At 37.9% G+C, this 144179-nt stretch overlaps 2 protein-coding genes and 1 long non-coding RNA gene across 5 annotated transcripts; 2 read left to right on the top strand and 1 right to left on the bottom strand.

The window, feature by feature from the left end:
* The first annotated feature begins 35018 nt into the window (after positions 1-35018).
* Positions 35019-39463, top strand: RGS1 (regulator of G protein signaling 1). Its single transcript, XM_032317759.1, has 5 exons — positions 35019-35216; positions 35590-35670; positions 36301-36362; positions 37743-37906; positions 38636-39463. The coding sequence occupies exons 1-5, from the start codon at positions 35080-35082 to the stop codon at positions 38819-38821; spliced, it is 630 nt and encodes a 209-aa protein (XP_032173650.1). The 5' UTR covers positions 35019-35079; the 3' UTR covers positions 38822-39463.
* Positions 37900-97365, bottom strand: LOC116576034. Of its 2 annotated transcripts, none has more exons than XR_004280030.1 (4): positions 97235-97365; positions 86456-86537; positions 40649-40837; positions 37900-38199 (listed from the first exon to the last, which is right to left on the bottom strand). It is a non-coding gene; the product is annotated as an uncharacterized LOC116576034 (long non-coding RNA). The 2 variants fall into 2 exon arrangements; XR_004280031.1 differs by lacking the exon at positions 97235-97365 and adding an exon at positions 87242-87472.
* A 377-nt stretch (positions 97366-97742) lies between these two features.
* On the top strand, positions 97743-123257 carry RGS13 (regulator of G protein signaling 13). 2 transcript variants are annotated; one of them, XM_032317760.1, is made up of 7 exons: positions 97744-97946; positions 99647-99716; positions 100377-100417; positions 105857-105925; positions 109529-109590; positions 121611-121777; positions 122966-123257. In XM_032317760.1, exons 4-7 carry the CDS (start codon positions 105861-105863, stop codon positions 123149-123151), a joined length of 480 nt encoding a protein of 159 aa, XP_032173651.1. In that variant the 5' UTR covers positions 97744-97946; positions 99647-99716; positions 100377-100417; positions 105857-105860; the 3' UTR covers positions 123152-123257. The 2 variants fall into 2 exon arrangements, with proteins under 2 accessions (XP_032173652.1, XP_032173651.1); XM_032317761.1 differs by lacking the exon at positions 100377-100417 and having other exon boundaries at positions 97743-97946.
* The last annotated feature ends 20922 nt before the right edge of the window (positions 123258-144179 follow it).

The raw sequence follows: 144179 nt of genomic DNA, 5'->3' as shown, positions 1-144179 counted from the left end.
CTGACGTGCTGAGACTATTCCCAGCAGTTTTGTGGCTTTGGCTTTCAAGTGATCTGTCAGCAACATCCCTAACCTCACATGCACGTTAACCCACAACAAAGTTTGTCTAAACAGATGCTGGTCTGGTGGGAGTCACAGCCTCACCAGTCTGTGACGCTGAACCAAAGAGCAGGCTTAATAGGACCTATGCCTGCGTCTGCCTTGTGGTTTCCATCTGTAAAGCAAACGACAGAATGGGCAGAGTCAAATGACAACAGTGACCAACTCTGGAAGGAAAAGAATCAATAAAAACCAATAGTACTCATATAGCAAATCTTTACCAGAGCCACTATATCCAAGAAACAAGCTCCACAAATATTTCTGCCAATTTTAAAAAAAAATTAGAAAAAGAAATAAAAAGGACTTTCATCACTCTCACTTCCACCAGACCCTGTAGGCAGAGATCCAAGAGACTGATGTGGTAAGAAATCTTACCTTCAGTCGATGCTTATCAAAGGTCCCAGGATCTCTCAGGATCTCTCTAGTGTGACAGCCCTAGAGTGAACAGTGTCAAGACAGTGAAGTGTCCTACCAACTATGCCAACTGTTGGAAAGGAAAGCTTTTTTCTCTACACCTTCTTACTTCTTTGGTTGGGAAATAGATATAAGACAGATTAACAGAAGAAAAATAGATTTTATTATGTATGCGTTGGGGGAGACATAAGAACATGAGACTGAAGGACAGTTTGGGCAATGGAGGCTCATATGCCATCCTGAGATGAAGAATGGGATGGAGACCCAAGGCTTCAAAGGGGAAAAAGATAACTCACAGAACAATAACAAGAGCAGATATTTGGTAATTGTTTGCTCTGCTACACTGGTAAGTCACTCAGATGCAAAGTTTATCTCTAGTAATATCTTGCTTTCTAGTCCAAGCTCCTATCTAAATTATTTTAAGTAGTTACAAGAGAGGAAAAGTACATCTTCAGTCTTCTGGGTCTTTATTATCTTCAGCCCAAAATGACCCACATGCCAAAATGGAATATTTGGGGTCACTTACTCTGTTCTCTTCACTACCAAGTTCTTTATTCAACCTGCCTTTGCTAGGCCTTCCCTGACCTGCTTGGCCATTTCTTTGTTAAGGTCTGCAGGACTCTCCCTGGACTAAAGTTCCTTTGAAGTCTGAGCCTTTACATCTCCACCTAAGATCTAATTTAGTGCATAAAGGATAATTCATTTATTAAAGTACTCATTCCATTCTTTTAATTTAGAAGCTTACATTTCAGAGATATGAAAATGATTTCTAGTTGTCATAATTTCATGGCATTAGACCATTGTATGTCAAATACTACTGCTCTGTTCATAATATTTAGACAGTTCCATAGCAACACATAAAATATGACCTTCAGAGGTCTGCATTCCTCCAGCCATGTATCAAGAATTGGCGGAATTCTTGAGAAGAGAAACCACATTACAGAGCGCTACATCTAAAATGCTCCCTTTATGGTAGCAACTGCAGAAACATGGAGCAGAAATGCACCCTAGGATTTTATAACTCAAGACTCACTATAGTTTCTAGCAATGTGCCCTTTGCACTTGTACTTCTTTGGCTTTATTTGCAAGGCATCAAGAAATCTGCTTCAATTCTGAAAAAGAGCTGAGAAAATTTGACTGCTTTATAATTTATCTTTATTTTTCCCAGGGTAGAAAAATAGATTATCGTCCTTTTTATCATCTAAAATGTTTTGTGAGGGTGCCTGGGTGGCTCAGTTGATTGAGAGTCTGCCTTTGGCTCAGCTCGTTGATCTCAGGGTCCTGGGATAACCCCAAGATAGAGTCCTTGCTCAGTGAGAGCCTACTTCTCCCTGCTCTCTCTCCCCTCTGCTCTTTCTCTCTCTCTGTCAAATAAATAAATAAAATCTTTAAAAAAAAATAAATAAGATATTTTGAGTATGGGGCATCTGGATGGCTCAGCCGGTTAAGCATCAGACCCTTTGTTTCAGCTCAGATCAGATCTCAGGGTCCTGAGATTGAGCCCCAGGCTGGGCTCTAGGCCCAGCACAGAGTCTACTTGAGATTCTCTCTCCCTCTCTGTTCCCCTCTACATCTTGTCCCTCTTGTGCACTCTCTCTCTCAAATAAATAAATAGATAGAATCTTTAAAAAGCTTTGTATGAAAACATTAGTATAGATTACAGAGATGCCCATGTCTTTCTAAAATTTTGTTCTCTTTCAATATGCTTGAAACTCAAAAATAAGTTTCTCATGTGGCTTGAACCTGAACCCAACTACTAGCAGCTCCCTACCTCTACCTCGTTCTTTTGTCCATCAAACTTAGAAGTCACTACTTTCTTTTTTAAACATTTTTTATTTAAATTCAATTTAGTTAACATACAGTGCATTGGTTTCAGGACTAGAATTTAGTGATTCATCAGTTTCATATAACACCTAATGCTCATTCCATCAAGTGTCCTCCTTAATGTCCGTCACCCAATTATCCCATCCCCCACCCACTTCCCCTCCAGCCTCTGTTTGTTCCCTATAGTTAAGAGTCTCTTATGGTTTGCCTCCCTCTCTGCTTTTATCTTTTTATCTTATTTTATGTTTCCTTCCCTTCACCTGTGTTCATCTGTTCTGTTTCTTAAATTCCACATATGAGTGAAATCATATGATATTTGTCTTTTTCTAACTTAATTTGCTTAGCATAATGTCCTCCAGTTCCATATACATTGTTGCAAATGACAAGATTTCATTCTTTTCTTTTTTGATGACTGGGTAATATTCCTATATATCTCACATCTTTATTCATTCATCTTTCTATGGACATCTGGGCTCTTTCCATATTTTGGCTATTGTGGACAGTGCTGCTCTAAACATTGGGTTGCATCTGCCCTTTCAAATCATTATTTTTGTATCCTTTGAATAAATACTTAGTAGTGCAATTGTAAGATAGCTCTACTTTTAAGTTTGTGAGGAACCTCCATACTGTTTTCCAGAGTGGCTACACCAGCTTGCATTCCCACCAACAGTGTTAAGAGGGTTCCCCTTTTTCTGCGTCCTTGCTAACATCTGTTGTTTCCTAAGCTGTTAATTTTAGCCATTCTGACTGGTGCGAGGTGCTATCTCATTGTGGTTTTGATTTGTATTTCCCTGATGCCGAGCTATATTCAGCATTTTATCATTGTCTATTAGCCATTTGTATGTCTTCTTTAGAGAAATGTCTGTTCAAGTCTTCTGCCATTTCTTGATGGGATTTTTTTTTTTTTGCTTTTTGCTTTTTGGGGTGTTAATTTTTTTTTAAAGATTTTTTATTTATTTATCAGAGAGATATGGGGGGGTGGAGAATGAGCACAGGCAGACAGAATGGCAGGCAGAGGCAGAGGGAGAAGCAGGCTCTGCCGAGCAAGGAGCCCGATGTGGGACTCGATCCCAGGACGCTGGGATCATGACCTGAGCCGAAGGCAGCTGCTTAACCAACTGAGCCAACCACGCGTCCCTGGGGTGTTAATTTTGATAAATTCTTTATCGATTTTGGATAATAGCCCTTTATCTGATATATCATTTGCAAATATTTTCTTCCACTTCATAAGTTTCCTTTTAGTTTGTTGATTGTTTCCTCTGCTGTTCAAAAGCTTTTTATCCTAATGAAGTCCCAATAGTTCATTTTTGCTTGTTTTCCCCTTGTCTTTGGAGACATGTCTATCAAGAAGATGCTGTGGCCAAGGTCAAAGAGGTTGCTGCCCATATTCTCCTCTAGGATTTTGATGGATTCCTGTCTCAATTTTTGAGCTTTCAACCATTTTGAATTTATTGTTGAACATGGTGTAAGAAGGTAGTCCAGTTTCATTCTTCTGCATGTGGCTGTCCAATTTTTTCCAACAGTTTCATGTCCTTGAGAAAGTTTCATGACCTTGAGAAAGTAATGTGCTTTCCTGAGTCTATTTCCTCATTTGAAAAGCTGGGATAAGTTTCACCTTCCCTACATTAAGGTTTTTTGAGGATCAAATGTGATGACTATATAAAATGTTGTATTTTCCAATAGTTGCAAATCCCCGAATTTATCTTTTTTCCCACTGGATATTTTTTCCTGGTTTCCAAAGATTAGTTGACCATAGAGTGCAGTATCTATTTCTGGGTTCTCTCTTCTGTCCCATTGATCTATCTGTCTGTTTTTGTGACAATACCATACTGTCTTGATGATTACAGCTTTGTAATAGAGCTTAAAGTCTGGAATTGTGATGCCTCCAGCTTTGGTTTTCTTTTCCAACATTACTTTGGCTATTTGGGGTCTTTTCTGGCCTCATACAAATTTTAGAATTGTTTGTCCCAGCTCTCTGAAAAATGCTGGTGGTATTTTAATGGAGATTGCAATGAATGTGTAGAGTTCTCTAGGTAGCATAGATATTTTAAAAATATTTTTTTTTCTAATCCATGAACATGGAATGATTTTCCATTTCTTTGTGTCATTGTGTCTTTTAATTGATCCTCAAAATAACCTTAGTGATAGGGAAAGCAAACCTTATCCCAGCTTTACAAATAAGGAAATAGACCCAGGAAAGTACATTACTTTCTCAAGGTCATGAAACTAGTAACTGCAGAGCCAAAATACCAGTTCCCTAAATTTAATTTAACCTTCTTAAGGACAAAGTACCACAATAAAACCCACTAGAAATTTCAACATGTCTTGAAGCCATGTGGCAATTTAAAACTGGAGATGGCCTTACAGATTAAGAAATTTCAGTGCCTTCATTTATGCATTGTGTGCCAGGTTCAGTATTACAGAACTGATTATAGATGCGACACGTACTAGAACCTATGGACTTCCAGATACAGTATTTTCTGCTCTACTTTTTTATCTTACTCCCATAAATGCACCTTTGGCATTTTTAGCTTTCCATAATGTGTGCCAGTAACATGTCCAACATTCATTTCTGCCCGTTTCAAAGATGTGCCTCTGCTAAAGACAGACTCTATTTCCTCTAGTCATTGCACGACATGAATACTATCTTTGGAGAGTAGTTCACATCACTGACCAAAGCTGGAGCAATGTTCCTGCAGTCTTTCCAAATCCGAGCCTTAATCAAATTCCACCCCTTCCACAAAGCCCTTGCTACCCTCCCTGGGCCTCAGGAAATCTCTCCTCTCTAGAGGCTCATAGTGCTTGCACCGTTCACTACACAATTTCTGCTACATCCTTGTGGGCAGTGTTTGACCTGTCTTATGTCTCTGCATAGTGTCACAGTGCCACCCCAATCCCATAGCAGCCTTCTCCACTAGTCAGTGTTCTCCTCACTGAAGAAAGTTGATATATGAAAAGCTTCTCCCTAGAACCTTCTTCCACCTCACATATTAATCCATCTAGAAAATTCATAGTCAGTCTTTGCTTCTCAGTTAAAATAGCTTCTGCCAGGAAGCCTCTGTTGAGGAGAGCCCTCATCTGGGTTCCTGGAGCATTCACTACGTTTTTCCTTCAGAGTAATTGTCCGATTTTATAGCTAATGTCTACATGTCTGTTTTCTCACCAAAGATTCTTCATCATAGGGGACATTGGGTGACTCAGTTGGTTAAGTGTTTGCCTTCAGCTCGGGTCATGATCCCACAGTCCTGGGATCGAGTCCACACTGGGATCCCTGTTCGGTGTGGAGCCTGCTTCTCCCTCTCCTCCTCACTTGTGTGCTCTCTCTCACTATCTCTATCTCTCTCAAAGTAAAAAAATTAAATATCTTAAAAAAAATAAAGATTTTTCATCATAGACATAATCATCTGCTTCTGTACTGAGCATGCACACAGCACAAAGCTGGCACTTAATATATGTTAAATCAATCAGATAATTAAATGTGTATACCCATAATAATGAAGACATTCTGTGTTCTTGTAAATGTAAGAAGTAAATACAGAGATAGAAGCTTAGAGGGGAAATATTTATTCATCAGGGAAGCAGGTCTTCCTGGAAGAAATTAGGAATTCCAGAAATTAGGCCTGGACCTAATTCCTATACCAACTAAAAAGAAAGGTTGGAAAAAGGCCAATTAACATTTTGTTTAGCTATTGCTGTGCTTTTAGCAGTTGTAAGCAGTGCTTATGCTTAGAAGTAAGGTTTTATGCTTAGAAGTAAGGTCTTGCCTCCAGCTATTATTTCTGGAGTTAAAGCCACGACCTTATACCAGGACTGTATTAAACAACTTGCTATTCCATTAGCTCACCAGACTTCCGTCAATCTCTACTTTCCCATTTAGTCTTCCCTCTAAAAGAACCCCCTCCCCCCATACACACACACACTGGACAACTTTCCATAGTCATGTTTGCATAGATAGCATTAGGATTATTTCTTTAAAAACATCTCTGATTCCATCTAGAGATAAGCTCTCTTACATTTTTAAGGCCCCCTCCACAATTCTACTCTGACACATACTGTGGGACACTAATTCCTCATCTATCTCCCTGCCAGACGGTGAAGTACACAAAAGCACAAGATTCACCTGTTATGTGTAATATTCATAGCTCAGCAATGTTTAGCACTTCCGGTGGAGTCAGTACACACTCATGCACTTAAAAGATGGGGGTGGGGAGGAAAAAGGGGGAAAACAGGCAAAGAAACAAAAACATTTTTGTAGCTAGTGTTCTGGATTCAAATTAGTTTCTATTGATAGAAGATGTAGAAGAACGGTATTATCAAAGCTATCTCTTTATTTCTACTAACAAACAATGATGTGGAAACATGAGGTGCTCCTGTAGCCAACTTCCAGCATCCTCTCTGCAGCTGCTTGGATGTCAAGAGATAATGCTGAGCTTCTAGCTTCAGGAATCTACTTTCTCGTGTCCTTAGTGTTGCAAGGCAGACACACTGGCTGCAGTGACAGCTTCTTCATTTTAGCATTCTGACACCTGCTCTATAGCATCAGGGATTACTCTTGAACTTACAGCTCTAGTAAAGACCTCAGAGGTAGTACCTTCCCAGTGGGGTCAATCTGAGGTCAGTCCTGGAGGCCCAGCCCCAAATTTTTTCTTTTATCATTTCCAATATTTGTGTAAGCACATAATTTCCTGTATCAAAACCCTTCCTGCTTAAAATACCTACAGTGGTAGTTTCTGTTTTCTATAGTTTGTCCTGTCAGATAACAGTAAGAGGGAATAAGAGTGTGTGGGAGTGGAGAGGGAGGAGAGAAGGGGGGTTCTCTTGTCTGGAAAAGCTCAGTGCCATCAAAAGAGTTTACTACCTGTTCTAGAAACACCTGATACAGCTTCTGACCTCCCTTTCTCAGAGCATTTACTAGAAAAGGGCTTAAGACTATGACTCCTTCCTCTGTCCCTTTGTATCTCCTATAACTCTGGAGTGTCTTTCTCAAGGACCTGAAAGCCAGGGGCACCTGGGTGGCTCAGTGGGTTGAGCCGCTGCCTTCGCTCAGGTCATGATCTCGGGGTCCCGAGATCGAGACCCGCATCGGGCTTCTCTGCTCAGCAGAGAGCCTGCTTCCTCCTCTCTCTCTCTCCGCCTGCCTCTCTGCCTACTTGTGATTTCTGTCTGTCAAATAAATTTTAAAAAAAAATTATTAAAAAAAAAAAAAGGACCTGAAAGCCATTCCTTGAAATGTAATCATCAGGAAGGATAGGACCTCTCTCTCCTAGCCTCTGTGGGAGGACAGAATCCTAACTTTCATAATGGTAGCTAGCTAATCATTTACACTGACTAACCCTCTCTAAGTTTTCACTACCCTGGCTCTACTTGAAGCCCCATAGCTCCTCCTCCCTACTCCCTGGTTCTGCCTTTGAAATGCCACCGTACCTCTGTGCAAGTATAAATGGAGCTCAGCTCTTTCCCCTACTGTCAGTAGCGGGGGAAAAAAAAAACACTGGAAAAAAAAAAAACTTTTTTCACTACTGTAACTGATGTCTTTTTTTTTTTTTTATCTTTGACAAGAGAAAGACAACCTCTTTTCTTTTTTCTTCTCCTCTTATTAAGTCCTCTTGCTAGTCAATTAAATCATAAGAATATAATTTACTTTTTCTATAAAAACTTCATAATGATTTCTTCTGAAGTGTCAGAACTTTCTATGGATGGTCATGAAAGAATATTTTTTTTAATTTTTAAAGATTTATTTATTTATTTCAGACAGAGTGTGGGGGTGGGGCGCAAAGGGAGAGGGAGAAAGAGAATCTCAAGCAGACTCTGGGCTCAGCATGGAGCCAAAAGCAAGAGAACACTCAAATCAAGTGAGCCACCTATATCTTTTAACAAGGGAGACATTTTCCAGAATTCCAGATGAAGTATAGAGATTCTCTCTAGAATATGCTTTTTCTGTGATCTGCCTAAAGCCTGATGAATTAGGGTAACACCTTAAGCACCACTCATCATTATGAACCAATCCCATAAATGTTAGAAATTTCTAGTGTATTTATAGTTTCAGACTAAAAACTAATGAAAGGTGTTCCTTGAAATTTCTTCTGTACAACTAAGATAACTAAGATTCAGTGCAGGAACTGTAAACCATAGGGGTCATTTTTACCCAATAGGGTCATTTTTACCAGTTGCTGGCAAAAAGAAATTCCCATTGGTTTGCAAGGAAAATTTCCTGGAGTAGAGATAGACTAAGAGATCTTCTCTTTCTTTGGCCTTTTATTAAACAGAAATATTTCAGAAGAGCTTGAATTCTTTGAAACAGTTATAATGCCCAACTTGTTGCTATCTTCATTTCATGTGAACTATTAAGTTTTGCATTTGCAGGAAATGGGTAATTAGTCAGACACGCAGAGTCCTATTATTTGGCTTCTCTTCTCTTGAGGGGATAAAGACAGTTGTTTAAGAGGGAGTTGCAGAAGCTTCACACTTAGGCTCTACTGTAAATGTTTCTGACCTAGAAGACAGACACTGCTGACAGATGCGGTTCCGGGTTGAGCTTTAAGAATGTTTGAGAAATTCCCCTGTTGACTAAGAATCAATTCATTGTAGGCCCAGAATGTTATCCTCTGGACATCCCCTTTGAATCTTTTCTTTTCTTTTTTTTTTTTTTTTTTTTCCTTCTAAAGGGTTTACATGAGGAACTGTGATTCATCGAATATTCTTTCCTAAAAAAAAAAAAAAAAAAAAAAAAAAACCACCACCATGGACAACTTGAAAATTCCCAGTAAGAATAATCTTATTACCATTTTCCTAGTCATTTCTAATGAGGAACCCATGAAAAATGAGAACAACCCTTAAGCTAAGAATCAGTAAGTTTCATTTCATCCCCACCTCATTAGCTCCTGGTGAGGCCTAAAAAATTCCTCCATTTCTAAAAGAAAATAACTTTTTTTCACTTCTAACCTCATAAGAATAGCACAAAGATGAGAAAATCTGTACCAAACTATGAGAAGTCTTTGGGAGAGAAAAGTATTTGTGGGTACAATATTAGGATTATAATGGAATTTATTAGGAATGGCAATATGAAGACATTTAATAACTTACAGTTTTTATAGTAAGGAAAATAAGGAAATATTATTTCCAATGGTGCAAACTCTTCCTTGACATAAATTCTTCTTTTATTTCTATAAGAACTCAAGTTAGTGTCAACAAAACAACAGAGATGTAAAGTAGTTAAGACAGTAAAAATAAATTGTATTCAACATATTACAAAAGGAGAAAAGAGTGTAGAATTGGGTGCACCTCTGAATAGAGCATGAGCACTTGGGAATTTATGACCAAGGAGCAGGGTGGGGTGTTAGTGGATGAAAAATTACTAAGAGGAGCTCAAAGAGTGGGGGTGGGGTGGATTCTGGTCAAACTAATCTAACAGGATTCTTGCCAAAGATAGGCCAGGGTCATCAGACATCACTGGGGGACCAGTGGAGGATGAGGACCCTGATTAGGTACTAACAATGATCAGATATGGAGGATGGGAGGGTTTTGTCAAAGCATTTTAGCAGGGGTCTTGCTAAAATTGGATTTTTCAAGGAAGTCCACGGATGGGCCTAGGAGAAGGTTCAGGAGCCTGACTAAAACTGGCCAAGCAAAGAATATTTGTCATCAGAAATTCCATTACTGAGGAAATTTTCTGTACTAAGAAATGTAGCTAAAATGACTGATGGGATTATCCCCACTTTTTAGGAATATTTCACTGAAAATGCTATTTCTACTTCACTTCCTCTTTTTAAAATAGTGTCAACTGAAAACAGACATTAACAAAAAATTTGATATGATGGTCAAAAATATGAGAGTACTGAACATGGGATGAGTTGAAGTTAATGCAGTTTTTCTTGAAAACCACACTTTGGGTGTTCATCAAAATCATGACGTGAGCTGGTATCCAAGGCAAAAATGTGGACACAGCAAGACAGATGGCATACTGGGGAAGACCCTGTGTCTGAGGATTGCCTGAAGGGCGCAGAGTTACTGGCTTACTGAGTAAGTTACATTGGATGAACTTTACCCTCCAGTCAGCATGTAAAATGATTTTAATATTTCAAGGTGGCTTCTCACAGATGTAGGTGTTTATGGTTTATGGTTGCCAGGCTCTATCTAAGATCAAAGAGATTTTCATTAATATTTTACATGATGATATTCATAATCTCTGCGTACTGTCTTCATGAAACAATTACGCACTGATAGAGGACATGCCGATGCTTTGGTACAATTGTGTCTTCCGTTTTTCCTGCAGTCAGTGATAGCACTGCAGCCCCCACCGTGGATGGCAAATGTTGACAAATGTTCTGTGCAAGCTCACTTCCATTATCAATCTTCCTGAGTAACAAAAACCACTGTTTTTCATTAAATATAAACTAGTCTTTTGCTACTAAAGGGGTTTCGTTGCCAAATATTTTTTTTAAAAACTTGAATAGTTATATGTTTATCCCCATGAAATGAATAAAGAGTGAAATACTTTTGCAAAAGTGTTCAGACAACCTCCTGTTCATTCTTTGGCAGAAGTGCTCAGCTACTATTTCCCGGCTATGGTTCCTATACAACTAACTTTCTAGTTTCCGTATTTCCCGATGACTTCACTAATGGAATTTTTTTCTCCCAGTTAGATAAAGGCTAGAGCAGGGCACAAATGACCGGCCCAAAAGACACAAGTTATAGGGGAAAAAAAAGTCATCAAATCCTTTTCCTCTTACTGCATAAAACCAGAGGAATGTGACTGTCTCAAGATGTGGTGTAGGTCCCATTACTTCTGAAAAGGTGTAGGAAAATGACAGATAAGTTATCACTCATTAATTTTCAGATTTAACCATGCCTTGGATATGAACTATCTTCACTACCATATGTTTCACACATTATTAGATAAAATTATGACAGATACTGAAAATATAAATCAAAACGTCATCCCATTCTATTTTAATGCAACAATTAATGAGTATTTTGTTAAAAAGTGAAAAATGTGGGAGTCATCTGGGTGGCTCAGTCAGTTAAGTGTCTTGGTTTGGGCTCAGGTCATGATCTCAGGCCTCTGAGATTGAGCCCTGTGTCAGACTCCACGCTCAATGAGAAGTTTGCTTGAAGCTTCTCTCCCTCTGCCCCTAGCCCCACTCTTGCACTTGCTGTCTCTCTCTCAAATAAATAAATAAATCTTTTTTAAAAATGAAAAATCTGGGAAGACAAATGTTAAACTGCAAGGGATAGCTGGACATAAACATAAATCTGAATCATAAGCCAGAGCTACTTAAGCAAACTAATAATGAATGTGGAAAAATATCAAAGAACTAGTATCAGCTTGTAAGTGGGCAATTAGTACTCTAATTTCACTTTTTTCTTTTTTTTAATAACACGCTTCATTTTTTAGAGCAGTTTCAGGTTCATAGAAACAGGTAGAGATTTCCCATATACCACTTGAGCCTACACAGGCACAACCTCCCCCATGATCAGCATCCCTCACCAGAGTGGTATATTTGTTACAATTGATGAACCTATGTTGACATATGATAATCATCCAAAATCCATAGCTGACATTACAATTCACTCTTGGTGTTATCCAGTCTATAGGTTTGGACAAATGGATAATGATAAACATCCACCATTATAGCGTCATACAAAGTAGTTTCATTTCCCTAAAAATCCTCTATAGTTTACGTATTCATGTCTTCAGTCCCACTCCCACTAACCTCTGGCAGCCATTGATCTTTTTACTGTCTCCATATTTTTGCCTTTTCCAGAATGTCATACAATTGGAATCATGTAGTATATAGCCTTTTCAGATCGGCTTCTTTCACTTCGCAATATTCACTTAAGTTTCCTCTGTCCTTTTATGTTTTGATAGCTCACTTCTTCCAGCACTGAACAATATTCCATGTCCGGGTATATCACAGTTTAGTTTTACTTTTTAAAATATTTTATCTTTCAAAAAAAGTACTAAGACATTTCAAATATATAGAAAATATTGAATTACAATGGACATGTGTTTATCATCCCAATCTAAAAATGTTATTTTTTTATATTTATAAGAGACAATTTTTATTAATAAATAATGTATTATTTGTCTCAGGGGTACAGGTCTGTGATTCATCTGTCTTACACACTTCACAGCACTCACCATGGCACATCCCCTCCCCCATGTCCATCACCAGCCACTCCCTCCCTCCAAATCTCCTCCCTTCCGGCAACCTCAGTTTGTTTCCTGAGATTAAGAATCTCTGATGGTTTTATACAAAGTCTAAGAATACAAAATATTTACATTTCTTCATCCCAGATGAAATAATTATACCATAGTTCCTCCATCAGTTAGCTCTTCTACACAGACCTGAGGAAAAGCTGAGGTTTCAACAGATCTAGGCTGGATGCCAGTGTTTATCTCTGTAGATCTCAAATGAATGTGAGTTATTTGGGGGATGGCTGAGTTATTTGGGGGACAGTGAGTTATTTGGGGGGCAGCTGGCTTAGCTGGGTTCTGTTGGTTCTGTTCCCTGCGTATTCCATTAAGACCAGCAGCTAGTTTAGGCATGTTCTTTAGCAAAGCAGAGGTACAAGAAAGCAAGGAGAGATACACAAGCCTCTTGAGGCCTAGAATTAGAACTATCATATCTTCACTTCTACCACATACTTTTGACCAAAGCAAGATACATGGCCAAATCCAAAGTCAAGAAGGGGGAAAGTGAAACCCATACAGAATGAGAGGACATTAGAAGTTAAAAGTCAAAGAGGATGTACCTAGGGAGTGGTGAAACTCAGTACCAAAAATTCAGTCAATCTCAACACCCATCCATGTCTTTTTACTATATCCATAAAGAATGAATTAGTGATTTGGGTACTTATAATTTTAAAAAAATTTAAAGGTTTTATTTATTTATTTGAGAGAGAGAGAGAGAGAGAAAGAGAGCACAAGCAGGGGAAGGGTCAGAGGGAGAAGGAAAAGCAGACTTTCTGCTGAGCAGGGAGTCCAACATGGGGTTTGATCCCAGGACCCTGAGATCATGACCTGAGCCAAAGGCAGAGGCTTAACTGACTGAGCCACCTTGGTAACTCGTGATTTTTAAATTTTATATTAGGGTGAGATAACTTTTTACTTAACCTTGTATAGTTTACCGCTGTTAACCATTCTGTTTGCAGTGATTATCTATACTAATTAATAAATGCAGATGATTTATTTTTACTACTGAAAAATTTCCATTATGTAAATAAATATATTGTAATTTATGTATTCTTCTATTGATAAACATGTAAATTGTTTCTAATTTTACAATAGAACTCTTGCATATATCCCCTCATTATAAAGTATGAGAACTTCTCTAGAAGGTATCTAAAATATCTGAATCTTAGGGTAAATGCTTCTCTTACATTCAAGATCACTGAGTTCTATAAAAATATAATGTGATCCTCATATGTAATTTAAAATATTCTAGTTCTCATGTTTAAAAAGTAAAAAGAAATAATATTAATACTACAGTTTATTTAATTCAAACATATTAAATAATATGTTCCATTTAATACAAAATTTTATCATCTCAAATATAACCAATATAAAAGTCATTAATATATATAACACTTTTTTTACTAACTCTTTGAAATCCAGTATGTATTTTATACTTATAGTTCAGCTTAGCCACATGCTCAAAAGCCACATGTGGCTAGTGGCTACTCCATGGCACAGTGAAGTCCTAGATATTAGCAAATTATTTGCCCAAGTGTTGGTACTAATGTATGATAGTTTCAATTATTGTACATCCTTACCAATGGTGGGTATTATCAAATATTTTCAATTTTTTGCCATCTGAAGGCTAAGCATGAAAAGGATATTAGTGGAAAACTGGGGAAATCTGATTTAAAGTCTGTATTTTTACTATAGTATTGTCCCGATGTTAATTTCTTTGGATTTTTTCCCATATGTTTGTTTAAGTAGGCTCCTTGTGGAGCCCAATGTGGGGCTTTAACTCACAACCCTGGGATGAAGACCTGAACTAAGATCGAGAGTCAGATGTTTAAACCAACTGAGCCACCCAGTCTCACCTTTTAGTTTTTCTAATTGTAAAGTGGTTATATAAAATGTTAAAACTAAGGAAAGTAGGTGAAAATTATACATGAACTCTGCACTATCTTTCCACGTCTTCTATAAGTCTAAAGATTATATCAAAATGGAAAGGCTTTTAAAATCATCCCTTTGAGAAGGCAGTCAAAAAAAGACAAAAATTGTATGGTTTCACTCACATGTGAAATTTAAGAAACAAAATAAATGGGAAGAGGTAAAAAAGAGAGAGAGAGAGAAGCAAACCATAAGAGACTTCTACCTATAGAGAAGAAACAGGATTGATGGAGAGAGGTGGGTGGGGGATGGGCTAAATGAGTGATGGGTATTAAGGAGGGCGCTTGTGATGAGCACTGGGTATCATATGTAAGTGATGAATCACTACATTCTACTCCTGAAACCAGTATTATACTACACGTTAACTCACTAAAATTTAAATAAAAATTTGAAACAAAAAAATAAATAAATAAAGTCATCCCTCATTGAACTTGAATTTCATTTTTTCTTGCAGATCATCAGATATATCACTTAATAAAGCCTTCCAAAGTTTTTGATATGCTAATTCAGAGCATGTTTGTTTAACTACAGTAGCAGATGAAAGAGGTTATGATGCCACCAGCAGTTAACTCCATCTATAATGAGGACCATCTCCTGTCAGTGAACAGCAGAGGTAAGGTGAAAGAGGAAGTAAGTAACCTCTGGGAACTGAACTTGATACCTCTATTGTAAGTTCTTCACCTTTTCAATGTCTTTTCACTTTTTCATACTTCTCTAATAACACTGATTTTATCCTGCACTGTGTTAAACGTAAGTGTGCACTTAGCATGCACCTTCTTCTCTACTGGGTACAAAACAACTCTGCAATCCTTTCAATAGTGTGCATTATGCACTAATTAAACGTCTTAAATTGAGTAGATGATGCTAGTAACATTTCAACCCTTAAAGATTTTTGAGAGAAGTTCAAATAACACTCTTCCTTTACCTTGAGTTTATCCTTTACTATAAAATGTTGTCTTTCCCCCACAGTATTCCTCGGAAGTCTTTGCTTCTAGTAACCAAAATAGCTTCTAGTAACCACACTCTTTGGGTTTTGACCAAAAAGGAAAAAAAAGTAAATAAAGTAAAAAGCTTCAAATCTGTTCCTGCTGCTGCCCTACTTACAGTTACTTAGAAACTTTGAGCTAGCTGAAGGCAGCTCTGAGGACATGAGGAGGACATTCTGTCAGGAAGTTGTGGGTTTTTTTTGTCTTGAGCTCTCTGGGCATAAATCCCACATCTGTGCCACTTTCAGACCTGAGCTTCACCAACAGTGTGCATAGAGCTCCCTTTCCCTCATGCTTTGCAAAATTCCTCTAGCCAGTCTTTAAACGGCACTTACAATTCACCAGACTTGGCTTCCACTTAACAAATACTCAGTTTGAATTCACTTTATTTATTTTTTTAAGATTTTTATTTTATTTTTATTTCTTTTAAGATTTTATTTATTTACTTGACAGACAGAGATCGCAATTAGTCAGAGACGCAGGCAGAGAGAGAGGAGGGGAAGCAGGCTCCCTGTCAAGCAGAGAGCCCCATGTGGGGCTCGATCCCAGGACCCTGGGATCATGACCTGAGTCGAAGGCAGAGGCTTTATCCCACTGAGACACCCAGGCACCCCTTGAATTCACTTTAATAGTGAAGAGCCAAACAAGTCACCTTTTAAGACAAGCTTCGAAAGTCCAAAATTTGGAGACTATTCAGATTAAGTACTACGTGGGGCTTCTATGGCTCAGAAGTAATCAACTTGCTCTAAAGTATCTTCCCTTTACCCATCACAGCAACCAACTGAGATACCCAAGAATAAATGTTTTCATTGTGAAACTACTGAAGAGATCCACTGAAAAGAGCCCAGTGAAGACTGCTGGAAAGGGTATCCAGAAAGAGATGACAGGGGATTCCACATGAATCTGCATTAATGCATAACTGCATCTATGACTTAGGTTGGATTTTTCGGTTTGAATTTCAAGATTAAAGCGTTCAGTAGCATTTCCTCCCCAACTAAAAGACATAACCCCCAAGCATTAACTCACACACTAGAATATCTGTCTGAAGACGCAGCTTTATTTTCAAGACTTGTGTATACCCTGGTTTGAGCTACCTATTTCAGCTTTCAGAAAAGGTTGACTCTGAAGCTCCAACTCTGAACAAAAAGTGTTCAGAGGTAGATAAAATAGCAAGAATCTTTCTCAATCGATGCGGCCTATGACTAATTGTGGTCACCCTTTTTCACACTGGCGTTTTCCGAAGTTTTGGAGCCATTTATTTAGTCAGAGATAGAATGTTCTAGGTTGCCCCCATCCCGGAAGGGAACTTGACAAACTGTCAACGGGAACAGTTCCCTCATATCAGATGTCGCGGAGGAAGTTCAATGGTGAGACTGAGGAGGACTGACCTCAGAGGACAGATCAGTGCATTGACTATGTACATATCCTCATACATGCAGCTTTGAAGTTGACTGCAGGGAAATTTGACCTCTGTTTGCGGGACAGGGAGGTCAGGGGAGTCAGGGGAGTGCTCCAGAATAACCCACCTCCACTTCTCTCCCAGGGTTTTCTTGGCTGACTCAAAACTAAGGCTTTGCCAAGGACATAGGGTATAGGTTTTAAACAGTTAAGGGAAATAAATGCCTTGGAGAGATTTTATTTAGTACTTATTTATAACCATAGTAGCAATCAGTCCCTCTCGAGGGCACCCTTTTAGCTAAGAGGCTATTCTGGATTCTCCCTGCTAAGCTGCTAAAAGGTCTTCATCCATCAGTCTTAGTCAACGATATGACTCAGGGGCAGATGCTCTTGCAGTTTTTCTCTTAAGAGTAGTAGGTCATATAAAAATAATTCCAGTTGTGGAGATTATTGCTACCTCTAACCATCAATTTGTTGAAACTTCCACACCAACTAAATTATTGTACTTTTAAAACTAACACAACTTAGAGTGGATACTCTATGGAGAATGAAGGCAGAGGCCCTGGGTGTGTCCTTGCACTCTGAGTGGAGTCAAGGAAAGGTAGAATGGACAGTCATTAGGTGTCAAATCAGACACCAAGGATTATGAATTCTACCCCTAAAATTTGCTAATTTTGTAAACTCAGGCTCATTACTTAACCTTCCAAAGCTATAGTTGCCCATCTGTCAGATGGTGATTAAGTTATTTCTTCTTCCCACAGTCATTGTGAGGATTGGCAAATACACAGAAAACACAGCACATAGTGAGTTCTAAATGTATGTGCATATATATATGTATATACATATATATATGTCTTTAAGCAGGTTTTTAAAAAATTTCTGAGATTAGATTTTCCACTGTAAAATGTAAGAACAATAATATTTGTCTCATAGAATTGTAGCAAAGATGAACTGACTTATGTGGGGGAAAAATGGTGTTTATGCTCAAGAGATGTATGTCTGTTGTTACATTTTTAAACCAGTGTGCTTTTCTAGTAAAGATCCTTTTAAATTCTTTAAGAGAAGCATAATATATCCAAAGTGAAATGCTAAGTAAATTATCTTAAAGTGTTTCTTGAGTTACATATAAAAAGTGACACATGAGAAAACATACAGAACATTCAGATACATGTCTCTACATGTAAGTGTTAATGATAAATATAAGAACATTGATTACCCCAGCAAAGATGCTTGAGAATTAGATTGGATATGGATACGTTCTCATCAGTTTGCTTTAAGTATATCACGTGAAAAATAATCAACCACTGATTCCTGGAAATGGCCACATTAGTATGAACCTAGTATGCAGGGCATTCTGCATAGCAATTGTATATCTGTCTCATATCTTTTCTCATATCTTTTTTTTTAACCTATTTCCTGTGCTGCAAAGAAACTGACACAGGATGCTTATGAAATGAGATTTAATTTTTCAGTCCCGTTATGTTACAGCTGAACATCAGAAAGCCCCTAGACTTCACAGAACTAAATTTTAATATTTTTCTAATGGAAACCCCCATGGTTGGTAGAGTTCTCATAAACTACCCTGGAATCATATTATTAAAGTTGTTCTCATACTTCTTCCCTAGCTTATTGCCATCAAAGTATTTTTTCACATTTTCATTTTGGCAAAAATCATGTCCTACTAAGTGATCGTGAAACACTACTTTAAAAAGCAATACGCTCTCTAAAGAACCCTCACACTAAAATTTAAAAAACACACTCCAAGTCATTCTATAATAGATGAATTTAAAACCTTAAACTAGAATGCTATTTGTCAAGGGTGTGCAGTGAGGCATGCAACTCACAAGCCAAGTCTTAAAATCTCCTAAGGTGATATATTATCATTCTAACTTTTAACTGAAAGAGCTAAAGTTTCTGGATCATACTTGAAAATTAGGTAAAGATCTTAACATGCCATAAAAAAAAAACTACCGTCTACATACATGTGAACATGCAAGGAGAAATGCCTAGGAAAAGAAAACAGTTGGCGAAGCTGATGGAGGTGGGGAAGCCACAGAGGGTAAGTTGCCAGGAGAGAGTCTTGATTACGAGCTTTGCACTTTACACATCTGAGACAAGCCCCAAACCAAGCTCCAAAGATAAGACAAACCCCAAACCAGATTCCAGCTTGGGAAAGAAACAGATGCAGAAAAGGAGCTACAGGATACCTCTCAGGACTACCCAAGTAAGAGTATCCTATCCAGTTGACCTGGATAGGAAAGTTTATCTCTATGTGATGCTGAGAACGTCTTCCAAGTGTACTATACTTATCCACAGTGATACCTTGAAGGGCTGAAATGCTAATCACACAAAGCAGTGATTTTGAGAAGCAGCTAAGAACAATGGACCAAACATGAACTTTTTTTTTTAGAGATTTATTTATTTATTTGAGAAAGTGTGGGGGAGGGACAGACAGAAAGAATCTTCAAGCAGATTCCTTGCTGAGTGCAGAGCCTGATGCAGGGATGGATCTCACGACCCTGAGATCATGACTTGAGCTTACACCAAGTATCTGACACTTAACCAACTGAGTTACTAGGTTCTCCAAGAACAAGCGTGAACTCTGAAGTCAGACTTCCGTGTATTCCAAGCTTTGACACATTTAGTTAGAAAAAATCAATCTCTTTGAAACTCAGTTGTCTAATTTATTAAATGGGGATAATGACATTTGTCTCAAGGCATAATAATAAAAATTAGATCACGTAATCAAAAAAGTTGATCATGTAATTAGATCATGTAATCAAAAAATGAGATCATGTAATCAAAAAAGTAATCAAAAAAGTTACCTCTTATCTAGCGTTATTCATTATTACCTTAAAGAATAGTATAAGATTACTTCTATACCAACTCTGAAGGAAAATATTGACATGAGTATTGCCTCAGGTAATTTTTTTTTTTAAGATTTTGTTTATTTATTTGAGAGAGAGAGAGAGCATGCACAAGCCTGGGAAGCAGCAAAGGAAGGGAGAATCAGACTCCCTGCTGAGCAGAGAGCCTGATGCAGGGTTCGATCTCAGGACCCTGGGATCATGACCTGAGCTGAAGGCAGATGCTTAACCAACTGAGCCACCCAGATGTCCCTCAGGTAATATTTCTTTGGAGTAACTGGTGTATATAACAAATGAGACAATTGTCACAGAGAGTTGGGCCAGAGAGAGTACGGCATGACATCCTCTGTTCATCGGCCTGCTCTACTTCACTTTACTTCCCTGAGTTTATCCTCTCCAGATCACAACACTAAAGGATCACATGAAATCAAGTGTCTTGAATGTGAGACATATTTCCAGATTCCTGTACTACAGCAAAGTTTCTTTTATTGGCCAAACTATTGCAAATACAATGTCTTACTCCTTGCATTGGTAAGAAAGGAAAACTGGTGTATGTTAATTCTGTGAATGAATTTCTACATCTACCTTGACACAGTCAAACATGAGAGTTACTGTTTGACATAAGTATTCTAACAAAGCAAGCAGTGCTTCCTTAAACATGTCAGGGTTTTGAATGATTGAAAGTGTGGTCTAGATGTTATGACAAGTGGTTCAAAGTCATGATCCCAAGGGCTGTCCCTGGGTCTGACAGTGACGCCTTAGGTGACTTCAGACTAGTCACTGGAACAGTGTGAGCCAATTGTTTATTTTTATTCCCTCTTTTAAACCTCGAATGCCATCACCCTAGAAAGTCTAACACTTCCATTTTAAAAACTGTACAAATCCAGGTCATTTGATAATCTGTATGCTTATTATATTTACCGGTAAATGCAATAAGGTTAGCATGGTAGTACTCTGAAGGTGAAAATAATAATCATGTGACTGTGTGAAAAAAAGAATAAAATTTTGATATGAATGTGTTGCTATTAACACATAAAGTCACAGCAAGGGCTAGGGCTAGGTCATAATTGTATCAACATAAAAATGACACAAAAACTATGTGTCCCTGAATTTAAGGGTGTTACCAAACGGGCACTTCATTATTCAAGCATTTACTATTGTAGGGAGCTCGAGACCTCAGATGATAAACAGTGATCCCTGAGAGATGGGAAACAAATGTGCACCTTATGTTCACAGTTTATTGTCTGCAGAGAGTGTCTGGCTATGGCGGTGTGTGAGGGCCCCAAGGCAGAGCCCAGCTGTCCCCTGGAAAACAGGAAGCAATGCTGGGAGTTCAGAGTTGGAACCAGGGCAGTTAAAATCACCAGGAAAAAATACCATAAGAGAAAGAGAAAGGACTCTAGAGTTTGCAATGGGTTTCCGTTTAGTATTAGTTAAATACTGATTACTGCTATCTGTGATAAAGTTCTTGAGAGAACCGCTTGAAATGGTAAGAGGGAACCATACTCAGTGATCACACAAAGGCAGAATTAGTCCCAAGAGCCAGAGTGGAAGACCTAAAATTCCAAGGATACTGGGTAGAATACTAAAAAGAGCCTTGTCTCAGAAACAGGGAAACACAACCTGTGACTAACATGGCTTTGATCTCACCTAATAAAGCCTAACTTAGAAAAATCACAATGTTTTCAACTAAACTAACCATCTAGAAATACTTAGAGGAATGGAAAAAAAAATAGTAATATCCCCCATAAGTAAAACCATAACTTCTGGCAACCAATCAAAAATAACCAGGCATGCAAAAAAGCCTGGAAAATGCAACCTAGAGTGAGAGTGAAAATCAATCAATTGAAAGACTTCTGCAGAAACGATGCAGATAGTGCCACACAACAATAGTGCAAACACAGCTGGTACAGGAACATGGGAACAGCAATAATGCACCCCATGTGTTCACAAAGTTAGAAGATTAAAGATGTTAAGTAAAGACATAGTCAAGACGTAAGAAGACACAGATTAAACTTCTAGAAACAGAAACTACAATATCCATAATGAAAAATGCACCAGATGGGATAATGTCTCGTTAGACAATGACAACTGAATCTCAAAGGAGAAAAATAGAGTACGTGTCCATATGTCCCATTTACCATAATTCCTGAAAAGAAAATCAGAGGCAGAGCCTCAAGACATGAAAACCTAAAATTTTATAGGTGAACAGAGAAGACTTAACGGAGATGCAAAATGTCTTATTACTGAGATCAAAAAAGAAAAAAAAAAAAGAAGGGGAAAATCACTGTAAGTGGGAGATTTTGATTTTTTTTCTTTAAAGAAGCACTAATGATATGCACGTGTGTGTACTTCTCTTCCTTCAAAAGGGGAAGGAATGGAAAACGAAAGTGGAGCTTAGGGGGATGAAGAAGTCCTCCCCAATAAGTCGAGGTCTGCAGGGGGCAGGGTACTGCCAGGCCTCCTGACCTCTGGAGGGACGAAGCAAGCTATGAGCAGACACCACTGAACAGACCACTAGCCAAAGTGAAGAAAGACAAGTTGCTCAAGAAAGAGCTGTTCCTTTGCACAGCAAACAGAAGCAGACAGGGTCTGAGCATGGGAAGGGGACAGATTCCCTGTCCTTCCCTATTAACTATCATGTATTAGTTGTGTGATCTTGTATGTTAGCCAATCCCCTGAGTCTTCGTTTCCTTATCTAAAAGGGGAGTAATTATATATACCTCATTTATTTGGAAAATGTCATATTTTTAAACGTAGCAGATGGTTGTGAAGCAAAGAGGACTAGAATTAAAATTCAGGGAGGGAAGAGCCCAAATAAGTGGGCGCGGCATCATCAACCATTTTCCTTGCCCACCCAGGCGCAGGTAGAGGCTAGGGGTTTAGACTAGGCAGAGAAAACCCCACAGTGGAAAAGATATGAGCAAAACCCTCGGTGGCCTCATCGGCTGGCATAGTGGGTTAGAGCCTAGAGGAGTCTCCAAACACACAGACAGTTTTCTACATAGGACATCAGTTTTGTGCTGCTGCACAAGAGGTTGGATAGCTGTCTTGAAAAGCTGAATGAAATCTCTAATAGTCTGCTGTACTAAGCTCCCTTTCTGGCGTTGCGAGGGAGGGATGTTCCTGTAATTGCTAAAGAAAGCAATCTGAAAAAAAGGGAAAAGATGTCCATCGTCTCATCTCTATTTGAAGCATGAACTCCTTCCCCAAAAGACCCATGTTCCTTCGCCACTCCCTTATGTCTCAATCCCCCAGGAACTGATGCTCCTGCTGCTGATGCTGGAAAGGGGAAAAGGGTGGAAGTAACTGACAAGAAGTTCATTTCCTTCTCGTTTATTGCTGAGTGTTAAATGATATTTATTTTTTTTAATATTTCTTCATTTGCGAGAGAGAAGGAGAGAGAGAGAGAGGGAGAGTGAGAGCATGAGTAGGGGACAGGGAGAGGGAGAAGCAGGCTTCCTACTGGGCAAGGAGACCAACAGAAGGCTCCAATCCATCCCAGGACCCTGAGATCATGACCCAAGCTAAGCCCAAGGCGGACGCTTAACCAGCTGAGAGACTCAGGCATCCGTCAAAGGATATTTCTTAAAGATACGTCGTTATACTGGTAAAAGTATTTGAGAATATTGAGACAAGCTAAGAAAACTCGATAAAGCAAAATTGCATTGTAGAGGGAAAGGAGAGACGTAGGGAAGTAAAACAAAGTGACGAATTACAATTCATAGTCAATTACAGACACCATTTAAAGCAATAAATGTTAAAGTATATAATCTAAAGTCATAGCTATAAAGATCACTGCTGGGACAAAAAGGTGAATCTTCAAATTAATCAGGACAAATTCAAAAAACCAAAACAATAATAACAAAAAATCACACAGACTATATATTTTAGAATAATGAAAATTAAAAGCAGAACATGACATGGTAAAACAATCGAGTCTGATAATTTTCTTTTTGTCATGCACAAAAGACCTGGAGGTCTGCTGACCAGGCTAGAAGTGTGGCTTCACGATGGCCCCAGGTTTCAGATCCGATCCTTCTATATTTCTGCTCAGGCATCCTTAGCCTCTGGCTTTTGTCCTTTTGAAACCACATGATAACAACATAACTGGTTAGACAAATGGTAGAAAGGAAAAGTTCTGAGAGCAAAAGGCATACACCAGTTGAATCTGTCATCTTTTAAAATGCTTGGGAAAGTAACTGGTACATCCTAAGTATTATCTCTTGAGTGAATACATTTTTCATGACCCCGCTGATGCTGAATTAGGTACCACCTTATGTCCTCTGAGAATATCCTTCATTTTATGCCTAATGCTACATTGTACAATTAGCATATATTTTAAAATTTCCCATTTATTTGTCTCTCTCGAGAGTACAATTCACCCCTAAGTTCCCTAATACTTAGCAGAGTGAATAGCATTAAAAAAAATTCAATAAATATAATAGCTGAAAAAATTCATGTAAGCCTCAGCCCTTAATGCCTTTTTTTAGCCATCTTCTTCAAACATTGCTCTGGGGGCACCTGGGTGGCTCAGTTGGTTAAGCAACCGCCTTCAGCTCAGGTCACTGTCCCAGAGTCCCGGGATCGAGTCCCGCATCGGGCTCCCAGCTCCATGGGGAGTCTGCTTCTCCCTCTGACCTTCCGCCTCTCATGCTCTCTCTCACTGTCTCTCTCTCAAATAAATAAATAAAAATCTTAAAAAAAAAAAAAAAGTTTATGTAGTAGAAATGTTCCTCACTTGCAGAGTTTGACTGAAAGATTACAGATTCTATAGGAGCTTGGGGGGCAGAGCCCTCAGAAGCTCTAAGCTTTCAGCTCCACATTGACTTGCTTCGTTCTTTCTTCCAGCTTCACAAAGGAAGAGTTAGTAAAGGTAAAGTTCTCCCTGTGGCATCCAGGAGCCATTGTCCACCTGCACATTCACAAGCCAATGAAGTTCGTGAAGAATAAAGAGGGGGACTGAAGGGAAGCGGGGGGAGAGAAATGTTGGGCACAAAAATACAAGGGGTTTAGCAACAAAGGAAAGTTCAAGGGGTAGAAAAAGGAGACTGAAGAGTGAATCTGAGAAAGAATAAACAAATTTGGATAATGGCCTGCAAACTACATAAACTTGGGTATAGTTTTATTCGTTGATTAATATCAATTATTGCCACCAAGTTGGCGGTGGTTATTGATATTGTGGTTATTGGCTGTGGTTAAGATAGACCTTAACTTGATGTAATCACGAGTGATTTAAGACTTCTGTGAGACCACAGGCACCTGAGTCAGTAGCCTCACCTTCCAGCAGTTTTACAACTGTGTGATAGTCTGGTTTTGGAGACATCCACAGCTGCCCGGATCTTCTTTCTCTGGGTTGACTGACATTTGATTGGATAGTTGGATATGGATTCTAACAGGAAAAAAAAAAAAAAAACAAACAAACGCAACTCAAAATTTAGAACTACTTTCATAGTTAATTATGAAGTGATCTACCTTTTAAATCAATTTTTCTAATAAAAGAAAAATGAAATAGTGACGTTCTTCGTGGTCTTTGGCCTCTATTGTCTTCAAAACTATCCCAAAGCAGGAGGAAATGTATATAAAGGAAAGAAAATGCTAATGTACTGATCTTTTTGTAGGTCTTCTCAGAAGCTTTTGAGTTTCTATACATGGAAAATAATGGTTCACTTAAAGATGCAAAGGGTGAATTATAATATGCAACTACCTATAAGATACTTGTTTCATATTTTTAACTTTTATTATTTTTAAAGTTTGTTGATTTCAGTAATCTCTACACCCAACATGGAACTTATACCCATGACTCTGAGATTAATAGTCACACGCTCTTCTCACTGAGCCAGTCAGGCAACCCCAAGGAACTTGTAAACGATGTGATTCTCAGGATTGAATAGGATCATATAAGTCATGATGCAAGTACCATATTCTAAACAGGTTTCAGTTTTCTCGGGAATCAGTTGCTGTTGTGTAGGGAACAGAGAAGTCAGGAGAGAGACAGATCAGTTTCGGAGTTGGTCATGCACATTGCCGGTCCCACTGTGACGTTTCCTTTCCTTATCCCGTTCTGATCTTCCCACTTTCTTGCATATATTCAACCTCCTGCTATCATCGAGTCCAAACACTGCTAATCACTTCACTTTTTTTTTTTTTTTTGCATTGCTCATTCACCCTTTCATATGGGGAAGGCAAACATATCTCAACCTTGCTTAAACAAAATGTATACATATTTAAAAAAAGGAACCCCAGGCTAGAAAAATGGAACAAACTCCCACACAAACCAGGCTGCTTTTACTATTTCTGTGCTGTTTTGGGTATGTTAAGATCTTACTGTCTCAGCTAAGAACCTGGTCAGAACAGAGCAAACAAGAGGAAAAAGCCAAAGCAAGACACCAAATCCAAATGAAATAAAACTTAAAGCCTCACAATGACAAAACAGAGAAGACAAAAATTTCTCAAACTAAAAGTTACCTGACTTTTTACAAAAAAATTTTTTTACAAAATTTTTTACGGTAAAAAAATTTTTTACAAAAAAGTTACCTGATTTTTACAAAAAAATTAACAGAAGCATATAGCACTTCATAAGTTTATATCTCCTGCTCTTCCATGTGATCTGAGACAAAAGATAGAAAAAGACTATGAACTTGTTCTAAATTTTAGTTTCCACCAAATATATTGCCTTGGTTTTCTGTTTCTACAAACCCAAGTAAAGACAAAACAAGGCACAGAGAAGAAGAAAACAGAGATAAGAAGCTAGAAGAAAAAGTTTTAGAAATCTGCTACCTTTGGAACTATGGAATATAAGTTTCATAGTTGATGACACCCATGTTTCCCTGGTTTGTAGCTCTCCCAGGCTATTATTACTTAAAGTACTCCCACGATACTTCTAGTTCGCTTACTGTTTGTCTAAGCTAACTTAATACTCAAAACAAGGTGCTGACATCTGTAACCATGAAAATCCTATCTTAAAAATGGAACGTAGTGATCCAAAGGGGCACGTGCACCCGAATGTTTATAGCAGCAATGTCCACAATAGCCAAACTATGGAAAGAACCTAGATGTCCATCAACAGATGAATGGATCAAGAAGATGTGGTATATATACACAGTGGAATACTATGCAGCCATCAAAAGAAATGAAATCTTGCCATTTGCGACAACATGGATGGAACTAGAGCGTATCATGCTTAGTGAAATAAGTCAAGCAGAGAAAGACAACTATCATATGATCTCCCTGATATGAGGAAGTGGTGATGCAACATGGGGGCTTAAGTGGGTAGGAGAAGAATCAATGAAACAAGATGGGATTGGGAGGGAGACAAACCATAAGTGACTCTTAATCTCACAAAACAAACTGAGGGTTGCTGGGGGGAGGGGGTTTGGGAGAAGGGGGTGGGATTATGGACATTGGGGAGGGTATGTGCTTTGGTGAGTGCTGTGAAGTGTGTAAACCTGGTGATTCACAGACCTGTACCCCTGGGGATAAAAATATATGTTTATAAAAAATAAAAAATTAAAAAAAATAAAAATAAAAATAAAAAAAAAATGGATTCCAGAACAGAAACTTTTCACCAGTTTAAATTCAAACTGAAATAACTTAACTCTGTCTAGCTTCATTATGCATTGGCACAGAAACTGGAGCTGTGTTAAGGCTGCAGTTGGAAGTGATCAATATTTCCAGCTACGAGTATCAGTAAAAAGCAGATGCCAAGAAAATCAGATTACGGTTGGCAGAAATAGTTTGTGATTTTCCACATTATTAACATCTAAACATACATTTGTATATTTGTTTAACATATTAGTTTCCAAAAATGCTTTAATTAAGAGAAAAGGAGTTTTGTGACAATTTTTTTTTAGATTTTTTTTTTTAAGTAATCTGTATACCCAACATGGGGTTCAAACCTACAACCCCTAGATCAAGAATCTCATGCTCCACTGACCAAGCCAGCCAGGTGCCCCCAAACAAATATTGATAGAAAAAGAAACAGTCTGGAAGACTGGCCCAGTCCAGGCAGAGCTGTAATGTCAAGAGGACCTCTGGAACTAAAACCTTGGGTGGCCAAATTCACAGACTTTTAGGAAGAAGTCTAAACAGAGGGTTTTAACATAAAATAAAAATGGCAAACATACTCCTGCCACAAATTCTATCTAAATCCTTATTTTTCTGAGTCTAATTTTTTGATCACTATAGAATCTCAAAAGGAACAAAAATGTCCCCGCAGCACTGCCAATGCTGCAAGCTGCTTAATGATCACCTTTGACTTCCATACAGAGGAAACTGACAAGAAGTTAGCTGATTTGATCAAAGTCACAAGAACAGGCCAAGGTCACAGCCTGGTATTAAACCCACAAACCTCTTGAAATGCAGCAAGATTGGCAGATCATTAGGATTCAGTGGGCTCAAAGCTCTTCATTTAATTAAGAATAAAAAAAAAGACATTAATAAATCAAGTCTATTTGAAAAGGACAGGGCAGACACAGGAAGAGTAGAACTTCACAGACCACATGTACCCACAGAAAGAGTAGAACTATGCTAAGAGTAGCCACTATCTCTTGACTTCAAAATGCTTACTCAGGGAGGAAGAGCATGACTTATTTTGAATATGACATTTATTATAAAATAAATGTCCAGCATGTACTGACATCAATACATGTAAAACTACACAAAAGCAAATTAGAGAAGACATGAAGTCATGAGAAGTAAGTGCCATAGCTTTGGAAAGAACAAAGCATGTCAGGCAAAGTTGATAAATTTTTCTGGGAAAATTGCATAATTAATGGAGAAAAACAAAGCAAATAAGTCACTGTTGTTAACTACTTTCATGTGCAGTAAAAGGAAAAGCAAAACACTGAGATGGTGTTATAAGAAATCTGAGAAATTAACACAACCATTTATTGAAGTTGTTCCCTAATAATTAAAAAATACTTTATTTTTTTTACAAATTGCCTCTCCTAGTTGACCTTTGAGTATCTCTGCTTTTGCATTTATGTCCTGTGTTATGGAACATATCATTCCAGTCCAACTGCAAATTACACATTAATGTTGTTACAGCATTTAGTTTTCTATTTATTTCAACCTGGGAACAAGACACTTGGTTCAGTACTTGCAAATTGTGTTTGCAAAGCATAGTCAAATAGAGTCTGACATGACTACTCTCCCTTGTTGAAATGATTATAAATTATAGGGTGATAGTAAATGAAACGAGTCCAGTGTGAAGGAAGAATATCAGAGATAATATTAATCAAAGATTTCTTTAGTATGTTCAAAAATGAAAGAAAAATGGGCCTATTAGTGAGAACTTTATTGGCAAGATGAGATCTAAGGTGATTGAAGTTTATAGAATCACATGAGCCTCCAGCTCACTGAAGAGATCTCATACGATTTTCTTATAATCACTTAAATTATAGAAAAGAGCTGTTCGGTGTTGACTATAAGTAGATTAGAACAGAGCAAGAAAAAGAAACTAGATTCTTATCTTGCTCAGTTTGCATTTTCTGAGATCACTGAATTTTACCAAGTTGCAAATATCTACTCTTACTAGAACTTACCATGATTTCTTCATTTAGAAAACAAAATAAGCAAGTCTAAATTGTTTAATTCTTTCCCTCTACCTAGACATAGAGAAAAATCCTTCCAAATTTACCTTTGTTGAAGCTTTTCAAATAAACTCTATGAAATGTAGCTGAAATACTATTGGTAGCTCTACCTATAAACCTGGAGTTTTCAAGAACCCAAAAAGCAGTGAGCCTTTGTCTTAATTCTGTAACTGTTGAGTGATTATGCTAATTCAATGGTCTTTCAGAGTCACTTTTAAATTCTGCTGAACCTTGTGTTTACATAGAGGATCCATTCTTCCATGATCTGTGTACACGTAAGAGGTATCTACTTGCTGAAGACCAGTTTCTCTATCCAGTCTTTTGTACGTTCCAAAGGGGTGTTGATCTGGAATACAGAAACAGGCAGAAAAAAGATACGTGGTGATTTTGCAATAAAAGGCAACAGCATTTTTTTCTGTCCCACACATCCAGAGTTAATCACTCCTCTTACACATGCCTCTGTGATGGCCCTTTTCACTTTGACTACTTGCTTAAATATATGTTTGCCCTACTGCACTGTAAGCCCCTAAGGACAGAGATTCATTCGTCTTTCTATTTGCAGTACCTGTATCTGATACATTGTAGGACTGCTATTAAAGTTTGTGAAATCCTGACTTTTTTTTAACGTAACTTATTTATTTATTTGTTTATTTATTTATTTATTAATTTTAAGGGAGAGAGTGCTTACAGGGGAGGGGAAGAGAGGATAGGAGGGGTAGAGGGAGAGAGAGAGAGAAATTTGTTTACACAAGCTCCAGGTTCAGCACAGAACACCAAGCAGGGCTCAATCCTCTGTCCCTGAGATCATGACCTGAGCCAAAATTAAGAGTCGGAGGCTTCACCCACTGGGCCATCCAGAGGCCCCTCAAGACATTTTGTTTTAATGAATCAAAATTTCTGTTCATGTCACTGACTTTAATGGTGTAGATATATTTTTATTTTATTATTTTTTTAAGATTTTATATATTTGACAGAGAGAGAGAAATCACAAGTAGGCAGAGAGACAGGCAGAGAGAGAGAGGGGAGAAAGCAGGTTCCCTGTGGAGCAGGGAACCCGACACGGGGCTCGATCCCAGAACCCTGGGATCATGACCTGAGCCGAAGGCAGAGGCTTTAACCCACTGAGCCACCCAGGCGCCCCACATTTTTATTTTTAAGATATAATCTCATACTCATCATGCCCTTTTCCCCATAATTCCTAATGTCCACAACAAAATTTCAGCAATATTATAAAGATTCAAAATCAGTTTAATCGATGTCAAGTTTGAAAAAGCCATATAGCAAACCATTTCCTACTAGGATTCAGGTGGCTGGAGTGACTGGAACCAGAATACAAAGTCAACTCAGCAAAAATTAAAATTTTCCCCCATCAAGATTAATAGCCATAACCAGAAATGTTTTAATGAGCCAATCTCATAGACATTTTAAAATATAACACTGGGATTTTTAAGGCAGGAAAACTGTTCTGTGTGATGGTTCTGTGTGATGGTGGATATGTGTCATTCTACATTTGTCAAAACCCATAGAATGTACACCTTCAGAGGAAACCATAATGTAAACTAAGGACTTTGGGTGATGATGATGTGTCAATGTAGGTTCATCAGCAAATATACCACAGTGATGCGGGATGTTCATGGTGGGGAAGGCTGCGGCGAGCTGGAGAGAGTATGTGGGAACGCTCTGTACTTTCCTCTCAGTTTTCCTGTAAACCTAAATGGCTCTAAAACTAAAGTCTATTGATTTTTTTTTTTTTTAAATAACACTAAGACCACACGAAATACTCCTTTTCTTAGGACTCCAACTTAATTACTTATGCACAATTTCACAGAGGAAATATGCAAACAAGACTGTGTTTCTGAGAGCCACTGTTTCGTCTGTTGGCTTTTATCAAACCCTTTATGGTTTCAACCAAAGTGTTATATTCAGTGAAGTTCCTATTTTATCATTTGTCTTTTTTTTTTTTAAAGATTTTATTTACTTATTTGACAGAAAAAGACACAGAGAGAGAGGGAACACAGGCAGGGGGAGTGGGAGAGAGAGAAGCAGGCTTCCCGCGGGGCAGGGAGCCCGATGTGGGGCACAATTCCAAGACTCTGGGATCATGATCTGAGCTGAAGGCAGATGCGTAATGACTGAACCACCCAGGCACCCCATCATTTGTCCTTTCTTAATGAATTTCACAGGGCAGCCAAACAGTGACACTGTAAGGTTCGTAGAGAATGTTCAATGACTTGCCCTGGACTCATCAGTCCTTGCTGATCCAGCCCCACCAAATTTGCCTAGCTCTGGAACATGCATGCTTTGCATGGGCTAGAGAACAGCCTTTGGGAGAGCAGCTACATTATTGTGCTGTGAAGTTGGCTTCAATCGTCAATTGTGACATAGGAATTTCAGTAGAAACCCCTCTATCAGGAGTTCAGTTCCCTATTTGGGCTTGGAAGCGTACAATTACATGCAAGGACTTGCTTGCGAAAGCTTAACTTGAAAGTCAGTATTTAGAAGTAACAAATAATGAGAAGTATAAAAGAATTATTAATAGATGAAGTGAATATTTACTGCTATCTCAGACCAGAGTTTCCTAATCTTTCCAGAATATTATTTCTGCAGACTGTATTCCCTACGTAACGAAGGTTCAGTTCTCAAAAAATGTTAGGAAATTGTCTCATATTCTATCCTCCTTTTAGAGATTGACAGATTTGTGTTAACATATTAAAAGCCCTCAGAAGATCTGCCTTAACCAATTTAAGAATCTTACTTAACCTTAATTTCTCAAACTTACATGGCCCGGTAATCTTTGCTGCTTCTACTGTTGCTGCTGTTGTCCTGATATTGTTAATTCACATCCAAAGGAACTACTGTTGCAGAAACATACTCTGCACATTGTCAGCATATTTTGATCACAATAATAGCAGGCCATTAAAAATAAATGTTAAATTATGTTCTTCTAACATAATGTACAATAATCTGGAGAAACGAGAGGCTACCAGATAAACCAACATGAACAATATTGGAGATTTTAACAGAACACTAAATATAGACTAAACCACAAGAAATATACAAACAAAGGCCCTTTTGTCATCAGGTTTTAAGCCCCATCAATTTTGTTTGGGTCACTTTCAAAGTGGCTCGCCCATCTCACTAGATCTCTTTCTGCATCACGTTATCTTTCAAACGTCAAATGATGCTGGCGCATACAGTGTAATATACATATTTGTGAATGTGTAGTAAGTGAATCTTTAAATATTATAAATCTAATTTCTTCAATTATTTTCTTATCTTGACAATAGAATCAAGATAGGAAAAGTAATACTCTCTTCTTCTTGTCAACTTTACATAATACCATGAGAAGCCTCTCTGTATAAAATTTGTTTTTGCCTTTTCAGGGACAAAAACCAAAGAGGGTCTATGTTAAACTGAACCCTCTATAGATAAATGCTATAAAGGCTTACATTGCACTAACCCTTCTACCTTCATCAGTGAGGAGTCACCTAATTAACTGGATTTAAGTTTTGTTTGGGGGGTGTTTTTTGTTTGTTTTTCTTTAAATCCTTAATCCCTTTTTTTTTTATTTCAGTCAACTTTTAATTCTTTATTTATTTAAATTCAATTAATTAACATATAATGTATTATTGGTTTCAGAGGTAGAGGTCAGTGATTCATCAGTCTTAGATAATACCCAGTGCCTGCCTTAATGTCCATCACCCAGTTACCCTATCCCCCACTTCGCTCCCCTCAAACAACCATTTTTTCCCTATGACTAAGAGTCTCTTATGCTTTGTCTCCCTTTCTAATTTCATCTTGTTTTTTTTTTCTCTCTTCTCTTGTGATCCTCTGTTTTGCTTCTTAAATTCCACATATGTGAGATCATATGATAATTGTCTTTCTCTGATTTTGCTTAGTATAATACCTCTAGTTCCATCCATGTCATTGCAAATGGAAAGATTTCTTTTTTTTTTTGATGACTGAACATTATTCCATTGTGTTGTATGTGTGTGTATATATATATGTGTATATATATACATATATATGTATACCACATCTTTTTTATCCATTCCTCTGTTGATGGAGATCTGGGTTCCTTCCATAGTTTGGCTATTGTGAAGATTGCTGCTATAGTGCAGGTACCCCTTCAGATCACTACATTTGTATCTTTGGGGTAAATACCCAGTAGTGAAATTGCTGGGTCATAAGGTAGCTCTATTTTTAACTTTTTGAGGAACCTCCATGCTGTTTTCCAGAGTGGCTGCACCAGCTTGCATTCCCCCCAACAGTGTAGGAGGGTTCCCCTTTCTCCACAGTCTCACCAGTGTCTGTAATTTCCTGACTTGTTAATTTTAGCATTTTGACTGGTGTGAGGTGGTATCTCATTGTGGTTTTATAAACCCTTAGTTTTTAGAAATATTTTATTTATTTATGACAGAGAGAGATAGTGAGAATGGGAACACAAGGATGGGGGAGCTACAGAGGGAGAAGCAGGCTCCCCACTGAGCAGGGAGCCCTGTATGGGGTTGGATCCCAGAACTCTGGGATCATGATCTGAGCCAAAGGCAGACACTTAAAGACTGAGCCACCCAGGCCCCCTCTAAATCCTTCCTCTTAATTAAAGCTATATTGGCTCTCTCCAGAGATACTGCCAAAATTCGGAAGACCATCACCTAACAAGTACACATTATCGGCCTATCCACCTATACTCTCATTTTACCTTGAGCAGTTTTCTTTTGATACTGTGTGATTCTTTACTATCATTATGTTTACATATTATATCATATTATTGTGTTAACTCTACTTTCATATATTTATAGTTTTGTTTAATTTTCCTTTATTCTTATCTTAAGCACTAATATACAAAAAAAATCACAATTTGCTATATTAATTATACTCCTAGTAAATACTAATATTCGTGAGTCCCTTAAAGTTATTTTGTGTATCACCAGCAGAAGATCTAACACACACCTTGGAAAAAAAGAACATGGAAATTTCAGAGCATGGAAGTAGGAGATGGGAGGTGGAGTGGGGAACAGTTAAGATAACCTCTCATTACTCTCCTCCCTATCAGATATATATATAAATAATCAAACAAAGTATTTGTTTACTTCACACTACTTTCTGAAAGAATAAAAAAAAATTATTTAAAGTATTGTGATCAGGGTCACCTGCGTGGCGCGGGTTAAGCGTCTTTTGGCTCAGGTCCTGATTCCAGGGTCCTGGGCATGCTCTCTGCTCAGGAGGGAGTCTGTTTTTTCCTCTCCCTCTACCCGTCCTCCTGCTCCTGCTCTCTCTCTCTCCCAAATAAAATCTTTAAATAAATCAATAAACAAATAATGAATGTTATAATCAAGGACTCTTCAAAACATTGAGGGGATACATCTCTAATATTGAGTTTCTGTGTGATACGATAAATACCCTAAATGAGATATTTTACTGAAATGTGCAATCTTCATGAAGAAACAGGGATCCCCTCCAACCCAAGACTGATGCTGCTACTACATTAGACCTGTGGTATATGTGTGTGTGCCTCGGTATGCTTAATTTTCTTTCTTTCTTTTTAATCAAGTGACCTATTCTCATTTGGTTGAGTTTCAACCACAAGACATCACTGTGTGCTTCTTTTTTTTTCAAGATCCACGTCATAACACACCAAGAAAGAGGGAACTTCCAGTGTCTGTGGTAACATCACTTGATAAACAGACTCATTTGAACAGCAAGAGCCGGTTTGCTTTTACTATATAAAGCAGCAGAGACGTTGACGAGCAGATATTTGCCGAGTGAGGACTATGCAAGCAGCAACCATCTCCACGCCAAGGCTAGACAATATGCCAGGAATGTTCTTCTCTACTAATGCAAAGGAATTGAAAGAAACTGATCATTCACTTCTAGATGATAAAACACATAAGAAGAGGCCAAAGACTTTGTAAGTTCATTCTGTGGCTCACTTTGTGAATTTTGACTTAGATTATCTTTAGTGGCAGACGGGATAGAGAATGAATAGAAGAAAATATGAGCATTTAGTTAATTCAATCAGAGAGATTAGCTGTTGCATATGTAAATATATATTAGTATATTCAGTTGATTTAAAAAATTAATCATGATAGGGCATTAAATAATGTGGAAATTTTTACAGACTTTGGCTTATAAGAATTAACTCCATCTTAATATAGAAAACTGTTGTAGCAGCTATTTTTATTATTGCCTTGTTCCTTAGAGAAGTTTATTTCATGTTCCTTGCACAAATAAAATGTATTCAAGTGAAGAAATGCAAATATTCATGTTTGTATCTTTTGTAGTGGGATGGACGTGAAAGCGTACCTGAGATCTATGATCCCACACCTGGAATCTGGAATTAAACCTTCTAAATCCAAACACATGTATGTATACTTATATGCCAAACTATCATTTTTTAAAAAGCTTATGCATTATCTCTCTATTGGAGCAAGTGATTAATACTGTGCATATTGGACCTTGTTTCTCTTAAGTAACAAACCACATGAGAGTAGACTATATTACTACCAGTGTAAATTAAGTACAAGCATGGGTGTGGATAACCTGCTATTTGCTACACTGTTAGAGAAGATGTAGATTTCTTCACATTTTATTGGAAGATATTTTCATAACTGTAGTACTTCTTTTATTTTTTTAAGATTTTATTTATTTATTTGACAGAGACAGATCACAAGTAGGCAGAGAGGCAGGCAGGAAGCAGGCTCCCTGCTGAGCAGAGAGCCCAATGTCGGGCTGGATCCCAGGACCCTGAGATCATGACCCGAGCTGAAGGCAGAGGCTTTAACCCACTGAGCCACCCAGGCGCCCCATAACTGTAGTAATGCTAAAGGAAGTTTTGTTTTCTTGTAGATAACTTTTAATAAAACATATAGAACTAGAATCTTCAATCATGGAGTTACCAAAATAGAGCAGCCATTCTGATTTCATGTGTGATCACACACACACACACACACACAAAAATATTTTACTAATTTGTGTAATTTTGTCCCTGACAGACTCTCTGTTAATGAAGTAATGCAATGGTCTCAATCTCTGGAAAAACTACTTGCAAACCAAAGTAAGTATGATTAACTACGAGATGGTTTTGGGTTTAGCTCAATACAGTAAGAGATTGAATGACTTCATTAAAATATAGTATTCTGGAAGGAAGAGCATGTGAAAAGTTGTATTCCAGTTTTCCTGTAGTCACAAAGAGCTTCAGCATATTATACCTCATTGTAGTGTAGGGTTGATCTAGCCCTCAGTTCTGTCGCTGTCCTTCAGACAAATTTGTTGAGACAATTAGGTATTTCCATGGATCATTATAGGAGCCAAATTTAAAATTATACTGGGGTTCTCAAGTTTCAGGTTTAGTTTTTAAATGTAAACAAAACAGCTCGACATGTGAGCTGCCATTCTGAAAGCTACCTGTAGAAAGTGTTTCTGTAGCTGGTGGTTGTAAGAAGGAAGACTCATCCCGTCAATTCACTATTTTACCATTCATTCATTCATTTACTCATTTAGCTTACTTCTATGTGGCGGGCATTTCAGAAGTACCAAGTATTTAAAAAACAAGGATACCGTGCCTTGCTGCCTTGAAGGAAGTTGAGAAATGCAATATATAATTGCATTTTATATAACATGATACATGATAACATAGATATGATAAAAAGAATCTTTAAGCAGAGTCTTGTGGGGAGTTTCTGATCAGAGAAGGAAAAGAATGGAATCAGCTTGCCTCTCCCTCATCATGGGCATTGCAAGTCTCTTGGAGTAGGACCTCGCTCAGGTCTGCATGAGCAGTGTGGTCTCTATCTAAAGGATGAACTTAATCTCCTTCTCCCCACAAACACTGTTAAGAATCCTTGCTGGGGGTGGGTCAAGTAGTTCAATATGGTTCATCCCTCTTATCATCTGACTTAGTTTACAATCCAGCCAAACAAATAAAGGGTATAGAAGTGGCCCGTTTAAAAACCTCAGTAAACCATCAAATAGAATCAGGACATCAGCACATTTTCTGGCTAATGTGCATTGGATGGGGGAATTATATTTGTTAACATAATGAACATGATGTTAATGACCTTCATCAATGTTTGCTTCCCTAAAATACTCTACAGTCTGGCTAAGAGTTGGTATTTATAAGAAAAGAGATTGCTTTGTGATCACAAGAGCAGAATTTTAACTTAATTAGCAGATGGAAGCAAAGTGCAGTAGTCATCACTAAGCAACTGTGGTACTGTGGACAGACAGGTTCATCCGGTCTGAGATAAACTATCAGTGAAGGAATCTCTGAGGTCTTCCCATCTTTATGAATTATGACACAGTTATTAGAGTTAGTCCTTTCTTACCTTTGAGCCTAGACAACACAGTAGTGATTTTCTTGCAAATTTCTTCTTTAAGGTATCCATTTATTGGCTCAATTAATTTAATTATGTCACCCCTCACCCTTTCCTTTTAGTTGGTCAAGATGTCTTTGGAAATTTCCTAAAGTCTGAGTTCAGTGAGGAGAACCTTGAGTTCTGGTTGGCTTGTGAAGACTATAAAAAAACGGAGTCTCATCTTTTGCATTGCAAAGCAGAGAAAATATATAAAGCCTTTGTGCATTCAGATGCTGCTAAACAAGTGAGTATTATCTTCATTATCATCAGTTTATGTGTAAAGGAACTTAGATGCCGAAATAGCATTCCGCAGACATAGCAAGATTAGATCTTAAGTATCATAATTTCACTGCTAAATATTAAGGTATGTTCAATAGTTCAGTGCAATAATAATCTAATTTTCTATATCTGGAGGCAGTAGAATGAAAAGATCAATTTTGCAAAATTAGCTAACCTGACAGGGATGAGATAAGGAGTAGCAGTGTTGTTAGCCAGAATTGCATGTCAGAATGTCCTTAATGAGTCAGCTCATTTTACCTGAGGAGAAAACACAGATCAGTGTAATACATACAGTTACAGCAGCTGAAATATTTCCAGTTAGTAGTATACCCACCTTCCAGTTCAGTATTCTTGGCTCAAGCAAAAGACAGCCACACAAAATATAAATTTTAAATGATCACGTTTTCTGATGCATGTATCACCTTATATGGATAATTAAAATTTTCATGTCTGCCTCTTTTGCATCTCCCGACCATATGATGAACCAGCTTGGAACAAAGAATTTCTTGTGAGAGTTCTTTCTACCTCCTTTACACCTAGTATACAGCTAGTATAGAGTAGGCATTTAAAGAAAGTTGAACTGATATAAATGAGGGTTTAACCCCATTGTCTTAAGGTGTTTCAATAAACACGGTCACATCATAAAATGCAATACATTGGAAGCATGTATTAATTAGTGAATATTTCTTTCCAGATCAATATTGACTTTCACACTCGAGAAGCTACAGCCAAGAAGATTAAAGCACCAACCCCCACGTGTTTTGATGAAGCCCAAAAAATTATATATACTCTTATGGAAAAGGACTCCTACCCCAGATTCCTCAAATCAAATATGTACTTGAATCTTCTGAATGAACTTCAGGCTAATAGTCTAAAGTGATCAGATCCTGGCTAGAGAGAATTTGAAGATTATATCAAGGACAGAGGAATGTGCCGGTTATGGCTCCATGGGTGAACAACCTGGTCCTTTTGAGTCACTCCACAGGCCCAGGGAAAGAACAAATGACTCAAAATGGATTAACACGGAAGTTATCCAGGCTTCGGGTTGAAGGCACATAAGCAAGCTGAGACCCGAGGTACAGAAGAAGGAAGGAGATTCTGTAGTACTGTCATAAAAAACAGTGGACATATCAGAAAATCCCTCAGAACTGAGAAGGCCGGGTAACTCCAGTTACACAGAAACTGTGAATGAAGTTTTTGAAACTGATGACAACATGTTATAAGCTTCAAGGTCAACTGATATTTATGCTACATATTATTATATAGAGATTGTATTGAACGGCTGCAATCCCTTTAACTTGGATGGCTATTTGGAAAATATGTGTTTGAAACCACCGTTGCTCTTCTTGATGCTTGTAAGGGTTTTTGGTGTTTTATATTTTTTGTTTGTTTTTTGCTTGAAAGAGATGAAGGAAAGGACAATGTATTTAATGTAAGCTATTGCTCTTAAAACTGAGAAGTCAGAACTTATTTGTACATGAAACTATCACAGTGTCGATAATAAATGAATTTTCTATTAAAAGCAATTTCTGTTTATGTTTCTTTGCCATTTTTAGAAACTGGTATTTATGCCTCACATTTAACAAAAATTCAAACAGGGGTGTTCTACTTTCCTATCATCTCTTCAAAATCTAAAACAATCACGCCACTAATCCTATATTTATGTATTATGTATATCTATCGTACAGAGTTCATTATTTTCTCTTCGCTATCACAATGCATAAAAAAGCAAACAAATAAAGCTTTCGTATAGTCGAGCTTCAAACTGATGAAAAACTGAAGAAGTCTTTAGAAAGGAGACGGAACAGTTATTTCAAGAAGTAATCCAACTATCAATGGATATTTTATTGTGATTTAAAGTGTACAAAACTCAATGCTCATAGCCATCCTGTGAAAGCCGAGACTCACACTAAGTCACTAGTTTCCAAATCTAGCTATCAAAATCACCGAGGATGTTTAAAAAACAACTAGCACCACAGCAAAACCCCTCCTTTTTCAGGGCCTTATCCCAAACTGACTGAGTCAGAATCTTGAAGGAATAGAGGAAGAAAATCTACATTTTAGAAAGAAAACTCAGGTGATTCTAAAGCGAATTCAGGGCTGGGAACCCTGGGATCAAGGGACAGTCACTTTGCCAGGGATTGTACACTGTTCTCAGATGACACAATCTGAGCTCTTTCCGCTATGCGACACTGCCCCCCACCGGCCAGAATACATTTCCTAAATCACTCCCGTCTGTTGACAGTCCTCGACAGGTCAAGTAAGTAGGAAAATAAGACTGCTCTGTGGAGATCACCTACAGAGCACAGAAAAATATCGTGATGATGCACATTCCGGCATAGCCTACGTATCTGTATCGTCCCATATCGTATTGAATAATCAGCCGTCCACACGCCACAGTGAAACCCTATCGATGTTCTCAGTACAAGCTTACGCAGTCATCAGGCCCACAGCAAAGAAAGGTATGGGGCAATACTTAGATAAGATTTTAAAAGCATTATTCTTGAGTTTCCATGGGATAGAATCCAAGTTGGCCCCACCGTCAGCTTTAGTCCGTGGTTTAACGAGTCATATAATAAGACTGGCTTAGAAAAAGTTCAGTTTTACAATAGTAATAATCAAGTATTTCTCTCCCTTACTCATTCCATCACTGAGTTCTGTCAATCTTCCTTTTCCCACCAGTGAGCGCAGGAGACACACCACTTACTTGTTCTCTGTTAGCAGTGCCTCGGTGGAGGCTCTCGTTGCTTGCTAATTAATTCATGTGACTTGTTTTTCCTCTGCCAGCCTCTTCTCTTCAGTCCCTCCTCTGGAAAGCCACAAACATCACCTTCGGAGACATGGATTTGACCAAGGCATTTCCCATGACATATAAAGTAAGTTCAAACTTCTTCCTCTGGAATCAAAAACACTCCCAGTTAGACTTTGATGGCATAATCCCCATCTGGGTACTTCCTTACCTTCATGTCATCCTGGATTAATTGCCTTTTCTTGAATGAGCTCCGGCCTTCACTCTCTCCAGGCCTTTGGTTAATCTCTACAAGCCATCTAAAATGCCTTTGCCTACCTCTGTCCAGTTTTCAAAATCCAGCCAATTATTCAAGGCCTGGACAGAATGACTCTTCCACAAATGTTGTTGAAAACTTTCCACCACTATGTAGTTCTTTTCACTGTCTAATGGACATGAACTGAGTCCATATAAACACAAGACACTCTGCTTCTATTTCCAGTACTACTGTCACATTACACAGCCCAGGCCCTTCAGAGGGTGAGGCATGAGAAGTGCAACTGTCCAGTACACACTCTGGTCATAAAATAAATGCTTCTGGTCTTTGTCTTGTTAAAATGCCATGTTAAAGAGCTATCCAATTTTTGGACAGATGGTCAAAACAAACATCTAAGACTCCTCTTCATAAAAAAAAAAGAAGAAGAAGAACAAATTAAAAAAACTCATCATGATAGCATAGATTCAAGATATTTAAAAAATACTTGAAAAGACAATTTTTTTTATTAGCATTTTTTACTGTGGTATGACTCTCTTATAAGACCATTCACAGGGCACCTGGGTGGCTCAGTAGGTTAAAGCCTCTGCTTTTGGCTCAGGTCATGATCCCAGGATCCAGGAATCGAGCCCCGCATGGGGCTCTCTGCTCAGCAGGGAACCTGCTTCCCCACACTCTCTCTCTGCCTGCACCTCTGCCTACTTGTGATCTCTGTCTGTCAAAAAACAAAACAAAACAAAACAAAACATTCACAGTGATATGATTAGTTCTAATGACATCTACTATTTATAGAAATCTAATCCAACTGCTTCATCTGAATCTCAGCTCATGGGTTGTTTTCTGTTGTCATATTAAAGCAGTGGCAGTCAACAATATGTATGGTTTAAAACTCATTAATTAAAGGGTCACCTGGGTGGCTCAGTCAGTTAAGCATCTGTCTTCAGCTCAGGTCATGATCCGGGTCCTGGCATTAAGCCTGACATTGGGCCCCACACTGGTTCCCTGCTCAGTGGGCAGTCTTCTCCCTCTGCTTCTTCCCCTGCTCCTGCCCTCCCTCTCTTTCTCAAATAAATAAATAAAATCTTTAAAAATAAATAAATAAAATAAAACTCACTAATTTAAAAAATGGAAACAAATATACTTTCCTGAGATTTAATTTACATTATTTCTAATATGCGTATCACAGAAAACTTGGAATCTAAGAAGATAGAAATGAGGGTGGACATCTACCTTATGATGCTTTAATAACTTTCCCACATTTCAAGTGAAAAACGTGTAACTTCTAAGAATTTTTTAACTCCAACTTTTCTTAACAAAAATAGTATTCAAATAATAACACATTAGACATTAGATTTGTCCTTCCGGGAAAGGTATTTGCTATTGTCCTTTATTTAGTATGCATTTCTACTTGTTATAATATTTGCTAGCTGATTTTCTTCATTTTTTTCCAAAGGGAAGGTAATTAGGATGAATTTTGAAGATTAAGTAAAGCTTACCCAGGGGAAAAGAGAAGTGGGGACACTTCAGTACACCGAAGTGTCTGTGAAAAGGTCAGGAAATCAGGAAAAAAAAATTGTTCCGTAGTAGGGATTTATTTAGTGTGGCTGGAAAGAGTAAGAGGGAAAACTAAAAAGATAGTTTAGAGAATATTTTAAGAAGAGATATAGTCCACTCCAAAGAACGAATATTTTTTTATTTTTATTTTTTTATTATTTTTTTAAAGATTTTATTTATTTATTTGTCAGAGAGAGAGCGAGCGAGATCTAACACAGGCAGACAGAGTGGAAGGCAGAGTCAGAGGGAGAAGCAGGCTCCCTGCGGAGCAAGGAGCCGGATGCGGGACTCGATCCCAGGACGCTGGGATCATGACCTGAGCCGAAGGCAGCTGCTTAACCAACTGAGCCACCCAGGCGTCCCGAGTATGAATATTTTTTTATGTGGTAGGTAACCACTGAAATTTTAAGCAAAAGAGTAAGACATAGCTGTTGTTTTGGATTGTCTACTATGGGCCAGACACTATGCTAGCTACACATCACTTGCTGAGTCCACACCAAAACTCTTTGAGGTAAGCACTCTTAACCTAATTTTATTGATCAACAAATAAAGAAACAAAATTGAAAAAAAATTATCTAAGTATACATAACTAGTGAGTAGCAGAGCCAAGATTTGAATCCAAGTGTATATATTTCCAAAGACTTTCCATTATCTCATGCTTTTTTCTGAACATGACATGGTTACTTTGTGTTAAAAGTTAATTCTAGATTTAGTGTAGAAGACACTTTTTTTTTTTATTATGTTCAGTTAGTACATCTTTAGTTTTTGATGTAGTGTTCAATGATTCATTAGTGGCATACAACACCCAGTGCTCATCACAACACGTGCCCTCCTTACTATCCAAAGGAAGCCATCATTGAGGAACGAAAGCCAAATGTGAACCTAGTTTTATTAGCCCAGCAGGAGAGATCAGGGCCTGAACTAGGGCAGCAGTCAAAGCAATGGGAAGGAGAAGGTCAATAGACAAAACTCAGTCAACAATGTGCTGTGACAAATAATAGAGAGCAATATAGGATACCTCTGGGTATCCTATCCTCCGTCTAGCCTGGACCCTCAAAGTTACAGCAAATTCCTTTCTGGCTATATTCTAAACATGTTCTCCTTGAGGCTTTTAGTTACAAATGTGGGTTAAATAACTTGGAAATAGAAGAGCGGAGCATTGCGGGAAGACTGAGACATATGCTTTTAAGAAGTTCCATGTGCAAAATGAATTATGTAGTACTTTCAATAGATAACAGCTTATTCTTAATTAACCTACAGATGAAGCATTCCACAAGTTTTCCTTCAAAGCTCACTTTCATCTTGGACAAAACCGAATCTCGCAAGCCATCATCCAGGTTGAGAACAAAAACCAAGAACCAAAGAGACTCAACACATTTGCAAGCAAGTAATTGCACTAGCGTTGAGAGCACCTTTCAAAGACCAGAGACAAAACCAAAGTCTAGGATTCAGGCCAACAGACAGGCAAAGCGGTTGTCAAATACAAACAGAAGCCGCCACGGGGATCAGGGACACAGAGAGTGGTGACGAAATTGACTCCGGGGCAGGAATTCTGCCTCCTTATATGGAAATCCTGGCTGTTAACTTGATGGTGGGTCTATGTGAAGGGTGGAATGTTCTAGTGTTCACTTCTCGTCAATAGAGATAAACAAGAGGACTGGAGGCCTGCAGTTAGCTGGTCACGCTCTTGGCACGTTCTTTGTTTCAATCATTCCTACCTTTACTCTTTGAAATAGGTGAAGTTATTTTTACCCATTATTTCTTGATAGAGAAAGAAAAACAGGAATTTTGTAGCTTTCAGATATTCTCTTATCTCCCCCAAACTCTCTGTTGCTATTCTAGCCAAACATGGTAAAAATGCAGTGGGTTTGGATTAAATCAGTAAAATCCATATGTTTTCTACACATCTTATCTTTTATGCTCTATTTTTTTTTTTAAATTTATTTGACAGAGAGACAGCGAGAGAGGGAACACAAGCAGGGGGAGTGAGAGAGGGAGAAGCAGGCTCTGCACCAAGCAGAGAGCCCGATGTGGGGCTCGATCCCAGGACCCTGGGATCACGACCCAAGCAGAAGGCCGACGCCTAACAACTGAGCCACTGGGGCACCCCTACGCTCTATCTTAAAACTTTCAGCTTGCATTAACTGTAAAGTCATATTGTATTCAAGCCTGTCCAGTGTTTCTTTTTTTTCTCAAATCTGTCTGTTAATTCAGTATTTACAAATGATCCATTGTATAGGTAGAACATGTTCCCATATTAAGAACTGAATAAGATACTTTCTAGAATGTTCTTTGGCACAATTTTTACTAGAATGATTATAATTCATACTATCTATGGGGCTAGTTAAAAGTGTCAAAACAGAGGGGAAGAAGCACAAAGTATTCCTCACTCAGTAGTTTTTAAAGTCAGAAATCTAGAAACCTAGGCTCAACTATAAATTTCTGGAAGAGCCTAAATTATTGCTTCCTTAATAAATTCACCAGTTAATGACACCTGCTATATGCCAGAAGCCATACCTATGACAGGATGCACAGATAAGACAGAGCTGGCAATTACTGAAAGGCCCATGGTGCTCTTGGAAGGAAAAGAGCAACAACAACAAAAAATTATAGTGAAGTAGACTAAGCATTATAAGAGGGGGGAGGGGAGAGACAACTAATATTGTATGATAGTTGATCTCCCCAGTAGCTCTTTCCAGGTCTCTGGTAAAAAGCCAAATGGGACTGGTGCCCCTTCATCTCCCTAATGGGAGAAGCCATGTGGTGCCAACTTTTTAAAAGGTCATCAAGTGCTATCACCACCTTATATAACTCCCCTAGGCAATCAAGTTACATCAAGTTTATCTCCTTTAGAAAATTCTATTATCACTAACTCTTTTGGGTGCTATCTATTCCTTTCCAAAGTTCTTAATAAAAAGGCAGCAGTGAGAGTAAATTATACCTGCCTCTCCTTCAGATGCTACGAGGCTGACATGGCCTACTGCTGCTTCTTGCACCAGTGGAATTCATGGGGTTTATGCCAGCTCAACAGACAGAACAGTGTGCTATGAGAACTCAGCAATGCGAGTAGTAATTCTATCCTGGAGGAAGGATATGGCTCTAGAGAAAGGATGATTGCACAACAAAATGTGGATTAAATTCAAAGTAACCCAAGAAGCGTCCTGAACTGCTATGTCATTGATTAATTGCAAGCTCTGTAACTCCCAAATAAATGCAAATTTGGCATTATTGGGTTCCAAAATGGCTAGAGTATGTCTGTCCTACTAATTACTAATATTATTTACTGACTCAATATCACTTACTCAATATCATTTTACTTTAGCTGTTATTGTCCAAAAATAGTGGGGTTTTTTTTCTTTTCCATTTTAGGAGGTTGTGATAGAGATTGCCTACATATTCACCAACCTTAGGCCCTCACCCTGAGCATCAGCAAGACTACATTTCCCAGGTCCTCTGACAATGAGTAGCAAATATAGAACCTTCTATGAATGTTTCCATACAGTCAATATTTGACTGGGTATTGCTCCTCAGTAGCTATTTTACTTGAATTTGCTATTTTGCCTTGAATTACAACTTGATATTTTACTTTAAATTATTAGGGCCACAAAGTTGAGTTCTGTCCAGGAAGCAGAAGGGATAAGCGCCCCTCCAGGGCTGACAAGAAAACACTCTAATTGTCTCTCTCTTTTCCGTGTACACTGCTACAAGCAAAGGACTCTGATATTGCAAAGCTATATGGTTTGCATGCAGAATCACCAAGCCCAGTACAGTTAAGCAACACATACCGGCATTTGTGTGAGTGAAAAATAAAAGCCTCTGAGATTGGGGGATTATCTGTTAGAGTAACAAGGGAATTTTTTCCTGATGAATGCAAAGACACTGATATACATATAGTATTTTCTTCAAAACACTATATATAGTATTGTCTTCAAAAAGAAACAATCCCTTATTTCATATCTAAAGATATTTGTAGACATCCTGGAAAAAAACAGGGCAATTTCTCTGTCACAGCTCAGTATTATTTTGCTCCCACATTAGGCAGAGGTTATCTCTCTGACCTTGTGATTTTCTGTGAGATAGAGCTGCCTGGAACAGAGGATGTACACTATGGATGAGAACAATATGTGAAAAGCTTATTTCAGATGTAACTTAGAATAGAAAATGCCAAAAACAACACAAAAAGGGAGGTGAGGTCTAAGGAGCAGGAAAAGAACAAGTGATGGAAAATTTTGCAGCTGATAAAAACATGAAGTGAAAATAAGTTGCCCGTGCAATGTGTATTTTCTACTCACTCACTTTGACTCAGTTTAGGCTACATACCATGTTGACAAAAATACCTGGAGGTTTAAACAGGCCAAACACCAAGTAAAAGTCATAATTGCAAGAATATGTGGTGTGCAGCCCTGGAAACATGTCTGTGGTTAAGCTGGGATTTAGACAGGAAGTGTGAATTCAGGGCATCCAGGAAAGCTCACCCCTCTGGGTGAACTCATGGGGGTCAATTTTCCTGAGACCAAAGAACTACCAAAGAAAAAATTCATCCTAAAAGAGATATACAAACTTGGACTCAAAATAGTGGGAGGGGGTGGAGGAAATGGAGTACTTTACGTATGGTAGGAGGCTGACACTCCTATTGCCCTTTGATGCAGGTCCATAATCTGAGGGAGAAGAGAGAGCAATAAAAGAATGATAAACATTAAAAGGACAAATTCCCTGAACATTCTGTAAATCATTGAGAACACATAGGAACAGGGTATTAGTCAAGTGATGGTAAAGCATTCTTCCCCCTTTGGAATTAGGATTAGAACCCTAATCCTGACTGGACAGAGCACACTGGATTGAGAACAAGACCATTCCAAGTCAAGAAAGGCAAAGAACTGGAAAGAGCACATGTGGCTGCTCCCATAGATAACATCCCCATCATGAGCAGGCACTTATGTCAGCTTAATATCTTATATAGGTGTAGGGGTCTTGAAAAGGTCTCTTTGAAGGAGAATAATATCCTTTCAGCCCACCCAGGTTCTGATTATTTGAGAAATAACATAAAAATATTAAGGTGGAGACCAAGATATTACAGATACAGCCCGGTCAGAGTACAGAGTCTTGGGAGAGAGCCAAATGGGTCTGCTAATTTAACCTTAGAATTAGACCAATTTGCTACCCAGTTGCAGGAAGTTTCAGACAGAGGCACAATTTCTATACATGGATGACATATGTGAGGAACAAATGTCCAGGTTGTCTTTTCTCAATTAGGACAAGTGTGAAGAGTCAGTCCAGTGAAGGTTTACACAGTGAAGTCCATAAACCAGCTCCTGGTTTATGACTAGGCCTGTTAGTGTTGTTCATAAGCAGCTCGGGTCTATCAAACCACCAAACCATAAAATCAGGTGACCCCACAGCAGCCACTCAGAGATGGACATGGTAAATCCATGCTAAACATGACGAGGTCTCATATGTGTCCAGTGGAAGCTTGGGACTCTCTTATATTACAGAGGATGAAAAGCACCAAGTTTGTGTTGGGATGGTATATAAGTTAAAGATGAACTGCTACTAGAATACAGTTCTGCTAAGGAGTGGGCCTAAAAGAGAGTAGAGACATAAATTCCTCCCAGTGGTGAGTTTGGAGTGATGTACCTGGTCATCTACCCCATATAGAAAGAAAAGTGACCTGAGGTTAGAATAGACATTGATTTATGGACAGTAGAGAATGGCTTGGCTAGTGGTTTGGGGCCTAGAAGGAGAATGATTAGAAAATTGAGAATAAGAAAGTCAAGGAGAGATGCATATGGGTAGACCTACCAGAGTGTTCAAAAGTATGAAGGTATGTGGTGTAAAGATACCACATGGTCACACTTGGCGGAGATTATTGCTCACACAAAAAGCATAAAGAACCAAGTATACAGAATAACTGTACCAGTTGACCTCAGCCAGCCTGTCATCAGCCAGCCCATCAATAGAATAGTGATGGTGGCAGAAACAGATATGCATTGTCCCAAAAGAACGGACTCCCACTCATGAAGGTTGATCTAGTTATTGTCCTTGCCAAAGTCCAACCATCAAGAAAAAGAGACCAATACTGAGCAAATGATGTGTTATCCATCTCAAAGATGTCAACCAACCATTTCATGACAAGTTAATTACATTGGACTCCTTTCACTCTGAAAGAAGTGATTCATCTTTACTTGAGTCAACATATATCATCTGGGTTATAGGTTTTCTTTTCTTGCCAAGAGTGTCTTAGTCAGTACCACTCTAGGAGGCTTAGATTTTTGCCTGCAGTTTTTGATTCACTGGTACAGAATCCTGTATCACATCAAATCAAAGAACCTACTTCACAACAAAGGTGGTATAGCAGTGGGCACATGGTTATGGGATCCATGAGTCATATCACATGCCATGATACCCAGATGTTGCCAGTCTGATGGAACAATGAAATCATCTTGTGATAATACAGTTGAAGCATCATCTTGAGATGATATCCTTTAACGAAGTTATGTCATCTTCTAGAATAAAGAATACACTCTTAATTAATGACCATTATATGGTACTATGCCCACAATATGTAAATACATGGGCCTGGGGACCAAGGGGTTAGAGTAGGAGTGGCCCCATTTGCTATCACTCTCAATGATTTGGATCCCAGAAGATGAATGCTTCCATCTAGTGTCAAACCAGAGTCACGTTAAATTTGAAATCACAGGCACCCACTGCTTTCCTTGAGGTTCTTGTGCCCAAAAACCATCAAGCAAATAAAGGAGTCTTTATCCTAGCAGAGGTAGTTGATCTTGATTATTAAGAAAACACTGGGCTGCTGATACAGATGAAGGATAAGGAAGAATATTTGGGGTACTCAGATGATCCCATGGGATACCTCCTGACACTTAAGCAGTACATGGACAAGGGCAGCAGCACAGCCTAGAATGGGCATGGTGACAAGGGAATCAGACCCCTGAACAATGAAATTCTAGCTCACCCCCACTGCATAAGCTACTAATACCAGCACAAGAGCGGGCTCAGGGTGAGAAAAATCTAGAATGGGTAAGAGAAGATAAAAATAATGTGACCTCTAGACCCAATGTAGTGATAGTGTTTGCGGAGCACTTCAACCCACTGACATTTCTCTAACAAATTCTCCCCAGGAAAGAGTCCTTCCAGAACTCTATAGCAGCTGTTTGTGGATATAGTTGAACCCACTGTATGAAGCAATTATATCTGGGCGGTGCAAGAGATGGACCTTAATAAAGAAGCCCTACTGAACTGGAGGACATAATCCATCTTGGAACCGAAGTGCTGTCTCTCCCCACAGCTGAGTTGAGACTACTGAGAGCTCACTGATGACTTTCTTTCCAGGAATCTCCCTTGTCCTAAGAAAGCTGCCTCACTAGGTTTACATTCCCTCTTTGGGAGCAGCCTGGATCCAATGACTCGTCAGTGTGGGGTCCAAAAATCTGGCTCCCTTTCTTCAACTAGGTCATATAGGAAGGTCTATTCCATGCCCAAAACTCTTGAGAGAATCATCTGAGACTTATGATGCAGCTACATCATGTATTAGCTTAAGACTTATAATCCATCTATTTCCAAAAAAGGAGTTGTATCCAATTATAAATTTAGCACGTTATATAAAAGAATAAATTACAATGAAATAAGATAAAAACTAAAGGATATATTGCATTGTTTGCAACAAAATTTATTAAAGCCATTCTTCAAATAAAGATACTGGTGTAGCTGCTATGATCAACCAGGCACATGATATGCCATCAATATGGTCACTGCTTGATCTAGCAGATGGTATGTGCATAATCAAAATATGAAGATTAGATATCACAGTATTCATAGCTATCAACATGTATCATTTCTTTGATTCCAGAACAGTACTATGGGATAGAAAGACCTGTTACTATTCCTATATTATAGGTTGAAAGCCAGGATTCAGCAAGGTACTGTGATTTACCCAACCAGTGGCAGAATTACTTTTTAATTTAAATCCAATTTTTTTCTTTTACAGTATTATAATGTTTGGATGATGTCATCATCCATAGAGATGATACATTTTCTCAGTCATCATCAAAAAACCTTTTGGAGACATTGATTTTATATCATTTAACCATTTTGAGAATTTGCTTCATCTTTCTTGGTATCCTGCATTATTTAAAAAAAAATTTTAAAACATTCAATGTCTCTGAGTTACACTGAATACTATCTGCTAACTGAATATTTCGAGCTTTATAACATTAGAATGACAACGTGGTATTTTGCTGACTCACTCCCTAGGAATTTCCACTGTTACGAAATGGCTACTTCATAGAAGGATGTTTGCTTAATAGTAATCAACTGTAAAAATAAAGAATGTAGAATTTTATTTTCAAAAGATTAGATTCTAAGTGTAGGTTTTGACAAAGAACCCTGAAGTGGCCAGGAATCATTAAATGGAGAAGGCTCACTTGATTTCCCAAAAGAAGGAAAAGGGATAGAAAAGAAAGAAAAAAAAAGAAAGAAACAGCAAGAGGATTCCTTATTCTGGACCTGAGCCAAGGAGAAATATAAAGGTGTTGATCTGAGGTAAGGAGTGTTACCGGAGAGAGTAGCTGACCAGCGAGTCACTGCTGACAGGAAGAGGAAACTACTTCCCTTGAATTTGAGGGCATTTACTTGGAAGACAGGCTAAAGATGAGAACTGGAAAGTCAATGCAAAAAGGAGGGAAAAAAAAGATATTAAAACTACTGCTGAGCAGGACAGAGAACTAGGCCAGGATTACAGGAAGCACCAGAAAGCCAGAAAGGGATCACAAGATGTGTTCTGTGATATGCTGTCGCCCACCCAGGAGCCATCTTGAGATGTAAAGTTACAGATACAGAGTACTTCAAGTTTCCTTCTTACTCACTGGTCAGGGCTTTGTGGTGAAGTTTGTCAAAGTCTAGAACTTTTTTTTATAGTATGCCACTATTTTGTAGTAACTATTAGTAATAGCAGCAATTGTCTAGTTGATTCGTTTATCCAATCTTTTCCTTATGAAAAGCCATTTGTATTTGCAACATACCCCAAATGGTCCAAACTCTAGTCTTCTAGCTACCTGGACATTTCTTTTCAGTCCAAAAAGATAATAAAGTATCCCATTAATAAGCCTTATAATTTCTTATCATGTCCTTCTACTTCCTTAATAAATTTTATTCATGTGCCAAATTCAATGTTAGTTCCAGAATATTGTATTAAGGGACTTGAGGGTAGCCCAGATTCATATAAAATAAATTCACTCTCCCTATATGCCATCCAAATCTTACCATTCCCTCAAAATCCAGCTAAAACAATTTTCCAATAAAGCCCTATTGGAACAATAAAAATTGCAGTCATCTTCTGATTTCCTATATTGCCTTTTACCCCCTAGTTTCTCTAGGCAATTAACTCTATAGGGATTTATTTCATGTCCCTTCTATTCTTAACGTAAGCTGGTATTTTTTCTGAGCTTCCATCTACTATGGAAGGTCCTAGAAGGAAAGTTCCATGTGTTAATTTTTTAAAATCTCCTAAGCATGTAGCATAAATTTTCAATTATAAGTGCTTATAACAATATTTTACTTTGAAAATATTCTTGAGAAATCCTAGTTGTTTAATTGATATACCCAACCTTGTGGAGTAAAAATAAGGATATATTTATAAAAGTAATTGTAAGCTGTTATGTTGCTTTTTTGAAAAAAAGGAAAGGAAAAATTATATTTGTGCTGGAGAACATTGGTTGTTCAGCTAAATCTTTTCTCTCCTCCTGGGCAGTCATAGGTATGCCATGCTTACTTCTCAAAGGGGGCTATGAGTGGAAGTGATGTGTTCCACTGATACCCAAGGCCATAACATAAGGCAGTGGGTGGGCCACCTCCACGCTTTATTCCACTTCCTGCCAGCTGGGACCTAGAGGTACACCTGCCCAGCTTTAAGAATGCAGATGATGACAATGCCTCAGAGGAGGGCAGAGCTACCCTTATAGCTTGGGTCCCTGATTGACTTTAGGAAGTAGGAGATACCCGCCTGCCCTATTACTTGAGGGAGACATTTTACCATTGCCTTTGGAGCTTCTTTGTTATAACCCCTCATGTAGCGAACACAGTAGCATATTTATTATTATGGTATTTACATGTCAGATGAACAATGATATTTAAGTCCTTGGGCCTTCAGGTGGGGGGATGGGATGGTTAAAGTCCCAAAGGGGCCCTAGCACCCTTGAAAATAGATGTCTTCAAGCATTTACCACAGTGATATGGACAAGTTTTATCTTTTTTTGGAAGATGTGCACAATGATGTGGTAAGGTTAAAAAGGTATTAACTTGGAGTTTTCTGAACATGTTCCCCAAATTCTTAAGCATCTTGTTTAAAATGACTCTCCATTTTTATACTTTATCCTACCTCACTCACCATCCTCAGTGACCCGCATGTGGCGTCATGCCAGACACTAGGTATTAAAACAAACAAAAATACTAGTTGAAAGCTATTTGCCCCTTTTATCTTCATCCTTGCTTTGATTTTTTTTTTCTCTTTTCTGCGTTAGCCATAAGCAACAGGACAGATTTTTCTTTTCACTAAAACTGGAAATTAAAAGACTCTCCACTCATTTCCCTTTCCAACAAGCTCCGTGGAAACTACTCAAAAGGAGATTTTCATGACTCCTGTGGTCAGAATTCAGGCCCTTCCTTTCACATTCTTCCTGCTTCTTATGGTTCAGACCGTTTTTCTATCTCCTGTGGTTTCTGTTTCTGTCCCTGGGTATGTGTTCATCAAGTTTCTGAGGTGGGATGGTGTTATATTTCCACTAGGTTCTCTTTCAAAAATGAATCTTCTTGGGCTGAATTACTTTATTTTTCCATTTATAAAAATGAACCCATGTCCCAGCCTCTATAACACAATTACAACATAAAAATTTTCCAATTACAGCAGTTCAAATTTATTCCAGGAAAGTATCTGACTAAAATAACTACTCACATGCCCCAAAAAGCTAAATCCATGCTTTTAGATGTAACATAAAAGAGATGTCATTGGGGTGCCTGGGTGGCTCAGTCATTTGAGCATCTGACTTTTGGTTCCAGCTCAGGTCATGATCTCATGGGTCATGGGATCAAGCTCAGCATCCCATAGGGCTCCATGCTCAGCAGGGAGTCTGCTTGGGGATTCTCTCCCTCTGCTTGTCTCAATCACTCACTCTCTTTCTCTCTCTCAAATAGATAAAAAAGTAAAATCTTAGAAAGATGAAAGAGAGAAAGAAAGAAAGAGAGAGAGAGAAAGAAAGAAAGAAAGAAAGAAAGAAAGAGAGAGAGAAAAAGAAAAAAGATAGAAACAGTGTCTGGGAGGGAGTCATGAGATGAAAAGGCAACGCAAGAGGGCTTTCTGTCTAGTTAAGAACTCTCGTCTGTGCTGCAGGAGGGAAACTAAAGGTCACACTATTTATTCCATTGTCTGGAATCTAAAATATCAGATGTAGTGTTGTCTAATTTACTCCTCCTATTCACAGAGTAATAGATTTCAAAGCCCCAATGCAAAAAGATTAAGGGACCCATGTAATAAAGTCACAAAGTTAAACACCCACAAGTAAATAATGCCCTAGAGCCAGGCTCAGACCTGAGAGTTCTATAAACTGTCCCATGCGGACTACCTCACCAAAGCTGGTACCTACAATTGCCAATTTGTGATATTTTAGTAATATTTCCATAATACATTGCCAGGCTATTCTCTGTTTTGATTAAATCCATTAGAACAGGGCAGTTACCCTCCATAGAACTATATATAAGCAACCAATCTATGGATTATAAATCTTCGAAGGTGAAACAGAAAGTCGCAATCACACTGAATGAATATTTTGTTAAACAATAATTTGTGAGCCTCTTTATATGTCCAGCTAATGACTCCTCTGCACACCAGCACCAGGTAAATTATCTTATCTTGACTCTACATAATGACCATGAATAGTGAGTTTGCTGATGCAGCACCACTTAGATACTTAGATACCCCATTATCTCACATTCCATTAGTGCAAATTTGGTGAGCCATTATCCTCAAAGCTTTAAACACCAAAATTCCACTAGATTCTTCTGAGAAGATTGCTGCCAATAATCTGAATGTGTTACAGTAGACTGAAAAAATTGAGAAAAATTTATCTTCCCTCATCTTTACTCACCTTTCTATCATTTCCCACCTTTCTTTACACCTGCCCTACCCTCAACCAATAAGGATCTTGATTCTTTAGGGAAGAGTTTTCCATTGTCCCACTGCTGACTTGTCCATCTCTAGTGCATATAATAATTATTTTTCAAAGTGATGTGTGTCACCTACACCCAAACATTGTCAGTGAAAAATTATCCAAGCCCTCTTTTGTGATCCCTCTGTATACAAAGCACAAGCTTACCATAGCACTGACAACTTGTATTTGCATAATTTATTTACTGACAGTCATTCATAATGTCTTTGAAGTCAAAATGTCTAATTTACTTTTGCATCTCTGTTCTCCATTAGTCCTGACAAATACACATGTTTGCTAAATGAATGAAAATATCATCCAGTCGTCAGTAACCTCAAAGAACAGTGTCCATTATCATACTCTGCGTAGGGAATACAGGAGTTAGGAGGAAAAACATGAAACAGTACCTATGGGCAGCTGAAAGAGAATAGAAATGGGAAGAACTTTCTGCTTTGGCTAAGAATTTTCTCCTTTGGTTCAGGAGCAGCTTTCCATAGAATGGAAAATATTGCATTCTTTACCAAGATAGTTTGTTTTCTGGATGAAAGCCTTCTCTTAGGTTGCAATATTTCTATCACCGCAATAAATACCTGCCCTGTTCATTAAGCAGTCTTTGTGTTTGGTATCTCATTGTTCTTCATGATAATTATAGTGTATCTGATAAAAAGTCCGTATTTTCCTTAGGATAGATTAGAAGGTAAGGACATAGGTGTCAGAAGGAATACAGGAAGAGAAAGATGTTCCCTATAAGAACGGGGACAAAGTCATTCCTCAAAGTAAGTGATAGCTAAAATGCAGAGGAGACAAACAGGAGAAAAGAAAGAGAGGTGCCAGAAACAGAGAGAGGGTCAGAGAACAGGTGGTGAGGTCACAGGGCTTATTGGGTATTTATTATTTCATTTGAGGTTGACTTATGATAAAAACCCCTTCATTGTACCTAATTCTGCAGATACAAATACACACATTTTTGGGTTTTTTTTCCTCAGTAACATCTGCTTACTTACCTAATAAATGCTTTGTGTGAATGAAGACATTTTTTGTTGTTGCTACTAATAAAATGAAAGAGGAGTCTGTGCTTGTCTGTGTGGAGGGGCTAAAGAATTAGAAAAGCCTATCATTAAAGAAACAGGAAGCCCTGGAAACCATGAAATTAAAGATCTCCAACTCCCCTCACCCCTAGAATGGATGGAAAAATTGGTATGATTTTTGGATTACACAAGCTATGAAATCTGAGTTTCAGGGACATTTTTACTGAGCACTTGAGAAGGGAAAGAAAGGCCCAAAACAAGTGTGATCTGCACGTGGTTTCTGAGAATGAACTCTCACATGCAAACTGAAATAAAATTGGTAAAATATGGTTTCATGGAAATATAGAGATTGATGCATAGAAATTTTACTAAACGAGACTTGGAACTAGTCTTGACTTGAGATAACAAATCTGTACCCATCCTCACACTGAAAGGTAATCAGAAAAAAGAGCTGAAGTTTTGGGTTGATATATAGGAAAGTGTTTCAAGTAATGAGGCTACAGAGATTAGATTTCAACTCCATTTACTACAAAAGGATGTGTTTGCTTCAATGAGTGATTGTAGAATGGTAGAAGTGGAAATGAAATCTTAACAGCGATGGTGCATTACTCCATTGTGTATTTTGAAGTATAGATTTCCTGGGAGTGTTTGTTGTAATATTCCTTGAAAGGACACAAGTTTTACTTGTTGTCAGCATCAAAGCACTCCTTTTGACCTCGAGGACCCTGTGGTTCCTTGTGGTGATTTCAGCTCTCCAAAATTTAACCTAGAGGTTTGACATAACAATCCATCCAAGGAGTCCTTTCCACTTCACAAAAAAATTAAAAACCTATTTATTCTATTATTTTGGCGATTTTCTTCATACTATCAACAGTGATTGTGGAGATTAGGTTTATGTGCCCGCTTGGCTATGCTATAGTTACCCATTTGCTCAAATCGTAATCTGGGTGTTGCTGTGAAAGATATTTTATAGATGTGATTTGCATCTATAATCAGTTGACTTTAGGTAAAGGACATTACCCTTAGAAACGTGAACTGGAGAAAGACAACTATCATATAATCTTCCTGATATGAGGAAGTGGCGATGCAACATGGGGGCTTAAGGGGGTAGGAGAAGAATAAATGAAACAAGATAGGATTGGGAGGGAGACAAACCATAAGTGACCCTTAATCTCACAAAACAAACTGAGGGTTGTTGGGCGGGGGGGGGTTGGGAGAAGGGGGTGGGGTTATGGACATTGGAGAGGATATGTGCTTTGGTGAGTGCTGTGAAGTGTGTAAACCTGGCGATTCACAGACCTGTACCCCTGGGGATAAAAATATATGTTTATAAAAAATAAAAAATTTTTTTAAAAAGGAAAGAAACGTGAATTGGTCTTCCATCAGTTGAAAGGCCAGTTTCCCTGAGTGAGAAGAAATTCTGCCTCAAGACTGTAGCATTCATTTTAAGCCAACCAGCCTGCCCTACCAAATCAGCTTTGCCAGCCCTCACAATTAGCCAATTCCTTGAAATCTGTCTATCTACCTACCTATTTTTCTATCATTCATTTATCTATCTATCTATCATCTGTCTCTATCTATACAGACAGAGGTAGATAGACATAATGATAAATAGATTGCACCACAGTACTGGCAACAGAATTACTTAATACTGACAAGAATAGATAAGAGAGAGATGGATGACTTAGCCAAAAAAATGTAATTGCTGAATTTTGTATATAGTCAATACATAATATCTTCTTGAGCTGAGAAATTAGATAAGAGCCCTTTTTTTTAAAAGTCAAGCAATATGGAAGATTGTTAAAGGTAATTTGATCATCGCCCAGTCTACATTTTTTTTTAAAGATTTTATTTATTTGACAGAGATCACAAGAAGGCAGAGAAACAGGCAGAGAAGAGGAGGAAGCAGGCTCCCCGCTGAGCAGAGAGCCCAATGTGGGGCTCGATCCCAGGACCCTGAGATCATGACCTGAGCCGAAGGCAGAGGCTTTAATCCACTGAGCCACCCAGGCGCCCCACATTTTAAGTTTGAATGGGGCAATAATCATCTTGGAGGAAAATATGCTACTTTATTTAGTACTAAAATACAGGCCTTACCCCCCCTTCCCTTTCCTTTTCCTTGCTTTCTGGAAGGTAAGGAACATGTCTTAGAATGTCTTGCACATGATAGGTACACAATAAGTGGTTATTGAATAAATTAACATCTAGAATGTTAGTCACTCAACTCATACTGACCGTGTTCCAGCCCTGTGCTGAACGGTAAATATGCACCGTGCTTCCCTCATGAAAGCATGCGGTGGTTTATCTGACCTAGGGTCTGACAAAGGCATCAGGAGATACACTGGAGAAAAAGAGATTATCCTGATTTATGTCAAACTCAGAAAGTTATCAGTTTAAAAATAAAAAGTTAGCAGTGGTGTTATTGTTGTTGTTTTCTAGAACATTTTGTTTGGCTTCCTATTATATATTTAAACCATTTTGTGGAGACATGCTGGAGGCCAAGGGCATCAATGGAGTTGTCAGACAGACCCAAGCTTATACGTGACCTTGGACAAGTCACTTAACATCTCTGAGTTTTAGGATTCCCAACTGTACAACGAGAAAAATACCTATAGGGGTGTGAGTATGTGTGTGTGTGTGTGTGTGTGTGTGTGTGTGTGTGTATGTGTGTGTGTGATGAAGTACTGTCAGAAAAGCCTGCAGCTCGGCACCTAGCATGTGGAAAGTCAGCAATAAATGGTAGCTGGATTTGATATACTTTACACTTTAAACTGCAGACTCTGGGGTGACAAGTTCCTTAAGCAAAGTAACCACTACACTAAATAATACTTCCTCATAGCTGTCAAAGCATACATTCATGAGGCTCAGACGAGCTTCCCTTCTTTTAGGATGAGTTGGAGGGTGTGCTCAAAACATTTGTTTATCCATGGGGAAATCCCCAACATGTGATGATAAGGCTATAAAGAGGAATTTCCATGAAAAAGAAAAGATATATATTTTTAGATATTATTGTGTATATATATAACACTTATAAATAATAAATATATAGAGACTACACACACACACACACACACACACACACACACACTCATGAGAGTCACAAACTATTAGATCTAGAAGTATTAGAGATCATCTAGATCTCACTTTATATAGGTTTAGAAAAGCAAAATAACTTCTCCAAGGGCACCAATTAGTTAGTGGCTGAGGGAGGACCATCTATCAGTTCAAAAGGTATGATCTCTGTGGGGTGCCCGGGTGGCTTAGTTGGTTGAGCAGCTGCCTTCAGCTTGGGTCATGATTCCGGGGTCCTGGAATTGAGCCTCTCATCGGGCTCCCTGCTCAGCAGGGAGCCTGCTTCTCTCTCTCCCCCTCTCCCTGCCACTCTGCTTACTTGTGCTCCCTCTCTAGCTCTCTGTCAAATAAACAAATAAAATATTTTCTAAAAAAAGGTATGATCTCTGTACCTGTAATTTATCTCTGTACTTTAGAATTATTGTTTTTCAAAGGGATGAATGTTATTCCCCCCAAATCCTAAGACCTAACATAACTCATAACTTATGTTTTTTGTTTGTTTGTTTGTTTGTTTGTTTTAAGAGAGAGAGCTCGTGCGAGAGAGGTGCAGGGGAGAAGGAGAGAGACAGAATCTTTTTTTTTTTTTTTAAGATTTTATTTACTTATTTGACAGGCAGAGATCACAAGTAGGCAGAGAGGCAGGCAGAGAGAGAGGGGGAAGCAGGCTCCCCGCTGAGCAGAGAGCCCGATGTGGGGCTTGATCCGAGGACCCTGGGATCATGACCTGAGCTGAAGGCAGAGGCTTTAACCCACTGAGCGACCCGGGCGCCCCGAGAAGGAATCTTAAGTGGATTCCACACTCAGTGTGGAGACTGACTGGGGGCTCAAACTCACAACCATCAGATTATGACCTGAGCAGAAACCAAGAGTCAGATGCTTAACTGTCTGAGCCACCCAGGTGCCTCTATAGAGGCATAACTTTTTCATTAAATGCCTCTGGTCACTACATGGGAGCCACAAGGGAATTATAACTGGGTGGTAAGTCTGGCTGTGATCTCCATGGGCCAGGCATTATACTAAATACTTTGCTTATGCTTTCTTGTTTAATCTTCACCCGTACCTGGTTAAGATATATTTATTTATTTTCAAAATTATCCAGATGGGGCTCCATGAAGATCGATCATTGGTAAAAGTTCACACCACTACCAAGAAGGAAAGCAAGACTTGAAGTTATTCCACCTGATTCCAGAGGTGCAGAAATATAGGAGATTCTTGGCGCTACAGCTTGCTAAATCCTTCTCTTTTACCTTATTTTCCAGTGTTCATCCTTCCCTGCCCAATCCCTGACAAACTATGCTCAGTGCTTGACTTGATTCTCTAGCTGGTTGACCCAAGATTATAGTCACAGAAGTCAGAAGAATCCAGTGCGGGGTGTCGTGCTGATAGCTAAGGAGGCGGACGGGTCCGCCGGGGCCTTTAGCTCCTGTGGGTGATGTCACAGGACTGCAGCTTCCCTGGGGTGTGCACGGGATGGCCCAAGAGGAGGGCCCGGTGTCCTGAGGACCTAAACAAAATAAAACGTTCCTGGACACCTTTTCAAAATACTAAGAAATGTATGTTATGCAATTTTCTCTAAAGCCCACTGCCTCTAACAATTCTCTTTGCTAATCTGATATGCTACATTCAAACAGAAAAGGGATCAAGAGTATAATGAAGTAGTCTTTTCTTCACCAAAGTTACAGCAAAGGGGGCGCCTGTGTGGCTCAGTGGGTTAAAGCCTCTGCCTTCGGCTTGGGTCATGATCCTGGGATCCTGGGATCGAGCCCCACATTGGGCTCTCTGCCCAGAAGGGAATCTGCTTCCTCCTCTCTCTCTGCCTGCCTCTCTGCCTACTTGTGATCTCTGTGTGTCAAATAAATAAATAAAATCTTTGAAAAAAAAAAAAGGTACAGCAAAGTACATTGATGTACCCTGTGGTAGCAGACAAAGAGAATCAGGCAGAACAGCTCTTTTACATACAGGTAACATAACTACAATGGTAAGTAGTAACACTTACAGATCTGTTTATTTGATGAAGAGTGTGAAAATTGAATTGAATTGAATTCAGAAACTTGGGCCTGCCTCACATTAGCCATATCACACAGGGCTTGCCGTGACCCTGTATGAACTTCAATACCTTTTGTATAATGGAACTGATTTCATTTGCTTTTATTTATTTAATGTGTTTATTATGCCCATCAAATAAGAATGTTTTGGACATGAGTGAAAAATATAAAATGTTATACCAATACCTGATACTGTCCTTAGTAACTAGTGGTATTTGGAAGGACTTTCATAACTTGTTTATCATATATAGCTTACTGAGGTAGAGGTATCTCAGTCCTACACTGAGGGAATGATAAAAACTGATGAGGACATTGTTGTCACCAATGCCAAGGAAAGGCCTCCTTGTCCAGAACAGGGGACAGAGTCCAAATAGAAAAGCTGACAGGGATTTTAGAGATGACCCATCTAAACCCACCTAGGGAACAAGAGTTTTAAGAGAGATGCAGGCACTTACTCAAACCCACCCAGTTTATACAAAGCAAAAGGGACTAGAACTCAGGGATTTCGGTCAGTGTTCTCCTAATGTTTTATTATCTTCTGCATTTTGATTATTAAAATATAATTTTCTTTTAAAATAATCTAAAAGGGAAAAATATGTGTGACTAATCCAGTGGCCTCTAATGGCCAGACAGCATTTTCCAACAACTTCACAGTATAACTCAGATGAAAAGAAAATGACATCAGGGCAGCTATGGGACATGGCCTTGCAATCATCACCCCAAAATGACAACCATAACCTTGTCAAAAAATGACATAACCACAAACAATATGACTCTTTTACTTCTCTCTGTGGTTACTGAAGAGGTGACAAAGCATCAGCCCTTAGGAAACTTCTGGACAATGAAAAGAGACTAGATGAGGTATATTTTCCCTCAAGTTTATTTAAAACCCAACGATGGTGCTTGGCTTTTGGAGAGTATTAACTACCACTCTTTCCTTCTCAAACACTCTATTTTACTCCCATCCACTAACACTTTTTATAAATAAGACCATTTAGTCACAGAATAAACGGAAGTAACCAAGACTGATGGTTGCTTAACTATTTCATGTGTTGAAAGGCTTTAAGCTTTCAATAGATATACAAATGCCAGATGAAAATTTTAATATGGAACATACATTCTTGGAGTTGGAAAACACATTAAGAGATTCTCTTATTCGGTCTTGCACCTGAAGAAAACGTTCTCTATGCGAGATCCTGTGCAGAAAGCCATTCCTGGCAGCTCTGAGGACTGATCTAGTCAATGAGGTTGAGGATGGGGACTAGGGTCAGAAGGCCACGGCATTTATGCATAATCATTGTTATTTAGTTGAACTAGTCTTGCTGCTTATATCCATTCTGACACGACTACCTTTCATCTTTCCTTATGATCACTAGTACCTCATACCGACTTGACTTACTATTTATTTATTTATTTATTTATTTATCGCCCAGGTACTGATAGTAGCCCTCCACTAACCAGATCTACTAATGGATCTCCACTAGCTCCCTGTCTTTCTAGATTTCTGTTTGTTGACTGCTATTTCAGTCTCTCTTGATAGTGAACCACAGGTAACCGCCATTCTATTCCCTCCTTCTGAATCCCATGTGATTTCTTTTTAGTATTCCTCATTTTTAGAATGCTATGCTTCTCTCTGTAAAGCCAAATCTATCATTCAAAGCCTATTTCAAGTCTTACTGCAACAAAAAAATTTGAGTGTTTGGCGTAGCATCTCTGAATGTTATAATAGTTATAATATGCATTATAAGTAATATCGTACTTTTCTCTACTCCCCAAAGTGTTGTTGCCAATAAGATTGTAGTTATATAACACATTTTATTCCAGTGTGAAATTGCATTGCAATATTCAGAATATTTTAAAACAGAAATTATGTGAAATTTTTATAAAATACAAAGTATTGGACTATGAGTTATACTCATATATAGATAGATAATTTATATGCTATCAAAACTATGGGAAAATTTCAGACTCAAGTTTTCAATAATTTTCCAAAATAAATTATGTTCTGTTTTTGGTGTCTACCTAGAAAATATATATTAAATAGACTAAAGACAATCCAAGAAGAGTAAAATATAAACCCTATGATGTAAGCAGATTTTGGAAGAACTGCTTTAGGTTTTATTCTCTCTTAAGAGATTCTGGCGATTGTTCCAATATATGGTATTCTGGTTTTTTTGTACATTAAAAAATATGTTTATCATCATATAACCAAACTTGATAAAAATTGTGTTTATTTAGTAATTTTTACATATGCAAACAGTTAAAATTTGGTTTTGATGGATTAACAGAAAGGAACTTTCATTATAACACAAAATAAAATGAGATGGCCAGATTGGATCTCTTGGATCTATTTAGATTTACAATTGTAGTATTCTATGAAATATTAAGTTATATGCTACCAATAGATTCTTGAGATAAATTTTGCCTCAATAATATGTAGACCATAGGCAAAGAAACGGACCTGGGTAATGTTTTCTGATGGTTTTTAACTTGATTCCAAGAGTACAGTCTTTGAAGACTAGATTGAGTTCGGGCTTCACCATTAATTAGTTATGTGAACTAGGACAAGTTATTTCACCTCTCTAAATTCATTTCCTCATTTCTAACACAGGGATAATAAAAATAATTACTCTTTCTTCCTCAAGATAATATTACAAAAAACATATGAGATAAAATAAAGTACTATGCAAATAATGAAGTTTTTATATAAAATTTAATTATTGCTTTATAAATAAACATAACTATCTAAAAACTAAGTATGTCAATTTTCATTATATTCATTCAACTTGAAATAGCTAAAATTTTTCATTAGTCTCGGGTCACTTCTTCCTGCTTCGGTTACTAGTGAATGGCCAAACCTGTTGCTGTAAATAAATGGGCACTAAGATGTTTCTAAAAAATACATGTGTCTCAAGATTAGACTTCTTCCGCTTTGTGGTCTCACATGTCTGACCACAGCAACTATTTTTAATCACAGCCTATGCTTTTTAGTGACATCTAACTCCATACAGAAGAATCATCATCCTTAGCAAGACGTAGAGATGTATGACGTGTTTGATGACAATGTACTTCTTTTTTTTTGTTTGTTTGTTTTCCCCTTATCTTTTTAATATGTGTTTCTACTTTGGTAATTTCGAAAACATTCAGATCACTTGACAACATTGAGGCCCACATTGACCACTAGTTCCTCAAGTCGATAAAGTTCTGATATGAAAACGTACTAGCCAACTCTTCTTGACTTAACTTGATAAAAATGTTTCCAAAGAAAATTTTAAAAATGACAATGAACTGCCATTATTTCCAACTGTTTTTTAAAAAGTATTTAAGGCTAGACAATAGTATTTTAGTAAGTGCTTGGAATTCCAGCTTAGACTATGTCTCTAAATGCCGATGCTTAATGAAGCATGTTTTTTACCCCTTTAGCTGCCTTTAGTCTCGGTGGAGAAAACACAACAAAGACTCCTGAATATGTGGTTCAGTTGGATTAATTAAAACATCATTAATATTATATAGTGTCATCTGTTTCTCTCTTTATACATATATTCAGAAACTACAACTCCCAGAACACAGTAAGGCTATGAAAAGAGAAGTAGCATCTTAAGATGAGTCTACTCCACCGTCAGACACTGACAGGAAGGCTGAGATAAGGAGCTGTGGAGACGAGCTGCCCAACCCACAGTATGAGATCAGCTTCCAAGGCTATTTCAACCTCAAAGACAGAACAGGGTGTGGTTGGGGGGAGGGTGTCAGCACAAAAGTCTGCCATGGACTCTAGTTCTTTAACACCACATTCCCAACAACTATGGCCTATTAGTGAATTTCTTTCAAATAAATGGGTTGCAGTTCAAAAGAATGATGGTAGATAAAAAACATATCTTTTTCACCATAGGTATGTTCACTCTAAAGAGAATAAATGCATCTTTTTTGATTACCAAATAGAACATTAGAAAAATTGATCATAAAGAAAATCCTCAATACATTCCCAAAGAGAAAATTACGCAGACCACAATTTAATAAAAACTTACAAAAAAAATACACATTTAAACAAAAAATAGTTCGTGATTATAATATTCAAAAAAACCTCTTAAGTCAAATGAATAAAATAAAGAACAATTTGTAAAATAAAACATACAACTATTTCAACAAACTTGAGAATATTATACATAAAATGACAAGTTTGTGTCTTGTTTTTAAAAAAGGAAAATAGGGACGCCTGGGTGGCTCAGTGGGTTAAGCAGCTGCCTTCGGCTCAGGTCATGATCCCAGCGTCCTGGGATCAAGTCCCACATCGGGCTCCTTGCTCAGCAGGGAGCCTGCTTCTCCCTCTGCCTCTGCCTGCCATTCTGTCTGCCTGTGCTTGCTCTCCCTCTCTCTCTCTCTCTGATAAATAAATAAAATCTTTAAAAAAAAAAATAAAATAAAATAAAAAAGGAAAATAAATATATTAAATATTTACACCACAAAAAGAATGAAGAAATAACCACAAGAGAAAGCAGTTATTCAGTGAATAATGAAGTTATACAATAAATGAAATATTAGATTAAAAACTGAAATTAATAAATTATAGATTGATGAATCTAAGAATGGTTATAGGAAGAAAATAAAATAAATGGGAAAACTTCTGTTAATGCTAATGAAACATTAAAAATTAATTATATCTTAAAAGAAGTATGATAATAAGGAGATGATTCATTAACCATTCATTCATTCGTTTGTTCAAAAATCTACGCAGCATGAAGTGAGCCAATATTCTAATAATAATAATAATTATTATAATAATAATAGAGAGAAAGAGGGAAGGAAGAAAGAAAAGACAGAAAGATTGGTAATAAGTGCTAAAATAAAAAATAATGGGATTAAAGGCATAGAGAGGGAAAAAAGAGGAAAAAAAGGCATAGAGAATATGCGAATAGAGAGTTTTATATAGCGTGTTCAGGCAAAGTCCCTGGATAAGACAGTGATGAAACCTGAAGGAAATGAAGAGGAACTTTGTGCATTTATGGGAAGAGCATTTTAGAGAGATGAACAGCAAGTACAAGTACCCGACTAACCAAATGAGGCTGATGGCAGGGGAGAAATATTACAAAATTCCATCTGGTTCTTGGGAATCCAGGTGCTGAAGGAATGGGCCAGGTAGAGTCTAAAAAAGCCATATGTATGGCAGAGTTCTCCAAACCCAGCAGGAGCAATACAGGAAAGAAAAACTGTATGGGGTCTCCAGGCAGCTGGGCTCAAGAAGCATTAGAATACCCCTCTCTTTGATTCGGAGGAACACAGAAATGGCTGGAGAGTTGGACTCCAAAGGCCTTATAGCTAGAGATGAGAAGAATTTAGCAGTTACTCGTCTGAACCAACAACTGAGGACAAGGTAGGACCAAGAAGGCCCAGCCCATCAATGTGGTTCGATCACCAAAGAACAGAGGGCAGTGTGGAAGGACACCAAGAAGGACAGAGGATGACAACTTGGGGCCAGAGGGTCTCTTCTTCTAGAAACCAGATAATAAACCCAAAAGGGAGTCACTTATGCTAAGACTCCTGTCACCAAATCGAGACACAGTTTCAGGTCTCCCAGAAATGGAGCCTTAAACCAGTCAATCGGGAATCACCTGATCAACCCTAGCTAGTAAGGTAAACTGCCTGATCGATTCCTGCCTGGCCCTAAAGGAAAGTCACCTTGCAATATGCAACCCACGTTTTGCCTAGTACAACTTCCTCATTCCTGCTCCCTTCTGCCGATATGTCTTTCATTTTGTATAGCTCCTCGAGCTCCTTTCTGATAGATTAGACATGATCTGAGTCAAATCAGTTTTTGCTCAAATAAACTCTTAAAAGTTTTAATATGCCTCAGTTTATCTTTTAACACTTGCTACTCCACTTGCTATTCCACAATTTTGTGGAAACTTTGGAGCAACCAGAGATTTTTAAATTTTAATTTCCAGGATACATGCATTAATGGATTGAAGTCTATGTTCACCCAACTGCTGAGAGCAACAAGAATACAAATAGGTGTATTTCTACACAAATACAAAATATGCATTTGGCAGGAAACATATACCAAGACAATTTTTTCTCTATTTCTTTAGAATTCAGGTTATTTAAACTCTGGATATATCCTCCATCTTGTACAGACTGAATCTTTGACATGCTAGGTAAATCTTCTACTGTAATTTAGAAAATAAATTACAGCTATAAAATTGTTAAGAAGAAGGAGAGAGTGTTGCGGGAAGAGAGCAGGGAAATCTGACCTAGTTTGGAGGATCAGGTCAAACTCCTCTAAGCAAACAGCATTTTCACTCAGTTCCCTGCATGAGGGGCGTCACCAGAAACCTGTCCATTAGGTGTTGTCACACCTATTTTATGGGTGATTAAAAGGGTGATGGTTTTGCCTGGGCAAAGGTCAGGCATTGAGGCAGCGAAGGGATGTCAGCGAATTATATTTAACCTTATTTCTAATTGTTTACTTTTCATAAAGAGAAGCATTTTGTGTATGACTTATGTAACTAAAAATCCATTTTTGCCTGACTTTAAGAAACCCATTCCTGAGGTCACCGAGCAAATAATTGCCAATGCTAAGATTTCAACTCCAAGCTATTAGACCCCAATGCTCATAACTGGTATGCGCTGGAAAATATTTAACCCTCTAATAATAAGGCAATGAGTATGTATTTAGTAGTAAAAAGTATATGGGATAAGACACTTTAATTTGGAGGTCTAAAGTGCAGATGCTTTTGGCAGAGGTCCACGGATCTACTAGCTTTGGGGACTTAACTCCTGTTCCAAGGGAAGTACCAATGCCTTTGTTCTCCATTTTTCTGTATAAAATCTGCAACATTCCCCTCGCTAGAGGCTCCAAAACGTGTTTGTGATGTTCTGAAAGATGAAGAAAAGATACAGAACTTAAACAAACAAATACCAGGGCAGGACCTGGATCCTTCGCCTCTAATGGAGGAACTCTCTCCCTGTTGTCACACACACACACACACACACACACACACACACACACTATTGCAACCACCATCTCATCCAGCTCATTGTTGGCCCCAAAGAGGACATCAAAGATAATCTAGTGAGAAAGGGTGATCAGTCTTATTTTAGTGCAATGGGAGCATCAATGTTTTTCTACCTTGGAAACCGGAAGTACATAAGTCAGAACTCTTTGTTGTAAGCAGAAATAAGACAAAACAAAAACCTAATGAATCCTAAAAGGAATCTATGTATTAGAAGGCTATTGGCTAGCTCTCACAATCTCAAGGAGGCCCAGAGTTTGGAAACTCCACCCCAAATCCTGCTGCAAAACTGTCTCACAGATTGGCCCTTGCTACCCCTCAACCTCTGGACACAGACATGGTGCTTGTGGTGTCAACCTTCCAAACATGAGGCACTTCATGCTGCTACGGACACCAGAACACTTCAGACCCTGGGAGCAGACAGTAGCTACCACCACTCTTATCGGAAGGATTCTGCAGTTTCCCTGGCCATGGGACTAACTTCTGATTTGCATTATGGCCCAGATACCTCTGTTTTGCAGGTGCTAAGACATGTACCCATGTCCTAGCTACAAGGGAGTCTGGAACATTTTTAATTTCCCTTTACAAAGTGAGTGATGGGCTGTATCTTATAAGGTAAGGAATTCTCCAAGGGGTTCAGATGCTGAGAAACCCATAGAGTAACAAATAATTGCCACAGAGCACCATGGCAGAGAGGAAGAGGGCTCAAACGTCTTTTTCTGTTGACTCTTCTTTTCTGAAACAAGTGGTTTAAAAAACCCCAAAGAAGTCAGACCCGTTCTGAAAACGCCTTAATACCTTCATTTTCAACCATGAGTTAGCGAATATTTCCCCTAAGGCAAACAAGCATTCACACAGGTGAAAGTGCAGTATTACAAACTGGTGCAGGAGAAAATAGATGCCCGCTTGGCCTCCGGTCAGCCAGGGCCAGGAACCACACCCTTCAAGCACACAGTCACACGTCCTTCCAAGCCGTCCTGGTGACTTCCTCCTCCTACATAGCCCCTGCTCTCCTCTGCTCTGCAACAGCCGGCCTGGGCAGATCTTGGACCTTCCTGCAACCTTCCCCTCTCATGAATACCACGTGCATGATAAAGGGATTCCAAGATGCGATGAACGCTGTCATTATTTAACATCGACAAAACACACTGTTTCATCATTACGATCCTCTGTATTACAATTATGTCTAGTTTATGGACTATGAAAATAACTACGTGAAGTCTATTCCGAATTAATCTTTCCACCTAGAGTTTAGATATAGAATCCCAGGGGTGAGAAAAATAGAGCTATGTGTCTAGTTTTATAAAAACATCACTTTGTGCTTCAGCAAAACTGTTGTTATTGACTTTTCCTACAAAATGATCATACTGGCTTTTAATTATGGTGGGTTATGGTGACACCTAGTGGCTGACAGGCACATTTTGAAATACTCAATTTGATCAACTTAAATCAATTTTCCTTTTTTTTTTAAATAAGTATAGCCATAATGTCCATTTATGGATTTTGGAACATTTATTGTTTTCAAGATTGATTGGTTGATTGATTTTAGACAGAGAGAGAGTGAGCACGAGCAAGAGGGACAGAGGGAGAGGGAGAGAGAGAGAATCCCAAGCCAACTCCCACCGAGCACAGAGCTCAACCTGAGGCTCAATTCCAGGATCCTGTGATCATGACGTGAGTGGAAGAGTCAGATGCTTAACAGACTGAGCCACCCAGACACTCCAATTCTGGTACATTTAAAGAAGAAAGTAAATATACAAAATTTCCCTTTCCCACCAAAAGATAGAAATGCTCAGATAAGCAATCTATATTTAAGAAAGGTCACCTTTTAAATATTCTACTTAATAAATCTTTAAAAGAAAGACAAAAAATATGACTATGCATGGTCAGAATTAATGGACACTCTGTCATCAGTAAACCCCCGAAAGTTTAGGAATGTGAGGCATAATTGCTTAAACTAAAATAACTGGGATGAAAATCACAGGTTCATAGTCCTGACTGTGCCACTAATCAGCTGTTGCGGTCTTGAGCAAATTGTGTAACTTCCCTGTGCCACAATTCCATAATTGGTAATACAAGAAGTTTAGAATTAAATGACTTTTGAGAAGTTGGAATCTAAATTTATGGGAGGCTTTTTCCATGTGGATAATCAATTATCCCAGGACTATTTACTGAATAATCTAGATTTTCTGCCGATTTTCACTTCTGTCATTTTATTTTTCCATATGAGTAGGAATGTTCTATCCTGGTACATCTTTCCACTTGTCTTTGCACAGATATTGTGCCTTCTTAATTTCTGTAACTTTGAGTAAATCTAGGTATCTGTTCTTTCACTTGTTTGGAAAGTGCGTTCACTATTTTTAATCTTTCCTTATATACTGAATTATAGCAAGAACTTGTCAAATTCAAAGGAAACTCTAGTATAACTTTGTTTGGAATTGTATGGAATGCATAGCCTAGTAAGGGCTGAGTTAATACATTTACACTGTTCTCCCCCAGGAGCATAACATAGCTCTCTATTCATTTTGGAACTCCATTTGTTTTGCAAAACAAAATATTAAATTTTCTCTAGAAATTCTTTCATACCTCTTGTTAAATTTATTCCAAGTTTCTATATAATTTTGTCACTATTTTAAATATTATGCTTTACGTTACATTTTTCTCAGTTTATCCTATGTAAAGAGAGGCAGTTTATTTTCGTTTATTACTCTTGTATTTCAGCAACTTTATTAGACTTTTTGTTTGTTTTAAGTAGGCTCCACACCCAGTATGGGACTTGGACTCGGGACATGAGATTAAGAGCTGTGTGCTCTACTGACTGAGCCAGCCAGGCATCTCTATTAAATTTTTTTTAATAACAAATAATTTCCCTAAATAGATTTTCTAAGTAGATAATCCCACCATATCATAGTAATACAAATTTTGTCTGCTCGCTACTCATAGTTATCTTATTTTTAAATTCGACACTAGGCAGGGCCTCTAGCAAAATGTCAAATAGAAAGAGGGAGAGTAAATTCCTATGCTAATGTTTCACGTATTTTACTCTTCCTGTGACATCTGCTGTACATTTTTCATAGAAATTCTATGTAGGATCAAGGAAATTCTCCTCTATTCCTTGTTTTTCGAGAGTTTTTATTATAAAAGGGTATTGCCACAAGAGACTCTTAATCATAGGAAACAAACTAAGGGTTGCTGGGGTAGGGGTTGGTGAGGGATGGGGTAGCTGGGTGATGGCATTAAGGACCCATGATGTAGTGAGCACTGGGTATCATATAAGACTGATGAATCACTTAACTCTACCTCTGAAACTAATAATATACTATGATAATTAATTGAATTTAAATTCAAAAAATAAAAAATAAACAGGTATTATATTTTTTTTTATTTTTAATTTTTAATTTATTTATTTGACAGAGATCACAAGTAGGCAGAGAGAGAGGAAGGGAAGCAGGCTCCCTGCTGAGCAGACAGCCCCATGTGGGGCTCGATCCCAGGACCCTGAGATCATGACCTGAGCCGAAGGCAGAGGCCTAACCCTCTGAGCCACCCAGCCGCCCCTACATATTTTTTAACTAAATGTTTTTTTCTAAATTTATTGAGGTAATCATGAGGCTTCTATCTACTAACGGAATGAAATACATTAATAGAGTTCATAACAGTAAAACTTCGTTGCATTCTGAAACAAACCCGATTGAATCTTAATGTATTTGTTTATGTATTATTAGATTGGATTGGTTAATATCTTAAGAATTTTGCTAGTAAATTTGTAAGAAAGATGAGCTACAATTTTCCTTTATCATGTTGTCTTTCTTCAGTTTTGGTGTAGAAGTTTTACGAGTCTCAGAAAATGTGCTTATGAGGGTACTGCTTCTCTACTCTCTGAAACGGTTTATTGTATTAAGATTATCTGTTGCAGACATATTTGGTAAAATTTACCTGTAAAATTATCTGGGACTGAATTTGTATGTTTGTGAGCATAAGTGAAAGTGGTGGTCAGCTTGGAACGGGGAGTATGCTAAAGATTTTCAACTTTTCATTCAATTGCCCTAATAAGGATTTTTTTTAAGATTTTATTTATTTATTTGACAGACAGAGATCACAAGCAGGCAGAGAGGCAGGCAGAGAGAGGGGGGGTGGGGGAAGCAGGCTCCCTGCTGAGCAGAGAGCCCGATGTGGGGCTTGATCCCAGGACCCAAGGATCATGACCTGAGCCGAAGGCAGAGGCTTTAACCCACTGAGCCACCCAGGTGCCCCTGCCCTAATAAAGATTTATTCAAAAATTCTATTTACTTTTCAGTAAGCTCATATAAGTTTTACATTATTGTAGAAATGTGACTATTTATTTCCTGCATTCATAGTACTCTCCTATAACTGTGCTTAGTACCTATTGGATCTGTAGATCTGTAACCATGACCTTTTTCCATTCCTAACATTGTTATAGGATATCTCTTTCTTCAGCCATCACTTCTGCCAAACAGACTATCCTATTAACTTTACATAGGAATAGACACATATTTTTCTTAATTCTATGTTCCCTTTCTATTAAATTAAAATTATCATTGTTTTTTATTTCATTAATTTATACTATTTTTATACTATTTTTTATTTCATTAATTCATACTATTCCTTTCCTTTGCTTTGTGTAGGTTTTCCTTACTGTTATTTCCCTAATTTTTTGTGTTGGTCATTTAGTACACCATTTTATAGCTTTTCTTCTTTTTAAAAAAATCAGCATTTGATGCCATGAAAAATATCTTAAGAATTACTTTAGCTTTAACTTACAAGTTTTAAAACATAACATTTTAATCTTTTATTCACACTTTCCAGTTACCATTTTGGTTCCTGTTTATTTTTATTTGATTTATTTTGTTTGTTTCCAAATGTATGTAGAATATTTTGAAGTTTTGCATTCCAATTTATTTTTTAATTTTCAGTTGTGTTTTTTTGTGGAAAAACACTTGACATGAAAACAAACCTTTTAACAGATTCTTAAATGTACAAAAAAGAATTTCTACCTATAGACACAATGTGGTACAGAGGATTTCTAGAATTTATTGATCTCACATAACTGAAACTTTATACCTATTGATTAGCAACTAGGACTTCCCCCTCCCCTTATCCCCTGGCAGCCACCACTTTCTTCTCTACTTCTACAGAGTGACTACTTCAGAATCCTTGTATAAGTGGAATCATGCAGTGTTTGTTTTTCTGTGATTGGCTTATTTCACTTAGCATAATGTCCTCAAGCTTCCTTTATGTTGTGGCATGTTGCAGGACTTCCTTTGTCTTTAAGGCTAAACAGTATTCCATTGTTCATATGCAACATATTTTCTTTAGTCCATCACCCATCAGTGCATATTTAGGTTGTTTCCACATTTTGATTATTGTGAAAAATACTACAATGAACATGGGAGCTCTGGTATTGCTTTGAGATCCTCATTTCAGCCTGTACTACTTTCTACATTTATTTCTTATTTGGGAATTCCAGAAACTGAATGGTAAGCTAGATTCTCATCAAATTTGTGACTACAAATTCTTATCAAAGTCTTCATTTCCCCGTCCCCAGCCCAGGCTGAGAGTTCAGCTTCCTTGTTCTCTTCCGTACCAAAGGACAGATGTTTTCTGGTTCAACTATTTCCAATGGTTATTCCTTTAAAGAATTCAGCTTTAAGGGGGGAGATAGGGTAGGTGTCCTAATACCATTTCCCTCCATGAACTGGGCCAAAGCCATGTCCTCTGTTCAGCCTAGGCATCATAACTAAGATCCTAGCTTTCTCATGTGGACAATGCCTTTCCCTTTACCCCTGAACCTCTATTCTCACCAGAGAACCAGAGTTATCAGTTTTCCTTCTTGCCATTCTTATCTCTAATTCTCTCTGGTTTAAAGGGATTTTTAGCTATTTTAGCTAGCAGATCTATTTGTTTTGTTTCTGAGTTTTTATTTGAATTCCAATTAGTTAGCATACAGTGTAATACAGTTTCTGGTGTACAATATAGTAATTCAACACTTACATGTAACAATTGGTGCTTTTGTAATAGAAGGGATTTCAGGTTACTTAGTTCAAAAAATTGCTAGAAATAAATATCATTTCTTTTCCAAATCAGTTATAATTGTATACATAATTGATAAGAATACCATACATGATAAGCCAAACATAAATGTGAATAGCATGTTGTTTTCCATTATAAGTGAAAATATTCTTTTCAAATAATGGTAATGATCATTAACCATTTGAAAGTATAGATACTGAGTTGGTATTGTTATGGAAAAATAATAACAAAATTAAAATAAATATTAATAAAATTTATAAATCATTAAGCACTTAAGATGTGTCAGTTACTACCCATCCTTATAATAATTCTCAGTTTCCTTCAGGAAACTAGCATTTATTAAGTTACTTGTAATTGTGCAACAAATTTGATGACTCAGCTGGGAATACGATCCATTAATTTCTAACTCCAAAGTTGGTCATCTTTCCACATTAGGGACTTCCATATGTCTTTCATGGATCTTAATTCATAAAGCACAATTATTAACTTTGTATATTTATTTCTGAGCTCTTTAACTCAAGCTTGCCTGGGAAAAGCCTATGTTACTTTTCTCTTTATTCACTATATTCACCTTTATCAGATTGTATATTCAGAACGTATTTTTTATACATAAACTTGTTTAAGTTGTTACAAATAGAGATTAAAGTCATAAAAATATAATTAATGTAATTAAATATAATTAATGTAATTAATTATGTGTGATGTAAAAAATGTAATTATGTGTAGAGACTATATCTAATTTAATCTCACTTCCTCATATAGTACCTGATTTTCTACATAAATAAAATCAAAATGATCTGAAAATATCTTATTTAAGTACTTCATAAATTATCTTAGAGTTCATAAAAAAATACAGTACAAATATAATTCTTGGAAATTATTGAAAACCCAGTCCTTAATAACTACATCTTTAAAAAAAAATTCAGTGTTAAAAAGAAAAACTGAGCTTAAAATCTAAAAATTTAAAATCATTTTTTTCTCATGTAGCAGTTATGAATATCAGTCAACAAAGCAAAAACTAAAAGAGTTTGTGAACACTAAACCAACTCTACAAGAAATATTAAAGGAGACCCTTTGAGCAGGAAAGAGAGACCAAAAGCAACAAAGACTAGAAAGGAATAGAAAAAATCTACAGGAACAACAAGTTTACAGGTAATACAATGGCACTAAATTCATACCTATCAATAATTACTCAGAATGTAAATGGTCTCAATGTTCCAACCAAAAGACATAGGGCATCGGAATGGATTTAAAAAACCAGACCTGTTGATATCTTGCTTACAAGAGACTCATTTTACACCCGAAGACACCTCCAGATTGAAAGCAAGGGAATGGAGAATGATCTGTCATGCTAACGAATATCGAAAGAAAGCTGGAGTAACCATACTTACATTAGACAAACTAGATTTTAAACCAAAGACTATAATGAGAGATGAAAAAGGACACTATATCATAAAGGACTATCAAACAAGATCTAACAATTGTAATTGATTATGTCCCCAACCTGGGAGCAGCCAAATATATAAATCAATTAATAGCAAACTTAAAGAAACTCACTGATAATAATATGATAATAATAGCAGGGGACTTAAACACCCTACTCACACAGGGGACAGATCGTGTAATCCCATTGACAAGGACATAAAGGTTTTGAATAACACACTGAAGCAGATGGACTTAACCAACATATTCAGAGTATTTCATTCTAAAGCAACAGAATACACATTCTTTTCAAGTGCACATGGAACATTCTCCAGAAGAGATCACATCCTGGGTCACAAATCAGGACTCAACCAGTACAAAAAGATGACATCTTACCATACATACTTTCAGACCACAACTCTATGAAACTTGAATTCAACCATAAGAAAAAAATTTGGAAAGATGACAAATACATGGAGGTTAAAGGACATCTTACTAAAGAATGAAATTAAAGAAGAAATTTTAAAAATGCATGGAAGCAAATGAAAATGGAACATGGCAGTCCAAAACCTTTGGGAAACATCAAAGACAGGGAGTCTTTTGCAATACAGGCCTTCCTCAAGAAGCATTAGAAAAGTTTCAAATGCACAGCCTTAGCTTACACCTGAAGAACTAAAAAAAAGAACAGCAAATAAAGCCTAAAACCAGCAGAAAAAGGAGAACAATAAAGATTAGAGCAGAAATAAATGATATAGAAGTAAATGATATAGAATATAAATGATATAGAAGTAAAAAGAAACAGGAGAACAGATCAATGAAACTAGGACAAATACAAAAGAAAACCTCACAAGAGTAGGGATAGAAGGAACATACTTCAACATCACAAAGGCCATATATGAAAGACCCACAGCTAATATTATCCTCAATGGGGAAATACCAAGAGCTTTCCCTTAAGGTTAGGAACACAACAGGGATGTCTGCTCTCATGACTGTTATTCAACACAGTACTGGAAGTCCTAGCCTCATCTTTCAGACACAAGAAGAAATAAAAAGCATCTAAATTGGCAAGGAAGAAGTCAAACTTTCACTCTTGGCAGAAGACATGATACTCTACTTAGAAATCCTGAAATACTCCACCCCAAAAATTGCTAAAACTGATACAAGAATTCAGCAAAGTCACAGGATATAAAATCAACAAACAGAAATCTGTTACATTTGTATACACCAATAATGAAGCAGCAGAAAGAGAAACCAAGGAATCAATCCCATTTATAATTTAATTATATTGAATTTATAATTATAATTATTTGTAATTATAATTACACTAAAAATCATAAGATACCTAGGAATAAACCTAACCAAAGAGGTAAAAGACCTGTACACTGAAAACTATAGAACACTTATGAGAGAAATTGAAGAAGATACAAAGAAATGAAAAAACATTCCATGCTCCTGGATTGGAAAATCAAATATTGTTAAAATGTCTATACTACCTAAAGCAATCTACACATTCAATGTAATCCCTTTCAAAATAACACCAGCATTTTTCACAAACAATTCTAAAATTTGTACAGAACCAGAAAGGACTTTGAAGAGCCCAAGCATGTTGAAAAAGAAAAGAAAAGCAGGAAACATCACAATTCTGCACTTTATATTATATTACAAAAGTAATACACACTGTTTTAGAAAACTGTATCTTCAGACGGTATGGTATTGGTACAAAAACCGACACATAGTTTAATGACAATGGATCCAGAGCTGTATGGCCAACTAATCTTTGACAAAACAGGATATAATATCCAATGGAAAAAAGATAGTCTCTTCAACAAATGGTTTTGAGAAAATTGGAAAGTAACATGCAGAATGAAACTGGACCACTTTCTTACACCATACACAAAAGTAAATTCAAAATGTATGAAAGAACTAAATGTAAGACAGGAAAACATCAAAACCTAGAGGAACACACAAGCAGCAACCTCTTTGACTTTGGCCACAGCAACTTCTTACTAGATATGTCTCTCAAGGCAAGGGAAACAAAAGCAAAAATGAACTATTGCAATCTCATCAACATAAAAAGCTTCTGCTCAGTGAAGGAAACAATCAATGAAACTAAAAGACAATGGACAGAATGGGATAAGATATTCTTAAATGACATAACAGATAAAGGGCTAGTATCCAAAATCTATAAAGAACTTATCAGGGGCACCTGGGTGGCTCAGTGGGTTAAAGCCTCTTCCTTCAGCTCAGGTCATGATCTCAGGGTCCTGGCATCGAGCCCCACATTGGGCTCTCTGCTCAGCAGGGAGCCTGCTTCCTGCCTCCCTCTCTGCCTACTTGTGATCTCTCTCTCTCTGTCAAATAAATAAATAAATAAAATATTTTAAAAATAAATAAAGAACTTATCAAACTCAACATCCAAAGACAAATAATCCAATCAAGAAAAGGGCAGAAGACATGAACAGACACTTTTCCGAAGAAGGCATCCAGATGGCTAACAGACACGTGAAATGATACTCACCATCACTCATCATCAGGGAAATACAAATCAAAACCACAATGAGATATCACCGCACACCTGTCAGAATGGCTAAAATTAACAACTCAGGAAACAGATGTTGGTGATGATGTAGAGAAAGGGAAACTGTCTTGCATTGTTGGGGGAACAAAAACGGTGAAGTCGCTCTGGAAAACAGTATGGAGTTTCCTCAGAAGTTAAAAATAGAACTACCCTAACCACCCAGCAATTGCACCAATAGGTATTTATCCAAAGGGTACAAAAATGCTGACTCGAAGGGACATATGTACTCATGTACACTAGTGTTTATAGCAGCAGTATCAACAAGAGCCAAATTATGAAAACAGCCCAAATGTCCACCCACTGATGAAAAGATAAAGATGTAATTTATCCATATATATACATATATATGTGTGTGTATATATATGTACATATATAAATGTGTATATATATATATATATAGGAATATTACTCAGTGATCAAAAGGAATGCAATCATGCCAGTTGCAACAATATGGATGGAACTAGAGTATATCATGTTAAGTGAAATAAGTCACTCAGAAAAAGACAACTATATGATTTCATTCATATGTGGAATTTTTTTTTGAGAATCACAGAATGTGGTGCTTATTTAGATGATCTGGAAGATGATTACAATCATTTTTAGACTGTCATCAGCATGAAAATATAACGGGTGTCTGACACCCCTTGCTGTCAATTAAGCATCTGCCTTCAGCTTGGGTCATGATCCTGGGGTCTTGGGATCAATCCTGCACTGGGCTCCCTGCTCTCTGGGGAGCCTGGTTCTCCTTCTGCCTCTGCCCCTCTCTCTCTGTCGCTAATTGAATAAATAAATAAAGCCTTAAAAAAAAGGCTTTAAATCTTGTTTAAGATTTAAAAATTCTTGCAGAACTCCTAGATCTCCATGAATGTAGTGATTGTTATAATTTGTAAAATACTGTATCTGCATAAATGAAAATTCATATTACAAGTTTTCTAAATTTTTGTGGACCGTCTTGGAAGCTAACCCTTCATACAAAAAGATTTGTCTGAGGCTATGCCAAATCCAAAATAAAGGACTTACAAGTAGGTCTCAAAATACAACCTACTGATGAGTTTTCACTGCCTAGATATTTTTTGGATAGTCAGTAGGATGAAAAGAAAAAATGTTCTAAAATAACTTTCTCAGACTGTTCTAAAATCTACAGTGTCTCTTTATCATCTATCAAAAAACAACATATGTGGAATTCAAGAAATGAAACAGATGAACGTAGGGGAAGGGAAGGAAAAATATGATAAAAACAGAGGGAGGCAAACTATAAGAGATTCTTAAATATAGAGATCAAACTAAAGGTTGCTGGAGGGTGGGGGGGGGCTAAATAAGTGATAGGTGCAAAGGAAGTCACTTGGGATGAGCACTGGGTGTTCTACGTAAGTGATGAATCACTAAACTCTACTCCTATAACCAATACCACACTAATATGTTAACTAACTTGAATTTAAATTAAAATAAATAAATATCAGTTAACAAATTCAAGTATGCAAAAAAAAAAACATTCTTTCTCTAAAGTAAACGTATTGTCTATGCAAGTTTACACTTAACTATGAAATAAGCCAATGAAACTTATTACCACAACATAACTTAGACCATGCGGTTCCAGTAAGCAAGTGTCCTGCCCTTTTCCATGATGCTAACTGAAAAACAGGACAGAAACATCATCCTGTTAACCTCTTCCAGGATTGGCCCTAAGCAGATAGGCACAGCCTCTGCTCAGCAACTGACTCTCATCTCCCCCAGAACAGAAGTTTCTTGCTGCTACCAGACTTTTCTTTCCTTCTACAGTGGAATCTTTATTTAATCTAGGGACAAGTGGAATCTTTATTTAATCTAGGGACAAAGGTAGTGTTTATATTGCTCTCAAAAATCTGTATTTTATATTCTGATTTAAGTGTTTGAACTTCAAAAGCCAGTAATCATCTTTTTTTGTTGTTTTTTCTCTCTGCATATTGTGTAACATTCTTCCCAGAAACAAAGAAAACCACCAGTCTTGCTTCTTGAATGTTTGAGACAGGTTGGGGTAGAAGGAGGGGTAATATATTAGAAGGGTAATATATAAGAAGAAAAGGTAATATATAAACTAATATGTTAAAAAGGTAAAGGAATTTCCAAAGAAATGAGATGTTGCCTGCTTTATCAACAAAGAAGAAATGAGTCTTGGAAGCCAACAAAAGTGGCTTTAAATATGAATAGAGACATTGACTTGAATCACATAAAATTATTAATTAAAAAGACAATTTGGGGGGCACCTGGGTGGCTCAGTCATTAAGCGTCTGCCTTCGGCTCAGGTCATGATCCCAGGGTCCTGGGATTGAGCCCCACATTAGGATCCCTGATCAGCGGGTAGCCTGCTTCTCCCTCTCCCTCTGCTGCTCCCTGGCTTGTGTTCCCTCTCTCGCTGTTGGATAAATAAATAAAATCTTAAAAAAAAAAAAAAGACAATTTTGGGGCACCTGGGTAGCTCAGTTGGTTAAACATTCAACTCTTGATTTTGGCTCAGGTCACAATCTCAGGGTTGTGAAATTAAGCCCTGTGTCAGGCTCCTGCGTCAGGGTGTGGAACCAGCTTAAAATTCTCTCTCTCCCTCTGCCCCATACCTCCTCACTTCTACCTTTCTTAAAAAAAAAAAAAAAAGGCAATTTAATATAAGTATATACACGTTATAATTAGTCATTTCATGAGTTTAACATATTCTCTCTTTAACGGGGAAATCAAGCACCACTCTGAACCAAACAGTACATGTTATACCGTAGAGGAGAAATATAATTCCTTTCATAATGGTGTCCTAAGAGACGGGAATCATAAACTGTCCATTTATGAATTAAATAATGTAAAAACCAGTGGACAGATTAGAAATTCAAAGACAGTGGCACAACACACTTTGTTGTATCAGAGTATGTACGCTGGAGCCAGTTGGCTTAGCTTCTAACCCAAGATCCACATTTGCTAACTGAATGACCTTTTGGTGCCTCAAATTTTTTTTAATCTATAAAGAAGGGATAATAATAGTACCTGTCTTACAGGGATTTTATGAGAATTACATGAGTTAATGCTTCTAAGTACTTGTCAGAAAAGTGCTTGGTACATTCTGTGTTATGTACATAATTGTTTAGTATCATTATTAGATGTTATGGGTTGAATTGTGTCCCCTAAAGATTCAGATGTTAACGTCCTAACCCCCTGTACTGCCGAAAATGATCTCATTTGGAAATAGGATTGTTGCAGATGCAGTTAGGATAATATATTGCTTTAAGCAGGGTAGGACAGAAAGGGTCACTGTGGACACAGGGACAGACATGCACTCGGGAAGAATATTTTGTGAGGATGAAGGCAGAGATGGTCAACTCTGCTGACAGCTCGATCTTGGATACCTAGCCTCTCAAACTGTGAGACAATAGATTTCTGTTGTGTTAGCCACTCAGTCTGTGGTATTCCGTTACAACAGCACTGACAAACTAATATATTAGATAAAACACTCTTGTCTAGAAATGTGATCAAGATGTCCGAAAATAAATCTCCTTTCTCTTTTAAAAGATACCTTGTTTCCTTAAACGGAGTACTGTCTGACAGAGAGAAGCCTACCCAAGTATTGATCACAGCAATGTAGAGCACTGGCCTTGAACTGCATGGACAACTTCCTTGGGGGGTATAATAGCACACAGGCAGCCTATGAATTCTCCATAAATGCTAAGCAGGCTTTCTGCACTCACACATATGGCCAGGATGGGCTTCACTGTGATGTGTGCTATATGTTCTTCCAACTCCGAAAATACCTGAGCCAACATGTCCAATATTTTATTTATTTGTTTGTTTGTTTGTTTAGAAAGCATGTGAGCAGGGGGAGGGCCACAAAAAAGGAGAGAAGAATAGTAAACAGGCTCTACACCTAGCACCTAGCCCAGTGCAGAGCTCCATCTCACAACCCTGAGATCATGATCTGAGCCAAAGCCAGAGTCAGATGCTGAACCGACTGAGCACCCCATCGTGTCCAATATTTAAATTCAAAATTAACTACAACTCAGGACTGACTTAAAATTATCCTCATACATATTTCTTTCCTCATTGAAAAACAAATTATCCAATCAAACATTTTTCATCCAAATGAATGAGACATTTCTGATGAAATGTCTTGATATCTAATTTATTCGTTTCGGGTTTTTTTCATCTTGCTGCATGTATGGTTCTTGCCCCTTTTTAGTTCTGTATCTGTGAGCCCTATATAGAATTTAACCCTTAACTTTGTCATTCACCTTTGAATAAGTAAATGTTAATCCCTTTCCTAGTTATTTGTTAACTATTTAATAGTTGTTTATTTAATAATTGTTTAATAATTGTTTATTTAATAATAGTAATTTATTTAATAATTGTTAACTATTTAGTTATTTGTTAATCCCTTTCCTAGTTATTTGTCAGGTTTTTGAAAACAGGAAACATGCTTTACTTCTAAAAGAAAATACTCCCCCACAGTCACCAATCCATAGAAACTATTCAAGGATAAATTATCGCGAAATGTCCAGAAAAGACAAATCTATAGAGACAGAAATGAGACTACTGTCGGGGGCTGAGGAAAGACTGAAAATAGGCACAGGAGATCTTTTGGGAATGATGGATATATTCTAAAATTGGATTGTGGTGAGGGTTGCACCACTGTACATATTTCTGAAAATCACTGAATTTTACAAACAAAATGAATGGACTTACTGGCATGTAAATTATGCCTCAACAAAGCTATTAAAAATAATAAGTTGATCGTTCTGAGTAAAAATATTTCTCTACACTAGTTGTATGTTTATAGCCAGCAACATGGAGCTGTACACATGGGAAACCAATGGAGGAGCTCAGGGTTGTAGAAAAAGCTGTTGCCATAGTGCAGCTAATTAACATCTTTAATATCCACCCCATTTTCCTTCTATTAGCAAAAGAATCTCTGGCCACCCTTGCCATGGGAACAGTCCTAGCCTTTGATTATGTGTGCTGCTTTATTATGTTTTACAATCTTCATCTAAGGAAAAGCTAGTTGATCCCACAAGGAACTGACTGCCTAATGTTAAGGCAGCACCCACTGTATTTTACATTCAAGCTATTGTCATTTGAGAAAGATTATTTACCATGACAAATCCTAAATGGGAAATGAAACAACATTTAACTAGAAAAACGTTTCTGTGCCAGAGTCATATGTTCATCTCAAGAGGGGAAAAACAAACTTCCCTTTCAAGTGGTTTTAATTATTCAGTCTTTGACGTGATTTCAGTATAATCCAACCCAAATGCTGCCTGATTCTTCTTTGCCAATTCTGATGAATAGTACAACAACATACTCCACTGTTTAAAGAAGAGTCCTTCCCTTTACCAGACCGTGTGGATTCCATACTCAAAGCATCCTGACTTCCCAAGAAAACTGAGTCACTGAACCAGAGCTTACGTTAATTGAGTTTCCTACGTCTCAAAGCCCCTTTTAGATCCATTTTTAGAACAAACTTTCAAGAGCCAAATCAGCATAACAATAAATCCCAGGGCCTAGGGCTGCCAGCTACCCATATTGGAAGTCTTTACTTTTCCCCTAGAAAGACACAAAATCCCATGTTATTCTTTCAATGTTATCATGCATCATTATTTAATTGCATTTTCCAGTCCACTGTTCTCTGACCCATTGATACTCAGTACTCATTTCTGCCAAGAAGTCTTGGTTGCTGTTAAAGACAGAGACCATGTATTCCTATTCAACTGTCCAACACGTGAAACTGTCCAATCCTACCCATTTTTCAAGAGCCATCCCAATGCTACCCCTTCTGTAATTTATTTCTATCACCAGCCATATGTAAGTACCGACTCCCTTCATATCACCTCTCTACTGTACCAGTTCTACTACACATATTGTGTTCTCTTTGGTTATGTAGTAATTTGATTATCCTTCTTATTCCCCATCATACTGTATGTTTATGAAAATAAAAGGTATTCTATTTGCTAACTTGCATTTTCCATTCTGCCTCTAACTCCCAGTCTCTCCCAGTGTCATTCTTAGAATTAGAAAGTGCTCAGGGACGCCTGGGTGGCTCAGTGGGTTAAAGACTCTGTCTTTGGCTCAGGTCATGATCCCAGGGTCCTGGGATCAAACCCCACAGCAGGTTCTCTGCTCGGGAGGGAGCCTGCTCCCCCTCCGCCGCCACCATCTACTGTGACCTCTGTCTGTCAAATAAATAAATAAAACCTTTTTTTTTTTTAAGTGCTCAGTAAAACCAATTAAATCAAATAGTTTTGGTATGCTATCCTCACTTACAATCATAATATCCATGAATATCGGTTCAAATGGCGGACACAATGAACACACATGTTTGTGTGTTTATTTGTTTATTTTGTCTAAGGAGCAAGTTTTATTTGTCTAAGGAGCAAGAAATATTTGTGTGTTTTTTAAAAGATTTATTTATTTGCTTTAGAGAGAGAGCATGCAAGTGGGGGGAGGGGCAGGAGGAAAAGAGAGCAAGAATCTGAAACCGACTCTGCACTGAGCACAGAGCCTGATGGAGGGGCTCAATCCCAGGACCCACGCGATCATGACCTGAGCTGAATCAGAGTCAGACAATTAACCGAGTGAGTGGTCCAGGTGCCCCGAGCAAGAAATACCTGCATTCAATGGAAAGAGTTACTCTGTGAAAATTTTGAAGGGAGTACCTTTCTACCAATGTTCCTTTGTAAGAGTATATTACAAGGCCCTCTACGATGCTCATATTTTGCAGGTTTCCATCAGCCTCTGAGATGATTTTTTTTAAAAGATTTTATTTATTTGACAGAGAGAGATCACAAGTGGGCAGAGAGGCAAGTAGAGAGAGAGAGAGGAGGAGGAAGCAGGCTCCCCGCTGAGCAGAGAGCCCGCTGCGGGATTCGATCCCAGGACCCTGAGATCATGACCTGAGCCGAAGGCAGAGGCTTTAACCCACTGAGCCACCCAGGTGCCCCTCTGAGATGATTTTTATATCACTCTACCCTCTGATCTAAAGCAGTGTGGTGCAGTAGATAAGATGTGGCCTCTGCAGTCATATAGACCCAGTTCCAAACTATATATAGCTAGCTGTACGGCTAAAGCACATTGCTTACCCTGAATTTCAGATTACTTATCTGTAATATGAAAACCAGGATAATAGCCTCATGTGGCTATTGTGAGGATTATAGGTGTTTAAGACACTCTTTACCATGCCTGGCATAATAAAGGTACTAAAAACTATTGAATTAAAGGTACCAATTCAACTAAACAAATACCTATTGAGTGCTTACTGAGGGCCATGCATTAATTTGTTCTGAGGACCCAATAATGAATAAGACTGGTAACTGGCATAGGCCCTCCTCTCCCAGAGCTCAGAGTCCAGAAGGAGACAGACACTCGAACATGCAAATGTAGCACCTGTGATAAGCCCAGTAATGCTGAAGCAAGAACAAAGGGCCTTTAGGGTCCCAATGAGGGACACCTATGGAATCATAACAGACTTTTTCTCACTCTTCCGACATGTTCAAATCTCAGTGGAAACTCAGGACCTACAATGTATAGTCGTTATTAATAATAAAATCTATTTGATAGTCCAGTCCCAGGACTCAGAATAAGGTGCCAGGGACCGTATGAGCACATCATAGAATCAGCATGCTTTTAGGGCGTGCCACATTCTAGAGTCCACAAGAACAGTCTCATGGAGAAACAGGAAGCAAATCAACACACAAATATCCACCCTTTAGATTTATAGAAGGGCCTCAAGACAAAAGCATATTCAATATAGATATCTTCCATTTGCATATTTTCCTACCTTGGATAGTAACTCAAAACTCAATGCAAAGAGACAGGGACTCTGCAAAGCAGATGCTGTTGTTATGCCTCTAAAACCTTTCTTCATTTCCTAAAATAGCCTGCTAATTTTAAAAGTCAAAATCATGAAAGACGTACAAGGTGGTGAACGGAAAAGTTTCAAAGCTCACAAGACCAATTTCTCATTATAAGTGGCCCCTGGGGAGTGATGAGAAACTTGCACTCCACTCGTCAAAGAGGAACCGGCTTGGCTATTTTACACTTCACTGTGCTTACAGCAGTGCTACCCGGCCAAGACTGTTCTAAGGAAGAAACAACACGGGTTTAGGTAAATGAGGTCTAGTGGCTTCGCTGTTAACACAAATGACAGCTGGAACAGAAGGGCCTTGAGTTCGTTTCCAGGGGCCATATTCTCTGCCTCTGAACAAGGTTAACAAAACGACTACAGGAGAGAGGACATACCCCCCTCTCCACCCCTTCCCCAGACTGACGTCTACTACCCTCTTCTCAACCCTGCCCACTCTTCTCTGCAACCAGCAGAGGGACAGAAGCGCATGTTCTGACCCGTAGCCTAATTCTAAATGTCTGGCGCAAGCACAGCCTCGCAAAGCCTTGTGCTTCCTTTATTCTCCTTTGATTTCAAATGTTGTTCTTTCTCATAATCAAAACACTCGCCTTGATTCTGTCTTCAAGATAGTTGACAAATACACACGAGTCACCATTATATTTCCATAAAGTGGCGCCCTCATTTCTCTCACCTGGATTCCTTGTAAAAATGTGTATGTTCTCCAACTCAGAGACTGGGTCATGAAGAATACCTTAAGGCTTCAATGTCACCAACTGGAATAATAAAAAAAAAAAAAAAAAACAGTGCCATGAAACATCATGAATTAATGCATGTAACAAAAGACTAAATACTGTAAGATAAACAAACACCCTTGTAATTAGTGCTCTGGTTCTTGCTCAGCAGGGAGGCATAGAGAGGACACTAAAGGCACTGCAGTCTCCTCCAAGACAAACAGCTGCTAAAAAGTGCTGGAAGGTTAATGAAGTTCTAAAATCGATCTAATTAAAAGCCATGAGACACTAAGTCCCGATTGACTCTTCTGGTAAGTGAAGATAGTAAGATCTATCTTGTAAGCTTGTTAAAAGGATTGGGGAAAGTCCTAAGTTTCTATGCCCATTGCAGGACCTGCGTAAATCATACTATTAGTAGTAGTAGGACCCCGATTACTAAACACTCCATAATAACCTTGGAACATCTGTAAACACAGAATGCAACAGAACTCCTCAAATATACCCGGTAAGGGACCTGACTGCCTGCAAGCCATGTGTGGTAGAAGGGAAAAGCCCTGAGCCACCAGCTACTAGATCTAGTCGCTAGAGATCTGCACACTTAGTTGTGAGACCTGAGCCATTCATACCCCTTTCTCTTTCAAATTTGTCATTTGAAAATTCAAGAAATCAACCTAAATTGTTTCTAATGCCCCTGAGAGCTCACAGACTATTATTTTAATGGATACTTGAGATTAAGCAAGACCCACCTACAAAATCTGAGAGACCTCATGTCTTGCATCTAACCCCATACTTAAATTTATGAGGAAATATATACAACTAGACAACATACTGGAGCTGTTTGTGGGGAGGTGGGTGGCTATTACTTCTAAGATATCTCCCTAGAGTGCCTGGATGGTGCAGTAGGTTAAAGCGTCAACTCCTGGTATCAGCTCTGGTCGTGATCACAGAATCTACTTATGTTTCCCTCTCCCTCTCCCTTTCCCTGCCTCCTCTCATTCTCTCTCTCTTTCTCTCTCTCTCTCTCTCTCCCCTCACCACCTCTCTCAAGTAAATAAATAAATCCTAAAAAAAAAAAAAAAAAAAAAAAGATATCTCCCTAGAGAACTGCTAACAATTGAACTCCTAAACTTCTTTGAACTAGAACCACATCCTCCTAGGCAAGTCTATTAGACCCCAAATTTATTTATTTCTGCTAAAGGAACAAGCTGCTGAGCCAATTGATAAGGAGCCTATCTCTTAGGAGCTTGGAGCACTTGACAGATCCTATCACATTAAAACTGTTAGCTGTTGGAGGGCAACAAATATGAAAAGTCATCCTACTGATAAGGAATCTGAAACACAGAAAGTCAAGTGACTTTCTCTTGAGCACCACCGCCACGTAACTCTCCAAATTCTATGGACTCATAAGGCCTCCTAATTAGTGCAATTGCAGTTGCCAGGCAGCTGTGATGTCCCCTGTTCTGGATCTCTAACCTATCAGCATGGCTGCGCTTCTCCCTCACCCCAAGACCTCAGCCCTGGCTCTGTGCCCCCCCCATTCCACCTTACCACTCTTGCCTTTACCCCACCAGAAGCATCACCCCTTCATTCTCAACAATTCCGTGGTCAAATGCCCTCCTGATGCTTCTCGAAGTCGTAATGTTAGAAGGATTATTTAAATGCCTTCCCTCTAAGTCATGTTCTAGAGAATAGAATTTTCCATAGCCCAAACTGAAATTTACCCCAAATCTGCCTTTTGTATCTATCCCCTTGGCTATCTCTGTGCCCTTATAGCAAAACCAGCTGCATCATTTGTGGGGCCCAGTGCAAAATGAAAAAGACAGACCCTTTATTAAAAATTATGAACAGAGGGGCACCTGGGTGGCTCAGTGGTTTAAAGCCTCTACCTTCATGATCCCAGGGTCCGGGGATCGAGCCCCGTATCGGGCTCTCTGCTCAGCAGGGAGCCTGCCTCCTTTCCTCTCTCTCTGCCTCTCTGCCTCCCTGTGATTTCTGTCTGTCAAAATAAATAAAATCTTAAAAAAAAAAATTATGAACAGAGAATACAAGCGAGCTCCAGGCCCCAGGTAGCTGTGGGCCATGTCACATGCTCACGGAGCTGCCCCTAACCCCCAAGTGTCACCTCTTGAGTTCGAGGGGAAAAGCCCTGAACCACAAGCTACTAGATCTAGTCACTAGAGATCTGCACAGTTAGCTGTGAGACCTGAGCCATTCATACCCCTTTCAAAACATCCCTACGGATGCATACACTGGCATCTCCTCACAGCAACCCCAAGAGATTTCTTTTGCCAAACCCTCGGCTCCACAGGTTTATCTTATGCACCATTGACCCTTTGCTATTCTCTCTCAACCCCTCCGGGAGACCGTTAGCTAATTACCTCACTAGAGGAATAATGTTATCTGCAAAATCGTCCTCATGCTTCCGTGTCAAATATCGCTTCCAAAACCCCGGCTCCGTTTTTATTGACTGAACCATCACTAATCAGCAAAGGAAACCCAGTATGTGGACAGTGTGAATCTCAGTTATCTGTCAAGTAACCTTGTGTAATAGTCCACCTAGGATCAGGGCTTGATCCTGGAGAAAGTTTCCTCAACAGAGTAATAGTGTCCTTTCTCCAGGATGACAGACAAAACATTTAATTTCTCATTATCTAAAGCCAGTAAAACATCTGTAGGCTAAGAGCAGCTTTGCCAATTAATTAGCTGAGGCCACAGCCCGAATCAATAAACTGCAGCCTAAAAATAAAGCCACACGGTCCCTTTGGAACGCCGCTTGACTTAAACCAGACCTAAGTGGAATATTCCTTAATTACCAGTGTTTCATAACACTTTTTTTGACCCTCTTTTCTCAGGCATGTCTGATTCTCCAGGGTATTTCTAGGCATTGCAATTTAGCAATTTAAATCTGTTGCCAATCTGCAGATAGGGTTATTTATCCTACCAAACCACCCGCGCCTTGGCAGAAAGTAAAAATAAAATAATAAAAAATACATTAGTGAGTATATTAACATTTGCATTATTAGATATAACCAGCGTTTTGAACTGTTAGAGTTATTTAGAAAAGTTGGGGTGTTTTTCATTTATCACCAAAATTCAAAGACATGTTTGTTTCTTTATGTTCCTAAAAAACTGGGCATCGACTATATTTCAGAAATTCAAACCAGAGGAATTCACTAAAGGAATCCTTATGGAATTCTTATGTAAAATAAATCACTCTTCTTGGTATTAATAATCATTTCTGACTCTATATTGTTCTGTCAGATATTTTATCATTTTCTGGTGGCAGGCAGCATATACTCTGTTTCTTTAGAGAAAGATGCCCAAACTGCATCACTTGAGACAGATAAGTTAGATTTATTCAACTCAAAAGAAACCATGTAAATAACAATCAAGTGGCAAGACCAACTTCTCAATATGACATTAATTAATTACAATGAACATAATGTAACAAGAATGGGGCAGAGTTGTGTAACTACAGCATCTGTGTCACATGTCCTTCTGGTAAAGAAAGGAAAAGGGCACAGATATTTAGACACACGTGCCTAAAAACTCTTGGCTGTTACATAATTTGAAATGAGACCATTATATATATATATCTATATATATATATATATATATAGATATAGATATATATATAAAAGATTCTTCAGTTTCCAATGAGAAGTAAATCAGAAAGGGAATCAGAGACCTTAGAGTAAAAAGAGAACAAAATTTGGGGGCCAGGATTTTAACCTTGGCTATAGCACAACTAGCTGTGTGATTCGGGGGCAATGCATAAGAGATCAGAGTCTTTGCCAGTAAAATGGGGGAAAAAAATTTAATAAAATGAAATTTTTAAACTAGATTAACTCTAAAATTCCTTTAAACTTTAAAATTCTCTGATAGGACTCCTATTTTTTTATTAAATTTATTTATTTTAATGAACATATTATGTATTTTTATCCCCAGGGGTACAGATCTGTGAATCGCAGGTTTACACACTTCACATAGGACTCCTATTTTAAAATGGAGTTGGAGAAGACTGTCTCTGAGAACAAGCTTTTGAACTTCTTACAGAGACCACCAAGATTTAAATATAGAAATACTTCCCTTCTTATAAAAGTCTCTTTCACAAAGCTATTCAGCCAAGATATTAAAAAAAAAAAAAAACAACTAACTGATGTAAATTTCGCATTTCAACTTATCTTCTGCCTTCTCACTTAGAAAAGCAATAAGATGGGGGCGCCTGGGTGGCTCAGTCAGTTAAGTGTCTGGCCTTTGGCTCAGGTCATATTTCCAGGATCCTGGGATCCAGCCCCGCATCGGGCTCAGTGGGGATTCTGCTTCTCCCTCTACCTCTTCCTGCCCCCAACACCACTTGTGTGCTCTCTCTCTCCCTCTGCTCTTTCTCTCAAATAAAGAAATAAAATGGTTAAAAAAAAAAAAGAAAAAAGAAAAGTGGTAAGATGGGATAAATGCCCATGAACCTAGGAAAAAAAATTCTTAAATGCCATTTTCCCTAAATTGCTATATTTAAAATTTTTCTATAGACTTAAACAAAGTTTCATGGTTTTGTAAATATTATTTTCTGTCATGTTCAAAAATGTGTTTGGGGTACATGGGTGGCTCAATCAGCTAAGCATCCAACTTCAGCTCAGTTCATGATCTCAGGGTCCTGGGATCGAGCCCCGCATCAGGCTCCACACTCAGTGGGGAGTCTGCTTATCCCTCTCCTTCTGCCCCACCCTCTGCTTGAGCTGTCTCTCTCTCAAATAAATAAATAAAATCTTTGAAAAAGGAAAGAGAAAATGTGTTTGGGAAAAAACAAATATTTGTAATTACCGCCCAGAAATGTTTCTTTTTCAAAATAAAGTCCTACTTCTTGTGTCTCAGTCCCCCTTCTACTTCCCATTCTACCCTTTTCCTTGGCTTCATCTATAAAGAATCACTCAGGTAATCTCGATTGGTCTGATGTCCCGCATTTAGGATGCCTTACATGATTCTAGGCCCCCAAAATTATACTTTTCATCATGGTAACTACTTTTATTTTCCTTTCTATTTTTGAGCCAAAATACGTTTCCTCTATGTAAAAGTGTTTTAAAGATACATTTTCAATATCCAAAATAAATTATTTGATGGGCTAGCTTTACAGTTATTAAGGAAGCCACCAGGCACTCAAACTTGCAGGGGAAAACGTACCCTTTTTTATGGTGGAAAACATATGAAAGTGGATTTCTAAAGCTCTGGGATCATATTTTTTCTAATTCTTTGCCTTTACTAAAATTTAATGTGTTTTAACTAATCTTATTTGCATATCATGTCCTTCTAAAGGTTCTAAGGTATAGTTTTATTATGTTATTCTCAGATCCTAAAGACAAATGTTTGCTTTGTTTTATTCTATTTCCTTATTTGATAGAAACACAAGGACTCCATTGTTGAAATTTGCATGCTTCATAAAATACATATTTCAGCAAATTATACTTACAAAGTTTGGCATATCCAGGTATGTCTCATTAACTACTATACTAATTGTGGGTTATAACAAAGTTACAGGAGAGACACAGAACTATCTCTAAGGAGGATGTGAGAAAACTTATACAATATGCTTTTTCTTCCCAAACTCCACTCTATGATTTTTGTATTGATGAAAATCGGTTAAAGGAACATTAAGTAGTTTTTATTTTGGATGAATCGTTAGAAAAGAGATATGTTCATTAATCGTTGAAATGTTTATTGAGCATCTACTATGCCAATCTCAGTGTTATGTCTGCATATGCAGTGGAAACATGTCTGAGAAAAATAAGAGATTCCCTCATAATGGAGGTCAGGCAAGTCAACCCTGAGTCCTCTACCTTTTCTTGTACCACCACTGACCTGCTGATGGAAGGTCCTATTCTTAAACTGCCTTGCATCTGAGCCACTTCCTAGCCATTCAGTTCCCTATGTCCCTGGATATCACATTGACCTCAATCATGAGATGGGACCAATGGGCTATACATCACCATTGCCCTAGGGAGAGATTCGTTTCAAGATTGTCAACAAATTTTTAAATAGTGATCTACAGCAGAGGCATTTTAACCTCTGTGGGGGGGTGGGGACCAAAACAGGAAAAATTGCCATAACACAGGTGTGTTTGTTCTGTCCTTCCGCGACAGGGAATTCAGATACCTTGCAGCAAGTAACAGGTTCATATAAAGAATAAGGACAGTGAATTGGTTCAGTAATGAGAAACCAGAAAGACCTCAGCTTTGCAGTCATATACCAGTAGACCCAGTATGTTTAAGGCATAAATGGTGACTCGAAGAAGGAAATAACTGGTGCTTTCCATCTGACATAACAAAGAAATACTAAAGTTCCAGTTTCCTTGATACTTTTACATTTGGTCTAATTAAAAATGAATATACCACATTATGTCGTATAAAAGAAAATATGGATTAGGGTAGACAAGATATATCATGAAATATCTTCTCACTACCAGAATCCTAGAAATGCTAGGAAAAAATATATAACAAATACCACCACCACCAATTTAAATGTATACTTAAGCTTGCAAAAACATTAGAGAAAATCCCCAAGGAAAAACAAAGGGAATCCTAAACCAGAGGATTTAACATATAGCTGAGCTCAGCATTTGCTAATCTCAGTTACCTAGAGGGCTGGCTCTTAGGAGCCCCTTGCAAGTCAGAAAAAGAGATCTCAGGCTGTACCCGGTAGCAAGACGAGCCAAGGATCCTCAAAGAGCTACATCTGCAGTGAAAGAGTAGATAGGAAAACCCAGTTACCTGCAAAGACTGATAATAAGGAAATTTGGGTTCAGCATAATACCAGGGTATTAGGTGCTCTCCTGGATTTATAATTTAAATTTACTCTGTCTGTGTGGTCCAGGAAACCACCTCCCCACTCACCATTTTCCCATGCCAACAAACCAAGAAAATAACAGAGCAGTCCTGGTTTGGAAGTGCCTGGGTTGCCTAACAAAGCCAATGTACGTCTTTTTCAAAGGAATGTACCTTCCACCTTGTTCTGAGAGGGTTCCACAGGGGGAACAACATGAATGCACAATAAAGCTAAAAGATAATCCCAGTTCAAGTTAAACAATGTAAACTGTCTTCTTTTTTCCAGGAAAAGAACATCGCTTTTCTACTTGCTAATGTTGCCTTAAATACACTTCTGAGGATGGGGTGGGCGGGGTATGGACAATGAGATTCTAACTACTCCCCTGGAATCTAGCTGGTTAGGACAGAAAAAGACCAACCACTAAGTGCTCTTGAGAAAACGGAAACTAAGTAGGGCTGCTGTTCCTTTTCAATTACAAACTAAAGATCAGAAACCTTGAAAGCATTACTGAATTTCCTGGGAAAGTCAAGAGAATGGATTTAGAGACACCATCAAGTAGAAGCTGGTCATGACTGGGAAGTCGTGACGGGGCTTTACCGACTGCAGGAACCACAATTGTAATAAAGGCATCTTTAGAGTAAGTCATTTGAATAAATGCAGACAAAATGGGTAGCTAGTTTTAACTGACATTTAAGTGCATTTTTGTTCTGGCAAAAGTGTGGGGTGCTCAGTAATCTGTTTCTAATTTATGTTGTCACTCTGTTTACAGAAGGCAAGAGCCAAAGTTAGATTGTTTCTGGTCGGCAGAAAGCCAGAAACGACAAGAGGAGGGGATGAGTCAAGTCTGGGTTGCAGAATGTTCGACCACATTCTAGGATAGGGACATTGAGTCTAAAGGACAGAGATTGCTCTGCAAAGATACAACATGGGAGGGAAGCAGGCTGAAGGCACAGAGTAGAGAGGCTAGGGGGAGGCAGATCCAGAGTTGAAGAAAGACAGGAGCAGACTTCTATCACCCTGACGCAAAGGGTAGAGGCAGAGCATGGGAAAATCCACATGGATGGATGTCTCAGGATCTGTGAACGGCAACTAGACCCTCACAAGAAACAGATCATACATATCTGCTCACTCCAGGAGAAGGAGGTATCTCTTACTTGGTGATAAAATGAAGAATCTGGTTTAAACAAAACAAAACAAAACAAAAAACAAACAAACAAAAACCCCACAAAACTTGTACTTTAAATGGTTCTTAGAGCAAGGTACTATCTACAAATCAACACTCTACAGAATTCAAATGTTTCTTAAGTTTTTATTGAAAATTATATCATTGTAAATAAAAACTTAAAATATTTTTTAAAAAATTCTTTAAGGAACGTAGAACTAAAACAATTACTTTTCTTTTTTAGGTAATTGCTTTTTTGAAAACCTTCTGTTAGAGACTGAGGAGGCAATATCTGACATACTCACATCGCATATGGTCTTCAACAGATTGTTCCAGTATGGCTTTTTTTGTGTTTTCTCTTCTGAAATTAGTAAGCAGGAACTAGCATTTTCATACAGTACTTGTCTTAAGGACCATAGTAAATGTTTTCAGAATTTGTTATCTAACTAATTTTCAGTTTATTTTAAGGATACAAAAATGTATTCTAAATTAGTTCACTTATGTATCAGATGTACACAGCCAGAAATAGTTACCGGATATCATTATAAAATCTGGTTTGAAAAGAAGTATACTCCTGCAAGTGGGCAGAAAATAAAACTATAAAGTTTGTGCTTCCATCTAAATAGAAAACTCTGCATAGCAGTTAATGTAGCAATAATTCCACAGTTAATGTAGTAACTCTTGGTCTCAATGCAAGTGATCGTACTTATGAACACATCAGAAAATCTCTCCTATGTGGCAATGAAAACATTGGTACAAAGTGCTGTCTATTGGATACATTTCACTGAAGAACTCACTGGTGTCTATGAGTGAATTCAGCAGTGGTTTATTTTGCTTCTAGAATATATATAAAATAGGGGTGCCTGGATGGTTCAGTGGGTTAAAGCCTCTGCCTTTGGCTTAGGTCATGATCTCGGGGTCCTGGGATTGAGCCCCACATCGGGCTCTCTGCTCAGCGAGGACCCTGATTCTTCTTCTTTCTGCCTGCCTTTCTGCCTATTTGTGATCTCTGTCAAATAAGTAAAAGTTTTTTAAAAAGAATATATATAAAATTATTATAAATTATATATATTAAATATTTTATTATGACATTAAAGTGGTATATATTGTGGTATATATTAATTAAAGTGGTTTATATTAATTATATATCTTAAGTACTATATATTAAACATTTCATAGGATACTGTGAGCAAATGGCAAATAGCTATATAACCTAATACGATGAACTATAAATAGCTTATTTCTTAGCCATCGCCGATAACCAATTTCTAACATTTCATTCATCTATTCATGTAAAGAAGTTCACTTTGAGGGGCACCTGGGTGGCTCAGTGGGTTAAGCATTTCCCTACGGCTCAGGTCATGATTCCAGGGTCCTGGGATGGAGCCCCACATTGGGCTCCCTGCTCAGCAGCAAATCTGCTTCTCCCTCTCCCTCTGCCCTTTCCTCACTCACTCTCTCAAATAAATAAATAAAATCTATGTTTTTAAAGTTCATTTTGAATTTTAACCATACAAAAATAGTAAATATTCTTGGAGTGCCTGGGTGGCTCAGTGGGTTAAAGCCTCTGCCTTCTGCTCAGGTCATGATCTCAGGGTCCTGGAATCGAGCCCCACATCTGGCTCTCTGCTCGGTGGGGAGGCTGCTTCCTCCTCTCTCTCTCTCTCTACCTGCCTGCCTACTTGTGATCTCTGTCTGTCAAATAAATAAATAAAATCTTTAAAAAAAATAGTAAATATTCTTTATGCACGTTTGAACTTGTGTTAGTTTGGTCTGTGTTGGGCTGAACCAGAAACAGAGTAAAAGCACACAGGAGTAAAGAGATCACAGTTAACCAAACCTTTCCCACACTGCATGAGTAAAAGCTCAATGATGCTGCAACCTACTCTTACCAGACATCTCTGAATCTCTTGGGTCCGCCCACATCCTGAGGATGACATTGCTCTGACCCCATTAATTCCTTGCCTACATTTTTCCAGGAGAACTAAAAATGCTTCGATATCTGCCACAGGTATCTTGTTCTGGAATTTTTCCTGGACTGCCTTTTATCTAGCTATTCTGTTACTCTTCACTCCATGGCTTCCTTTTTTTTTTTTTTTCTGCTCAGCTCTGTTGATATCCAGTTTTCACTCTGTAAGAAGATGCTCATGTTTTATTCTGTTCATCAAGATTTCCACTGGCACTCTTATAGAGTGCTACTTTCAGAATCTTCCCACTTGCCCCTTGCACCCAAACCAAAAGAAAGAGGAAACTGTCCTGAACCTCAGGCACCATACCCAGAGAGACTCCCTAGTGGCCTGAGAAGGGAAGGAATTCGAGAGCTAGAAACCAGTGAAAATGGTGCTATCAGCAAACCATCAACCTGGATTCTTCACAACTAATCCAAACCTTGCCCTATACTTCCTTCATCACTGCTACATCTACTTAGCTTTGGACTTTCTGAAGTTTATTTGCCTTTTCTAGTTCCCCAAATTATCCTCTAGATCTGATTCAGTTTCTCTGGCTTTGGACCTCAAAATCATGAAATAGAAGTAAAGATAATTTTCTACCTCATTAGGCTCCTAAATACTTTCAGAAATATTCCACCAAACATAATCTAATCTTTCTCTGTTGTTTTATTCTAGCATGCCTCAAACCCCATCATTCTGTTTCTCTCTTTATCTCTCTCTGTCTCTGTATCTCATTCTCTCTCTCACACACACACGCATACACACATACACAACACGGTTAGATTAGACATAGGACAAGGTATTAATCTCACCATACTCTGGTTCATTAATCCTTGTCAGGAGCTCTGTGTTCAGTTCAGAATTTAATAGGTATATTAACTGAAGAATATGGTGAGTCCAGAAATCACCCTATGAAGACAAGTTGAAGGAACCAGAAAGATTTAACCAGAAATGAGCCATTTTTAGACCCTTCAGTTATTACAAGACCTTAGTAATTTGATTATTCTAAACAGATTATTTTAATAGTTCTCAATAATTTAATAATAAGTCCTTGCAGGCGTAGCTTACTTACTGATAGTCAATTCTCAGTTTTTTAAAAAGTAGATGTTCTTCTTTAAGCTAAACTAGAAAATTTTTTCTAAAAGTAGAAAAATTGACTATTTTGGAAAACAGTTTGAATATTACACTGAAAATTTCATAGAACTACTGGTTCCAATCATCTGATTGCTTCAGATAGGCTGATAATGTTAGAAAAAAACTCTTTATCAGCAATGCATGGCAGTCCCACAGCACTACTTTCCATAATCAACAAAACCTCCCTTTGCATAGATATGTGTGTAAAAACAGAACATTCATAGAGAGGGCAGAGTGCCATCAAAGGTGATTACAGAGACAGTAAAGTTATTTTATGCCAGGCAAAACAAAATGCTGGGTATCTCATAGTGTTTCAGAACCTGATTTCAAAAGGATCATACAGCTAGAAAATAAAATTTAGCATGGTGGACCGTTCTACAGGATATATTTGTAAGTATGAGATTTTGTAAAATAGTTGATGAATACAATAATGTTGGTTTGATATCAATAATGAGTGAATGTTTAACAGCAGGACTGCGAGAAGTATTAGATTTCTTCTGAGGAAAACAAACTACTGAACACATGTTTGCTTGGCCTAGGCTTTCTATACTTAAAAAATAACTTGCCTGGCCTAGGCTTTCTAAAAAATACTTACAGTCATACATGTATAAATGAAGCTTCTAAATTGTGCAGTAAAGAATAGAGTATAGATTTAGAGTATGGTCTTTTATTTTATGTGGTTGTGTGTGTGTGAACATAAATATATGTGTTTAAATAAGGATATATTAAAAAACCAGATGTCTCAGAATCGTTTGCTTCAAAAATCATGCATTATCAAATAATTAGTTCCATTATTTGATTAGCTGTACTGATTCCGGGTATTGACCATTGCAAGATTTACATGAAGCATTGTTCATTTTGATTTTATGGAGTTTCTTCATTCCTTAATATTACGCCTAATAGGTACAAATAAAAAACAAATTACTTGCTCTTTAAAAGGCAAGAATTTTCTGTGCTATGGCAAACAAAACCTCACTAAAATGTAAATTTGAGTTTTTCTAAAACTTGAGGTTTTTCTAAGTTTCATGTGACATTCCATAACATAAGAAACACATTTAAATGCAGATACTATATTGAATAGAATGAATTTATAGCTATCTATCAGGATAATAAAAACATTTAAATATATGGAAAGGTAAAATTTAAGAAAGTTCATTTAGTTTCATATTACTTTAAGAAAGATTTCATTTAAATGCTAGAGAAAACTTGGATTTATTCTGGCACAATATATATCTAATTAAATTCATCACTAAAGCATTTATAACCATTCTAAGAATTAGATTGTATAGATGAAATGTACGCTTTCGTAAAAAAAAAAATCAAGAGAAACATTGGAGGCAAAATCATTTTGGAGACCTAACTGTTTTTAAATACTCTACACTTAGAGTGTAAAAGTGAGCACTAGTTTTACTGAGAGGATATGGAAAAATTTAAAAGACAGTCAGATTAGAAAAAATTTAAAAATAATAAATAAAAGACAGGCAAATTAATGCATAATGTTAACATAAAGTAAACAAAAAATAAAGAAATGGCAATGGAAAACACAAATAAAATGTATAGGAATTTTTACAGTATCAATCTCTGAAATTAATAAAATTCCAGATCAGAAGTTAAATCAAAAATAAGGATAACCTGGGGCGGTTGGGTGGTTCAGTGGTTTAAGCCTCTGCCTTCAGCTTGGGTCATGTTCCCAGGGTCCTGGGATCGAGCCCCACATTGGCCTCTCTGCTCAGCGGGGAGCCTGCTTCCTCCTCTCTCTTTGCCTGCCTCTCCATCTACTTGTGATCTCTGTCAAATAAATAAAAAAAATAAAAAAAATAATAAGGATAACCTGGTGAGTGCTTGAAATGTGTAAACCTGGTGATTCACAGAACTGTACCCCTGGGGCTAATAATATGTTATATATTAATTTTTTTTTTAAAAAGGTAAAAATAATGGGGGGAAAAATAAGGATAATCTAACACTTACTAAGTAGAAAAATTATTTACTTAAAATATAAAACAAGGTATTTATAGAATTATTTTGCCAAATATGCATTCTCTAGGAAGTACATAATAACATTTTTGGTTTTGTTATTATTTTCTTTTTAGGTCAATGGAATTTTTCCATAATCATACTACTAACATGAGAAAAAAATGATTGCTATTGATTTGAAATTTGGTGAGTTTCTCCAATTTAAATAAATTCTATATCATATCCATTTGGGTAATTCTTTTACAGAGAACTCTCTGTCAAATAGAATTTCAATTCTATAGAATATTTTGTCAATGTAGAATTTTATTTGTCAAAATAAAATTTTGTCAAAATAGAATTTTAATTCTTTAGAATATTTTAGGCTAATTTTTATGTTGACCAGTAAATGACTATGTATGCTCTAATTCCAAGTAAATTTATTAATTTACTTTTTGTGGAATTACCAAAACTTTTCCTTAAAAGTTCTCAATTATAGGGGCACCTGGGTGGCTTAGTGGGTTAAAGCCTCTTCCTTAGGCTCAGGTCATGTTCCCAGGGTCCTGGGATCGAGCCCTATATCAGGCTCTCTGCTCAGTGGGGAGCCTGCTTCCTCCTCTCTCTCTCTGCCTGCCTCTCTGCCTACTTGTGATCTATGTCAAATAAATAAATAATTTTTTTAAAAAGTTCTCAATTATAAATATGAAAACTTTTCACTCCACCATTCTAAATTTTGGTATTTAGATGCAGATCTATGACTTAATGACATATACTGTTGAATGAAAAATTGCAGATATTTCTTTCTAAACCACTAGTTATTTTTGGAAATTCTTTGTGTCAGACTGAATTTTATTTTCTTCATTTTTGCAGACAAAATTCCAAAGGCGACCTTTTCTCTTCTCATTTTAGAGGTATGAGAATTTTAATTTCTATTCCTGCATCTGTCTACCATCTTCCAAAATTAAAAGATTTTGTTGGTTTTTGTCTCTTTGTTTAATCTCCTGTTTTTCTCCATGTCTAAGCCTTAACTATAATTTTAAGCAGTGTTTTGGGTAGAAGAAGTAATAAGCTCAAGGGAACCAATCTGTCTATTATCGGAAGCTAAGTTAAATATTTGTGAATTTAACTTTTGGTTTCAATGCAGAGGGCATTATGAGGACATGGACAATGTTCTGTGGGATTTTAGCAAAGAAGTGGTGTATAGTCATAGTGAATCCAGGAGTAATCAGAAAAGGGAGGCGCAGTGGACATTCAGTTTCTGAAATATTAGAAGACAGTCAATAGGGCTCCATGGGGTGGGCAGGGACATGGAGCAGAACTCTGACATCGGGACAATCCCCCAATAAATTCCATTTCTCAATGGACTAGAAAACCAAAGATCTTTGTAAAACAAGACTGCTTTGTGATTTAATTTACACATAATAGATCTTTTACATAATTCTGTCACTAAATACTTTATTTCACTGTGGATGCCTTTATGTCATTATATTGGTATTCTGTAATTTAATTTATGAATGTTTGACTTAAAATACTAGATAATATATAAATAACTACTTAAACATGATTATCAAGTAACATTTGAACTTAACACTTTGGGGAATTTATAGTCTATTAGGATTATAGAAGTCAGAAATATAAATAATATTATTTCATACATTTATATTTTTATTACCCTCTTTTTTCAATGTCGTTTAACTAATGAGCCAGTTGGGCGAGAGAACCTAAATTAATCACGTAGCTGAACACAGGGCTACTACTGGTCTATACAGAGCCTTTGCTGGAATTTTAAAAGATGGCCTTTTAAATTTAAATGATGGTCTTCATTCACTACATGAATGAAGCCCCACTTGGAGGCCTTTTGGTTGGCAAAGAGACTGTGGGGGGATCTAAGCCTCTTCTCTCCTCCAGACAATGTGTGTCCGTAGACGAGACAACCTCTTATAATTGTTAAGGGTAGCTGTGGCTAGACTGTCTTCTCAGAGCTCGTCTGGCCAAACAAATCCTTCCTGGCAGCCTTGTCCCTTCAATATGATGTGTGCACCCAAAGTGCCTGACTTGCTACAGAAGATCTGGCTACTTCTAAGCTGGAACCCCAGCTACTAATATGTGAACAACAGAAATACAGGAACGTGGTACAAAAGAACAGGAAGGTTTGCAAGGGAGTGTACTAACACACTGAAGAATGGATAAGGTTAACTAGAAGATTTACGAGGTCTGAGATGAAATTTAAAAAGGGGAAGGAATGCAGTCTGGCTGAATGTGTGTTTCCTGTACATACAAGAGAGTTCAGGAAATATTTCCTGACTGACAGAGTGCAAGAAGCTACAGGAAGATCAGATTAACTGGAACAGAAAGTTTTTGCGTGCAAGCATTTTTCTAATCTTTACAATTCCATCTTAGAGACAAGGAAATTGAGAATCTAAGAGTTTACTTACAATTACACAGCTAATAAGATCCTGAACTCACAGCCGTGTTTCTTTGGCTTTGGAGCATAGAATTATTTTAACATACGCAATCATCTGTCAAGAGCTGTGGGAACTCGGGGCGTGTGGGTGGCTCAGTGGGTTAAAGCCTCTGCCTTCGGCTCAGATCATGCTCTCAAGGTCCTGGGATTGAGCCCCACATCAGGCTCTCTGCTCAGCAGGGAGCCTGCTTTCCCTTCCTCTCTCTCTCTCTGTCTGCCTCTCTGCCTGCTTGTGATTCCTGTCTGACAAATAAATAAGTAAAATCTTTAAAAAAAAAAAAAAAAGAGCTGTGGGAACTCTCTAAACTCTAGAGCATCTGGAAATTACTTTACCTTTGTCATGTGTCTGACCTCAGTACATGTTGCATACTAAGCCTGTTCTACCTTTGCCAAACAATTCCAACAAAGTTCTTAAAAATATATGATAACTTGTAAATAGACATGAATTTTAGTTACAGAAATCACTAATGTGTGCACATAGCTCTAATACACCAAGTGAGCAGACAATGACATACAAAAAAATTGTGTTAAATACTGTAGGGAAGGGAGAAGTCATGGCCCAGCAGAAGCCAGGGATGACTAGTTTTATTGACACATGACAGAAAGAACTTCTTTACCAGCCTCCTACTTAGAAGAGAAGCAGGGAGCCATTGGATAATCTGCACTTTAGAAGTGATTACAGAGATAAAGAATCTTAAAATTTAATTCACGGTTCAATTATGCACGGGGTCGGTTATGAATAACCAATCAATGTAAAAGATTTTTTAGCCTCAATTATTTCAGTGTTAATAATCTTTGGTCAGATTTATCTTTCTAACAAAGCATCTTATTTTCATCACACTATAATTCAAAGACCTCAGTGAATTATTGCTACAATATAATAGAGCCCAACATTTAAGGCCATCTAGAATCTGTCTGCATACGCAGTTATCCTTATAATCAACTCTCTCTTGCTTAAATTGATTTAAATCTATATTTGCAATCACAAGAGTCCTAAATTTGTTTTTTTTTTTCCTATAGATATACTTAGCTACTTGTCCCTTGCTCCTCCTTATGGGAGAGAGCCATACAGAAAATGAAATCCATCAGACCACAGAACCCCCAAATTCTTATCCCCAAACCTGCAAATATACTTAGATCTAGACTTATTCCAGTTACAAAAAAAAAAAACAAACAGCTATTTCTTCCTCTATTTTCACTTCCAATATTCTATCCCTCAATCTGAATTCTAATCCCTTAAAAAAAAAATTTTTTTTTTTCAGAAACCTAATGTCTATTGATTTTCCTCCTTTCTCCTAAGTCTACAACTTCTTTCCATGAACACTATTTGCCAATCTGAGGGCAGGTCACTTACACTGTAGATTTTGTGAACCAGATTCTTAGAGATGTGCAGGCCAGAACAGCCAGAGAGCACAGTCCTGCCTCTCAGTCTCTGTTACACTGTTTGTTCATGGCTTTCGTTAGATGGGAAGGAAGGAGGGGCGAGAGGGAGGTAAAGCGGGAATGGAGAGAGGGCCAAGGAGAGAAAGAAAGTCCAAGTAGCCCTATATTGGTTCTGGTCTCCATTTCCTCTTGTTTTCTTCCCTCTTGCTTCTGCCCTCCCTGTTTGCCAAAACCCCTCTCACCAAGGCTCTTGATGACCTTCGTGTTAGCAAATCTGATGGATATTTGCTAGGCCCCCTTGTCCTCTCTCTCTTTCTCTTTTTTTGAGAGAGTGCTCACATGTGCATGGAACGGGCCTAGGAGGGAAGGGAGGGGCAAAGGGAGAGGGAGAGAGAGAATCTGAAGCAGACTTCATGCCCAGCATGGCAGGGTTCGATCTTGGGACCCTGAGATCATGACCTGAACCAAAATCAAGAGTAGGATGCTTAACCAACTGAGCCACCCATTCTTTTTTCCTTCATCTCTTCCCCGCTCTTAACACTCAAGTGACTAGTCTTTGCTTTTTGATAACTCATTCCTTGGTTTCTGTTTATACTCTGAAGCCTTCTGCAGGCTTCACTTTCTCAGTGTGTTTCTGAGTCATCTGTCTTGGGCCATCTACTTTTCTGAGTTCATATTCTCTTCCTGGACCATCTTATCTTTTATTTGGGTTTCTCCTATGTGTTTTATAAAAACTGCCACCTTTATCTTGAGTTCAAATCTTTTATCTGAACTTGTTTCCTGTATGCCTCCCACCTTCCGCATCCAATACATCAGGTTCTCCACCACGTCTAAAATCTGTGCCTCTCCCTTCACCTCTCCTGCCACCTTCCCAATCTAACCCTCTAAGACCCTCACCTACATTCCCGCGGGCAATCTCCTAACTAGTCTTCCAGATTACACCCTTGCACCATTACAATCAATTCTACTCACAAAACCCATCTCAGATGTTAGCACATCACATTCATATTTTAAAATCTTTAATAATTTTCCAGCTCCTTCCTATGAAATTGATGGTGTGTATGGCCCAACATGCTTAGCTTCTGCAGGTCTTCCAACTTCATCTCTCATCACTTTATTGCTGCAATGAACATTTTGGAACATGATTATTGATCCAATCTTAATTCTCTAGCCCATTCTCTCAGCTCTCTCCCTGCCATATTCTAGATTCATGAGAAGACTACATTCCTTTCACTTCCTCAATTAGAACGTGAACCAATGCCCAAGCTGCCCTGTCCTCTTCACTCTGCACATTCCTGCATATCCTGTGGGTTCCAGCTCAGCTATTACTATACTGGGACGCTGTCTCTAACTACCCCCAAGTCTGGCTAGGTTCTTCTCCTATGTGTACTCATGGACCACTGGGCTTCCTGTCTCAAAGTCCCCATCAGAGAGACTTTAACTGCTTGCTAGTGAAGATAGGAAGAGGAAAAGACAGGATCCGCAGGGAACACTGGCAGCCAGAACTTGGCACATAACAAGTGTTCAACAGATGTTTTGAATGAATCAGTGAAGACTAATATGAAAACTCACTGTTATCCTTAATAGTTCCTTGTGTATAAGTGTGCATACATATTTAGAAAATATTTCCATCTCTCATTATAAATTGTAGATTTAAGTACTCTTAAATTTTTGAATTGTTTTCTCAATGTTCTGAGTTTAAAACCCTCTATAACATACACTGCTATATAAAGCCTGGGCTGAGTAAACTGTACCTAAATTTTAAAGCCAAGGTTATGCTGCCAACAACAGAGAAAACCAGGTAAGCAACACCCTTCTCAGAATTCACCCTTAAGGAATCTTATTTTTTTACTTAGCTATATACACTATTTTGGCTAATTACAAAGAAGCAAATTCTTGTGCGATATATTGAGAGATCTTTCTAAAACTAAGAATTACCCAAAAAAAGGGAAGACCCAGGAGTCGAATTCATTGTTGGTGGGCCCTAAATGGGAAGATTTTTCTCAGTAAGCTGTATTTTTTTTAAAACATATTAGGATTGGGGCGCCTGGGTGGCTCAGTGGGGTAAGCTGCTGCCTTCGGTTCAGGTCATGATCTCAGGGTCCTGGGATCGAGTCCCGCATCAGGCTCTCTGCTCAGCAGGGAGCCTGTTTCCTCCTCTCTCTCTCTCTGCCTGCCTCTATGCCTACTTGTGATCTCTCTCTGTCAAATAAATAAATAAAATCTTTTAAAAAAATAAAACATATTAGGATGAATAAGTGGCCCAGGTGGGTTCTAAAGTCACAACTCGAAGTACCTGCATTTCTAAAAAAATATTTATAAGATGAGTTATTTTATTTTCATCTCTCCTCCCCACGCCACCAGTGGTTGTATCCTGTTAATTTCAAAAACTGATGCTTATTTTTTCATGATTTATAATTTTGTGTGTTCCTGAGACATTGAATCTAGCATATAATTATTTTAAATGACTAAATTATACTAAGTACATTTTGTATTGCTTTAGAAAAATGAGCAGTTGGAATTGTTGGATTTGCAAGATGTGCAGAGATGAATCTAAGAGGCTTCCTTCAAAGTAAGTGGCATTTAAATTAGATGGCCGTTCTCATGCATATGTATCACATGATAAATAGGTGTACATTTATTCAATGGCTAATTTAATATATTTTGTTCAGAGAGTAAAATTTGCATATACACATGAGCAATTCCTCCAGAAGAGCAATCATGTATTACCCTAAGGTTTCATGTTCATTATTTATGGTTTACACTTGAGAATTAAGCAAGTTTAATGTTTATACAGGGTCTATTATAAACACTCTTAGATTTCTTTAAAGTTTTATATTGTTTATGTTCAAATGAGATTCTTTATCCAAAATATTTTCAGGATTTTAACCCTCCATCTAAAAGTGCCAGAAACCTCATGTCTATTTGGAAGAAGGAAGACTGGTGTGATAACCAGATGCTTACCAGCCTCCCGAGTCTCTTGGATATTTTGCCAAACTAAACATGTAGCCATTTGGATGGGAATAGTGATTGCTAAAATGGAATGCATAATGCCAGAGAAGGGTAACAAACCGTTTGATTGGATTTTCCACCTCAAGGATTCCCACACACTCCAGGATTCCCACACTGAGGATCACTGTGTGTTAGTTTAACCAGAGTGCCTAACCAAGTCCATGTGGACTGCTCAGTTCTGGCCCCATCTCCCTTGCTATGGTCAGAGCTCCTGGCATGCATGTTCCTGCCCTGTAGTAGCAAAATATCTGAAAATACTTACAAGCATTTGCGTGAGGTGAGGAGGAGGCTGAAGTGGTAGGTGGATGAGATAAGAAGACCCAAAGCTCAGTATTTTAAACAACCAGGTGAAGCTGCTGAGCTGGGAGGGAGATGAAGTAGGCTAATTCGGGATCAGCTTCCATCTCTTCTGCTGATGACTCCCATGGAGTCTCACCACCAGGGCCTCGCGTTTCCTTCTACTCACCTTGTAGACCAGCCATCTGGGAAGAGGGCGGCCAGGGAAAGAGAATTTACGGTCATGACAAGCTGGTAGATAACAGTCGTTGGATAGGTGTTGTATGTTCATGACCTTCTCTACTTTTCAAGATAACTTCGAGAAATAGGTATTATCTCCATCTTATAGATAATAAAACTGGGGCTCAAAGATTTTAGGCAACACCAAAAGCTATTAAATGCAGCCCTGGAATTAGAACTCAGGACTCTCAGACTCCAGTGACTCTTCATTCCCATTTCCACAATGCCATGAGGTCTCAGAATGCTCCCCTGTTTTGTACCTGATGCTTTTAGTAGGAAATCCGGATGGGTAAGGAGACAGAGATGTTTAGAAATACTCTCACCTGAATAGCAATGGGACAGCATGAAACTTGAGATGCTCAGAAAAAATTACAAGCAAGATGGGGTTAAGCCAAAACCAAATTGCATTTTACAACTTGAATCCCAACTGTAATCACTCTGATCGTGATCTATTCCCATAAATCTCATGAATCTTAGATAAAGAAGAACTCTCTCAACAACAAAGTGCCAACGCTTTATTTTAAGCTAAGCCAAGACAATGACAGCATCTTTGCTCATGTTGTAGGTTTTCTTTTTTTCCTATGTAATGGGAACACAGGTGGAGCCAAGAGGAATGCCACATACCTTGCCGAACTTACCATTTCACTGGATGGGAAAGGTCACTGTAGGTCACTGTTCTTAAAGTTCTAGTAAGAGAAAAGAACAACGAGTCAGATACCATGTCATGGAAATGGTTTTTGAAAGCAATCTTAACGTCAGTATACTGTTAAGCCTCAGTACTGATGCACATAGTCCACCTAAAACTGGCACGGACCATCCAAATTTGTAGACAACAAAAGACATTTGATCTTTTTAAGACTCCTGATATTTTTGCATGTTCTAGGTCATGTTTGAACCTCTTTGACTAATCTTCTCCTTCATTGTGTTAAGTCCCTCCTAATGCTGATAGCTGTTCCCTCAACACCAGTTACCGAGTTCCCTACACCAGGTGTAGCCAATGCATAGGGCTTGCTTGTATCCATAGTGAGCTGATGCCTTGACATCACCAGAAACAGGAAGATGAAGAGTGAACCAACTGCAAATTGAAACAATCATAAGCTGAATGGCGATGAACACATTGAGTATTTTGAAGGAGAGAAAATAAAATGATATGTAAGAATCCATAGTCACTTGCCAATCACCTCACAAAGCCCCAAAAGACGAACAGAAATGAAGCCTCAAACCCAGTATTTTCCACAAATTTTTTGAAATGGTAAATAGTTTTTATACCGTTTATTCACATATTATTCACTTTTAAAAAATTCAAACCCTCAGCATGTAAAAAAAAATTATAACAAATAATAGAGAAAATATCTGCATATAATAGATATAGGTTACTAACTTTATTATGTGAATGCATGCAAATAGACTTTGTGGATAATCTCTAAGATGTAAATAGTTACATGGGCCAACACATTACTGATGCCAGCAGCACATGATGCAAACCCAAATGTAGTTTGGCAATTTATACCAAGAACCTTAAAAATGTGCATTTCTTGGGACACCTGGGTGGCTCAGTGGGTTAAAGCCTCTGCCTTCAGCTCGGGTCATGATCCCAGGGTCCCCGGATAGAGCCCCACATCGGGCTTTCTGCTCAGTGGGGAGCCTGCATCCCCCCACACCTGCCTGCCTCTCTGCCTACTCGTGATCTCTCTCTGTCAAATAAATAAGTAAATCTTAAAAAAAATTTTTTTTAAATGTGCATTTCTTGACCCACTTTAATTCTACTTTTACAAATGCCACCCATAAGCAATTACCCTGTGTGAGCATAGCAAGCCTTAATCACAAGTTTTTATGTTAAAAAAATGAGAAATAATCAAGATGCTCATTGAGAATAATTATGTAAACTATAGAATGCCTCCTTATAGGAACACCTGGGTGGCTTGGGCAGGCCAGGCTTGGGTTAAGTGGCCAACTCTTGATTTCAGCTCAGGTCATGAGATCGAACCCCACATTGGGGTCCGTGTTTGAGGATTCTCTTCCTCTTTCCCTCCCCAATCCACATTCTTTCTCTTTCTCTCTCTCTCAAATAAATAAATCTTAAAAGAAGAAAAAAAAATGCCCCATTGTAGAACACTCCACAATGAATATTAAAGATTATAATGTTATAATTATAAGTCATAACACTATAAATGGATTTTAAGATAATGGTGATGACATGTAAAAAGCTTAATACAAGTGAATATATACATATATATGTATACACACACAAAGTATGCACGTACACAAACACACATTCAGAGTATGGCTACTTCTTAGTTAAAAACACACACACACACAAGTAACAAAAACACTGAAAACAAGTAAATCAAAATATGAATAGTAGTGTAAGTTGGGAATAATGAAATTACAGGACTATGGATCTTTATCTTTTAAAAATTTATTTTTAAGTTTTATACTACTTTCACAATTTTTTTAAGTTTAGTAATTTAGAAAGTAAAAAAAAAAATGTAGGAGATCACAGAAAGATAAATTTCCATCCAAAACCACACACAAATAGAGTACAACTATAATTTGGCATTATTTTCAAGATCATGTATTTCTCTGTAGTTCAGCAAACCCTTGAGAATACTTTGGTGCAATGAGCACCTTCTTTTTCTTTTCAAAGCATTACTTTGGAGGAAGTGTTACAGTGGGGCCAGTCTTTTGAAAAGCTGATGGCTACAAAATGTGAGTATTACGTATATTTCATCTTTGACTAACCAGTCAGTTTCACTCCTAACAGAAGAAGGTGGCACTAGATGATGAATGTACGCCTCTCTTCTCACAGCCTTCTAAATGGCAACTGCTCCCAGTTAAAAAAAGAAAACCTGAAAATAGTTTGTCGTGTCAACCACTATTATTTTCTTTGGTGTTAATTAAAACAAGATTAGTCACTGGGAATTTTTAGTTTTGACAAGTGTACGTGTAAAATCCCTTAGAAAATATGCTTAAATTGTAACACATCCTGAAATACACTGCCTTACCATGGCCTTCTAAAGTTAGGATTTTAGAAAACTCAACAATTTGCTGCTCTTAGTGCTTTCAAAAGTAAGAAAAAGTTTGAGTCTTAATGTTTTGAAACTCCTCGGAGTTAGTTTTATGTTTTATCAGTGTCTGATTTATGCAAGACTTCATATAAATCTACATATAGTGGTATGGAAGTATCAACATCCAGATGGTATAAATGAGAGTTAACAAAAATGGATATTAGGGAGATAGAGTCATAGGCTCAATGCAAGGAATACAAAAAAGTGTGTGCATTCATGGGAGCAGCCACTTGTATTTGGGGTAGAGAATTGGAAAGTTGATAAGTACCAGAAGACAGGTACGCAGAGGAAAAAAAAAATGTAGTAGGTACTCACAGAAAATTCTCTTGTTTGATGAATTTAGTATTTTTTTAATGGACTTTGTCCCCATCAAATGTTTGCTAATTGTTGTCTATAGACCTCTTCTTATTTGAGATTCCCTATTAGACTCTCTGCAAATATTTCACCTGTTTACACCTACTGACTGTGGAGAGGGAGTTAGCTATGCTACTTAATGATTTAATTGATGGGATGTATCGGTGGTGACTCTGCATAGAGTACTTCCTGTTACTCCTGGGGGTGACCATGTTTCTGGGGTACTCCTGCTCTCTCTGACACAAGGGCCCCTCCTGGCATGGAGACAGCTTACTCATAGAGTGTGACCTCCAGTGGTGTAGACCCCTGGCTCCTTCTACAGGAACCCCTTCCTCAGCTATTCTGGAAATTACTTCATGGCCCTCCCTACTGGGATCCACACCTCCAGACCTAGCCTAACAACCCTTTCCAATAAACATCTGAGGCCAGGATTTTCTTGTGAATTGCCCCAGCCTTTGACTTTTCAAGTATTCCTCATATTTTGTGATCCGGTTTGCCAGCATGATTATGAATTTCTAAAATTGAAATTTGGGGGGTCAATTTTAGGACACTGGAGTGAGAGGAAGAGACAAAAGCATATATTGTTCAGTCAGCTATATTGATTGATCCTCCGCTAAATAATTTGGATTTCAGTCCCAGCCGCTGAAATCTATGTTTTGCAACATTGCACATTAATCTCCCTCTTGAAGTTTCAAATTCTCTATCTGTAACATGGCGATAATATCACCCATCTTTCCAGCATTATTGTTTATGTTAGCCATAAAACACCTAGCTTAATAGCTGATGCAGATTAGGCATGCAATAATTGGTAGTTACTTTAATTAGTAATAAAGTGCATGTCTCTGAATATCATTCCTTTTTCTTTGCTGCTTACCAAAAAGTTCAAAATCTCTAACTTGGCCTTTAAGACCCTTTATCCCCAAACTCAAACACACTTTCTACGGTTTAGCCGCAGCTCTCCGTCCTCACATGACGCACCCCTCCGCCAGGGTGACCTTTGTTCCATGGCACACCTGCTCCAGGTTTCTTGGCAAGTCCTCTGTCTACTCTGTTATCTGCCCGTCCTGGCTAGTAAAATTCAACTTCCACCTTTTCCCTGCGATCTCTTGGAAATACTTGCCGTCTTTCTTCCGTTAGTATCAGTATTTATTCCGCTTCTAAGTATGGTTATTTAGCGTACTGTGTTTTTTCCACAGACACTTTCTCAGTAGATTTTTAAATTCCCTGAAAACACAGATCAGAGAGAGTTCACCTTTCATCTCCTGTCCCAGAGGCTAAAAATGTGCTTTGTATTCAATGGGCATTTAATAAATGTTCAATGAATACTAACATAAGACAAATATTAGTGAGAAAAGATCCAACTATCAAGCCATATTACATAAAACTTTCTGTGCCAGTCCTAAAGGCCTCATAAACAAAGTGAATACAGTTAGTTGTTTGGTAATGATCTAATAACCTCAAGTGATAGCCTAATTACAATTAGCTATTCAGAGGTCTAGTGTCATAAGAATAAGCAAAGTTTACAGAAAAGGTGAGGATGGGAAGGCTCTTTATTAAACCAGCAAAAGCAGAATAAGAATCTTAGGAGAAATTGAATTACTGTGAAATTCATGTAAAATTTAATAATCACATAATTAAAAAGGCATAAAACAATTCATCTCTGGACCATCCAACCAGGAAGATAATATAAAACAAAACAAAACAAAACAAACAAACAAACAAAAAAACAAAGAAACATTAAATGTGCCAGAGAATAAGGTGTGTTTACATTAACCAAGGACATTAGTAAAATGTATTCTTTACCTAAGATATGTAGATGCTTCTTTCTACAGAGATTAAAAGACTATTTCTAAGAACATGTAGTTCAGAAACTACATGTAGGAAGGAAAGGTATTAAGTATGGTTTCAACGGATGAACAGGAATCGGTTTAAGAGATGTTTACTGAACAGCCATTAAGTACTAGCCATTACAATACAGTTAAGTTCAACTTCCTCTTGAGATGAGGGGATCTAAGAATATCGTCAATTGAAGAACAGAACCCTGTCAAAATTAAGACCTTAATTAGAAATTAAAAATGCTAATAGCCTAGATGTTATTCAATGATTCATTATTGACAAACAAGTTAATTTTTTAAAAAGAGTATGTGTGTTCAATATCCATTCACTAAATCTTAAGCACTTAGGTACCAGGCAATGTGCTTGGGGAAAAAAAATTCCATGCACCCATTACCACATGAAATAACACAGGGAAAAGAGTAGATTTTTTCCAAAAACTGAAAAATCTCCCAGAAGAAAATAGGGAAGCCTACAACTGATAGCACATTGTGGTAAAGTAGAAAATGGTGATTGTTACTTCTAGTAATATCCTGAATGGAACTTCAAGGGCAAGGCAAACACACACTTTTTAAAAATAATAGCCTTTGACAACATTTTCACCAAAGGATGAAGAAAGGACTAAATGGCAGGGTTTGGTTTGGTTTCATTTGGTTTGTTTTTGGTTTTTGCTTCCAGAGTAAGGATGGCTTTATAAAGCTTTGCCTTTCCCTTGAAGAAGAGTCTATTATTACATTCGACAAGCAGAAAGAAGCTCTAGGTATAGAAAGAAAAACACAGAAACACATTTCTTTGACATAAAATTACTTGCAAGGTTGGGTTAGGACAGCCTTATAGAAGAGCAGCACTTAAAGTATATCCCAAAAGTGTAGTTTGTGACTGAAGAAAAATGTGTACTTAGGAAGCATCCTATGAGAATCCGAGGGCTGAACAGATTGCTCAAACAACAGCTAAGAACAAACTGCTTTGAGTTTTAGCATAATGTGTGAAGTATGATCCCTGAGCTGTGAAGCGTCTAGTGAGTTCCAACTATGTATAATGTAGGGACAGTGGAAGTACTTTCCTGAAGGCATCCACAATTAAAGATTAAAAAAATATATACATGCACCATAAACAATTTGTGAGCAACTATAAAGAAGGGAGACTAGAAATAACAGATCGCCTAGCACAGACCTCGTAGGTAGGTCTGTAGCACATACACACTAGGTTTGTGCTAAGGGGTGAAGATAGATGGTGGGGGTTAGCAGGTCTCTGGGGAAAGCTTCTCACAAGAGGCAGATCTGAGCTGGGACTTGATTCAGACTGCTAAAATAATAAGGAGGTCTGACTGACAGTACTTTAAAAATAGTCAACTACTTTAGAAGTCCAGTAGAGAGACAGTGTGTAGGATTCCTCAGGATTTAGTGTAAAAATTGGTCTCATTAAAACATCTCCCTAATGAGTTAAGCAGAAAGTACCCTGCGAAATTTCCAAGTCTTCAGGTGATAGAAAGTCCTCCAAGTTTCCAAACACCCAAGTTTTTAGGAGAGTTACATTATTTGCAAATGGACATAAAAGAGGTAATAAGTTTTTTTTATTACTACTTTTATGTCCATTTGCAAATAATGTAACTCTCCTAACAAGATGGGATTGGGAGGGAGACAAACCATAAGTGACTCTTAGTCTCACAAAACAAACTGAGGGTTGCTGGGGGGAGGGGGTTTGGGAGAAGGGGGTGGGATTATGGACATTGGGGAGGGTATGTGCTTTGGTGAGTGCTGTGAAGTGTGTAAACCTGGTGATTCACAGACCTGTACCCCTGGGGATAAAAACATATGTTTATAAAAAAATAAAAAATTAAAAAATAAATAAATAAATAAATAAATAAAAAGTAGTAATAAGTTTTTTAATGGACCAGAAAAAAAAAATGTCAGAACTATTTGTTACTTTCTCATAAAAGTACCTGAGAATTACCAAAAATTTTTCCTTAAATGATGTTGACCCAAAATAGAAAGAAGTTAGTAAAACTGCAACTAACTTGCTTGGATGATTCTTTCAGTCGTTCCATGGGAAACCTTCCCAGCACTGGGACAGAGGTGAAAGATACCTACAAGGTCACTGTCCTCAGCTCATGTGCTCCCTCTAAAGGAGGAGATAGACAAACACACAAATAAATAGTGAATACATTAATTTCAGAAAGTGGTAAGTGCTTTCAAGAAAATAAAACCAGCTGACATGGCAAAGAGAAGGCAGATATAAGGGGACAGTTCAAGTGTATGACTAGAGGACAACTTTCAGAAGGGGTAAAATGTGAGCTAAGAGCTGAACAATGAGAAGCTGCCAGCCAGGCTGGGATCTGTGGGTAGAGTGGCTCAAGCAGAGGAAAGCCATGTTTAAAAGGCCCAGAGAGATAAGTGAGGACATTGTCTTCAAATAAACAATGCTCACCATATCATAAGTATAAGACTTATTAGCCACATAAAAAGCTTTCAATTGCAGAGTAACAAGGGTCAATGTGATTTTAAGGGTACTCTCTGGGGCGTCAGTTAAGAATCCAACTCTTGGTTTCAGCTCAGGTCATGATCTTGGGGTCATGAAATGGAGCCCAGCATGGAGCCTGCTTAAGATTCTCTCTTTTTCCCTATCCCTCTGCCCCTGCCCCTTTTCCCAAAAACAAAACAAAACAACAACAACAACATAAAACCCCTCTGATTCTCTTCTGAAAAAAAAAAAGAAAGGAAAAAAAAGAAAGAAACAGAGAGCTGGTTGGGGAAGCTATTGCAATAAACCATGTAAGACTATAAGTTAGCGGGGAAGACAAAGCCAAGAGTATTTAGCATATAGACTCTAATAGAAGTCATGGGACTGTGAGATCACTAAGGGGGGAGTGTCAGGGAAAGGAGAGGAGAGATCCAGAAATGGAGCTTAGGTACATGCTGATATTGCCAAATCCAGAGAAGAGGAGGAGTCATCAAAGGAAGTGGAAAAAGAGCTTCGGGTGAATTAAGGATGAGCAAAACAGTACATCACCGTGAAAGGCAACGAAGAGCATATTTCAAGAAGGGAGCTGTGAGCTGTGAGCTGTGTCCAAGACTGCTGAGAAGACCGGTAAGATGAGAAAAGACCAGGGATCACTGGATGTGGCAATATGGAAGCCAGTGATGCCTTGACAGGAACTGTTTTAGGGGCGCGGGAATGGATAGGACAACAGGAAGCAAGGGAGAGAATGTAGGGAATTATTTACATAAGTTTTGGGGTGAAGGTCAGCGGAAAAAAGAGTACAGGTTAGAAGGAGACATGAGGTCAATACTGAGAACATAGAGTCAAGAGCCATTTTTGGTTTTATTTGGGAAATACAGTAGCTTTCTTAGAGGTGATGGCAGCTGTTAGAAAGAAAGTGATGACATAGAAGAGGGCAGGGACAATTTCAAGAGCAACAAAGAAATGGAAAGTCATGGAGAAACCATAGTAAAGTGGAAGTTAGAAAAGAATGGCTCAGACATTGTTTCCAGTTCAGGAGAAAAGTTGGAAAGGAAGGCGAAGAAGGCATCCCTACCTGATGAAATCAGTGTTCTCTGTGAGGTCTGAGGCAAGGGCATCAGCACAGAGCTGACGAGAGATGGGGAAGGGAGAAGGGAGAAGAGAAGAAATAGTTTCTGGCGAGTGAAAGAACCAAGATATTACGGAGGGGTGGTAGAATGACTGTGTAACGTTGAGTGCCCACATAAAATTTGCCCAGATGATTTCAAATGAGAAAGTCCAGTTACATATGTTCGTATGTTCTCTTCAGTTTGTTCCAGAGCAGACATAGAGTTAAGCCATTCTAAATAAGCAGGTTTTGTGAATCACAGAGTTTACATCACCATTGATTTGGGTCAAAGTCATCCTTCAAGGTGGTATATACTTTCTTTCCTTCCTCAGTTACCACGATCACCTGCAAACAGCCTTGGAAATGCCAGGTTGGATGCTATAGGACTATCATATCCCTGGAGGCCATGAAGACGGTTCCAATTCCTGTGCCTGGTGCATCTTCAGCCTGGCACAAAGCAGACATTAGAAGTGACGGATGGATGATGTTACTCCACATGCCTCCTGATCCCACAGACAGAGCCTTTCCCTCAGCTCTCTTCCTCTGAGAGAGATTCTGTGCTGCTCACTGTGGATCTGCAGCTTCCTACACTATAATTTACTCTTCCCTCTGCTAATCCCTTGCTGTTGCCATGGTTCCCTTTGGCAGCCCTCACACTACCTCCCCTGCGGGGTGGCAGCCCCTCCACACGGCACTATTTGTCTTCTCTAACTCCTTGTGCACTTGTTCCCTTGAGGGAGAAAAACAGAACAACAAAACCTGGCCTTTTAGACACATCCTTGTTCCGTTAGGACATGTTGTCTCAGTGTCAAAAAAAGCAAAAAGGAACAACACGCCAGGTAAAATCTTCTGGTCTTTGGTGCCCCCAGGATGCTAAATAATTATGGTTTGCTGCTTCACCTTTCAAAACTTGCAGAGAATCACTTTCAAACATAAAAGTATGAGAAGTCCGAAAGCCTGGATTGACACACTGGTCTAGTCAGTACCTGTTGTATACAAGGCAGGGCAAAGCCACTGGGCATGTGAAGACAGACCTGCAGTCCTAATTCACGAAGTATGAGCCCGGGAGTGGGAAAGTAATCAAAGGTAAAGGGGTAGATAGAACAGATTGTGATGCAGGGTGAGACAGAACTGTAATTATATAAGATGGGCCAGGTGCTATTTGTCAACAGATGGGAAACACTTACTTAGGTGGGGGAGGGGAGTGTTCGAAATTTTTCCAGAAACTGAGATGCTCCACATGAGTCTTAGATCAGAGTACAAAGCCCACCTCGCAGAAGGAACTGCCTGTACAACAGCATGGCGGTGTCACATGGCTTGGCCAGGAGCAACACTCAAACCAAGAATGTTTCCAGAAGTGACAAAGAAAGAGGTAGAGAGGTAGAGAACACTGTATCTTCATGGGCCCTGTAGCCACTGCCAAGGTCTGGCTTTTTTTATGGGAGCAATAATGGGAAAAGGTTGAAAGGTTATTATTAAAGGGTTGTGGCCAGATTTTTGTTATAGAGATTTTTTCTTTTTCTCTGATAAAAGTGCAAAAGAGATTGAAAGCAGGTCAGATAGACAAAATGAGGTTTTTTTTTTTCAGATTAGATGGCTTACATATTTTTCTCAAAAATCATAAACAAAAATTCTATGTAAAAAGAGCAGAGAAGATAATGCAATAAATATAACCATGTCTCTCATATGTAAAGATCTGAAAAAATTCCAGAAAACACTAATAGTGTAAAAAAATTGTTATATGATTTGAAATTCACAGAAAGAAAAGATATGGTCAGTAAGAAAGAAAAAATGTTTCAGCATTAATATATTAAAAATCTAAAACAACTGCAAGTCACTGGTTTTATCCCCATCAGACTGGCAAGGGTGAAGTGAGCAGACATTTTGACACTAATGTTAGTAATGAAAAATAATGAAATCTTTCTGAAAGCAATTTTACAACAAGTATCGATAGTCTCCAAAAATATGGTATCTGTCAACCTAGGGATTCCATCCCTTAAATTAATTCTAAGAAAATAATTACAGATGCAAAGATTTATACACGAAACATTCAATGTAGGATAATTTACAACATAAAAGTGGGAAACAACATAGATATTCAATAATAGCAGGGTAGCTAAATATAAAATAGGGTAGCCTTGCAATAGACCAGTATGTGACCCTTAAAAATCAAAAGAAGAAAGTGTTCCTACATACTAAATATGAAAGAATGACGCAAAATTGCTTTCATAGTATAATGTCAGTAATTTATATGTGTATCTGTGTTTGTATCCATGAATGAATACTAATTAGATAGAAAGTTAAACATTAATAAAGGACTGAAAAAACAAAGGGAAATATATCAAATTGTCAATAATCTTTATTATCTTTATTGGAAGTCTTCTGTATTTAAAAACTCATAGTACTTTAAGTTACTTTTATAATAACACAGCAAAAAGAAGTTAAGAGAAAAATCATAAATGATTAATATCATAGTAGCCAAACTAGAGAATCTCAGTAAAGCAGGTTTACTTTTAACCTTCACATAGAGTCTAGTACAATTATGGAATTTATTATTCCAAGTGGTACAGATTGAAAATAAAATAAATTTAAAATTGTTTTAGGTGCATTTCTGATGAAAGACCACAATATAGCAAAACGTTAGGATTTAATTTGTGGTGTAAGCTTTTTCCCCTTGCAGAAAACAATCCTGCAACAGATGGGCCACTGCTCTGACTCAGCCAAGAGGAATGTCACGTTTTCCTTCTGCATCAAGATACTGACATGTGTTACCTTGTGTGTCATAGAAATACTAATTTCAGTGACTAGCTTAAAAAGATCATGCTAGAGACTCCCAAAAGCATCACTCACATTCTTAAGAAAAAAGCATGCATTATATATGACATAAACCTATTTTTTCCATCTTCTCCATTTAATGAGCAATTCTAGTTGTTTCTCCTTATTCACTCTGCTCAAGCAAAATCACGGTCTGTGGAGTATAATGCTCAGGAAGGAGTAGCATTTACAACTTCAGAAACAGGCTACTTTGGGCCACACCACCCGATTTGGAAAAGGCTTTTCCACCTTTAAATTCATTTGTTGTCTGAGTCAGTAGAAATTCTCAATTGAGCAAATCAGTTCCAACTTTAATAATTACTCATATTCCTGGAACACTTTTATACAAATGCATCATCAGCTGCTTACTTGACTAAGTTATAAAAATTCTATAAAACATACCAGCCATGTGAGTCTACTGATTCCAGGCACCAGAATCTTCTCTGAAATATCAGAGAGGTCCAAGTGGTCGATGTCAGCTTTCAGGTCCAGGTCAGGTAAAAGACCACATTCAAATCCCACTAATTTACAAGAAAGGTTCATTTCTTGTTCATGTCACAAAGTGACTGGGTTCAGCTCCAGGTCTCTTCCATATCTTCATTCTGACCTTCAGACCAAAGGTTCTTTCTCAGAATGTGTCCTTTGCAAGACCAGTTGGAAGGGCAATCGCAGACCACCTGCTTCAACTTTCTGCTTAAAACCTTCTTCCAGCTATCCATGGCACATTGCATATATTTCCTTGGCCAAAACAAGTCCAATAAGCAAGGCTGATATAAGTAGGACATAAAATGTCATCCTCCTATAAGAAGGGCAGGAAGTAACTAAGATCAATACTACAATCTATCATATCAAGTGTCTACAGAAAATATTAACAGCAATGCATGGATGGTTTCATGAGCAAAGGCCTTGGGTATTTTGAAAACTGTTGAACCATTTGCCCAGTCCCATAAAATCCTTCCTCCACTCAATCAGGAAAGAAGTTAGAGAAGGCTGACACAGACGCAGGCAGGTTCTGAAATGAGAATCTCTAAAGATTTTACTATGCAATTAAGCTAAACCTAAGTATCAACACAAATTCAGAATTCTATAACATAGAATCTAATATTGGTTTCCAAGTCATCTCCTTCTCCCCTAGCCGCCCAGCCACTCGAGCCATCCTAGTAGCCTGGTGGCTGACTCTCATTCCAGGATCTACGGATGTTATCTGGTACCTCATTGTTTACCCTGTTCCATAGATCACTTCTTTCTTTTAGGACTCTCAAATTCTGTTCCTCAGGACGCAATGTCCAAACTCCACTAAGAACAAAGTATGTCAAATTTCTTTTTATCTTCTTAGTTAGGACTCCATTTCTTCAACACACACTGCAAATTATTGTCTTCCAGCTTTACTTATTAAGCTAGAAATGGCTTTCTGTTTTGATTTTTTTTTTTTTATGGTTTTGTTTTGTTTGGGTTTGGGTTTGCCTTCCCATTCAGCTATTTCTCTAAGATGAGCTCCACTTGCTACAGTCTTTGTCTCTGCCCTTAGCTTTCTGTGCCTGTGATGAAGCAAGGCACATCTTAAAGTTGCTAGGTGGTGAAAAGAAACTTCTTGTTTGAAATCTAAGATAAAATGTATTCCCCATGGGGTAGAAATATCTAATCCATATCATTTCCTATGTTACATTTTTATACACGTTCCTTCCCCATCTCATCTGTCCTCTCGACTCAAGTGTTATTCCATTTCCTACCGAATGTCATGAAGATTAGACTTCCATGATATTCATGAGACATGCTCTAATTTTGTGTGTTCCCACGAAGGCACATTTCTTGCAAATTGAAGAGGGGATCTGCCTCTTTTTGAGTTTTTTTTTTTTCTTGAATAAAAATATCTTGATTGCTATCTTTATTTTTGTATCAGTGCTGACGAGCCAGTAGAAGCCAAGAAGTTACGGCTTTCTAGGCTAGAAAACTCAGCCTATTCTGTAATACGAAGATCTAGGAAAACTTGACTTTACATTGGTACCCTACCTCATTACCATTATTTCTTATGGCAGTTAATAATACTGAATAAAATATTGTTAATCAAAATACTATGCTTGGTCACATATTCAATGTGCCTACACACACACTTCTATTTACTATCAATTAAAAGTTACATTGTTTCATCATTTAGCAATTCAATTTCTCAGATATGCCAAGAGACTTCCCAGTCAGCAAAAGAAGTTCTGAGAGGGTTCATCCTCAATACTGAGAATGTTTAGTCCTCCCCGAGATTTTCTTTAATGTGCTATATTTCTGAGCGCTTGCCTAACCCTTTTCTACAAAATAGTGCCTCAGTCAGAAAAGCACCTTTCACATGTATGTCCTTGTCTACCCACTCCAAAAATACAGCTGAATACCAAAACTACCGATGATCATCTCTGGCATCAAGAGTCATCTGATGGTCATGCTACACATACCCACTGTCCTGTTCTCTAGTTTGAGAGAGTTTCCAACACCGCACCTGAATTCCATTCTTCGTCTGGTCTTTCCTTTCTCATTTGAACCATAAAGCATAATGAGAAGTTGAACGTTTCCTCCATCCATGTTCTCCATGTTGGATACTGAGAAACACCCCAGGCTGTACAACCTGATCAATTCATTACTTTTACATGACTTGGATATTTTTCTTTCAAACTTGACCTGCCTGTTGAGATTCTAAACCGTGTCCTGATCCTCCAGTATGGCCGAAGGACTTAGATCTTCATGTCAGTTTCATGATGGAGCTCTGTCTACTGATCCAACTTAAGCTCTGTTTCTGAGTCCCAGTGACCTCTCCTGCCCCAAACCCACCCACTCCAGTGAACATTTTCCTCTGAATGACTCAGAAGAAAGGAATGAAGCGATGACCCCACTACTGACGAGCATTGTCAAAATATGCTTTGGATGTAAGTGTGATGTAGTGTATGTGTGTGTGTGTTTGTGTGCATGTGTATCATTATACAATATTCACTTGTTGAATAATTTGGAAGCTTTGATTTAGACTTTAGTTTTAACCTGCATTAAATATTGTTCAGATTTTCTAATGATTTTGATCCATGAAAATAAACTGATTTCTCCATTACTTTTAGATGGTCCAGTGGTCTATACAGCATACTTAAAAATGGAGCACAGTGACGAGAATATTAAATTCTGGATGGCCTGTGAAACCTATAAGAAAACTGCCTCTCGGTGGAGCAGAATTTCTAGGGCAAGAAAACTTTATAAGATTTACATCCAGCCACAGTCCCCTAGAGAGGTAACTACTGACAGTCACGGCTAATGGAAATCAGTACATCCCGGGGAGGGTGCTAAGATCTCTCAAGCACACACATGTGCCAGGCACTTCATATCCAGAATCTCCTACTATGCTACAAACTCAATATTGTAGACCTTATTTTACAGATAAGAAGCCTGAGAATCTGGGAAGTTAATTAGCTTGTTTGGTGTCACAGAGCTGATAAGTGAGAGAGTTAGGATTCAAAGTTAAGCCTGTCTGGCCCCAGAGCTGCTTCTCACTAAATTATCCTAATTCCTGGAAGAGTTTCTTTAAAGAGAGAAAGAGAGAGAGAGAGAGAGAAAAGGAGAAGAAGTCCTTGTAAAGAAGAATCGACTTTGCTGGAAGGAACTATAGATGCCATATACTGGCATGTTGAATACCCCAGTGGTTTGGGAAAAGTCTGTGCCTCCACAACAAACTCACTGCTCACCTCAGTTCCAAACCAGCCAATCAGCAAACATTCCCACTGATATTTCTGCCAATCATTTACAACGGCATCAAGAAAATAGAGAGTCATGAGTGCATGAAACACTGGGACCCCTCCTGGTAGAGAAAGAATAAGGAATGAAAATTCTTGTCAAGGGATAAAGGTGGACAATGATATAAGAGATTCCCATCTCAGAGGACAGTCCTACATTATTGACTTGTTCCTCAAAAATCTTATCTGGAAAATACTTGGTTTATTGAAATAACCACTTCTCTCCTTTATTTCTCCATTTCTCTTCACTCTCTTCCCATTTCAGGGCATATTCATTGAAACCAACAATCATGACTACTAAGAAAGATAAACTTTAAAATAGCACCAACTTCCCCTTTCCCTAAAAGAGACCTTCATCTCATAAACTTCCTTGTTTGTAGACACCACTAACAAACCAGTGCATCTAAGTAAGCAATGGTTTCCGAGATTTCCTTGGTCTGGGGCTATGTGTTTTCTGTTTTGTTTTGGTTTTTAACCTTGGGTAGGAAGGTGGATGTTTGCTTTTGAAAGAGCAAAGTTTGTCTCTTAAAAGTCTTTTTGGATATCTACAGAATTTCAGAAAAAATTACCTTTTTCCAGTAAAAAAAAAAAAAAAAAAAAAAAGGAGGGGGGAAAAATTAAACCTTTCCATTATGGTTTCTATCTTCAATGATACCTACTTATACTCTGCATGTAATTTCACTTTTCAGATTAACATTGACAGTTCAACAAGAGAAACTATCATCAGGAATATTCAAGAACCCACTCAAACGTGTTTTGAAGAGGCTCAAAGGATAGTGTATATGCACATGGAAAGAGATTCCTATCCCAGATTTCTCAAGTCAGAAATGTACCAGAGACTTTTGAAGACTATTCCATCCAAGAACAATTCCTAACTCTCACTCAAAAGTATAAATTGAAAACGGTGCATTGAAAGTGCTGGCTTTGTTTCTTTAATTAACACACACACACACACACACACACACACACACACACACACACCATCACACACTTACAATCAGAAATAGAATAGGAATGAAATAGAAGAAATCAAATTGCATATTAATGTCTTCTTGTTCTCAAAGAGAAACAGATCCCCAAAGGGATGGACTCTTGAACAGTTATAACATGAAAAACACAGTTCATGGCTTGCCTATGTAGCTCATGTAACATATAGGAAAAAGGAAAGCCTTCATAACACCAATATTATGAAGTTTTTACTACAGTAGTCAATAATGATGGTTTCTTATTAGTGAAATTTTGTTGTCATAAGGCACAGATCAGTTCTTTAAAAACTGTAGCTATATGAGCTGTCTCTAGCATGAGTGTATTGTACAGATGGAGTGCTTGTAATAACTTCAGTTAGTAGACAAACAGTATATGAAGTACAATCAATGGTCTAATATTATGAGTAATATAAAAAGTTGTGTCTTGAGAGATATTTTATCTGTGAAATTTTCCTATTATATTCATAATTAAACTTCTATATCATATATATCTTCTAAATGTGAAAAATTGCTGACGATTCTAAGCTATTAATAATGTATAAAATTCTTCATTTATTTGTATATTGATATAAGGGTAGAAAACTTAGTTCCTATATTTTAAGTATTGTTTCCTCACAATGTGAATTTATCATGGTCCTGATAATCAATAAATCTAAATATAAACTAAAGTCTTATAAATCCATCCTTTTACGATTATCATATGATCTCCCTGATACAAAGAACTTGAGAGGCAATGTGGGGGTTTAGGGGGTAAGGAAGGAAAAAAGGAAACAAGATCGGATTGGGGGGGAGACAAACCATAAGATACTCTTAATCTCACAATACAAACTAAGGGTCGCTGCGGGGAGGGAGGTAGGGAGAGGGTGGTGGGGTTATGGACACTGGAGATAGTATGCGATATGGTGAGTGCTGTGAAGTGTGTAATCTTGGCGATTTACAGACCTGTACCCCTGGGGCTACTAATAAATTATATGTCAATAAAAAATTAAAAATTAAAAATAAATCTATGCTTTTTTTTTCCCAAAGACACAATGAAGTTATTTTTCCAGCAAAAGACTGTTTTTTGCCTGTCCTCTCATAGCAGTTTCTTAGAATTTGTTAGGAGATTCCAGAGGAAGCAAGTCATAGCTACTTGACTTGTTTGTTTAGCATATAGCATAGCATATAAACATTACACACAGATGGATAAATATTGTTTTTGATGAAGAACAAAATATATAGAATATTTTATATCATTTTGCCAAAGAATTAACTCAAGAACAATATTGTTCAAGATTTTTAATTTTACTATGAAAAGTGTTGCTCAGGTCTCAGATGTGACTAAAATAACATGACTATTTTAAGACGCCTATAAACCCATGCTGTATGACATGAAAATGAACATCAACTGCAATTCTTCTCAATCAGCAAAGGGCTATTATAACACAGAATAAATACTTGAGGGTTTATTTCTGAGAAAGTACTCAAGAAATATTTTTGTGACAAAGTATCACTAATTAATGCAGATTCTAGCTAAAGTAGAAAGTGTTACCGCAGTGGTCCAATTATAAGTAGCTCACTGTATTTTATGCTCTCTTAAAAATACCAATATAAAAATGCAGATTGACATCTTAGAGATCTAAAGTTGATGATGATCCCTAGCTAAACAAAGGGACTGTTTTCAGGACATAAGATCAGTATATAAGCAAAAAAATGTTTCCACATGTTTCAAATAGTTTCGTCTCACTCTGACGGGGAATAAATATATTTTTAGATATACATGTATGGAGTCTTATGCATACATGGTAAGACTACCCATGATTGAACAGTTTCAGAAGTCCTTGAGCCCTTATCATTCAAATTGTAGTAAATCAGCCACTGATATAACTAAAAAATGGAACTGGAATAATCAGCATTCTTTACTATTTTTCTTTCCCCTTCAGTGGGTGAATATTTGAGTTCCAATCCAGGAGAAGTCTAGAACTTTCAGTTTTGGTTATATACTGATCTTAGGTCCCAAATACTGTCCCTTTGTTTATCTATCCCAGCCCCTTCACCTCATGTTGGGTAAACAAGGTTGCTCATGGTAACATGAAACAAAAGGCTTTGGACTGAGATACAAAGCAACCGAATTAGTGTCTGTTCACTCACCTGACGTCATTGTACCTTTAGCACCAGTAGGTCTCATTCTCCTCATCTACCGAATAAAGGGGTGGGACCAGTTGATTTGACTGAGCCACACACAGTGTGGGCTTTATTACATACCATTACTAAGGGATTCATTATTCTTTTTTCTCTGTAACAAGCTTGAACTCATTTTGTAATCCCTCCAAAATGTTTTCATTAGGAAGTGGATAAAAAACCACCTTGGATTTTAATGTTGGTTGAGGGAATTCTGAAATTTTTTACTTTGGAACAGAGAACTTAAACTGCTATCTTTTCAAGAGTTCTAGGTGGTAGCATGTGTTTTATGTTAGTAACTGTTAAAATAGCTTTCAGATCATTTTAGCCTAATAATACACTAGATATTTTACATTTTCCTTAGCATATTTATTAAAACAATTCAAAAATTGATTATACTTCTCAAACACTGTAAGGGTATGTCCATATTAATACATATTTACATGGTATTTGTTTTATCGTGAGTGCTTTGAAATTGATAAGTTAAAACATATTGTTACATTTCTGATATCAGAACCTGACAATATTTATTATTTTTCTTTCTTAGACATATATTTTCAAACTCTAGAGATCTATGAGATAAGCCTTCAGTGTATCTGCCCAAAAATAAAATCTTATCTTCTCCCAAAGAAGATAGTGACAGAGATTTGTACAATTCAGATTCAAATATCTTGGCAGAGATGAACACTTTCCTATTTATAATTCATCAGTCACACTATAGTTTCATCGGCTGCAAAAGACTTTTTACCAATTTTGGAAGAACGATTACAACAAAGAGATATGTAAAGCTTTCTCCAAAGACATAATAGGGTGTGATTTGAAGAAAATCCTAAGATACCACTGCCCAAAAATATCTCCCCCATATCTAGGACCTGAAATTCCCATCACTGGTCATAGAAGATGAAAAATGGGATTTAAATTCAAGCTGTAAGTGAAGAATGAAACACTTGTGTTGATACTATACTTGTTGCCTAGCAGAAAGCAAAATTCAGGAAAATAGAACGTAGGCCTATAGGGTGGCCCCAAAAAATAGGCTGAAAGAACAAAGATATTTAGGTAACCAGAAGTCACCAGATACCAAATAGGACATGGAAGTTGGGGGACACAAATGGAAAGAGTGCTTATTAAAATCTTCCTATGTTGCCAAATGGTAATTTATTTTTTTTTTATAAACATATATTTTTATCCCCAGGGGTACAGGTCTGTAGAAAACCAAAGGGAGAGAGGGGTTTCACTTAAAAAGGAGGCATTCTAAAATGCTAATTATACATTTTTGTGGAAAAAAAAATTAGCAGCATTCCTATAGAAATAAATGAGCGAGTAAATTAAACTCCTTAGTAAATAGTATTTATAGAGGTGTTCGTTGAACAAAACTTTACCTAGCTCCTATCGAGTACAGGTATCATACATGCAATCACTAATTAGGTGAAGCTTCTGTTCTCATGGGTGTATGCACTGAAAATTAAAATGCAAAATAATAATCCAAAGTAATAATGGCCAAGGTTGACATGTGCAGAGTGCGGTGGAGTCCCAGGAGAAGCATCTACTTCTACCCCCACAGAATTTAGAAAGAAAATAAGATGATTTGTAAGATGTAAGAAAATAAGATGATTTGTAAGATGATTCTTGAAGAACAATGAAAAGATCACTCAGAGGTAAGAAGAAAACAGAGTAGATTGGAACAAGGGTAAAAAAAGGGAAATCTCATTGCAATTAAGAAGTTTTAAAAGATGGTTGAAGGCTCTAGAATCAACCAATTTCAGTCCAATTTCAGTCCAAATCCTGGCTCCAACATTTAGCAGCTGTGCGAATTTAGGGAACCATTTAATCTATCTGAACTTTTTTTTTTCTTCACCTGTAAAATGATAATAGCAAAACATGAGTACCATCTAACTCCTGGGCTTTTATCTAGCCACATGCATATAAGTTCCTGTGCTCAATAAAATTGAACCATTTTATTAGTAACTGTAAAAGCTCAGATGAGAGACAATGATAGTCTAAGCTAGGCAAATGGGAGAAACAGAGGGAGAAATTGAGAACAGGTCAGATACAGAGAATGATCAGGGTTGATCCAAATTCTAATTTGAGCATCAGGGTAAGTACAGGATGCCCTTATTTGAAAAAAGCAGCTCAGGATGAGCAGGTTTGGGAAACAGGTTGAGCATGAAGTGCCTACATGCCGTAAGTGGGATTCCAGAGCAGGATTCCAGAGCAGAAATGTAGATCTGGGAATTGTTAGCACAGCTGACTCAAGGACCAGAAGAGATCTTGTAGTGAAGCTGTGCAGGACAGACAGCAAAAACCCAAAAGACCCACTCAAGCCTTCATTTAAGGAACAAGATAATATATTAATAACACTTAGATTCTCATTGGCAGCTCATCACATCATATCTAGTAATTATAATGACTATTTATTGAGTTTTACTATGCAGTGGATACTATGCTAAGTGTTTGGAAACATTATTTACTCATTCAGTAAATAATTATTGAACATCTGCCATATACCAATGTGGTTGTCAGAGATAGGGAGTCACCAACAGACCAAGCAGTATACATGTCTGCCCTGAAGGAGCTTACATTGTCTTTATGTCCTAAAATAGTAATCATAGAAGGTCATATTGGCTATAAAGAAAAAAAACAGCATAATAGGATAGAGAGTAGCAAGATGGTGTGGATGTTCTGGAAAAAGCAGTCAAGGAATCCTCCCTCGGTATTCATATGCTTCTCTCTTTTGACAAGCCTAATCAAGGGTGAGGAATCTGAGCTCTTGATAAGTTAAATAACTTTCAGTATCTCTCACTAGAACCAGGATTTTTCTAACTCTAATACCTCAATCATCTTGTGCCTTAATCAGTATAATCAATATAATCATATCATATAACTCAGTAACATGAATCGTTTTAAGTACAACCTCCCACAAACAAGCTAAATAGAAAGTAAGTGTGCAATGATCTAATATATAAAAATATGCATTCAACTTTAAAATGTCATTACTATACAGACCAGTTTAATATGAAACATCACTATTAAAACTATCTCTAGTTACTGCTACTAAACCCATGAAAATTGGTTTAAAACGCCCTCAATGCTTGGGTCTCTGCTAGAAAGAAGGATTTTCGAGTAACGGATGTAATGACGCCCAGGTTCTAGTAATAGGATGAAACATCTTCTGTTTAGTTGGCAACTATGTTGCTTAAACCTGGTATTGAAACACACACATTATTTATGGGTGAGAGGGGCAGGGGACTGCAGAGGATCCAAGTTACGAGCCTGCCAAGAGGTTGGAAGTCATGGCCCTCACCATGCAACAACCCACAGCGGTCCCTGTTGTCCTGGATGAAAATGAGCAGGAAATGCAGGACCAGGGCCATGGCCATAGTCCATCAGTGCTAACTGCCTGTATCTTCAGTTTGTGATCCTGAAGGAACAGATATGGGCAAATAGTGAAAAAATGTCATAAGAAACACCAAAGCCAAAGAAATAAAGTTTGGAGTTTGGAGAAAATAAAAAAGGAAATCATAAAAGCATTTTATTTAATTTTAATAAGCAACATCTTTCTCATCTAAGGTGGTTTTTATCTCCCAGCCATACACATAGCAACTCTCCAATATTGAATACCTGCTATTGTTGCCTGGCCCTCCAGTTCTGCTTAAAATGTGGAACCAGTCACTTAGGGCTTAGATCATTTATCCAAGTATAAATTAGTATGTTTATAAAAAGGATTCGATCAGTGGCATTTCCTTTTTTTTTTTTTTTTAAGATTGTATATATTTATTTGCCAGAGAAAGAGAGAGAGCACAAGCAGGGAGAGAGCAGACAGAGGGAGAAGCAGACTCCCCACTGGGCAAGGGGCCTGATGTAGGACTTGATCCCTCGACCCTGGCGTCATGTCCTGAGCTGAGAGTGGGTGCTTAATTGACTGAGCCACCCAGGCATCCCGATCAGTGGCACTTTCCAATTTTAGCAGTCTAGGAGCCCTAGAAAGAATAATTCATTTTCATTATTTTACTTGAGCCTCCAAACATCCTACCAGGATGCATTTTCATCCTCAGGACACAGACGGGAAGAGTGACAGGACCCAAAGAGTAGGGTATTTGCTGCTCCCTGGGCCAGTGCTCAAGGGGTGAGTTTCAGACTGGCAAATACAAACCCAGCAGCAGCGGGGATAATGGAGACTTGTCTGCTGGAGAACCACATCAGGAAACGAGCTGATGCATTCAGACGTGCGGACCCCAGTCCCTGGCAGAGTGCTATGATCCTTGAAAGGGAGTTAATGAAGACAGGGACTGTGCTTTTAGAAAGTAATGGCTTATGAGAATCAAGAAGGAAGGAAGAGTTCACATGCAAGGGAAAAACAAATGAAATATGTAAGGGGAAAGAGAGGGAGTAGGAGTGCAAACCAGGGAGCAGCATCCTCAGGGGTCACATGCTAGAAGAGGGAAAGAGAAATGAAGAAATCAGCACCTTCCCTGCCGAGCGCGCTAGGATAGTAAAAAAGCAGCACGTATCATGATAAACAGCCTTCGTTAGAGAGCTTCCATTCTTAATAAGGGAAAGGAAACTTCCCAATGCAAGGGAAGAATATGACAGATCTATAAACATCCTTAGTTTGCAACTTACACTTTAAAAGGAGCGGCATACAGAGAGCGGTGGGCAAATCTGGATAATTTGACTTCTTGACAGGACAACAGCTCATCTTGCTGCTTCTAATTAATAATGCGCTTAGCTGTATCAGACACTTCGATGTGCTTCTCTGAGAGCACTTGTAACTGAGCTCTTTCTCGCAAGCCTCTACGGGTGAGAAGAACAAGAGAAAATGGGTAAAGTAAATAGAGTCCATCCGTATGCCATAACACTATCTGATAGCACCCCAGCCGCTAGGTGATTCATACGCAAGCTACTTCCCAAGCAGCTAGACCTAAAATTGGAGTGTATGTGCTAGCTCAGATTTTATGTTTCAGTTTGGCAGTTTGTTTCTAGGGTTGCCACAAAGGAAGGTTGTTATTATTAGCTTAAAGCTTTGGTGAAAGGTGTCATCAATGCTTACTCTTTGAGAAGAAAAAACAAAAAGGATTCTGAAGTTCTGTTTTCAGGAATAAAACTTGGAAGCTACAAGGTGCCAGGCACCATGATAGTCATTTCGCATTTCTTATCTCACTCAAGTCTCACAATAAATGTGCAAAGAAGTTATTATTAACTACATTTTAACCTTGAGAAAGCTGAGGTTCAGAGAGATTAAAAACCTGTCTCAGTTCACTCAAGGAACAAGAAACCAAGAAACAAAGCCAGCAGTAAAATTAAGAACTTTCTAGCTCACATCCATGCTCTTCCCATAAATCAAATGAAGTTTTGCTTATTAAAGGCCAAAACTGCAACTGTTCTCAGTCACACGCTTGCAAATCAGCCTCTGACATTGAGGGGACTCCCCTGTGGCTAAGTAATGACTGGTCTCCTTGAGGGATCTCAAATGGGTTCTTGTCATCCTTCAAAGGACACCATAATGATGGCTGCAGATATCTATCCTAAAGATACGCGATACAGAAAATTTGTTCTGTGAAATAAGCAACGGCTATTGCAATGTGCACTTTAAGAAAAAAAAATCGTAAAGACCTAATTTTATTTTATTTTTGTTGAAGATTTTATTTATTTACTTGAAGGAAAGAAAGAGAGAGGGCATGAGAGGGGAGACGGTCAGAGGGAGAAGCAGACTCCCTGCTGAGCAGGGAGCCCGATGTGGGACTGGATCCTGGGCCTCCAGGATCATGACCTGAGCTGAAGGCAGTCGCTTGACCAACTGAGCCACCCAGGTGCCCAAGGCCTAATTTTAAAAGACATTACTGTCTTCAGTAACTCCCTAACCTGTAATGCACTTTTCTCAGGGAGAAGACATGGTGTCATTTCCTGCACATGTAATGCACTCCCAAATCCTTCAGACCAACTGAAGTGAATAATCTGAATATTCTGAGATGATCACTCAGATAAGAGAAAGATGCCGAGAACTCATCGAGGCGCCTCTTACTAAGCTCGCCATGTCTAGACCAGTTTCCTCCCCAACTCGAGCATCATGGATCACGTATGTTTCTCCAGCCTCCATCTCTTACTCCTCTCCAGACCTTCTCTGTGCGATGCCACCACATTTGAGGACCACTTATGGTGTAGCATAGTGATGGTGTACCCTGGTATCCTCACTCATCCTTGATGACTCAGAGAAGTGAATCCCATTTTTCAGATGAAGAAATCATTACTTCCCCGAAATCACAAACTGAACAAGGGACGGATCCCCCATGACAGTCCAAGCCCAGGTCTTTGTGATTCTTGTTGATTCCTGTTTCTCCAGCCCTGGCTGCCTCTCAGCAAAACCCCCGGGACCCCTATGGCATTCCAGAGCTCTCTCAATTTTTTGCATCTGGAACTGAATGCATTGTTTCTTCTTGTAATTCATCTCTGCTTCCTTTCCTTCCTGTATTCTTTCTCAGAATGGAAGGCACCACTTATCACTTGTAATACAATTGCATGTTCAGTTGCCTACCCTTCCATTAAACTCTCAGTTACCTTTATGTGCCAAGAATCTGTCAGCCTGGCAAATTGTTTATTTTTTTTAAGATTTTATTTATTTATTTGACAGACAGAGATCACAAGTAGGTAGAGAGGCAGGCAGAGAGGGAGAGAGGAGGAAACAGGCTCCCTGCTGAGCAGAGAGCCCGATGCAGGGCTCGATCCCAGGACCCTGGGATCATGACCTGAGCCAAAAGCAGAGGCTCTAACCCACTGAGCCACCCAGGTGCCCCCTGGCAAATCGTTTAAAATACACTTAATATTTAAATATTTGCTACCCAGACACCTTAGTCAGAACCCCGGAAGTCATCCAAGATTCGTCCCTTTCCTACAGCACCAGTTAACAACCAAGTTTTGTCTGCTCTGCTTTAATTATCTCACGAAGCTGTCTTCATTTTCCATCTTGGTGGCTCCCTGAGTTCTTATTGCCACCATTCTTGCATGGATTATGAGTTTTCTTCTAAAAGATAGAAACACCCTTCTGTGTGAGGTGACTCTCGTCCGTAACACTACCCAGCAAATCTGATTCAGTTCTCCAGTAATCCCTCACTGTCCCTACCGTGATACAGGTCTCTTCCAACCTTTTACTGTAGTTAACCTTTCCAGTTCCACCATCTGCTTGCTCTCTCATGCTTTCTTGCCCTGGCTCTGTCCGTCTGTCTCTCTCACACCCGTCCCCCCACCACACACACACACACACACGCACACACACGCACACAGAGTGTGCTCTAGCCATTACAAACTGCTTACAAGCCCTTCAAATCCACGCACCTTCTCTCCATGGTGTCATTTCCCGCACACGTAATGCACTTTTCTCCTTTACTTGCCTCATAAATTCCAAATTACAAGACCAAAGCTTAATCATTTGTCATCCCTTTAAAGTCACAGCCTTCTAACACCCGTTCTCTTATGCAGAACTTCTAATCATTAAAATATGCACATTTAATTTTATATGTTCCAGATATGGAAATTCATTGCTTACATTAAATATCACAAAGTATTTTATTTTTATTATTTTTATATTTCAATCAATCTGACCCTCAATCCTAGGTAGCATTTGCAGCAGTAAAAAAATTTAAAAAAAAAAAGTGAGATATTAACCAAGATGTTTTACTTGCATTTCTATGACCTGCCCTATTTTGTGAGCAACAAACAGTAGCTCAAGGGAGCACTTAGAAAGGGCACAGAAAGCAAATGGTCAGTCTTGACTTTTAAATTGTAAAATAAAGACCTGAAACTTGTAGCAATAACAAAAATCTTAAAAAAGTTTTTTATTTGCAAGCATGGACTTTTCTCTACTTTCAAATAGTTGTCTTGAAAAGCCAGGCATCATAGTTATGCCATTAGAAAAAAAAAATTTTTTTAAATTTTGAATAAGGAGTGCTTGGAATCTTAACTTTCCTGAAGTGAGATTCTTTAGTATGGAAATTTTTTTATTCAAGTTTATTTCCTGTGAGTTATATCCATTTATTCACCTTTCTAGTTTTTATACTTTGTTTTGCTGATAGAACTGTGGGAAAATGACTCACCAAAAAAATCTGCTTTACTTAATAGGAATCATAGCACCCTTACAAACACTGTTTTTATACACATGCTTGCCTTTTCCCAGTTTTACCCTTTTCCTGCTGAATTCCACCTACCTGAGATTTCTGCCCCCTTTCTCTTTGCTTTAAATTATTCCTGTTCTTCCTCAATACCTTATTCGAATCCCATCTCTCTCTCCAAATGCCCACAGCAACAATTATCAAGAAATCCATGGGTCATAAATCTTGTGTTATTTTGTCATAATTTTTCTCTTGAACTACTCAAACTATTTTTTAATATTTTATTATTATGTTTTTTCAAGACTAGTACTCTATTTCTGCAACTAGGTCATAAAATTTTAGAGATAACTGTGTTCTCCACCTCTATATCCACCGAAAACCACATCAATGGTGTGCAAGGAGTAAATGCATAAAATACATTTGATATCATATCTTATCCTTTGGTCATGATGATCATCATAATAGTAATAATATAATTTATTAAGCATTTACTATGTGCCAGGTGCTGTGCCAATCACTGCATACATATTATCTCCTGTAATTCTCACGACAAGCTTATGAGTTTGGTTCCACTGTTACCTTTATTGTACAGAAGGTAAAACTGAGACTGTGGAGTTGTTAAGTAATTTATTCAAGCCACACAGACATAAGTAGAAAAATCAGAACTCAGTTTTATCCTTTACGCTAAATTTAGGAAACACATCCTGTACCAAGTGGACAAAATATTATTACCTACTTCTTAATGTCATTGTGTTAGGAAAACCATTCTTTTCAGTAACAAATCTCCATTCAAGTATTTGTATCCCCCCAAAAAAGCACTCTGAAATAGATGCCTTAAGTACGAAGTAGATGATGTTGAAATTGCTTCACGGCTTTAATGAAGTAATATAAATTTCCAGGGGGAAAAACTAAATCATGTGAATAGAAAACATAACGAACCAGAACTCTACAATAAATAATGATAAATAGTAGACAAGAATTTCTAAATATTTTATAAATAGTTGACAATGATTTCTAAATATCAGAGCTAGTGATAATTCTGAAAAACAACCAGGCAGTTTAAGAGTACAACATGAAGTAAAAGAATCCTTGTCAACTAAATCACTGTGAGAAAGAAAAGTGTTTTTTTAAACAACTTCTTAATAGGATCTGGAATTGGTGAAATCATTTGCATGTGAATCATAAGTAAAGAAAATAAAGACAAAGAGATTATAAAGTACCTTGAGCACAGTACTATCTGTTCTTGGTTTACTGCTTCTGACAAACAACTCTTACAAATAAAAAGAGCATGAAATGTTTGAGGAACTGTAAATAGTTTGGGTTCCAATAAGAACTCCCAAACCTAATATATCCAAAAGCAAATTCTTGATCTTCCTCCAAAGTCTATCCGTCCTCAGTTTTCCTCATTTCAGGAAGCATCATTGCCTCTTCCAAGTTCTGCGTGTTTCCCTGTTATATTTCACCAGCCTGCAATTTCTGTCCCCTTCCTTTTGACTTTAAACAAATCTTGCCTCTCAATATCCAGTTCAAATCCTACCATGTTTTCCCAAAGTCCTCCAAGATCACCCCAGGTTAGAACATCACCTCTCTCTCTCACTTGAATGTTCATAGCAACTGTTGTCAATGCAAGGCATGAATCACAAAAATTTAGGCCAAACCCTGGAATCCTCCTGAACCTGCTTCTTCTGTCACATCCCCCATGCAATGCATCAGTCAATCCCAGCTTCTTTCCTTTGAAATGTATCCTGAAGTCTGTCACTACTCATTACCTTCACTACTTTGAGCTACTTCAAGCCACTGCCATATTGTGCCTGGACTATTGCAATAGACTCCTAATTGGCCTTCCAGCTTCTACTCGCCATTCTAAACCACTTTCCCCAACACACACATACACACACACACACACACACACGCAGGCCAGAGTGTTCATTTGAAAATGTGCTGTGTTACATCCCTCCTCAAAGTTCTCCAATGATCTCAGTTGCACTTGAGGAAAAAATTCAAAATCCTTGGCATGGACTACAAGGTCCACTAGCGCCCACCACCACACCTATCTAATCTTCATCTAGTTTTGTTGTAAGCATAAAAGTGTCCCCCAAATATAGTCTTTAAAAAAAAAAAAAAGGATTATTAGTGGATAAAAGTTACTTCACGGAGTTGTCGTGGTTATATTATTCTCAGTAACACATGTATCTGATAAACTGACGGGCCTACTATAGGCCTTCAATAAATGTTCACAAACATGTTTTTTTCATATTGTGAATTTTTTTATTTTATGCAAATGGGAAAATATAGCCATATTCCTATAGCTTAGAGTGTGAGCATTTAATACTGTTATCTGAGAGATATGAAACACAATAATTGTTACTTTACAAATTGAAAGAGAGACAAATATAGGTCTATTAGTTTACATTGTTTAAAATAATAATCTACGTCTGGGATTCTGCAAAAAAGAAAATAACCTCATAAAAACTCAGTTTATTATGATCTTGATCACATGATAGACTAAGTCCCATATCATACCCACACAATGTCAAGGTGCTTGAAGGACCACTTTTCAGGATAATTTTATCAGTAAAATACATTTATGTAGATGGTATTTATTTTAGTACCTCATATTTCCTGGAACTTAATTATTTAGAAAGAAATGAGTAGATCCTATGTCAATAAGTGCAGACCAGCATTTTTTGCCATTAAATGTATTAAGAATATTTGAGCATTTTCTGACTATAATCCAAATTAAATGCAGTCAAGTAGCACACAGAGACCCCATTATCAAGACTTTCTGGTCACCAACAGGATGAATAGTGTAATGAGACATGGTAATTATTTGCTCTCCAGCAGTTGGGATTGATTAGTTTTCATGGGTACATCTTGCTAATATGTTAGAATACAGTAAATATTGGGGCCTGTTATTTTTCCCAGGGAAAGAAAACCATGGTCTCTAATGACTTACTTCATTGGTAACTTTCTCTACAATCTGCCAAAGTATTGGTATATCCAGGTTAATCTCTTTACCAAACAAATTTCTGTGGATTTCATGTTACCAGACCCATCATTAAGGTCAGGTGAGTCTGCTAAGTTTTCAGAGCCTTCTGTCTTAGAAAAGTTGACGTCTCTTTCTCTGTCTCTTTCTCTCTCTCTCTCTCTCTCTCTCTCTCTCACACACACACACACACTGAAGTTTATAACTTAACAACATATATAACCAAACCTATGGAGATACTAAGAAATCCCAGCTATTATATATAATAGCTCTCTCTCTCACACACACACACACTGAAGTTTATAACTTAACAATGTATATAACCAAACCTATGGAGATACTAAGAAATCCCAGCTATTATATGTACATTCTTTCTTTCTACTGAAGAGTATCTTTTTAGGGGCATCTGGGTGACTCAGTGGGTTAAAGCCTCTGCTTTCGGTACAAGTCATGATCCCAGAGTCCTGGAATAGAGCCCCACATTGGGCTTTCTGCTTGGTGGGGAGCCTGCTTCCCGCTCCGCCCCCCCCCCCCGCCTCTCTGCCTACTTGTGATCTCTGTCTGTCAAATAAATAAATAAAATCTTTTTTAAAAAAATAACATTTTTTTAAAACATGTTCAGTTTTTTTAACAACCAAATTCCTTTTTGTGTGTCCATGCATAATTACACCAGACCAAGTATTAGATTTGAAAAATTTGAACTGAATGTGAAGAGTTTTCAGTCATGGCCATCTAGAAGAAATGGTCACTCAAGCAGTTATTTCTCAACCTTTTTTCTCTTGTCATCCCCCTAAGCAGCCTTTTTAGACAGCTTTGTTTTGCCAATTGCCCCTTCTTTATGAAATGTTGATAAATCACACATATCTGGTTATATCTGGTTATATACCATTGCTCTTTAGAAGACCACAAACCATGATAATTTCTGAGATATTTTTTGATCCTCCAAGAACCAATTTTTACCCCTTCTTTATGAAATGTTGATAAATCACACATATCTGGTTATATCTGGTTATGTACCATTGCTCCTTAGAAGACCACAAACCATGATAATTTCTGAGATTTTTTTTGATCCTCCAAGAACCAATTTTTACCCCTCGAGGGCAATATCACCCCTGGTGAGAATGCACCCACCAGAGTCTTGATTGTATTTCCTCCTCACCATATTCTCATATTCTATATTTCATATTCTCATTTGGACACATGAACTCCTCTCTATCTTATGTTTCCCATAAAAACTGGTGAAATACTAGTAGACTTAACCCCCAAGTCTAGGTTCACTCCTTAAAGGAGGTAGTCAAGATGATGCACATGGTACAAACATACTTTATCCCCCTTCTATACCCCTGCCCCATGTAACACAGGCTGACTCAGGCTTAAGCAACCTCAAGGCAATCTTGAAGGAAGAAAGAAATCTCAAAAGAGCCACGTGCAAATTGTGCTTTGCAAAAAGACAGAGTAGAGTGAGTAGAGTGGCTTGAATCTAGTTTACTTACTTTAATGAAACTTTGGTGTCCACATAAATTAATTAGAAATCAATTTGTTATCTCCTGCCCACTCACTTGTTTAACAAGTATTTGTTCCTTCCAACAAAAACCCCTATGAAGACAATAAAAAATACCTATTGATCAAAAAAAGAGATGTTTCCTAAACTTACTGCAGCAAACAAGAACACCACATTTGCAGTCTTAAGATCTTCAAAGGTAGAAAATTAGGGAAGGATATTTATAGGATTATAGATTATATCTGTTACAAGGTTATAAGATGCATGCTGAATGATTTTAAGGTAGTTCTTGAAAAGCAGAGAACCAGTGGGGATTGGGAAGAGTCACTGACAATTTTGGATTGGTGGTCCCAGTGAAATTGAGGTCTTAAAATGAATAAGGTAAGCAAGCTATTTTTCAAAACAGTCCTAAGGAGCAACCTATCCATTCTTATATGTCAACTGTTTTAAGTAGTTTGTGGTCCTAGCTGCCTAAAGCAAAGCAAAGAATACACATTTTTGCTTGGTCCCAGTATCACATAACACTGGAACTGAGAATTATTTCATTTCTCACCTCTTGCAGTATGTCAAATGTTAATGTAGGCACTAAAGATATAGCTGTGAACAAGACAAGTTCCCTGCCTTCAAGAAGCTTCTACTCTAGCAAAAAAAAAAAAAAAAAAGCTCTGAATATGAAATCACATGGAACGAATCTTTTGAAGAAGTGTAAGTTGTTAGGGAAGTAAATATCAGAGCAAATTCATTAATGAGGACATTATAAGAAAATGTCATCTTATAAATTGTCTTGAAGGGTCTGTAAAATATGACAAGAAGGATCTTTGAGAATGTCCACTGGCTTTTCAGTGTCTGCCCTTGATCATGAAAGACAGGAGGGAATAGTTTATCTTTCCATTGTGGCTTTGGAATCTATAGGTCACTACAGATCACTATAATCTGTAGATTAAATTATTTCATTTGATTTTTGCCCCAGCTACTTTAAAGCTCCAACTAGGAGCTGCAATAGTCTTCACAAAATTCTAAGGAAGACCCTGCCTCACCTTCTGATTTTGGGAAGGCATGCGTAAGGCAAGGAATAGAAGCTTGATCAACCCTGTAATATAAAAACTATTAGTTGTAGTTAACCCAAACTGTCTGGGATTAAAATCTATAGAAACTTATAGTTTTTAGATTTCATAAATGTTGCATATTAGCAGGACTGAATATCAGGAATGCATGTTTAAGAATCATACCTAAGTGGTTTTCTTGATAGAAGTCTTTGGAGTCCGGAGGGCTTAATTCCTATACGGTCCACACAGGAAAGCAAATCTCACTGGCAGTTGAAATCTAGAATTACTGAAGCACTAAAAGTTAAATAAATCTACTCAAGAAACTCAAATCCAGGAAAATAGGACAATTTAATTTCATGAAATTATTGCTTTGGCTCTATTTGGCTCTGCTTTGACAGATGCTCTGGGCAGGTCATCCAGGAGCCAACAACTCCCACCACATTCTGCCCTCTCCAATCTGGCAGGCCCACTCGTGCCCTTCTTCCTCCCCCACTAAAATTGGCTTCATCTCCATCATACCCATTTTGGAAATCGCCATCACACCAGACCCACCAGGCAAGCCTGCATTAATCTGTCTCCAAATGTTCTGTCCCACCATTTACTAATACTGTGAACCTAAGCCACTCAAAATCTTGAGGTTGACTTTCCTCGCCTATAAGAGGGGGTTACTAATAATATCTCCCTGGTAGAGCTGTTCTGAGGCTTAAGTAAGATAATGCATGAAAAGGGGTTGTTAGCACAGGAATCAAAAAACAGATAACTATGAATTTTAGCTGTGATTATTATTCATGCCTTCAACATGGCTCTCCAATTTTGTCTTTCCTTGAATGTTGCTGAATCCAAAAAAATCTTGACCCTCATTACTTCACACCCCACATCTTATTATTTTAATAGCTTTCCTGCCAGTTTTTTTTTCCATTGATCTTTTTCTTTTTATTCATCTCAGACATTAGTAATTAATCATTCTCTCTTCTCAACTGCTCACCCCATGAAGTTTCTGGCTTGTACACATTCTTGTGCCTCACTTTCAAGGTTTTCTGTAACTTGACTCTACTAAACCAACCTAGACCGATTCTTAACTCACAGTGAGGGTTCTCTTTTGGTAATTTTTAGTTGGAACTAATGGTCAGAGAAAGACAAGGCCTATAGACCTTCTTTCTCAAGTCTTGACACTCCCAGTACCTCAAAATGAATGCAAGATTGAGAGTTGGTTCTACTACTTAGGCAAATAGGCATTTGACCCTGAAACAGCCCTATCACCTGCTTTATAAGCTCATGAAGGCCCATCTCTGCATTCTTTCTGGTGTTCCAACCGTGTTGAATATGGAAAATTTCCCTGAAGCAGATTCCATGCTATTCTATTTCTTCCCCAGCCTTACTCAGTTATAAATGACATTAAACATTGTGTGAGTTTGGGTATAACGTGTTGATCTAGTACATTTATATATTGCAAAATTATTACCACCATAGCACTAACACCTCCACCACATCCCCTAAATACCATTTTTGTGAGTGTGGTGAGGACATTTAAAATTGATTCTCAGGGCACCTGGTTGGCTCAGCCTTCACCTGGTTAAGCCTCTGCCTTCAATTCAGGTCATGATCCCAGGGTTCTGAGATCGAGCCCCGCATCGGGCTCTCTGCTCAGCAGGGGGCCTGCTTCCTTTCCTCTCTCTCTGCTGGCCTCTCTGCCTACCTGTGACCTCTGTCTGTCAAATAAATAAATAAAATCTTAAAAAAAAAAAAAGATTGATTCTCTCGGCCACTTTCAAGTATATAATACAGTATGATTAATTATCTTCGCCATCCTATACATCAGACCTTCCCAACTTATTCATCTTATAGCTGGAAGTTTGTACCCTTCAACCAACATCACCCCATCTCCTCACCCTCTACTCTATTTTAATGGCAAGATTCAATTAACCTTTTGGTCTGAGTCAGGCAACAATATCCTCTGCTGAACAACTGATATAGGACAGGTTCAGAATCCTAAGCCTACAGGGACTTTCCAAAGCATGTGTTCTCCTGGACTCACTAGATCCTAATGCCTTCTTTATATACTGGCTGCCATGACTCTACAAAATTTTGAGGCTGATACATCCTCATTTTGTGAACTAAAAAATAATCTCTAATATCCATTATACTAATTAATAAAGCAACTGATATTAATTGAAATAAAGATAGTGAATTTCTCTGCCTGCCTGAGGCTCTAAATTTGGGGCCATTGCATTGTATCTTTTATATACTGAAAAACCACTTCTGGAGTATATATTTCTAAAATACCTTAAATGTTAACTAATGGACCTTAGACTAAATTTATACCTTCTATGCTGAAGTATTTAACAATAAGTTGCAGAACACCTAATACACCGTTCCTTGTTCCCTAACACACACATTCATCTAGAGCAGGGTTTCTCAACCTTGGCACCTTTGACATTTTGGCCCAGATAATTCTCTGTCATGAGGGGTGTGCATTATACAATGTTCAACACATACCCACGAAATGCTAGGAGGACCCTCCTCCAGCTGGGGTAAGCAAAAATGCCTACAAACATTACCAGATATCTCGGAGTCAGAAAACCACCCTGACTTGAGCACTACTGCTCGAATCGAGGCTTACTCCTAAAGGCCATCCCCAGCCACCAGGCTCTTTTTCTTTTTTTACTTCTGCTTACATGAACTCCCAGGCTTACAAGTTAACTTCTCCACTTTCCTACTCACACATGACCCATCCTGTAAGACAACAAACACCTCAAAAAAACACATGAAGCTCTCATACGTGATTTGGTTGGTCTGGTAATACAGTTTCCACATCACTGTAGTCAGTCCCCACAGCTGTAGTTATATTATAGTTCCTGACTCTTTCTACTAACCTCATCTATGTTACCTGCCTGGCCCTATAAGAATTTGCTATGACACCTATACCTTAATATTAGCTATAAATCATTCTTCCATGAAATTTCCCACTCACTATGTCCATAGCTAACCTCTTTCTTCTTTAGAGAAGTTTTATACTCTGAAGAAAAAATAATTCAACACATGCGGGTACCAAAATTTCCTGCAACTTAACTGGCTCCTGTTAACAGAAGTAAATTATTAAACCACAATATACAAAAGTCATTTATTCTTTAAAATAGTCACAAAAATCACAATTTGGTAAGCTGGCTAAAAAGTTGTTTCTAGGTTAAAACGGAGTATAAGCAGTCCTGTAATTTTTAGTGGATCAACAACACCCAGAGAAGACAGAGTTCTTAATAAAAATTCATCTGGGGGGTGGCTCAGTGGGTTAAAGCCTCTGCCTTCATCTGAGGTCATGATCTCGGAGACCTGGGATAGAGCCCCGCATCGGGCTCTCTGCTCAGCGGGGAGCCTGCTTCCTCCTCTCTCCGCCTGCCTCTCTGCCAACTTGTGATCTCTCTCTCTCTCTCTCTCTCGATGTCAAATAAATAAATAAAATAAACTTTAAAAATCTTTTTAAAAAATTCATGTGAGAGGGTCCATTTACACAGCAATCTATGTAGCTGTTTGTATTAGGTGAAGGGTACATGTAATTTGTGAACTCCTAGGTTAAAAAAAAACCAAAACTTTCTTGTTTCTAAAAATATCATATCACATCAAGAACATCATAAAAGCAAATGTTGACAAAATACAATGTTAAGGGAACCATGGCTATTCTCAGCAAAGCTTAATAAACACAGCAGGAGTTTCAACAAATTAATGATTTACAAAGCACTGTGAAGATGCAGTGATATATCTGTGAGATATATATATATATATAATAAACGTAGGCTAAATCATGTAAAAGTAGTCCTAGCTGAAGTCAGTTTATAATATGTAAGGAAGGTTTTATAGTTTTTCCTAAAATACAAAGGAGATAAAAATTTGGCAACATCATAAGGAAGTATAATTTTTAACAGTGCAAAGAATTATTCCCAAACTGAAATAATGCGTTACGATCTTTGTGAATTATCTACTTTTTGTAAATATAAGTGATGTCCATTGATAATCTCACCCCTCTCCTTTTCCAGTGGAAGTCATTCTACACTTGCCCTCTTTTATTCCTCTATCAAACATTTTCCAATGTTACAGCACAGCCAGACATCCTACTCCAAGAAAACCTCCTCTAAGATAATATCGCATTTGCTGATCTCACAACCACCCTTGTAGGTAGTTATATTTGGCTTATTGATGGGAAAAGAAAAATCTCACAGAATTTAAGAATATCGTTTAACTTTTTAAGTAGGAAATGTAGAACCCAAACTCAGGCATACCTGACTCCAAATGGAGGGTCTTTAAGCTATTTATGCTGCTCATTAGGTTTCTCATTCTTAAAGGCACAGAGGTCAGTAGCGTACATCTAGTTCAGCTATCTGTATATAAGCATCCTAAAGAGTTCTTTGTGTGAAATTTCTTGGCATTTTATAAGATAAACTGAACTTTTTTTTTATTTATTTGTATTTAAATTCAATTAATATATAATGTATTACTGGTTTCAGAGATAGAGGTCAGTGGTTCATCAGTCTTATATAATATCCATTCCATCGCGACCCTGCTTACGTCCATCACCCAGTTACCCCATCCCTTACACTCCCTCCCCTCCAGCAAACCTGTTTGTTTCCTATGCTTAAGAGCAAGATAACCAGAACTTCGCCAATCAATGTTAAATATATTACATCTACTGTCTCATATCACCTTTATGGAATCTTGCAAGACAAATCTTTGTACTATCACTGTGTGGTTGAGGACATCGAGGCTTACGGGTACTGTATCAATCCTAACGTCACACAGCTGGGAGGGGGTAGACCAGAATTCAGAGGCAGAACTGTCTAATCCTAAACTGTATACTCAATCACCGTGTGGTACAGCTGAGGAGGGAATGTTTCTCTGCAAAGAAACTTTATAAAATGTCAGCTGCATGCTTCACATGCTAACCAAGACTTGTTCCCTTCCTCTGTTTACGTGGCATTCTGGGTTCTGGATGAGGCAATGACTCTTTGTGCCAAAGGAAAGAGCGCTTTAGTCATTCCCGATAAAGGGAGGAAGGCTAATGTTTTTCTGTGCAGAAGAATACAACTTCTAGATTAAGGATCAACATGAAAACAAATTATCAATGAGAAAATATTTC

Source organism: Mustela erminea, chromosome 17 (assembly GCF_009829155.1).
Source record: "Mustela erminea isolate mMusErm1 chromosome 17, mMusErm1.Pri, whole genome shotgun sequence".
NCBI classification, from domain to species: domain Eukaryota; kingdom Metazoa; phylum Chordata; class Mammalia; order Carnivora; family Mustelidae; genus Mustela; species Mustela erminea.
This window is presented reverse-complemented; position numbering and strand designations above follow the sequence as displayed.

Excerpts from the sequence above, each read along its gene's own strand:
- RGS1 (XM_032317759.1), top strand. The coding sequence starts at position 35,080 with ATGCAAGCAGCAACCATCTCCACGCCAAGGCTAGACAATATGCCAGGA. Across the intron at positions 35,217-35,589 it reads AAGAAGAGGCCAAAGACTTT|TGGGATGGACGTGAAAGCGT; the intron begins GTAAGTTCATTC and ends TATCTTTTGTAG. Across the intron at positions 36,363-37,742 it reads AAAACTACTTGCAAACCAAA|TTGGTCAAGATGTCTTTGGA; the intron begins GTAAGTATGATT and ends CTTTCCTTTTAG.
- RGS13 (XM_032317761.1), top strand. The coding sequence starts at position 105,861 with ATGAGCAGTTGGAATTGTTGGATTTGCAAGATGTGCAGAGATGAATCT. Across the intron at positions 105,926-109,528 it reads TCTAAGAGGCTTCCTTCAAA|CATTACTTTGGAGGAAGTGT; the intron begins GTAAGTGGCATT and ends TTCTTTTCAAAG. Across the intron at positions 109,591-121,610 it reads AAAGCTGATGGCTACAAAAT|ATGGTCCAGTGGTCTATACA; the intron begins GTGAGTATTACG and ends CATTACTTTTAG.